This window comes from Cherax quadricarinatus, chromosome 9, assembly GCF_038502225.1.
Source record: "Cherax quadricarinatus isolate ZL_2023a chromosome 9, ASM3850222v1, whole genome shotgun sequence".
Classification (NCBI taxonomy): Eukaryota; Metazoa; Arthropoda; class Malacostraca; order Decapoda; family Parastacidae; genus Cherax; species Cherax quadricarinatus.
This window is the reverse complement of record NC_091300.1, coordinates 6,613,037-6,757,215: the sequence shown is the minus strand read 5'-3', so window position 1 is coordinate 6,757,215 and position 144,179 is coordinate 6,613,037. Positions and strand designations below refer to the sequence as shown.

The 144,179-nt window shown below is 44.2% G+C and overlaps 1 protein-coding gene across 1 annotated transcript; it reads right to left on the bottom strand.

Moving 5' to 3' along the window:
- Nucleotides 1-70,670: 70,670 nt before the first annotated feature.
- On the bottom strand, nucleotides 70,671-138,403 carry LOC128686183 (homeobox protein SIX3-like). The gene is made up of 3 exons (XM_053772970.2): nucleotides 136,823-138,403; nucleotides 80,998-81,143; nucleotides 70,671-76,998 (listed from the first exon to the last, which is right to left on the bottom strand). The coding sequence occupies exons 1-3, from the start codon at nucleotides 137,476-137,478 to the stop codon at nucleotides 76,421-76,423; spliced, it is 1,380 nt and encodes a 459-aa protein (XP_053628945.1). The 5' UTR covers nucleotides 137,479-138,403; the 3' UTR covers nucleotides 70,671-76,420.
- Between the last annotated feature and the right edge of the window lie 5,776 nt (nucleotides 138,404-144,179).

Genomic DNA, 144,179 nt, shown 5'->3' with positions numbered 1-144,179 from the left:
AGAAGCAGTGGCTGAAAGGGACTTTGAGGGCTTTGAGGCTGTGTCTATAGTGGAGGATATTATCTCTCTGGGCAGGTCCATGGGTCTGGATGTGAGTGATGGTTATGTGGAGGTGTTAGTGGAGGGGGACAGGGAAGAGCTGACGACTAACTAGCTGCAGGAACTTGAGGAGGAGGATCACAAGACTAAGATGGATGCACTCTCTTTAGGCTCGGAAGAGGAGACAGAGGAAGCCCCTACTTCATTAATCAAGGAAATCTTTGCCAAATGGATGGACGTCAAAAACTTTGCAGAGAAGTACCATCCCAACAAAGCCCAAACAAGCCGTAATAACATTGTCTGGAATGACCAGACAATGTCACATTTCTGAAACATCTTGAGGAGAAGGCAGAAGCAAAGTTCCTTGGACAGATTTTCTGTAAAAGTGAAACCTGGTGAGCTTCAACCAGGTCCAAATAAGGAAAAGAGACAGTAAAGAGACAGTAAAGAGACAGTAAAGAGAGAGTAGAGACAATTACATTGCCTCCTCCTCCCGTCTCAGCACTATCCTAGTTGCCACTCGACTTCAGCAAACTGAGATTAAATTTATATTTGTTCCATCTAGTTTTTTTGTATTTATGTATGCATTTTAGTACTAAGCAGTGTTTAAATTATCTTATACAACCTCATCAATGTACAATATGCCAGTAACAATAGGATTTTTTTTTCATGAGAACGAATTAATAGCTTTCCTTATATTTCCCTTGGGAAAAGTCCAAGGTCCTGGAACGGATTAAGGACATATACTGTGACATCACTATATATATATATATATATATATATATATATATATATATATATATATATATATATATATATATATATATATATATATATATATATATATATATATGTCGTGCCGAATAGGCAGAACTTGCGATATTGGCTTAAATAGCAACGCTCATCTTGCCATATAGGACAAGTGAAAATTTGTGTATGCAATAATTTCGCCAAAATCATTCTGAACCTAACGAAAAAAATGTATTTCACTGTGTTTGTTTAGTATTAAATTACTGTAAACAAATCTAAAATATATTTAGTTGGGTTAGGCTAAAATAAATTGCACTTGTTATAATAAGGTTAGGTAAGTTTTCTAAGATTCTTTTGGTGCAAAATTAAATTTTTTTACATTAACATTAATGAAAAAAATATATCTTTAAACGTATAAAAGAAAATTTCAGAAAGGACTTAATTTTAAATGAGTTCTTGCTAATTGACCAGTTTTACATATTCGGCACGATATATATATATATATATATATATATATATATATATATATATATATATATATATATATATATATATATATATATATATATATATATATATATATATATATATATATATATATATACATATATTGTCAAGAGCTAGTATCGCATTTGTAATTCCGTCTTTCACATTACCTCTGATAGGATGAGCTGTGTGTGCACAATAACCAAGGGGTTGTTCAGTCGCCGTGCACTCCGAGAAAGGCGTCCTCCTCCGCCTAAGTGTCTCACGAGTACATTGCCTTACACTTCGATACACTCACACGCTGCCACATTAACTTTCTTAAGCAGTGAAATATGAAGACCAAAGCCAGTGAGAAGCGACAATCACAAAGTTATCACATAGAAATTACTAACCCATATTCTTAAAAGAAATGTCAAATTGGCACCTACGCAGACCTAAATTGGCACCTACCTAGACCTAAATTGGCACCTACCCAGACCTAAATTGGCACCTACACAGCCCTAAATTGCCCCTTCACAGACCTAAAAATGTTCAAACTTTTATTTTCTTGGTAAGACAGACTAGCTCATGAGGCACATCGAAGGTGACATCTTCACTTATTGCAGGGGAAACCAATTTAATAAAATTGGTTAATGTAAAACTTGCATATTTGTGGCTTACGCCGGTTATGTTCCGTGTATTTGACGTTCGTCACCCCCCCCTCCCATGTACATGACGTCTCGACCAGCGAACTGGCAGTTCAGAGTAACAGTTCCGGGTCCCCCGCTGCTGCATTACTTGTCCAGCCGGCTTACCCAGCCACGGTGCCGGCTTACCCAGCCACGGTGCCGGCTTACCCAGCCAAGGTGCCGGCTCACCCAGCCAAGGTGCCAGCTTACCCAGCCAAGGTGCCGGCTTTCCCAGCCAAGGTGCCGGCTCACCCAGCCAAGGTGCCAGCTTACCCAGCCAAGGTGCCAGCTTACCCAGCCAAGGTGCCGGCTTACCCAGCCAAGGTGCCGGCTTACCCAGCCAAGGTGCCGGCTTACCCAGCCAAGGTGCCGGCTCACCCAGCCAAGGTGCCGGCTTACCCAGCCAAGGTGCCAGCTCACCCAGCCAAGGTGCCGGCTTACCCAGCCAAGGTGCCGGCTTACCCAGCCAAGGTGCCGGCTTTCCCAGCCAAGGTGCCGGCTTACCCAGCCAAGGTGCCAGATCACCCAGCCAAGGTGCCGGCTTACCCAGCCAAGGTGCCAGCTCACCCAGCCAAGGTGCCAGCTCACCCAGCCAAGGTGCCAGCTCACCCAGCCAAGGTGCCGGCTCACCCAGCCAAGGTGCCGGCTTACCCAGCCAAGGTGCCGGCTCACCCAGCCAAGGTGCCGGCTCACCCAGCCAAGGTGCCGGCTCACCCAGCCAAGGTGCCGGCTGACCCAGCCAAGGTGCCGGCTCACCCAGCCAAGGTGCCGGCTCACCCAGCCAAGGTGCCGGCTTACCCAGCCAAGGTGCCGGCTCACCCAGCCAAGGTGCCGGCTCACCCAGCCAAGGTGCCAGCTCACCCAGCCAAGGTGCCGGCTCACCCTGCCACGGTGCCGGCTCACCCAGCCAAGGTGCCAGCTCACCCAGCCAAGGTGCCGGCTCACCCAGCCAAGGTGCCGGCTCACCCAGCCAAGGTGCCGGCTCACCCAGCCAAGGTGCCAGCTCACCCAGCCAAGGTGCCAGCTCACCCAGCCAATGTGCCAGCTCACCCAGCCAAGGTGCCGGCTTACCCAGCCAAGGTGCCAGCTCACCCAGCCAAGGTGCCGGCTCACCCAGCCAAGGTGCCGGCTCACCCAGCCAAGGTGCCGGCTCACCCAGCCAAGGTGCCGGCTCACCCAGCCAAGGTGCCGGCTCACCCAGCCAAGGTGCCGGCTCACCCAGCCAAGGTGCCGGCTCACCCAGCCAAGGTGCCGGCTCACCCAGCCAAGGTGCCGGCTTACCCAGCCAAGGTGCCGGCTCACCCAGCCAAGGTGCCGGCTCACCCAGCCAAGGTACCGGCTTACCCAGCCAAGGTGCCGGCTCACCCAGCCAAGGTGCCGGCTCACCCAGCCAAGGTGCCGGCTCACCCAGCCAAGGTGCCGGCTCACCCAGCCAAGGTGCCGGCTCACCCAGCCAAGGTGCCGGCTTACCCAGCCAAGGTGCCGGCTCACCCAGCCAAGGTGCCGGCTCACCCAGCCAAGGTACCGGCTCACCCAGCCAAGGTGCCGGCTCACCCAGCCAAGGTGCCGGCTCACCCAGCCAAGGTGCCGGCTCACCCAGCCAAGGTGCCAGCTCACCCAGCCAAGGTGCCGGCTCACCCAGCCAAGGTGCCGGCTCACCCAGCCAAGGTGCCGGCTCACCCAGCCAAGGTGCCGGCTCACCCAGCCAAGGTGCCGGCTCACCCAGCCAAGGTGCCAGCTCACCCAGCCAAGGTGCCGGCTCACCCAGCCAAGGTGCCGGCTCACCCAGCCAAGGTGCCAGCTCACCCAGCCAAGGTGCCGGCTCACCCAGCCAAGGTGCCGGCTCACCCAGCCAAGGTGCCGGCTCACCCAGCCAAGGTGCCGGCTCACCCAGCCAAGGTGCCGGCTCACCCAGCCAAGGTGCCAGCTCACCCAGCCAAGGTGCCGGCTCACCCAGCCAAGGTGCCAGCTCACCCAGCCAAGGTGCCGGCTCACCCAGCCAAGGTGCCGGCTCACCCAGCCAAGGTGCCGGCTCACCCAGCCAAGGTGCCTGCTTACCCAGCCAAGGTGCCGGCTCACCCAGCCAAGGTGCCGGCTCACCCAGCCAAGGTGCCGGCTCACCCAGCCAAGGTGCCGGCTCACCCAGCCAAGGTGCCGGCTCACCCAGCCAAGGTGCCAGCTCACCCAGCCAAGGTGCCAGCTCACCCAGCCAAGGTGCCGGCTCACCCAGCCAAGGTGCCAGCTCACCCAGCCAAGGTGCCGGCTCACCCAGCCAAGGTGCCTGCTCACCCAGCCAAGGTGCCGGCTCACCCAGCCAAGGTGCCGGCTCACCCAGCCAAGGTGCCGGCTCACCCAGCCAAGGTGCCGGCTCACCCAGCCAAGGTGCCGGCTTACCCAGCCAAGGTGCCGGCTCACCCAGCCAAGGTGCCGGCTCACCCAGCCAAGGTGCCGGCTTACCCAGCCAAGGTGCCGGCTCACCCAGCCAAGGTGCCGGCTCACCCAGCCAAGGTGCCGGCTCACCCAGCCAAGGTGCCGGCTCACCCAGCCAAGGTGCCGGCTCACCCAGCCAAGGTGCCGGCTAACCCAGCCAAGGTGCCGGCTTACCCAGCCAAGGTGCCGGCTCACCCAGCCAAGGTGCCGGCTCACCCAGCCAAGGTGCCGGCTCACCCAGCCAAGGTGCCGGCTCACCCAGCCAAGGTGCCGGCTTACCCAGCCAAGGTGCCGGCTCACCCAGCCAAGGTGCCGGCTTACCCAGCCAAGGTGCCGGCTCACCCAGCCAAGGTGCCGGCTTACCCAGCCAAGGTGCCAGCTCACCCAGCCAAGGTGCCGGCTTACCCAGCCAAGGTGCCGGCTCACCCAGCCAAGGTGCCGGCTTACCCAGCCAAGGTGCCGGCTCACCCAGCCAAGGTGCCGGCTTACCCAGCCAAGGTGCCGGCTTACCCAGCCAAGGTGCCGGCTCACCCAGCCAAGGTGCCAGCTCACCCAGCCAAGGTGCCAGCTCACCCAGCCAAGGTGCCAGCTCACCCAGCCAAGGTGCCAGCTCACCCAGCCAAGGTGCCAGCTCACCCAGCCAAGGTGCCAGCTCACCCAGCCAAGGTGCCGGCTCACCCAGCCAAGGTGCCAGCTCACCCAGCCAAGGTGCCAGCTCACCCAGCCAAGGTGCCAGCTCACCCAGCCAAGGTGCCAGCTCACCCAGCCAAGGTGCCAGCTCACCCAGCCAAGGTGCCAGCTCACCCAGCCAAGGTGCCAGCTCACCCAGCCAAGGTGCCAGCTCACCCAGCCAAGGTGCCGGCTCACCCAGCCAAGGTGCCGGCTCACCCAGCCAAGGTGCCAGCTCACCCAGCCAAGGTGCCGGCTCACCCAGCCAAGGTGCCAGCTCACCCAGCCAAGGTGCCAGCTCACCCAGCCAAGGTGCCAGCTCACCCAGCCAAGGTGCCGGCTCACCCAGCCAAGGTGCCAGCTCACCCAGCCAAGGTGCCAGCTCACCCAGCCAAGGTGCCAGCTCACCCAGCCAAGGTGCCAGCTCACCCAGCCAAGGTGCCCGCTCACCCAGCCAAGGTGCCGGCTCACCCAGCCAAGGTGCCGGCTCACCCAGCCAAGGTGCCAGCTCACCCAGCCAAGGTGCCGGCTCACCCAGCCAAGGTGCCGGCTCACCCAGCCAAGGTGCCGGCTCACCCAGCCAAGGTGCCGGCTCACCCAGCCAAGGTGCCAGCTCACCCAGCCAAGGTGCCGGTTCACCCAGCCAAGGTGCCGGCTCACCCAGCCAAGGTGCCGGCTCTCCCAGCCAAGGTGCCAGCTCACCCAGCCAAGGTGCCAGCTCACCCAGCCAAGGTGCCAGCTCACCCAGCCAAGGTGCCGGCTCACCCAGCCAAGGTGCCGGCTCACCCAGCCAAGGTGCCAGCTCACCCAGGCAAGGTGCCGGCTCACCCAGCCAAGGTGCCGGCTCACCCAGCCAAGGTGCCGGCTCACCCAGCCAAGGTGCCGGCTTACCCAGCCAAGGTGCCGGCTTACCCAGCCAAGGTGCCGGCTCACCCAGCCAAGGTGCCGGCTCACCCAGCCAAGGTGCCGGCTCACCCAGCCAAGGTGCCGGCTCACCCAGCCAAGGTGCCAGCTCACCCAGCCAAGGTGCCGGCTCACCCAGCCAAGGTGCCGGCTCACCCAGCCAAGGTGCCGGCTCACCCAGCCAAGGTGCCAGCTCACCCAGCCAAGGTGCCAGCTCACCCAGCCAAGGTGCCAGCTCACCCAGCCAAGGTGCCGGCTCACCCAGCCAAGGTGCCAGCTCACCCAGCCAAGGTGCCAGCTCACCCAGCCAAGGTGCCAGCTCACCCAGCCAAGGTGCCAGCTCACCCAGCCAAGGTGCCGGCTCACCCAGCCAAGGTGCCAGCTCACCCAGCCAAGGTGCCGGCTCACCCAGCCAAGGTGCCAGCTCACCCAGCCAAGGTGCCGGCTCACCCAGCCAAGGTGCCAGCTCACCCAGCCAAGGTGCCGGCTCACCCAGCCAAGGTGCCGGCTCACCCAGCCAAGGTGCCAGCTCACCCAGCCAAGGTGCCAGCTCACCCAGCCAAGGTGCCAGCTCACCCAGCCAAGGTGCCGGCTCACCCAGCCAAGGTGCCGGCTCACCCAGCCAAGGTGCCGGCTCACCCAGCCAAGGTGCCAGCTCACCCAGCCAAGGTGCCAGCTCACCCAGCCAAGGTGCCAGCTCACCCAGCCACGGTGCCCGCTCACCCAGCCAAGGTGCCAGCTCACCCAGCCAAGGTGCCAGCTCACCCAGCCAAGGTGCCAGCTCACCCAGCCAAGGTGCCAGCTCACCCAGCCAAGGTGCCGGCTCACCCAGCCAAGGTGCCAGCTCACCCAGCCAAGGTGCCGGCTCACCCAGCCATGGTGCCGGCTCACCCAGCCAAGGTGCCAGCTCACCCAGCCAAGGGGCCGGATCACCCAGCCAAGGTGCCGGCTCACCCAGCCAAGGTGCCGGCTCACCCAGCCAAGGTGCCGGCTTACCCAGCCAAGGTGCCGGCTTACCCAGCCAAGGTGCCGGCTCACCCAGCCAAGGTGCCAGCTCACCCAGCCAAGGTGCCGGCTCACCCAGCCAAGGTGCCGGCTCACCCAGCCAAGGTGCCAGCTCACCCAGCCAAGGTGCCGGCTCACCCAGCCAAGGTGCCGGCTCACCCAGCCAAGGTGCCAGCTCACCCAGCCAAGGTGCCGGCTCACCCAGCCAAGGTGCCGGCTCACCCAGCCAAGGTGCCGGCTCACCCAGCCAAGGTGCCGGCTCACCCAGCCAAGGTGCCAGCTCACCCAGCCAAGGTGCCGGCTTACCCAGCCAAGGTGCCGGCTCACCCAGCCAAGGTGCCGGCTCACCCAGCCAAGGTGCCGGCTCACCCAGCCAAGGTGCCAGCTCACCCAGCCAAGGTGCCGGCTCACCCAGCCAAGGTGCCAGCTCACCCAGCCAAGGTGCCAGCTCACCCAGCCAAGGTGCCAGCTCACCCAGCCAAGGTGCCAGCTCACCCAGCCAAAGTGAATCCATATTAGTAGCACTTCTATTCCTTCTACTATTATGATTACTACTACTAATTCTGTTGCTACAACTATTACTACTACCACTACTATTTCTGTTTTTACTACTGCTACTATCTCGCGTCACTTCATTTTCTGTCTCTTGTGCCAGGACGACGTCTCGATCCGACCTCGACCATTTCCAGAGTCACATTTGGAGGAAGAACAAACAGGTAACAGTTTAAAGGTGATCCTCCGGGAACATTTCTAACGTTATAAAAAACGTTTATATTCAACACGGAAACGTTTTATGAGAAACTGAAGGAGATGAAGCGAATTATAAACGGTAAACTTCAATAAGCAGCCGATAAACTGACGATTATCTATTATCTGTCTAGTTTTAAGTAGTTACTATGTGTTAGAATTAGTCTGCCCGAAATGTCCCGGCATGACAGTGACTTTCTTTGTATTTAGCAAACCAAAATTGTTATTACACATTGTAAACTTTACAAGGAAATAAACCTTTATCTTTATAAACAAACGATAAACCCACAACAGACGGAGCGTAAGTGGTAAACCAATTACATCCCTTTTTTCGCTACTTGTCACTACAAAATTCAACATTTTTCACTCTGTCAAAAAATTCGGAAGCTTCACACACACAAGCACAATCTGTCTACAAAAAACATTACTACATTGCCAAATAATTTATCTCCAGTGGATTAACTTAACATAAAGTGGTCGTACGTGATTAACATAGCAAATTACCAGAGTTTTTTTTTCCCAGCAACATCATGATAGAATAATCTGTAAATTTTTGTGCTCTTGGATGAGTTGGGAAAAATATTGTTTCAGAGCAAGGTAGAGCTGGGCAGGAAGGAAGGAGGTGCGTGGACTAGTGTTAATTTGTGTTAATATTGTAGCAGCTGGTGTGGGTGTTGTAGCAGGTGGTGTGTGGGTGTTGTAGCAGGTGGTGTGTGGGTGTTGTAGCAGGTGGTGTGTGGGTGTTGTAGCAGGTGGTGTGTGGGTGTTGTAGCAGGTGGTGTGTGGGTGTTGTAGCAGGAGGTGTGTGGGTGTTGTAGCAGGTGGTGTGTGGGTGTTGTAGCAGGTGTGTGGGTGTTGTAGCAGGAGGTGTGTGGGTGTTGTAGCAGGAGGTGTGTGGGTGTTGTAGCAGGAGGTGTGTGGGTGTTGTAGCAGGTGGTGTGTGGGTGTTGTAGCAGGTGGTGTGTGGGTGTTGTAGCAGGTGGTGTGTGGGTGTTGTAGCAGGTGGTGTGTGGGTGTTGTAGCAGGAGGTGTGTGGGTGTTGTAGCAGGTGGTGTGTGGGTGTTGTAGCAGGTGGTGTGTGGGTGTTGTAGCAGGTGGTGTGTGGGTGTTGTAGCAGGTGGTGTGTGGGTGTTGTAGCAGGAGGTGTGTGGGTGTTGTAGCAGGTGGTGTGTGGGTGTTGTAGCAGGTGGTGTGTGGGTGTTGTAGCAGGAGGTGTGTGGGTGTTGTAGCAGGTGGTGTGTGGGTGTATAGCAGGTGATGTGTGGGTGGTGGTGTGTGGGTGTTGTATCAGGTGACGTGGATATATATAGGGCAACCAGTGCATCGTAGTAATATGACAGTGGTAGAGTGGAGATTTCTCAAAGGGAGCCTGGATAACAGTACGAGCGTCTTGGAGTCTTCTTCAGGATGGCTGGGATGCAAATTTTTTTATGTCTCTCTCTGGTGGCAAGCAGTACCCCAACAGAGCCTTCCCCGGGCCGTCTGGAAGACCTTGCCAGGACTACCGCAAGTCCTTCCTCCACAGCTTCTTACTAAGGCTCTCTAAGAGTCCTCATATCCTCCACCAATCCTTCAAATCCTTCCTTCCCAGGACTTCTTTGAGCACTCACTAACAGCTCCCCAGTTCTTCGATCCTTCTCAAGACCCTGCTAGGACTTCCGGAAGTCCTTCCTTTCCCATAATCTGGCCAGGTTCTTCCCAGGAGCTGTACAGGTAGCCACGTAAGAAGCAACAGGATGAGGCGAGATCATTACCTTAATTACGGTTGCTGAAGATGGGTGTGTGTACGGTAGGGGAACTTCCCTTCCTTACTACAACTTCCAATTAGAATATATCAGTTTTAGGGCTTTTTATTTTGCTTCTTTATGGTGGAATTATATGCAGGAGGGCGGTAAATACCGCCTCGTTTGGGGGTTGTAAACTAGACGTGGTAAGGCTGAGCCGGGCCCCTGGTGGTGCCGCGCAAGATGGGTCTCTTGTAGTGCGATTTGTCACGGAGGACGTTTCTGGCTCCATTAACAGGGTGAAACTCGAGTTTACACGCTCAACGTCTCCACTAGACGGACGGGAATCTTTATACGGACGTCCTTGGGGCTATAATTTCTATCCACGTTAAAAGATAATATCTGCAAAGAACAGACAGAACCGATACGTCGTCGTAAGCTCCTCTCTCCTATGCGCTGGGTTGTGTAAAATATCTATTTTAGTACCTCTGTAAATGCCTCTTGGATGCGTCTTACTTATTATTTACATTTTGCTTCCTCTACGTCGTGTTTCATTCATTCATACCCTTTATTTACCTGTTAAATGGTTCGCTATTTTTTCTCTTTAGCTGCTTCAACTGAGGCGAAAATCTTAATGGCTAGATCGCTGACACCAAGATGAACCTCGGGCCGACACTGTCTTAATATATGACACTGTGGTGAGGCAGTGTGGTGAGGCAGTGTGGTGAGGCAGTGTGGTGAAGCAGTGTGGTGAGGCAGTGTTGTGAAGCAGTGTGGTGAGGCAGTGTGTTGAAGCAGTGTGGTGAGGCAGTGTGGTGAAGCAGTGTGGTGAGGCAGTGTGGTGAGGCAGTGCGTTGAGGCAGTGTGGTGAAGCAGTGTGGTGAGGCAGTGTGGTGAAGCAGTGTGGTGAGGCAGTGTGGTGAAGCAGTGTGGTGAGGCAGTGTGATGAGGCAGTGTGGTGAAGCAGTGTGGTGAAGCAGTGTGGTGAAGCAGTGTGGTGAGGCAGTGTGGTGAAGCAGTGTGGTGAGGCAGTGTGGTGAAGCAGTGTGGTGAGGCTGTGTGGTGAGGCAGTGTGATGAGGCAGTGTGGTGAAGCAGTGTGGTGAGGCAGTGTGGTGAAGCAGTGAGGTGAGGCTGTGTGGTGAGGCAGTGTGATGAGGCAGTGTGGTGAAGCAGTGTGGTGAGGCAGTGTGGTGAAGCAGTGTGGTGAAGCAGTGTGGTGAGGCAGTGTGGTGAGGCAGTGTGGTGAGGCAGTGTGGTGAGGCAGTGTGGTGAAGCAGTGTGGTGAGGCTGTGTGGTGAGGCAGTGTGATGAGGCAGTGTGGTGAAGCAGTGTGGTGAGGCAGTGTGGTGAAGCAGTGAGGTGAGGCTGTGTGGTGAGGCAGTGTGATGAGGCAGTGTGGTGAAGCAGTGTGGTGAGGCAGTGTGGTGAAGCAGTGTGGTGAGGCAGTGTGGTGAAGCAGTGTGGTGAGGCAGTGTGATGAGGCAGTGTGGTGAAGCAGTGTGGTGAAGCAGTGTGGTGAAGCAGTGTGGTGAGGCAGTGTGATGAAGCAGTGTGGTGAAGCAGTGTGATGAAGCAGTGTGGTGAGGCAGTGTGGTGAGGCAGTGTGGTGAAGCAGTGTGATGAAGCAGTGTGGTGAGGCAGTGTGGTGAGGCAGTGTGGTGAAGCAATGTGGTGAGGCAGTGTGGTGAAGCAGTGTGGTGAGGCATTGTGGTGAAGCAGTGTGGTGAGGCAGTGTGGTGAGGCAGTGTGATGAAGCAGTGTGGTGAGGCAGTGTGGTGAAGCAGTGTGGTGAGGCAGTGTGGTGAGGCAGTGTGGTGAGGCAGTGTGGTGAAGCAGTGTGGTGAAGCAGTGTGGTGAGGCAGTGTGGTGAAGCAGTGTGGTGAGGCAGTGTGGTGAGGCAGTGTGGTGAGGCAGTGTGGTGAAGCAGTGTGGTGAGGCAGTGTGGTGAAGCAGTGTGGTGAGGCAGTGTGATGAGGCAGTGTGGTGAAGCAGTGTGGTGAAGCAGTGTGGTGAAGCAGTGTGGTGAGGCAGTGTGATGAAGCAGTGTGGTGAAGCAGTGTGATGAAGCAGTGTGGTGAGGCAGTGTGGTGAGGCAGTGTGGTGAAGCAGTGTGATGAAGCAGTGTGGTGAGGCAGTGTGGTGAGGCAGTGTGGTGAAGCAATGTGGTGAGGCAGTGTGGTGAAGCAGTGTGGTGAGGCATTGTGGTGAAGCAGTGTGGTGAGGTGGTGTAGTGAGGCAGTGTGGTGAGGCAGTGTGGTGAAGCAGTGTGGTGAAGCAGTGTGGTGAGGCAGTGTGATGAAGCAGTGTGGTGAGGCAGTGTGGTGAAGCAGTGTGGTGAGGCAGTGTGGTGAGGCGGTGTGGTGAGGCAGTGTGGTGAAGCAGTGTGGTGAAGCAGTGTGGTGAGGCAGTGTGGTGAAGCAGTGTGGTGAGGCAGTGTGGTGAGGCAGTGTGGTGAGGCAGTGTGGTGAAGCAGTGTGGTGAGGCAGTGTAGTGAGGCAGTGTGGTGAAGCAGTGTGGTGAGGCAGTGTGGTGAGGCAGTGTGGTGAGGCAGTGTGGTGAAGCAGTGTGGTGAAGCAGTGTGGTGAGGCAGTGTGGTGAAGCAGTGTGGTGAGGCAGTGTAGTGAAGCAGTGTGGTGAGGCAGTGTGGTGAAGCAGTGTGGTGAGGCAGTGTGGTGAAGCAGTGTGGTGAGGCAGTGTGGTGAAGCAGTGTGGTGAGGCAGTGTGGTGAAGCAGTGTGGTGAGGCAGTGTGGTGAAGCAGTGTGGTGAAGCAGTGTGGTGAGGCAGTGTGGTGAAGCAGTGTGATGAAGCAGTGTGGTGAGGCAGTGTGATGAAGCAGTGTGATGAAGCAGTGTGATGAAGCAGTGTGGTGAAGCAGTGTGGTGAAGCAGTGTGGTGAGGCAGTGGGGTGAAGCAGTGTGATGAAGCAGTGTGATGAAGTAGTGTGGTGAAACAGTGTGATGAAGCAGTGTGGGGAGGCAGTGTGGTGAAGCAGTGTGATGAAACAGTGTGGTGAAGCAGTGTGATGAAGCAGTGTGGTGAGGAAGTGTGGTGAAGCAGTGTGATGAAGCAGTGTTTTGAGGCAGTGTGATGAAGCAGTGTGGTGAAGCAGTGTTGTAAAGCAGTGTGATGAAGCAGTGTGGTGAAGCAGTGTGATGAAGCAGTGTGATGAAGCAGTGTGGTGAAGCAGTGTGGTGAAGCAGTGTGTTGAAGCAGTGTGGTGAAGCAATGTGATGAAGCAGTGTGATGAAGCAGTGTGGTGAAGCAGTGTGGTGAAGCAGTGTGGTGAAGCAGTGTGATGAAGCAGTGTGATGAAGCAGTGTGGTGAAGCAGTGTGGTGAAGCAGTGTGATGAAGCAGTGTGGTGAGTCAGTGTGGTGAAGCAGTGTGATGAAGCAGTGTGGTGAAGCAGTGTGGTGAAGCAGTGTGGTGAAGCAGTGTGATGAAGCAGTGTGGTGAAGCAGTGTGGTGAAGCAGTGTGATGAAGCAGTGTGGTGAGGCAGTGTGGTGAAGCAGTGTGATGAAGCAGTGTGGTGAAGCAGTGTGGTGAAGCAGTGTGGTGAAGCAGTGTGATGAAGCAGTGTGGTGAGGCAGTGTGGTGAAGCAGTGTGGTGAGACAGTGTGATGAAGCAGTGTGATGAAGCAGTGTGGTGAAGCAGTGTGGTGAAGCAGTGTGGTGAAGCAGTGTGGTGAGGCAGTGTGGTGAAGCAGTGTGGTGAAGCAGTGTGGTGAAGCAGTGTGATGAAGCAGTGTGGTGAGGCAGTGTGGTGAAGCAGTGTGGTGAGGCAGTGTGATGAAGCAGTGTGATGAAGCAGTGTGGTGAAGCAGTGTGGTGAAGCAGTGTGGTGAAGCAGTGTGGTGAGGCAGTGTGGTGAAGCAGTGTGGTGAAGCAGTGTGATGAAGCAGTGTGGTGAGGCAGTGTGGTGAAGCAGTGTGATGAAGCAGTGTGGTGAAGCAGTGTGGTGAAGCAGTGTGGTGAAGCAGTGTGGTGAGGCAGTGTGATGAAGGAGTGTGATGAAGCAGTGTGGTGAAGCAGTGTGATGAAGCAGTGTGGTGAAGCAGTGTGATGAAGCAGTGTGGTGAAGCAGTGTGGTGAAGCAGTGTGGTGAAGCAGTGTGATGAAGCAGTGTGATGAAGCAGTGTGGTGAAGCAGTGTGGTGAAGCAGTGTGGTGAAGCAGTGTGATGAAGCAGTGTGATGAAGCAGTGTGGTGAAGCAGTGTGGTGAAGCAGTGTGGTGAAGCAGTGTGGTGAAGCAGTGTGATGAAGCAGTGTGGTGAAGCAGTGTGATGAAGCAGTGTGGTGAAGCAGTGTGGTGAAGCAGTGTGGTGAAGCAGTGTGGTGAAGCAGTGTGATGAAGCAGTGTGGTGAAGCAGTGTGATGAAGCAGTGTGGTGAAGCAGTGTGGTGAAGCAGTGTGATGAAGCAGTGTGGTGAAGCAGTGTGATGAAGCAGTGTGGTGAAGCAGTGTGATGAAGCAGTGTGGTGAAGCAGTGTGATGAAGCAGTGTGGTGAAGCAGTGTGGTGAAGCAGTGTGATGAAGCAGTGTGGTGAAGCAGTGTGATGACGCAGTGTGGTGAAGCAGTGTGGTAAAGCAGTGTGGTGAAGCAGTGTGGTGAAGCAGTGTGATGAAGCAGTGTGGTGAAGCAGTGTGATGAAGCAGTGTGGTGAAGCAGTGTGATGAAGCAGTGTGGTGAAGCAGTGTGGTGAAGCAGTGTGGTGAAGCAGTGTGATGAAGCAGTGTGGTGAAGCAGTGTGATGAAGCAGTGTGGTGAAGCAGTGTGGTGAAGCAGTGTGGTGAGGCAGTGTGGTGAGGCAGTGTGGTGAAGCAGTGTGGTGAAGCAGTGTGGTGAAGCAGTGTGGTGAGGCAGTGTGGTGAAGCAGTGTGGTGAAGCAGTGTGGTGAAGCAGTGTGGTGAAGCAGTGTGATGAAGCAGTGTGGTGAGGCAGTGTGGTGAAGCAGTGTGATGAAGCAGTGTGGTGAAGCAGTGTGGTGAAGCAGTGTGGTGAAGCAGTGTGATGAAGCAGTGTGGTGAGGCAGTGTGGTGAAGCAGTGTGGTGAGACAGTGTGATGAAGCAGTGTGATGAAGCAGTGTGGTGAAGCAGTGTGGTGAAGCAGTGTGGTGAAGCAGTGTGGTGAGGCAGTGTGGTGAAGCAGTGTGGTGAAGCAGTGTGGTGAAGCAGTGTGATGAAGCAGTGTGGTGAGGCAGTGTGGTGAAGCAGTGTGGTGAGGCAGTGTGATGAAGCAGTGTGATGAAGCAGTGTGGTGAAGCAGTGTGGTGAAGCAGTGTTTTGAAGCAGTGTGGTGAGGCAGTGTGGTGAAGCAGTGTGGTGAAGCAGTGTGATGAAGCAGTGTGGTGAGGCAGTGTGGTGAAGCAGTGTGATGAAGCAGTGTGGTGAAGCAGTGTGGTGAAGCAGTGTGGTGAAGCAGTGTGGTGAGGCAGTGTGATGAAGGAGTGTGATGAAGCAGTGTGGTGAAGCAGTGTGATGAAGCAGTGTGGTGAAGCTGTGTGATGAAGCAGTGTGGTGAAGCAGTGTGGTGAAGCAGTGTGGTGAAGCAGTGTGATGAAGCAGTGTGATGAAGCAGTGTGGTGAAGCGGTGTGGTGAAGCAGTGTGGTGAAGCAGTGTGATGAAGCAGTGTGGTGAAGCAGTGTGGTGAAGCAGTGTGGTGAAGCAGTGTGGTGAAGCAGTGTGATGAAGCAGTGTGGTGAAGCAGTGTGATGAAGCAGTGTGGTGAAGCAGTGTGGTGAAGCAGTGTGGTGAAGCAGTGTGGTGAAGCAGTGTGATGAAGCAGTGTGGTGAAGCAGTGTGATGAAGCAGTGTGGTGAAGCAGTGTGGTGAAGCAGTGTGATGAAGCAGTGTGGTGAAGCAGTGTGATGAAGCAGTGTGGTGAAGCAGTGTGATGAAGCAGTGTGGTGAAGCAGTGTGATGAAGCAGTGTGGTGAAGCAGTGTGGTGAAGCAGTGTGATGAAGCAGTGTGGTGAAGCAGTGTGATGACGCAGTGTGGTGAAGCAGTGTGGTAAAGCAGTGTGGTGAAGCAGTGTGGTGAAGCAGTGTGATGAAGCAGTGTGGTGAAGCAGTGTGATGAAGCAGTGTGGTGAAGCAGTGTGATGAAGCAGTGTGGTGAAGCAGTGTGGTGAAGCAGTGTGGTGAAGCAGTGTGGTGAAGCAGTGTGGTGAAGCAGTGTGATGAAGCAGTGTGGTGAAGCAGTGTGATGAAGCAGTGTGGTGAGGCAGTGTGGTGAGGCAGTGTGGTGAAGCAGTGTGGTGAAGCAGTGTGGTGAAGCAGTGTGGTGAGGCAGTGTGGTGAAGCAGTGTGGTGAAGCAGTGTGGTGAAGCAGTGTGGTGAAGCAGTGTGATGAAGCAGTGTGGTGAAGCAGTGTGATGATGCAGTGTGGTGAAGCAGTGTGGTGAGGCAGTGTGGTGAAGCAGTGTGGTGAAGCAGTGTGATGAAGCAGTGTGGTGAAGCAGTGTGATGAAGCAGTGTGGTGAAGCAGTGTGGTGAAGCAGTGTGGTGAAGCAGTGTGATGAAGCAGTGTGGTGAAGCAGTGTGATGAAGCAGTGTGGTGAAGCAGTGTGATGAAGCAGTGTGGTGAGGCAGTGTGGTGAGGCAGTGTGGTGAAGCAGTGTGGTGAAGCAGTGTGGGAGGCAGTGTGGTGAAGCAGTGTGGTGAAGCAGTGTGGTGAAGCAGTGTGATGAAGCAGTGTGGTGAGGCAGTGTGGTGAGGCAGTGTGGTGAAGCAGTGTGGTGAAGCAGTGTGGTGAAGCAGTGTGGTGAAGCAGTGTGGTGAAGCAGTGTGGTGAAGCAGTGTGGTGAGGCAGTGTGGTGAAGCAGTGTGGTGAAGCAGTGTGGTGAAGCAGTGTGATGAAGCAGTGTGGTGAGGCAGTGTGGTGAAGCAGTGTGATGAAGCAGTGTGGTGAAGCAGTGTGATGAAGCAGTGTGGTGAAGCAGTGTGGTGAGGCAGTGTGGTGAAGCAGTGTGGTGAGGCAGTGTGGTGAGGCAGTGTGGTGAAGCAGTGTGGTGAGGCAGTGTGGTGAGGCAGTGTGGTGAGGCAGTGTGGTGAAGCAGTGTGATGAAGCAGTGTGGTGAAGCAGTGTGATGAAGCAGTGTGGTGAGGCAGTGTGATGAAGCAGTGTGATGAAGCAGTGTGGTGAGGCAGTGTGGTGAGGCAGTGTGGTGAAGCAGTGTGGTGAAGCAGTGTGATGAAGCAGTGTGGTGAAGCAGTGTGATGAAGCAGTGTGGTGAGGCAGTGTGATGAAGCAGTGTGGTGAAGCAGTGTGGTGAAGCAGTGTGATGAAGCAGTGTGGTGAGGCAGTGTGGTGAGGCAGTGTGGTGAAGCAGTGTGGTGAAGCAGTGTGATGAAGCAGTGTGGTGAAGCAGTGTGATGAAGCAGTGTGGTGAAGCAGTGTGGTGAAGCAGTGTGGTGAGGCAGTGTGATGAAGCAGTGTGATGAAGCAGTGTGGTGAAGCAGTGTGGTGAGGCAGTGTGGTGATGCAGTGTGGTGATGCAGTGTGGTGAGGCAGTGTGATGAAGCAGTGTGATGAAGCAGTGTGGTGAAGCAGTGTGGTGAGGCAGTGTGGTGAGGCAGTGTGGTGAGGCAGTGTGGTGAGGCAGTGTGGTGAGGCAGTGTGGTGAGGCAGTGTGGTGAGGCAGTGTGGTGAGGCAGTGGTGAGAAGCGTCCAGTCATAAGTGTTCACAAGGCTTCCATCAATCTCAACCATCGTGCCACATTCATTCATCCATCTTTGAGCCACATTCATTCATCCATCTTTGAGCCACATTCATTCATCCATCTTTGAGCAACATTCATTCATCCATCTTTGAGCCACATTCATTCATCCATCTTTGAGCCACATTCATTCATCCATCTTTGAGCCACATTCATTCATCCATCTTTGAGCCACATTCATTCATCCATCTTTGAGCCACATTCATTCATCCATCTTTGAGCCACATTCATTCATCCATCTTTGAGCCACATTCATTCATCCATCTTTGAGCCACATTCATTCATCCATCTTTGAGCCACATTCATTCATCCATCTTTGAGCCACATTCATTCATCCATCTTTGAGCCACATTCATTCATCCATCTTTGAGCCACATTCATTCATCCATCTTCGAGCCACATTCATTCATCCATCTTTGAGTCACATCCATTCATCCATTTACATCCTTCTATTCCTCAGATAGACAGAGTGATAGATAGAGAGAAAGAGAGTCTACAAAGTTTCCTGTGAATTTTCTTTTTTCTCGTAATGTTGTTATTGTTAATGTTGTTTGCACTGTTTCTATTATTATTATTATTATTATTATTATTATTATTATTATTATTATTATTATTATTATTATTATTATTATTATTATTTTTATTATTATTATCATCATCATCATCATCATCATCATCATCATCATCATTATTTTTATTGTTATTATTGCTGTTTGCACTGTTGCTGCTTCGACTACTGTTTGTTACTGTTGTTCGTGTGACTTGCGCGGAAGAAGGCGCGCGAGAACAACAATAGCACCAAAAGCAACAACAACAACAGCAACAGCAGCAACAACAACAACAGCAACAACAACAACAACAACAGCAACAACAACAACAACAACAACAACAACAAAAGGAGATTAATTAAAAATTCCTTGTGACAAGCTCGCTCAGAATTCCTCGTCCGTTCGTGTGAGCATCAACCCAGGAACACCAACTTTACCTAATTTGCCAAAACGGACAACTTTGTGTATTTTCTACTCCACTCGCTTAAAAAAACCACCCAGATTTATATATTATATATGTGGGTTCGTTTGTACCATTGGCCAGCATTTAAAAATATCTTTGTCTTATATATATATATATATATATATATATATATATATATATATATGTCGTGCCGAATAGGCAGAACTTACGATCTTGGCTTAAATAGCAACGCTCATCTTGCCATATAGGACAAGTGAAAATTTGTGTATGCAATAATTTCGCCAAAATCATTCTGAACATAACGAAAAAAATATATTTCACTGTGTTTGTTTAGTATTAAATTATTGTAAACAAATCTAAAATATATTTAGTTGGGTTAGGCTAAAATAAATTGTTCTTGTTATAATAAGGTTAGGTAAGTTTTCTAAGATTCTTTTGGAGCAAAATTAAAAATTTTGACATTGACAATAAAGAAAAAATATATCTTTAAACGTATAAGAGAAGATTTTAGGAATGACTTAATTTTAAATGAGTTCTTGCTAATTGATCAGTTTTGCATATTCGGCACGACATATATATATATATATATATATATATATATATATATATATATATATATATATATATATATATATATATATATATATATATATATATATATGTCGTGCCGAATATGCAGAACTTACGATCTTGGCTTAAATAGCAACGCTCATCTTGCCATATAGAACAAGCGAAAATTTGTGTATGCAATAATTTCGCCAAAATTATTCTGAACTTAACGAAAAAAAATATATTTCACTGTGTTTGTTTAGTATTAAATTACTGTAAACAAATCTAAAATATATTTAGTTTGGTTAGGCTAAAATAAAGTGCGCTTGTTATCATAAGGTTAGGTAAGTTTTCTAAAATTCTTTTGGTGCGAAATTAAAAATTTTTACATTAACAATAATCTAAGAGAAAATTTTAGAAAGGAGTTAATTTTAAATGAGTTCTTGCTAACTGACCAGTTTTACCTATTAGGCACAACATATATATATATATATATATATATATATATATATATATATATATATATATATATATATATATATATATATATATATATATATATATATATATATAAGAACATGAGAACATAAGAAAGGAGGAACACTGCAGGAGGCCTGCTGGCCCATACTAGGCAGGTCCTTTACAATTCATCCCACTAACAAAACATTTGCCCAACCCAGTTTTCAATGCCACCCAAGAAATAAGCTCTAATGTGCAAGTCCCACTCAAATCCAACCCCTCCCACTCATGTACTTATCCAACCTAAATTTAAAACTACCCAAAGTCCCAGCCTCATTCACCCAACTAGGTTGACTGTTCCACTCATCAACTACCCTATTTCCTAACCAATACTTTCCTATGTCCTTTCTAAATCTAAACTTATCTAATTTAAATCCATTACTGCGGGTTCTCTCTTAAGAACATAAGAACATATATATATATATATATATATATATATATATATATATATATATATATATATATATATATATATATATATATATATATATATATATATATATATATATATATATATATATATATATATATATATATATATATATATATGTGTGTGTGTGTGTGTGTGTGTGTGTGTGTGTGTGTGTGTGTGTGTGTGTGTGTGTGTGTGTGTGTGTTCAGCAGAAGTTTGTAGTTTGTGGTTACAGGAAAGTGGGTGCGGGAGGGAAGAAGAGCGATTAGTGGAATGATGATGTAAAGAGAGTAGTATATGGAGAGAAAAAGAGAGGTTAAGAGAGTGGTGAAGCAATGTAAAAACAGAGCAAATGAGAGAGTGGGTGAGATGTTATCAACAAATTTTGTTGAAAATAAGAAAAAGTTTTGGAGTGAGATTAATAAGTTGAGGAAACCTAGGGAACAAATGGATTTGTCAGTTATAAATAGGAGAGGAGAGTTATTAAATGAAGAGTTAGAGGTATTGGGAAGATGGAGGGAAAATTTTGAGGAATTGTTAAATGTTGATGAAGATAGGGAAGCTGTGATTTCGTGTATAGGAAAGGAGGAATAACATCTTGTAGGAGTGAGGAAGAGCCAGTTATGAGTGTGGGGGAAGTTCGTGAGACAGTGGGTAGAATGAAAGGGGGTAAGGCAGCTGGGATTGATGGGATAAAGATATAAATGTTAAAAGCAGGTGGGGATATAGTTTTGGAGTGGTTGGTGCTATTATTTAATACATGTTTGGAAGAGGGTAAGGTACCTAGGGATTGGCAGAGAGCATGCATAGTTCCTTCGTATAAAGGCAAAGGGGATAAAAGAGAGTGCAAAAATTATAGGGAACTAAGTCTGTTGAGTATACCTGGTAAAGTGTATGGTAGAGTTATTATTGAAAGAATTAAGAGTAAGACTGAGAGTAGGATAGCAGATGAACAAGAAGGCTTTAGGAAAGGTAGGGGGTGTGTAGACCAAGTGTTTACAGTGAAACATATAGGTGAACAGTATTTAGATAAGGGTAAGGAGGTTTTTGTGGCATTTATGGATTTAGAAAAGGCATATGACAGGGTGGATAGGTGGGCAATGTGGAAGATGTTGCAGGTGTATGGTATAAGATGTGACGAAAGACTGGATATCAGATTGGAGGGAGGTGAATGTATTCAGACATTTGGGAGTGGACATGTCAGCAGATGGGTCTATGAAGGATGAAGTGAATCACAGAATTGACGAGGGGAAAAGGGTGAGTGGTGCACTTAGGAATCTGTGGAGACAAAGAATTTTGTCCTTGGAAGCAAAAAGGGGAATGTATGAGAGTGTAGTTGTACCAACACTCCTATATGGGTGTGAAACATGGGTGATGAATGTTGCAATGAGGAGGAGGCTGGAGGCTGGAGGCAGTGGAGATGTCATGTCTGAGGGCAATGTGTGGTGTGAATATAATGCAGAGAATTCGTAGTTTGGAAATTAGGAGAAGGTGTGGGATTACCAAAACTATTATCCAGAGGGCTGAAGAAGGGTTGTTGAGGTGGTTCGGACATGTAGAGAGAATGGAACAAAACAGAATGACTTCGAGAGTGTATAAATCTGTAGTGGAGGGAAGAGGGGGTAGGGGTCGGCTAAGAAGGGTTGGAGGGAGGGGGTAAAGAAGGTTTTGTGTGCGAGGGGCTAGGACTTCCAGCAAGCGTGCATGAGCGTATTTGACAGGAGTGAATGGAGATAAATGGTTTTTAATACTTGACGTGCTGTTGGAGTGTGAGGAAGGTAACATTTATGAAGGGATTCAGGGAAACCGGCAGGCCGGATTGAGCCATGGAGATGGGAAGTACAGTGCCTGCACTCTGAAGGAGGGGTGTTAATGTTGCAGTTTAAAAACTGTAGTGTAAAGCATCCTTCTGGCAAGACAGTGATGGAGTGAATGATGATGAAAGTTTTTCTTTATCGGGCCACCCTGCCTTGGTGGGAATCAGCCGATGTGTTAATAAAATAATATATATATATATATATATATATATATATATATATATATATATATATATATATATATATATGTGTGTGTGTGTGTGTGTGTGTGTGTGTGTGTGTGTGTGTGTGTGTGTGTGTCTGTGTGTGTGTGTGTGTGTGTGTGTGTGTGTGTGTGTGTGTGTGTGTGTATCGTGCCTGATAGGAAAAACTGGTCAATTAGCAAGAATTCATTTAAAATTAAGTCCTTTCTAAAAATTTCTCTTACACGTTTAAAGATATATTTTTTTCATTAATGTTAATGTAAAAAATTTTAATTATGCACCAAAAGAATCTTAGAAAACTCACCTAACCTTATTATAACAAACGCAATTTATTTTAGCCTAATCCTACTAAATATATTTTAAACACTTTTACAGTAATTTAATACTAAACAAATACAATGAAATATATTTTTTTCGTTAGGTTTAGAATGATTTTTGCGAAATTATTGCATACACAAATTTTCGCTTGTCTTATATGGCAAGATGACCGTTGCTATTTAAGCCAAGATCGCAAGTTCTGCCTATTCGGCCACGACATATATATATATATATATATATATATATATATATATATATATATATATATATATATATATATATATATATATATATATATATATATATATATATATATACATATATACATGTATATATGTATAATCTTGAGTTATTCCTGAAGTACGTTTATTCCCTTCTTTGAGGATGAGGGTCCCCAGTCCAGTTCTAGAGGTTGTACCTCCCTATAACACCGTCCATCTCCCACCGAGGCATGGTGACCCGAAAAAGAAGAGACACTTTCGTCATCACTCTATCACCGTCCTGCCAGAGGCACGCCGATATTACAGTTCAGATGCCCCTTTGTGGTGAAATCATGCATCAATGTTTAAGGCCTACTTTTACTGGAAAATAATTTCCCCTCTTCCTTGTACACTCTTACCTGAGCCTCAATATCCTCATAAAAACTCCTAACTGCTTTCAGTAACCTCCAACCTATTCCATACATTTGCAGCATCTATCACATTGCTCCACAATCCACCCCAACATATGACTTTTCTAAGCCTGTAAATGCAATGAAAACTTTCTTTCATTTATCTAAATATTGTTCACTTATTTGCTTGAGTGTAGACACTTGATCTACACACCCCCTACTCTTCCTAAAACCTCCTTGTTCATCTGCTATCTTACTCTCCGTCTTACCTTTAATTCTTTCAATAGTATAACTCTGCCATACATTTTACATGGTATACTCAACACTATTATTCCCCTATAAGTCTTACATTCTCTTTTATCCCCTTTCCTTTATACAAAGGACTATACATGCTCTCTGCCAATCCCTAGGTAACTTCTTCCCTTTTTATACATTTATTGAACAAATGCACCAAATTAACAGGAAAATGCAATTGAAAGTAAATTAGTTCATGTTTTGCAGCGTTTCGGGTGAACAAGCCATCCTCAGGCCAGCGAAGAAAAAAAAATATAAATATGTACAATAATTTTCGATAAGAGAATCGATACAGGTGAGAAGAAAGAGTGCCAAGTCTGACCACCACTGAGATGCCACAGAGAAAAATATACATTTCATATGTTAATGAGATACCGGACATACTAAGTGAATATAATAACTTTTCTTGAAACAGATAAGAAAATTGTAGGGTAACGGCTTCACAAATCTCCTGGAGAGCGAAACGTTGCCACAATAAAATGTCAAATTAGTTGCATCTGTGTCCATTTACCTAACAAGACAATTGTAGGTATAAACTCAGATGTACTCCTGTTAGCCATGTTGTTGTCCAGTTCCTAGATCTTTTGTGTATCCACGGGATGGATATGGGGCGCACAGTAAACCAGCCACTTCGTCGACAAAACCTAAATTTAATCGTACTCTCGGTCGGCTGTGGAAGAATAATCAATATCAATTATTTATGATTGTGTATACCGAGGATGCAGGAGCACCAAGAAAACTTTGTCCTGTCTGTATGCATTCGTGTTCATTTCCTTTGATTTATCGGCAGTCATTTGCCTTTTTACAACTTATGCATCTGACCTTTTAGTGGAAAAACCGGAGCTTTCATAAAATGTTTGAGTAACCTTTGTTTGTTTGGTTTAAGGTTTATCGATCGCACATGGGTCATGAAGACTCCATCTCGTCTGTACAATAATCAAACTATATTTAAGTTTTCTGAATTTTTGGTGCATATACACGGAGATACACATCTCTCAGTGTATATTTATAGTGAGACACTACTATTAGTGGATATGTATTGAGATACGCTAAAGCATCCTCTGTGTGGCGAAGAACGAAAAAAGCGTCTCAACCCTCTCGTTCATGCAAGTGTTTTGAAGAGGGAATCATGCCCCTTTCATTGTAGCTAGAGGGCTACAGAGGGTATCGCGTCCCTCTCATTTTCGGTAGATTAACGAAGAGGGCATCACATCCCTCTCATTAGCCACGGCATCCCTTTCGTTGAAGCCTACATCATCCTTCAACAAAACAGTTATGAAGTTTCTTGTTATTCAATCCATCATTTTTCTTGCCTCTGTGACAATTACACTAATGTTCCTGGAACGTCGGATCTTCCTACATGGTTACTCCCAGGTTTCTTACGCTTCCATTTCGCTTTAACGATTGCATTTGACGCCGCTTTACACATTATTCCGCCTTCTATTTCTTTTTCAATTTGTCCAGAGCGAAGTAGCTGGAATTTGCCCTCATTAAACATCATGTTTTCTCTTGCCCAGTAAATGATTTTGCTTCTGTAGGTTTGGAGAATGACTGTGTTCTCGATGGATGCTCCTCTCATACGTATTCTAGTATAATTTGCGAAGGATGATACAGCAGTATGATTTGTATCTTTGTCTGTGTCAGAGATGATAATGAGAAAGTAAATTAGGGCGAGTAATATGACTTGACAGAGAGTGTTGTTCACTGCCATGACTTCTGATTGACTCTGTGGGACGGGGAGGAGAGGGATAGGGAGGGGACGGATGGGGAGGAGAGGGATGGGGAGAAGAGGGCTGAAGAAGAGTGGGATGTGTAAGGAAGGGATTGGAGATGGGTTTGATAAGAAAGGGCAATAGATGTGAGGGGAGAAGGAGAGGGATGAGAAGGGGTAACATCAGGGAAGGTAGAAGGGTGGGGGGTGGGGGAATGATGGGAAGGTAGAGGAGTGGGATGTAAGGGAATAGAGTAAAGGAAAGGAAGAAGGATAAGCGGGAGGGAGGACGTGGGGGTGAGGGGGCTGGGGGGTGAGTGAGTAAGGTGTCAGCTGGGGGCGTGGTAATGACTGCAGTGTCACCAATAAGGTGTGAGTCTTCCCACTGACAAATGAAGATGAATGAAGACTTGTGGTTGACTCCTTCCCGCCACCCCTAACACAAAGTGGGTGGCGGGAAGGAGTGTACCGCCAGTGTACCGCCAGTGTACCGCCAGTGTACCGCCAGTGTACCGCCAGTGTACCGCCAGTGTACCGCCAGTGTACCGCCAGTGGGACAGCGGCGGTGGCGGCGGCAGCGGTGAAGGACTCTTGTGGAATTGTCACATTAACATTTTATATACCTGGAGTCTACCTGGAGGGTGTTCCGGGGGTCGACGCCCCCGCGGTCCAGCCCTTGATCAGGCCTTCCAGTGAATCAACCAGGCTGTTACTGCTGGCCTTACGTAGTCCAACGTTCACTTCTCTCTTCTCTTCCCATCTTACGTCTATTGCTATCTCTCTCGTTCCTCAGTGTTTTTTTGTATCCCTCCCATCACTTTTATGTTTCCCTGTCTTCCCCATCCCTCCTTCCATCTCTCTCTCTCTCACTCTCATTCCTTCGTTTGTTTTCATTTCTTCTTCTTCTTCTTCTTCTCTCTCTCTCTCTCTCTCTCTCTCTCTCTCTCTCTCTCTCTCTCTCTCTCTCTCTCTCTCTCTCTCTCTCTTTCTCCCTGTCTGCTCTTTCTCCTCCTTAATTAATTGTTACACTCTCTTGGTCTCGCATTTTCTTTATTTCTCCCTCCCTTTCTCTCCGTTAACTCCTCCAACTCTTCATTTCTTCCTTCCTCACTTCCCTTCTTTTTGTCTTCAGGATTTATAGCCAGGTTGTTGTATTGTCTTTCTAGAAGCTGTTGTCACCACCACAACTACCACCATCCCTGCTACCACCGTCACTACCACCATCTTCACTACCACCGTCCCCACCACTACAACCTCTATCCCCGCTTCCACCCCTTTCCACCACCACCACTATCTTTTCTAATTGCTGCTTGTACCCTCAGGATATAACAAGACTGGTGGTAGAGGGAAGAGTGGTGTGGAGGGAAGTTAAGTAGAAAGTTGGGATAGGGATGGATTGGAGGTGACTAGGAGGGAGGTGCAAGGTGGCTAATGTGAATCATAATAGAGATGCAGACAGGTACACACATACACACACGTACACACACGTACACATGTACACACACACACACAGTGGTAAGTACACACACACAGTGTCCCTGTTCGCAGATAATGTGAAGTTAATGAGGAGAATTAAATCAGATGAGGATCAGGCAGGACTACAAAGAGACCTGGACAGACTGGACACCTGGTCCAGCAACTAGCTTCTCGAATTTAACCCCGCCAAATGTAAAGTCATGAAGATCGGGGAAGGGCAAAGAAGACCGCAGACGGAGTATAGGCTAGGTGGCCAAAGACTGCAAACCTCGCTCAAGGAGAAAGATCTTGGGGTGAGTATAAAACCGAGCACGTCTCCGAAAGCACAGATCAACCAGATAACTGCTGCAGCATGTGGGCACCTGGCAAACCAGAGAACCGCATTCCGATACCTTAGTAAGGAATCGTTCAAGACACTGTACACCGTGTACTGGAGCATGCAGCACCTGTTTGGAACCCACACTTGATCAAGCACGTCAAGAAATTAGAAAAAGTGCAAAGGTTTGAGACAAAGTTAGTTCCAGAGCTAAGGGGAATGTCCTACGAAGAAAGGTTAAGTGAAATCGGCCTGACGACACTGGATGACAGGAGGGTCAGGGGAGACATGATAACGACATATAAAATACTGCGCGGAATAGACAAGGTAGACAGAGACAGGATGTTCCAGAGAGAGGACACAGAAACAAGGGGTCACAATTAGAAGTTGAAGACTCAGATGAGCCAAAGGGATGTTAGGAAGTGTTTCTTCAGACATAGAGTAGTCAGGAAGTGGAACAGTCTGGCAAGTGATGTAGTGGAGGCAGGAACCATACATAGCTTTAAGATGAGGTATGACAAAGCTCAGGGAGCAGAGAGAGAGAGAGAGAGAGAGAGAGAGAGATATGACCTAGAAGCGATCAGTGAAGAGGCGGGGCCAGGAGCTTAGTCTCGACCCCTGCAACCACAATTAGGTGGGTACACACACAAAACCAAATACCAACTTCTCCAGATATCATCCTCTGAAAATCTTCAGTTATCTAACTACGCCACACATATTGTCCCGAACCCCACACCAACCCTTCAAGTCACATCAAGACAAAACGTACTGAGAAACATGATCAAAATTTTCTACGTAAATGCAAGTGATACAACGAAAGTGACGAACTAAATGAACTGATAAACCAGAGATTTCAAGACAAAAAAAAACATAAATTATAACATATGCAATATTCTCAGCGGGGTACCTTGTAATGACTAGGGAAATAGAAAGCAGAGGAAATGGAGGAGTGGTATTGCTAAGTAGGAATATATGGAGGTTTTAGTGAAACTGTATAACAGGCGTAATAACAACGAAGGACCAGAAATAGTTATAGCTGCATTTTACAAGCACCAAACAGCAGGAGACTAAGGCAGACGTATAGGAGTATCCAGACTCCAACACGGAAAGAATTAAAGCTATTGAGCCAGCAGGATCGAGACAAAACTACTCATCATGGGAAATTTGAACCACAGAGAGACTGGGAAAACTGAGAACCAAGGAACTACATGAAATATGGAGAGTTGAGCTTGTGTATTCAGTAATGAATAAGTCTACGTCACGTAATGGTACCAACGTAAAAGAAACAAAGCAGAGTGGGGAGGATGCCACCAGCAAGACTGGATCTGGGTTTTACATTAAATGAGGCGAATAAAAAGGAGCCCAGTAAAGGCCAGTGACCTTGCAGGTCCTTATCTTCAACTACTTGGTAGAAATGAACCTAGAAAGGAACTTAGAGAGGAAGAGTTAACAAGAATACAAGCATGGAGGCTACACAAGCATGAGGACCTTCATAAAATGCACTGGGAAGGAGAAATGGAAAGGACAATAATGGTGATGACTATGTAACTTAACTGGAAATGATCGAGTCCCCAGTATTAAATTTAGAGTGAGAGAAAGTGAGCAGCAGTTCCTTCTCCCAGTATATACAGTACTGATAATACATCGGTAGAATTTATTCTTTACCGTCAACCCACATCAACGAGTCTTGCTTCCACTTATATTACTCTTTTTATTGAATCATTTATATTTTTCATTATTTCTCTATGAACTGAGAAAAATATATTTTGTATATCCAGTCATATTGAATAGTTAATGACTGACGGCTAAGGATGACGGGTAATATTAGCAATACAATAAAAATCTCGCAGTAATAAGTAGGCAATTCTTGAACCAACTGTCACGTGAATAAATACATATATACTCGCGGTAAGTTGAAAAAACATACATATATACCAATAGTACGTTACATACATACTATATACACATGGTTAAAAATATACGTATATACCTGCAGTAAATTAAAAGACACACATATATGCTCTCAGTTAAAAAAATCTAATTTGAAATTCCAATCTGAAAAATGTGCTAAAATTTGAACGCAAAAGTTTGGTCTGAATCTGCAAGCTGATAATTATACATTTTTCCACAAGGGCTGTGAGTCTCAGCACCATGAGGCAATCTGTTGACACGCACGTGAGGGAAGACACCAATGTAGAGATATTATGAAGCTGATGCAGATTAGAATTCGAGGCGCACTCTCCACTGCTGCTGCTGCTGCTGCTGCTGCTGCTGCTGCTGCTGCTGCTGCTGCTGCTGCTGCTGCTGCTGCTGCTGCTGCTGCTGCTGCTGCTGCTGCTGCTGCTGCGGCTGCTGCTGCTGCTGCGGCTGCTGCTGCTGCGGCTGCTGCTGCTGCTGCTGCTGCTGCTGCTGCTACTGCTGCTGCTGCTGCTGCTGCGGCTGCTGCTGCTGCTGCTGATACTGCTGCTGCTACTGCTGCTGCTGCTGCTGCTGCTGCTGCTGCTGCTGCTGCTGCTGCTGCTGATACTGCTGCTGCTACTGCTGCTGCTGCTGCTGCTGCTGCTGCTGCTGCTGCGGCTGCTGCTGCTGCTGCGGCTGCTGCTGCTGCTGCGCAGCAACAGCGCTGCTGCTGCTCTGCTGCTAACTGCAGCTAACGCAGCAGCGTCTAACCAGCTGATGCAACGCGCAGCAGCGCAGCAGCGCTGGTGCTGCTGTTGTTGCTGATGCAGCAAGCAGCGCTTACACAGCATTACGCTGCTGCTGCATTACAGCGCTCGCTGCTACTGCGCGCAACGCTGCAGCTGCTGCTGATAACAGAAAGCACTGCTGCCGTGCAAGCCAGCAGCAACAGCAGCGCGACAGCAGCGCGACAGCTGCGGCATGCGCGCTGCGCGATCTGCACTGCAGCACGCAGCAAGCAGCAGCAGCAGCAACAGCACGTTGCAGCATGCACGCAGCTGCTGCTGCAGCTGCGTTGGCTGCTGATACGCATGCGCTGCGTGCTGCGTTAGCAGCGCAGCTGACGCAGCAGCTGCTGCGCTGGCAGCAGCAGCGCAACGCAGCGCTGCTGCTGTTGCTGCTGACTGCAGCGCGCAGCAGCAGCAGCGGACTGCTGCTGCTGCTGCTGATGTTGCTGCTGCTGATGATGATGATGGTCATGATGCTGTTACTACTGTTATTGCTTTCGACTTAATGACTGCCACTGTTAACACAGGTGCTAACAACCCCGCCAACACTGACATAACAACTGAAACCACCACCACAGATAGAAGGGGAATTACCATTAGACCCCTGACTGACTTCAAGAGGGAACCAGAGAAATACGTACAGTCAGTGTGACCGGGCTGTGGGTCTTACGTTGGAGGTGCACGGCTAGCAGTAACAGCTTGGATGATCATGCCCTGATCCACAGGGAGGCCTGGTGGAGGACCGGGCAGCGGGGATGTTGACCCCCGGAAAATAAAACCCAGTAAGTAGACCCCTGGTATACAAATTTTTCACGTCCCTTCCGCCAACACCAACAACACCAACACGTCACCAGACCAGCCTGCCTCTCAGCCTCTGCTGTAACTCACACACATACGTATAAAACCGCCACAAATTATATGATATAACTCCGAAGCCCGCCATAAAACGACCATATCTGGCAGCTAAGTTTCAAGAGCTCCATCATTCATAATAATGCCGACTTTTACAAGAGGCTGATTGCAGCTCGGGGAACAAGCTAGACTGCCTTTCCCAGCGCAGCAAAAAGGCCGATTTAGAACACTTGTCCGTCAAGAATTGTTCTGGGTTACGTAATTGGTAGGGATGAAACGCACCGAATGAGACTAATATCAGTATCAGGAAGTATTGCTCAAGGCAGACCTCACCAACGTGGATGGAAAGCGTCTTGCGCAGACCAGCTGCTGATTGAGTTGTTGCCTGGGAATAATTGAAGAGAATTACCCCTTCCTTTGACTTTGTTAAGGCGTTATCAGGACTCTGTTATACTTTGACCAAAAATAAACGAGCTTTTTTTAGACGACAGAATCCATGCCTAATCTCTAGATTATTTTCTTACTTAATTATCCAACTACCGAATAGGCTTGTTTGCTACCAAGACGGCAGAAGTGTGCTGCTTCCTTGTGGCGTAACCTTACGGTATGACCTGGTGGTGTGACCCACTAGTGTGACTGGCGATCTGACACGATAGGACGATCCAATTGTGACCCATGATATGACCTGGTGGTATGACTCGGGCGTGTGACCCAGTGCTTTGATATAGTAGTATGACCTGGTGGGGTGACCCACTTATATATCTGGTAATATGACCCGGTAAGGATGAATTCAGTTGTGTGAGCCAGAGATATGACGTGATACGACGATAAGTGGGTTCCACGCAACATTTCTGCATCTTAGAAATAATTATCAATTGCGAGGTGATAGAGATGGAAGCAGCCTCCAAACATCACACCATCAGCAGCAGCATTGTGCCCTCATAGTTCAAAGTACTGAAAGTAGCATTACCATTAGCATTAGATACCGTCACTTCTGAGAGCCGCAACAAATACTGTTCTCTGGAGCGTAGTCAGAGTATCGTTCCTCCGCTTCCACGCTCTCCCTCCCAGCTACCTCACAGTACGATACCAGAGCATGACGCTGTAATTACCCAACTAGACAAGTGTGATTCGCGGACGAACGAGCTCATGAAACCACCCCGACGCTCGTTACGGATGTCTTTATTCGCAAACTACCGAGGGACGCCCAACTGCTTGTTAAGTGCCCGTGGGTAGACAACTAGCTTAGCAGCTATTTGTAGTCATATGGCCTCTTGATTGCTGGTGTGTGTGTGTGTGTGTGTGTGTGTGTGTGTGTGTGTGTGTGTGTGTGTGTGCTTCACTACACACTTTTACAGCTTTTACGTTCATGAAATGTTTCCTGATATTTTCTCTTGGTTATCTTTCTGTTCCAGTTTCTCTCGCGATAAATTGCTTTTCCTTGTCTACCTCGTATATTCTTCATGCCGTGAACACATCCCTCCTATTACATTAATGGTATACAATATCGACGAGTTGACGAATGAGTCATGAACAACACCTGGTGTTGTGCATCTCTTATTCATCATAGCCTCTCTTGATCTTCATTCCTCCATGAGCAAGAGATTTAATTATCTTAGGATGAGGGTGTCCCGTGGCTCGGTTGGTAGCGCACTAAGCTCACATACTCAATGTCCATGGTTGGATACCCGGCTTAGGGATAAACGTTCGCCTAGTTTAAGTACGTACCTGAGTGTTAGTCGATTGTTGTGAGTCGCATCCTGGATGGGGGGGGGAGGGTTAGTTGACCTTAGATGGAGTTGAGCTTTGAAATGAGCTGAGGAAGGATAGATCCTAGCCTGTAAAACTGATTTATGTAAAAAAAAAAATTCTCATAATTCACGGCTTTCTTAAGATAGAACTATAATTTACAAGGATTAGTGTCTTGCTGAAGCCATACTCAAGGATTAGTGTCTTGAAGGAGTCATACTCAGCGACTGGTGTCTTCCTGGAGTCATATTCAAGGATTATTGTCTTGAAGGAGTCATACTCAGTGACTGGTGTCTTCCTGGAGTCATATTCAAGGATTATTGTCTTGAAGGAGTCATACTCAGTGACTGGTGTCTTCCTGGAGTCATATTCAAGGATTAGTGTCTTGAAGGAGTCATACTCAGCGACTGGTGTCTTCCTGGAGTCATATTCAAGGATTAGTGTCTTGAAGGAGTCATACTCAGCGACTGGTGTCTTCCTGGAGTCATATTCAAGGATTAGTGTCTTGAAGGAGTCATACTCAGCGACTGGTGTCTTCCTGGAGTCATATTCAAGGATTATTGTCTTGAAGGAGTCATACTCAGCGACTGGTGTCTTCCTGGAGTCATATTCAAGGATTAGTGTCTTGAAGGAGTCATACTCAGCGACTGGTGTCTTCCTGGAGTCATATTCAAGGATTAGTGTCTTGAAGGAGTCATACTCAGCGACTGGTGTCTTCCTGGAGTCATATTCAAGGATTATTGTCTTGAAGAAGTCATACTCAGCGACTGGTGTCTTCCTGGAGTCATATTCAAGGATTAGTGTCTTGAAGGAGTCATACTCAGCGACTGGTGTCTTCCTGGAGTCATATTCAAGGATTAGTGTCTTGAAGGAGTCATACTCAGCGACTGGTGTCTTCCTGGAGTCATATTCAAGGATTAGTGTCTTGAAGGAGTCATACTCAGCGACTGGTGTCTTCCTGAAGTCATTTTCAAGGATTAGTGTCTTGAAGGAGTCATACTCAGCGACTGGTGTCTTCCTGGAGTCATATTCAAGGATTAGTGTCTTGAAGGAGTCATACTCAAGGATTAGTGTCTTGAAGGAGTCATACTCAGCGACTGGTGTCTTCCTGGAGTCATGTTCAAGGATTAGTGTCTTGAAGGAGTCATACTCAGCGACTGGTGTCTTCCTGGAGTCATATTCAAGGATTAGTGTCTTGGAGGAGTCATACTCAACGACTGGTGTCTTCCTGGAGTCATATTCAAAGGTTAGTGTCTTGAAGGAGTCATACTCAGCGACTGGTGTCTTCCTGGAGTCATATTCAAGGATTAGTGTCTTGAAGGAGTCATACTCAGCGACTGGTGTCTTCCTGGAGTCATATTCAAGGATTAGTGTCTTGAAGGAGTCATACTCAGCGACTGGTGTCTTCCTGAAGTCATTTTCAAGGATTAGTGTCTTGAAGGAGTCATACTCAGCGACTGGTGTCTTCCTGGAGTCATATTCAAGGATTAGTGTCTTGAAGGAGTCATACTCAAGGATTAGTGTCTTGAAGGAGTCATACTCAGCGACTGGTGTCTTCCTGGAGTCATGTTCAAGGATTAGTGTCTTGAAGGAGTCATACTCAGCGACTGGTGTCTTCCTGGAGTCATATTCAAGGATTAGTGTCTTGGAGGAGTCATACTCAACGACTGGTGTCTTCCTGGAGTCATATTCAAAGGTTAGTGTCTTGAAGGAGTCATACTCAGCGACTGGTGTCTTCCTGGAGTCATATTCAAGGATTAGTGTCTTGAAGGAGTCATACTCAGCGACTGGTGTCTTCCTGGAGTCATATTCAAGGATTAGTGTCTTGAAGGAGTCATACTCAGCGACTGGTGTCTTCCTGGAGTCATATTCAAGGATTAGTGTCTTGAAGGAGTCATACTCAGCGACTGGTGTCTTCCTGGAGTCATATTCAAGGATTAGTGTCTTGAAGGAGTCATACTCAGCGACTGGTGTCTTCCTGGAGTCATATTCAAGGATTAGTGTCTTGAAGGAGTCATACTCAGCGACTGGTGTCTTCCTGGAGTCATATTCAAGGATTAGTGTCTTGAAGGAGTCATACTCAGCGACTGGTGTCTTCCTGAAGTCATTTTCAAGGATTAGTGTCTTGAAGGAGTCATACTCAGCGACTGGTGTCTTCCTGGAGTCATATTCAAGGATTAGTGTCTTGAAGGAGTCATACTCAAGGATTAGTGTCTTGAAGGAGTCATACTCAGCGACTGGTGTCTTCCTGGAGTCATGTTCAAGGATTAGTGTCTTGAAGGAGTCATACTCAGCGACTGGTGTCTTCCTGGAGTCATATTCAAGGATTAGTGTCTTGGAGGAGTCATACTCAACGACTGGTGTCTTCCTGGAGTCATATTCAAAGGTTAGTGTCTTGAAGGAGTCATACTCAGCGACTGGTGTCTTCCTGGAGTCATATTCAAGGATTAGTGTCTTGAAGGAGTCATACTCAGCGACTGGTGTCTTCCTGGAGTCATATTCAAGGATTAGTGTCTTGAAGGAGTCATACTCAGCGACTGGTGTCTTCCTGGAGTCATATTCAAGGATTAGTGTCTTGAAGGAGTCATACTCAGCGACTGGTGTCTTCCTGGAGTCATATTCAAGGATTAGTGTCTTGAAGGAGTCATACTCAGAGACTGGTGTCTTCCTGGAGTCATATTCAAGGATTAGTGTCTTGAAGGAGTCATACTCAGCGACTGGTGTCTTCCTGGAGTCATATTCAAGGATTAGTGTCTTGAAGGAGTCATACTCAGTGACTGGTGTCTTCCTGGAGTCATATTCAAAGGTTAGTGTCTTGAAGGAGTCATACTCAACGACTGGTGTCTTCCTGGAGTCATATTCAAGGATTAGTGTCTTGAAGGAGTCATACTCAAGGATTAGTGTCTTGAAGGAGTCATACTCAGCGACTGGTGTCTTTCTGGAGTCATCATCAAGGATTAGTGTCTTGAAGGAGTCATACTCAGCGACTGGTGTCTTCCTGGAGTCATATTCAAGGATTATTGTCTTGAAGGAGTCATACTCAGTGACTGGTGTCTTCCTGGAGTCATATTCAAGGATTATTGTCTTGAAGGAGTCATACTCAGCGACTGGTGTCTTCCTGGAGTCATATTCAAGGATTAGTGTCTTGAAGGAGTCATACTCAGCGACTGGTGTCTTCCTGGAGTCATATTCAAGGATTAGTGTCTTGAAGGAGTCATACTCAGCGACTGGTGTCTTCCTGGAGTCATATTCAAGGATTAGTGTCTTGAAGGAGTCATACTCAGTGACTGGTGTCTTCCTGGAGTCATATTCAAGGATTATTGTCTTGAAGGAGTCATACTCAGCGACTGGTGTCTTCCTGGAGTCATATTCAAGGTTTAGTGTCTTGAAGGAGTCATACTCAGCGACTGGTGTCTTCCTGGAGTCATATTCAAGGTTTAGTGTCTTGAAGGAGTCATACTCAGTGACTGGTGTCTTCCTGGAGTCATATTCAAGGATTATTGTCTTGAAGGAGTCATACTCAGCGACTGGTGTCTTCCTGGAGTCATATTCAAGGTTTAGTGTCTTGAAGGAGTCATACTCAGCGACTGGTGTCTTCCTGGAGTCATATTCAAGGATTAGTGTCTTGAAGGAGTCATACTCAACGACTGGTGTCTTCCTGGAGTCATATTCAAGGATTAGTGTCTTGAAGGAGTCATACTCAGCGACTGGTGTCTTCCTGGAGTCATATTCAAGGATTAGTGTCTTGAAGGAGTCATACTCAGCGACTGGTGTCTTCCTGGAGTCATATTCAAGGATTAGTGTCTTGAAGGAGTCATACTCAGCGACTGGTGTCTTCCTGGAGTCATATTCAAGGATTAGTGTCTTGAAGGAGTCATACTCAGCGACTGGTGTCTTCCTGGAGTCATATTCAAGGATTAGTGTCTTGAAGGAGTCATACTCAGCGACTGGTGTCTTCCTGGAGTCATATTCAAGGATTAGTGTCTTGAAGGAGTCATACTCAGCGACTGGTGTCTTCCTGGAGTCATATTCAAGGATTAGTGTCTTGAAGGAGTCATACTCAGCGACTGGTGTCTTCCTGGAGTCATATTCAAGGATTAGTGCCTTGAAGAAGTCATACTCAGCGACTGGTGTCTTCCTGGAGTCATATTCAAGGATTATTGTCTTGAAGAAGTCATACTCAACGACTGGTGTCTTCCTGGAGTCATATTCAAGGATTAGTGTCTTGAAGGAGTCATACTCAGCGACTGGTGTCTTCCTGGAGTCATATTCAAGGATTAGTGTCTTGAAGGAGTCATACTCAGCGACTGGTGTCTTCCTGGAGTCATATTCAAGGATTAGTGTCTTGAAGGAGTCATACTCAGCGACTGGTGTCTTCCTGGAGTCATATTCAAGGATTAGTGTCTTGAAGGAGTCATACTCAGCGACTGGTGTCTTCCTGGAGTCATATTCAAGGATTAGTGTCTTGAAGGAGTCATACTCAGTGACTGGTGTCTTCCTGGAGTCATATTCAAAGGTTAGTGTCTTGAAGGAGTCATACTCAACGACTGGTGTCTTCCTGGAGTCATATTCAAGGATTAGTGTCTTGAAGGAGTCATACTCAAGGATTAGTGTCTTGAAGGAGTCATACTCAGCGACTGGTGTCTTTCTGGAGTCATCATCAAGGATTAGTGTCTTGAAGGAGTCATACTCAGGGACTGGTGTCTTCCTGGAGTCATATTCAAGGATTATTGTCTTGAAGGAGTCATACTCAGTGACTGGTGTCTTCCTGGAGTCATATTCAAGGATTAGTGTCTTGAAGGAGTCATACTCAGCGACTGGTGTCTTCCTGGAGTCATATTCAAGGATTAGTGTCTTGAAGGAGTCATACTCAGCGACTGGTGTCTTCCTGGAGTCATATTCAAGGATTAGTGTCTTGAAGGAGTCATACTCAGCGACTGGTGTCTTCCTGGAGTCATATTCAAGGATTAGTGTCTTGAAGGAGTCATACTCAGCGACTGGTGTCTTCCTGGAGTCATATTCAAGGATTAGTGCCTTGAAGAAGTCATACTCAGCGACTGGTGTCTTCCTGGAGTCATATTCAAGGATTAGTGTCTTGAAGGAGTCATACTCAGCGACTGGTGTCTTCCTGGAGTCATATTCAAGGATTAGTGTCTTGAAGGAGTCATACTCAGCGACTGGTGTCTTCCTGGAGTCATATTCAAGGATTAGTGTCTTGAAGGAGTCATACTCAGCGACTGGTGTCTTCCTGGAGTCATATTCAAGGATTAGTGCCTTGAAGAAGTCATACTCAGCGACTGGTGTCTTCCTGGAGTCATATTCAAGGATTATTGTCTTGAAGAAGTCATACTCAACGACTGGTGTCTTCCTGGAGTCATATTCAAGGATTAGTGTCTTGAAGGAGTCATACTCAGCGACTGGTGTCTTCCTGGAGTCATATTCAAGGATTAGTGTCTTGAAGGAGTCATACTCAGCGACTGGTGTCTTCCTGGAGTCATATTCAAGGATTAGTGTCTTGAAGGAGTCATACTCAGCGACTGGTGTCTTCCTGGAGTCATATTCAAGGATTAGTGTCTTGAAGGAGTCATACTCAGCGACTGGTGTCTTCCTGGAGTCATATTCAAGGATTAGTGTCTTGAAGGAGTCATACTCAGCGACTGGTGTCTTCCTGGAGTCATATTCAAAGGTTAGTGTCTTGAAGGAGTCATACTCAGCGACTGGTGTCTTCCTGGAGTCATATTCAAGGATTAGTGTCTTGAAGGAGTCATACTCAGCGACTGGTGTCTTCCTGGAGTCATATTCAAGGATTAGTGCCTTGAAGAAGTCATACTCAGCGACTGGTGTCTTCCTGGAGTCATATTCAAGGATTAGTGTCTTGAAGGAGTCATACTCAGCGACTGGTGTCTTCCTGGAGTCATATTCAAAGGTTAGTGTCTTGAAGGAGTCATACTCAGCGACTGGTGTCTTCCTGGAGTCATATTCAAGGATTAGTGTCTTGAAGGAGTCATACTCAGCGACTGGTGTCTTCCTGGAGTCATATTCAAGGATTAGTGTCTTGAAGGGGTCATACTCAACGACTGGTGTCTTCCTGGAGTCATATTCAAGGATTCGTGTCTTGAAGGGGTCATACTCAACGACTGGTGTCTTCCTGGAGTCATATTCAAGGATTAGTGTCTTGAAGGAGTCATACTCAGCGACTGGTGTCTTCCTGGAGTCATATTCAAGGATTAGTGTCTTGAAGGGGTCATACTCAACGACTGGTGTCTTCCTGGAGTCATATTCAAGGATTAGTGTCTTGAAGGGGTCATACTCAACGACTGGTGTCTTCCTGGAGTCATATTCAAGGATTAGTGTCTTGAAGGGGTCATACTCAAAGACTATTTTAAAGAGGTCTTTGTCTAGATTACTGAAGATCATTCTGACCATTGTGAGTCCAGTATATGCCGCTTGTGTTATTATTTTGAAGTGCCGCTTCTGGGTACAGGTTAAGTATAATGGCTACTCCTGAGTCTTTTTCCTTGTCTGTTTCCATGAGTTGACCTCTCCCTCCTCTCTCCCCCCTTACCTGGTTACCTGGAGGTTACCTGGAGGTTATTCCGGGGATCAACGCCCCCGCGGCCCGGTCCATAACCAGGCCTCCCGATGGATCAGGGCCTGATCAACTAGGCTGTTGCTGCTGGCCGCACGCAGTCCAACGTACGAGCCACAGCCCGGCTGATCCGGCACTGACTTTAGGTATCTGTCCAGCTCTCTCTTGAAGGCAGCCAGGGGTTTATTGGCAATTCCCCTAATGCTTGATGGGAGGCTGTTGAACAGTTTTGGGCCCCGGACACTTATGGTGTTTTCCCTTAGTGTACCAATGGCGCCCCTACTTTTTATTGGGGGCATTTTGCATCGCCTGCCCAGTCTTTTACTTTCGTAGGAAGTGATTTCTGTGTGCAGATTTGGAACCATTCCTTCCAAGATTTTCCAAGTGTAGATTATGATATATCTCTCCCTCCTGCGTTCCAACGAGTACAAGTCAAGTGCTTCCAAGCGTTCCCAGTAGTTAAGGTGCTTGACAGAACTTATACGTGCAATAAAGGATCTCTGTACACTCTCCAGATCTGCGATTTCACCTGCTTTGAATGGAGATGTTAATGTACAGCAGTATTCCAGCCTAGAGAGAACAAGTGATTTGAAAAGGATCATCATGGGCTTGGCATCTCTCGTTTTGAAAGTTCTCATTATCCATCCTATCATTTTCTTTGCACGTGCGATCGTGGCGCTGTTGTGATCCTTGAAAGTGAGATCCTCAGACATTACTACTCCCAGGTCCCTTACATTATTTTTCCGCTCTATTGTATGGCCGGAGTCAGTAGTATACTCTGTTCTAGTTATTATCTCCTCCAGTTTTCCATAACGGAGTAGTTGGAATTTGTCCTCATTGAACATCATCGTGTGATCTGCACACACCTAGCTGTACTCACCTAGTTGTGGTTGTAGGGTTCGAGTCACAGCCCCTGTGTGTATGTGAGTGTGTGTGTGTGTTTGTTCGTGTCTAGTTATATAACTGGCTGGTGCCACCTGCAGTGTTCCTCCATTCTTATATTATCTTGTGTTTGCGGAGTTGAATTCCATCTCCTGGGCTCCGCCGTTAGTCCTCAACATTACGTCTTGCTAATTATTTAGCTTTTTTATATATGTTGTCTAATGAAAGTGTTGAATTACCTTCCACTACGTTTCTTTGATCTTGTAATTTACAACGGTGTTTCCTCATTCACGTTCTTCCTAACACATTCTTCCTGTGTCTGCTTCTTGTCTCTGAATATCTTATAAGTTGTGATCACGTGTCTCCCATCACTACCACCGCCGCCGCCGCCGCCGCCGCCGCCACATCACCACCACCACCAGCACAACCACACCACCACATCACCCCATTATCACCGACACCACCACCACCATACTACCACATCATCACCCCCCACCACCACTAACACCACTATCACACCACCACCACCATGGCCACCACTAACACCACCATCACACCACCACTACCACCACCACCAACCGCCACCACCATCTCAACACCACCACAACCACCATCATCGCAACACCATCACACAACCACCACCACCACCACCACCACCACACCACCACCACACCACCGCCACCAAACACCACCACCATAACAACACCACCACCACCACCCCCCCACCACCACACCACCACCGCCACCAAACACCACCACCATTACAACACCACCACCACCACCACCACACCACCACCACACCACCACCGCCACCAAACACCACCACCATTACAACAACACCACCACCACCACCACCACACCACCACCGCCACCAAACACCACCACCATTACAACACCACCACCACCACACCACCACCGCCACCAAACACCACCACCACCACCACCGCCACCACCACCGCCGCCGCAAGCGATCAGAGCATATTGATATACGGGTGGCGGGGAAGACAGCACGCCCCTGGCGTCACCTCCATCAGGAGAGAATACAGCTGTAGTGTAGGTTATGGCACTGGTGGGCCACGCAGGAGTGCCACCCCTCCACAATGGCCAGCCACGCCCCCCTCCACAATGGCCTGTCACGCCCCCCTCCACAATGGCCCAAACACAAACGGTTTAACACCTCTACGCTAGTCTGCCCTAAGTGAACCCCGACACGGCAGGCTGTGGGAGGAAGCCTGCTGAGGTGGGAGGTAGGGAGGGAGGGAGGGAGGTAGGGAGGGAGGGAGGGAGGGAGGGAGGGAGGGAGGGAGGGAGGGCGGCAGAGATGAAGGAGTTTTGATGGCGCGAAGGAGGAATGGGAACAAAGTTGTCCTGAAAGGAGTGAGTTAGGGCGGGATTCAAGAAAGGATGTAAAGAGAGATAGAGAATGGAGTTAGGGAAGGGCTTATGAAGAGCGACAGAGAGGAAGGGAGAAGTGGAGGAAGGGAAATAGGGAGAGAGGAAGCGAAAAATGAAAAAAAAAAGAAGGGTGGAAAAGAACCTTCATTGTGGGGAAGGAGGGAGTTGTCTATCAAAGGAACTTATCTGCTTCTCAGTGCCACTGACATCTATGATAACTTCTCATCTCTCACTTGCTGCTTCACACACATCGGACTGACGACACTGGAGCACAGGAGGGTCAGGAGACATGATAACGACATACAAAATACTTCGAGGAATAGATAAGGTGGACAGAGACAGGATGTTCCAGACATGGAATACAGAAACAAGGTGTCACAATTGGAAGTTGAAGACTCATATGAGTCAAAGGGATGTTAGGAAGTATTTCTTCAGACAGAGAGTTGTCAGGAAGTGGAATAGTCTGGCAAGTGATGTAGTGGAGTGTTGCGACCCCTGAATGGGTCACAATGTATATAATGTATATTACCTGTTCATAAAATTTTCTATTGCTTATATTTGCGATATTAGCTAAATCGTAAATATATTGCTTTATATTATTATTTGACTTAGTTATATTATTAGGTAGGATGTAACATTTATATAGATTATTCAGTGCTCATAGTTCGAGAGTGTTAAGTAGCAGACAGCATTGTCTAACTACCAGTTCTGCTTGTTTCCCTGCCGGCTTCTCTATGTTGCTGGGCAGCAGCAGTCCACGGAGAGTCACATGATCGGGGGGGGGGGTAATCACACCTCACCTGGGTGAGACTGTATTGCTATGATTCGCTCTCTTTTCTGTTTGGCTTGGCTTCCGACAAGACGTGTCTTCCTTACTGGCTCTTGTTGGAAAATCGTCTCTGTCACTTTCTTGTTGTTGGTTCTGTGCAACTCTGTTCACAGAACATAGTCTAGACTTAGTGATTTTCGACGTTGTACTGAGGTTGTGTGTCGCATAGACACTCTGAGCAACTCAGGTCCTGAGCTGTAGCTTCTGACCTAACTTGTACTGGTATCTGTGTACTGTCACAGTCGGGGATTTTCTTATGCTGAACTTAGATTCAGTAGTATGGGAGTTTTGTGACTTTTGTGGAGGATCTGCTGATGGTCCCTACTTAGTGTCGTTATATTATCTCCTTGTTCCTGATTCTGTGTCACTGTTGCTTGTTATATTGCTGATCGGCTTATCAGTTGTTTTATTGTTCAAGCAAGCTGTTCTGATTGCCAGGTTGGTCAAGAAGTTAATTTATGTGAGGACTTTTAGTCAGTCACTGGTTAAGTCTAGTCGAATCTTGAGACATAGCGAACTACTTAGAGCACTAACACACATACACACAAACTTACTTGTATATATTTGTATTATGTTATTAAATGTTAATGTACCAGACGGTACTTAAAAGCCATTAAGATGTGACATGTGCCTTCAGCACAATACTGTACACAAGAGAAGTGTAGCAACTTGTATCCTATATTATATTCAATTCATTACTATAATTTACTTTGTTAATATACGCCTAGACAACTTTGTTATAAATAAACTTATTAAATTTTAATTTCTCTAGTTAGTAGCCTGCCAGTTGTAATCCTGAAGCACTGTTGAATCTTACTGAATTCTAATGGATAATTGGACCAGGATACTGACTACTTGTTACAAAAACCCAGTAACAGGCTGGATGCTAGAAGGGCAGTCCTTTCTAGTATTCACTGGAGATCTCTATGCTTAATAGATATCGCGTTTTTTGTGACATGGAGGCAGAAACTATACATAGTTTTAAGACGAGGTATGGTAAAGCTCATGGAGCAGGGAGAGGGAGGACCCAGGAACTGTCAGTGAAGAGGCGGGGCCAGGAGCTGAGTCTCGACCCCTGCAACCACAAATAGGTGAGTACAAATAGGTGAGTACACACACCCACACACACACACACACACACACACACACACACACACACACACACACACACACACACACTGGAGAGTGATGTAGTGGAGGCAGAATTCATACATAGCTTTAAGAAGAGATACGATAAAGCTCATGGAGCAGGGAGAGTGGAGCTATTAGCCCAGCAAAGAGACGGAGCCAGGAGCTGTGAATCGACCCCTGCAACCACAAATAGGTGAGTACACCCATACACACACACTGCCGATCTTAGAAGAAACATGCAACAGCCTGCTTGACCAGGCAAGCATCAAACAAGCCTGGCCAAAGGCCGGGCTCCTGGAGTAGGAGAAGTCTCGAAACTAATTAAGGGTATATCAGTGGTACAGGGGAAATATAATAACGACGTGCAAGATGCTCGAAGAATTTAACAGAGCAGATAAGACTGTTTAAAATAGGAGAGACAGGTTCGAGGGGAACGCAGATAGAATCTAAAAACAAAGATGAATAACAGGGATGCCAGGAAATACTTCTTCAGCCTAAGGATGATAAATGCGACCGTTCCTCCATCCTTTTCCTTAACCCATTCCCTTCTTTCGTCCCCTTCCCTCACTTCACACTCCTCTCATCTCTCATATTCTCCCTTCCCACACCCATTCTTCTTACTCTTTAGCCTTACGTCCTCCTCTTCCCTAAACCCCCTCCCTTAACCCTCTCTCCTTACCACCTCCCTACATCGCTTCCCCTCATTCCCCCCCTCATCCCTTCCCCTCATCCCCTGTCCCGCCTCCCCTTCCCCTTAGACAATAACATCTGCCCAATAAGATGTGAGTAAATAAGACAACAAATAATACACAGAGTTACGAACCTTTATAGCATTGGGGAAGAAGAAGAAGAAGAAGAAGAAGAAGAAGAAGAAGAAGAAGAAGAAGAAGAAGAAGAAGAAGAAGAAGAAGAAGAAGAAGAAGAAAGAAATATAATAATAATAACAGTAATAATAATAATAGAAATAATAAAATAATAATAATAAGAAGAAGAAGAGGAAGAAGAAGAAAAAGAAGAAGAATAACAACAACAACAACAACAAAAGAGGAGGAAGAATAAGATAAAAGACGTGAATCTCATTAGAAGTTAATTACCTTGAGTGGTTGTTGTCTGTCTCCCATAACACACTTGCAACACTGTGATGTACTCACCAACACTGTGATGTACTCACCAACACTGTGATGTACTCACCAACACTGTGATGTACTCACCAACACTGTGATGTACTCACCAACACTGTGATGTACTCACCAACACTGTGATGTACTCACCAACACTGTGATGTACTGACCAACATTGTGATGTACTCACCAACACTGTGATGTACTCACCAACACTGTGATGTACTGACCAACATTGTGATGTACTCACCAACACTGTGATGTACTGACCAACATTGTGATGTACTCACCAACACTGTGATGTACTCACCAACACTGTGATATACTCACCAACACTGTGATGTACTCACCAACACTGTGATGTACTCACCAACACTGTGATGTACTCACCAACACTGTGATGTACTCACCAACACCGTGATGTACTCACCAACACTGTGATGTACTCACCAACACTGTGATGTACTCACCAACACTGTGATGTACTCACCAACACTGTGATGTACTCACCAACACTGTGATGTACTCACCAACACTGTGATGTACTCACCAACACTGTGATATACTCACCAACACTGTGATATACTCACCAACACTGTGATGTACTCACCAACACTGTGATGTACTCACCAACACTGTGATGTACTCACCAACACTGTGATGTACTCACCAACACTGTGATGTACTCACCAACACTGTGATGTACTCACCAACACTGTGATATACTCACCAACACTGTGATATACTCACCAACACTGTGATGTACTCACCAACACTGTGATGTACTCACCAACACTGTGATGTACTCACCAACACTGTGATATACTCACCAACACTGTGATGTACTCACCAACACTGTGATGTACTCACCAACACTGTGATGTACTCACCAACACTGTGATATACTCACCAACACTGTGATGTACTCACCAACACTGTGATGTACTCACCAACACTGTGATGTACTCACCAACACTGTGATGTACTCACCAACACTGTGATGTACTCACCAACACTGTGATGTACTCACCAACACTGTGATGTACTCACCAACACTGTGATGTACTCACCAACACTGTGATGTACTCACCAACACTGTGATATACTCACCAACACTGTGATGTACTCACCAACACTGTGATGTACTCACCAACACTGTGATGTACTCACCAACACTGTGATGTACTCACCAACACTGTGATGTACTCACCAACACTGTGATATACTCACCAACACTGTGATGTACTCACCAACACTGTGATGTACTCACCAACACTGTGATGTACTCACCAACACTGTGATGTACTGACCAACACTGTGATGTACTCACCAACACTGTGATGTACTCACCAACACTGTGATGTACTCACCAACACTGTGATGTACTCACCAATACTGTGATGTACTGACCAACATTGTGATGTACTGACCAACACTGTGATGTACTCACCAACACTGTGATGTACTCATCAACACTGTGATGTACTCACCAACACTGTGATGTACTCACCAACACTGTGATGTACTGACCAACACTGTGATGTACTCACCAACACTGTGATGTACTCACCAACACTGTGATGTACTCACCAACACTGTGATGTACTCACCAACACTGTGATGTACTCACCAACACTGTGATGTACTGACCAACACTGTGATGTACTCACCAACACTGTGATGTACTCACCAACACTGTGATATACTCACCAACACTGTGATGTACTCACCAACACTGTGATGTACTCACCAACACTGTGATGTACTAACCAACACTGTGATGTACTCACCAACACTGTGATGTACTCACCAACACTGTGATGTACTGACCAACACTGTGATGTACTCACCAACACTGTGATATACTCACCAACACTGTGATGTACTCACCAACACTGTGATGTACTCACCAACACTGTGATGTACTCACCAACACTGTGATGTACTCACCAACACTGTGATGTACTGACCAACACTGTGATGTACTCACCAACACTGTGATATACTCACCAACACTGTGATGTACTCACCAACACTGTGATGTACTGACAAACACTGTGATGTACTCACCAACACTGTGATGTACTAACCAACACTGTGATGTACTCACCAACACTCTGATGTCCTCACCAACATTGTGATGTACTAACCAACACTGTGATGTACTCACCAACATTGTGATGTACTAACCAACACTGTGATGTACTCACCAACACTCTGATGTCCTCACCAACACTGTGATGTACTCACCAACACTGTGATGTACTCACCAACACTGTGATGTACTCACCAACACTGTGATGTACCCACCAACACTGTTATGTACTCCCCAACACTGTGATGTACTCACCAACACTGTGATGTACTCACCAACACTGTGATGTACTCACCAACATTGTGATGTACTCACCAACACTGTGATGTACTCACCAACACTGTGATGTACTCACCAACACTGTGATGTACTCACCAACACTGTGATGTACTCACCAACACTGTGATGTACTCACCAACACTGTGATGTACTGACCAACACTGTGATGTACTCACCAACACTGTGATGTACTCACCAACACTGTGATGTACTCACCAACACTGTGATGTACTGACCAACACTGTGATGTACTCGCCAACACTGTGATGTACTCGCCTACACTGTGATGTACTCACCAACACTGTGATGTACTCGCCAACACTGTGATGTACTCACCAACACTGTGATGTACTCACCAACACTGTGATGTACTCGCCAACACTGAGATGTATTCGCCAACACTGTGATGTACTGACCAACACTGTGATATACCCACCAACACTGTGATGTACTGACCAACACTGTGATATACCCACCAACACTGTGATGTACTCACCAACACTGTGATGTACTCACCAACACTGTGATGTACTCGCCAACACTGAGATGTATTCGCCAACACTGTGATGTACTGACCAACACTGTGATGTACTCACCAACACTGTGATGTACTCACCAACACTGTGATATACCCACCAACACTGTGATGTACTCACCAACACTGTGATATACCCACCAACACTGTGATGTACTCACCAAAAATGTGATGTACTCACCAACACTGTGATGTACTCGCCAACACTGTGATGTACTCGCCAACACTGTGATGTACTCGCTAACACTGTGATGTACTCACCAACATTGTGATGTACTCGCCAACACTGTGATGTACTCGCCAACACTGTGATGTACTCACCAACACTGTGATGTACTCGCCAACACTGTGATGTACTCACCAACACTGTGATGTACTCACAAACACTGTGATGTACTCACCAACACTGTGATGTACTCGCCAACACTGTGATGTACTCACCAACACTGTGATGTACTCACCAACATTGTGATGTACTCACCAACACTGTGATGTACTCGCCAACACTGAGATGTACTCGCCAACACTGTGATGTACTCACCAACACTGTGATGTACTCACCAACATTGTGATGTACTCACCAACACTGTGATGTACTCGCCAATACTGTGATGTACTCACAAACACTGTGATGTACTCACCAACACTGTGATGTACTCGCCAATACTGTGATGTACTCACAAACACTGTGATATACCCACCAACACTGTGATGTACTCGCCAACACTGTGATGTACTCACAAACACTGTGATGTACTCACCAACACTGTGATGTACTCGCCAACACTGTGATGTACTCGCCAACACTGTGATGTACTCACCAACACTGTGATGTACTCGCCAACACTGTGATGTACTCGCCAACATTGTGATGTACTCGCCAATACTGTGATGTACTCACCAACACTGTGATGTACTCACCAACACTGTGATGTACTCACCAACACTGTGATGTACTCGCCAACACTGTGATGTACTCACCAACACTGTGATGTACTCACCAACACTGTGATGTACTCACCAACACTGTGATGTACTCCCCAACACTGTGATGTACTCACCAACACTGTGATGTACTCGCCAACACTGTGATGTACTCGCCAACACTGTGATGTACTCACCAACACTGTGATGTACTCGCCAACACTGTGATGTACTCGCCAACACTGTGATGTACTCGCCAACACTGTGATGTACTCGCCAACACTGTGATGTACTCGCCAACACTGTGATGTACTCCCCAACACTGTGATGTACTCGCCAACACTGTGATGTACTCGCCAACACTGTGATGTACTCACCAACACTGTGATGTACTCGCCAACACTGTGATGTACTCGCCAACACTGTGATGTACTCGCCAACACTGTGATGTACTCGCCAACACTGTGATGTACTCGCCAACACTGTGATGTACTCCCCAACACTGTGATGTACTCACCAACACTGTGATGTACTCGCCAACACTGTGATGTACTCGCCAACACTGTGATGTACTCGCCAACACTGTGATGTACTCGTCAACACTGTGATGTACTCGCCAACACTGTGATGTACTCGCCAACACTGTGATGTACTGGCCCCCGTCTCAATTGGTCACTTGCCAAATTCACTCCTTCCTAGCCTCCTGGACCCTATCGTATCTGCTCTTAAAACTACGTATGGAGACTGCATTCATTACTTCCTTGTACGTCGAGGTTATTCCACTTCCTGACGAGGTTAGTCAGGATACAGACGAGCCACATTCTTATGGCTAGTCTGTATCCTGATAATAATAATAATAATAATAATAATAATAATAATAATAATAATAATAATAATGATAATAATAATAATAATAATAATTCATGCTTAGCGCTAAACCCACGTGGGTCATTCAGCGCAAGACGTGGTGGAGGTTTGATCCTCCATCTACTGTGCTTGTACCTCTCTACCCTATCAATTCACATGAGTATTTTACGTGTTATCGTGTCTCCTCTGACGGCAGGGGTGTTGCTGGGACTGGTCTGACGGCAGGGGGGTTGGTGGGACTGGTCTGACGGCAGGGGGGTTGGTGGGACTGGTCTGACGGCAGGGGTGTTGCTGGGACTGGTCTGACGGCAGGGGGGTTGGTGGGGCTGGTCTGACGGCAGGGGGGTTGGTGGGACTGGTCTGACGGCAGGGGTGTTGCTGGGACCGGTCTGACGGCAGGGGAGTTGCTGGTACTGGTCTGACGGCAGGGGTGTTGCTGGGACTGGTCTGACGGCAGGGGGGTTGGTGGGACTGGTCTGACGGCAGGGGTGTTGCTGGGACCGGTCTGACGGCAGGGGAGTTGCTGGTACTGGTCTGACGGCAGGGGTGTTGCTGGTACTGGTCTGACGGCAGGGGTGTTGCTGGTACTGGTCTGACGGCAGGGGTGTTGCTGGTACTGGTCTGACGGCAGGGGTGTTGCTGGGACTGGTCTGACGACAGGGGTGTTGCTGGGACTGGTCTGACGGCAGGGGTGTTGCTGGGACTGGTCTGACGGCAGGACTGTTGCTGGTACTAGTCTGACGGCAGGGGTGTTGCTGGTACTGGTCTGACGGCAGGGGTGTTGCTGGTACTGGTCTGACGGCAGGGGTGTTGCTGGTACTGGTCTGACGGCAGGGGTGTTGCTGGTACTGGTCTGACGGCAGGGGTGTTGCTGGGACTGGTCTGACGGCAGGGGTGTTTCTGGGACTGGTCTGACGGCAGGGGTGTTGCTGGGAATGGTCTGACGGCAGGGGTGTTGCTGGTACTGGTCTGACGGCAGGAGTGTTGCTGGGACTGGTCTGACGGCAGGGGTGTTGCTGGTACTGGTCTGACGGCAGGGGTGTTGCTGGGACTGGTCTGACGGCAGGGGTGTTGCTGGGACTAGTCTGACGGCAGGGGTGTTGCTGGTACTGGTCTGACGGCAGGAGTGTTGCTGGGACTGGTCTGACGGCAGAGGTGTTGCTGGTACTGGTCTGACGGCAGGGGTGTTGCTGGTACTGGTCTGACGGCAGGAGTGTTGCTGGGACTGGTCTGACGGCAGGGGTGTTGCTGGGACTGGTCTGACGGCAGGGGTGTTGCTGGTACTGGTCTGACGGCAGGAGTGTTGCTGGGACTGGTCTGACGGCAGGGGTGTTGCTGGGACTGGTCTGACGGCAGGACTGTTGCTGGTACTAGTCTGACGGCAGGTGTGTTGCTGGGACTGGTCTGACGGCAGGGATGTTGCTGGTACTGGTCTGACGGCAGGAGTGTTGCTGGGACTGGTCTGACGGCAGGGGTGTTGCTGGGACTGGTCTGACGGCAGGGGTGTTGCTGGAACTGGTCTGACGGCAGGGGTGTTGCTGGGACTGGTCTGACGGCAGGGGTGTTGCTGGTACTGGTTTGACGGCAGGGGTGTTGCTGGGACTGGTCTGACGCCAGGAATGTTGCTGGGACTGGTCTGACGACAGGGGTGTTGCTGGGACTGGTCTGACGGCAGGGGTGTTGCTGGGACTGGTCTGACGGCAGGGGTGTTGCTGGGACTGGTCTGACGGCAGGGGGGTTGGTGGGACTGGTCTGACGGCAGGGGTGTTGCTGGGACCGGTCTGACGGCAGGGGAGTTGCTGGTACTGGTCTGACGGCAGGGGTGTTGCTGGTACTGGTCTGACGGCAGGGGTGTTGCTGGTACTGGTCTGACGGCAGGGGTGTTGCTGGTACTGGTCTGACGGCAGGGGTGTTGCTGGGACTGGTCTGACGACAGGGGTGTTGCTGGGACTGGTCTGACGGCAGGGGTGTTGCTGGGACTGGTCTGACGACAGGGGTGTTGCTGGGACTGGTCTGACGACAGGGGTGTTGCTGGGACTGGTCTGACGACAGGGGTGTTGCTGGGACTGGTCTGACGACAGAGGTGTTGCTGGGACTGGTCTGACGACAGGGGTGTTGCTGGGACTGGTCTGACGACAGGGGTGTTGCTGGGACTGGTCTGACGACAGGGGTGTTGCTGGGACTGGTCTGACGACAGGGGTGTTGCTGGGACTGGTCTGACGACAGGGGTGTTGCTGGGACTGGTCTGACGGCAGGGGTGTTGCTGGGACTGGTCTGACGGCAGGGGTGTTGCTGGGACTGGTCTGACGGCAACGGTGTTGCTGGGAGTAGCCTGACGGCAGGGGTGTTGCTGGGCCTAGTCTGACGGTAGGGGTGTTGATGTGACTGGTCTGACGGCAGGGGTGTTGCTGGGACTGGTCTGACGGCAGGGGTGTTGTTGGTACTGGTCTGACGACATGGGTGTTGCTGGGACTGGTTTGACGGCAGGGGTGTTGCTGGAACTGGTCTGACGACAGAGGTGTTGCTGGGACTGGTCTGACGACAGGGGTGTTGCTGGGACTGGTCTGACGGCAGGGGTGTTTTGGTACTGGTCTGACGACAGAGGTGTTGCTGGGACTGGTCTGACGACAGAGGTGTTGCTGGGACTGGTCTGACGGCAGGGGTGTTGCTGGGACTGGTCTGACGGCAGGGGTGTTGTTGGTACTGGTCTGACGACAGGGGTGTTGCTGGGACTGGTCTGACGGCAGGGGTGTTGCTGGGACTGGTCTGACGACAGAGGTGTTGTTGGGACTGGTCTGACGACAGGGGTGTTGTTGGGACTGGTCTGACGGCAGGGGTGTTGTTGGTACTGGTCTGACGGCAGGGGTGTTGCTTTGACCGATCTGACGACAGGGGTGTTGCTGGGACTGGTGTGACGGCAGGGGTGTTGCTGGGACTGGTCTGACGGCAGGGGTGTTGTTGGTACTGGTCTGACGACAGGGGTGTTGCTGGGACTGGTCTGACGACAGGGGTGTTGCTGGGACTGGTCTGACGGCAGGGGTGTTGCTTTGACCGGTCTGACGACAGGGGTGTTGCTGGGACTGGTCTGACGACAGGGGTGTTGGTGGGACTGGTCTGACGACAGGGGTGTTGCTGGGACTGGTCTGACGACAGGGGTGTTGCTGGGACTGGTCTGACGACAGGGGTGTTGCTGGGACTGGTCTGACGACAGGGGTGTTGCTGGGACTGGTCTGACGACAGAGGTGTTGCTGGGACTGGTCTGACGGCAGAGGTGTCGCTGGGACTGGTCTGACGACAGGGGTGTTGCTGGGACTGGTCTGACGACAGGGGTGTTGCTGGGACTGGTCTGACGACAGGGGTGCTGCTGGGACTGGTGTGACGACAGGGGTGTCGCTGGGACTGGTGTGACGGCAGGGGTGTTGCTGGGACTGGTGTGACGGCAGGGGTGTTGCTGGGACTGGTCTGACGGCAGGGGTGTTGTTGGTACTGGTCTGACGACAGGGGTGTTGCTGGGACTGGTCTGACGACAGGGGTGTTGCTGGGACTGGTCTGACGGCAGGGGTGTTGCTGGGACCGGTCTGACGACAGGGGTGTTGCTGGGACTGGTCTGACGACAGGGGTGTTGCTGGGACTGGTCTGACGACAGGGGTGTTGCTGGGACTGGTCTGACGACAGGGGTGTTGCTGGGACTGGTCTGACGACAGGGGTGTTGCTGGGACTGGTCTGACGACAGGGGTGTTGCTGGGACTGGTCTGACGACAGAGGTGTTGCTGGGACTGGTCTGACGGCAGAGGTGTCGCTGGGACTGGTCTGACGACAGGGGTGTTGCTGGGACTGGTCTGACGACAGGGGTGTTGCTGGGACTGGTCTGACGACAGGGGTGTTGCTGGGACTGGTCTGACGACAGCGGTGCTGCTGGGACTGGTCTGACGATAGGGGTGTCGCTGGGACTGGTCTGACGACAGGGGTGCTGCTGGGACTGGTCTGACGACAGAGGTGTCGCTGGGACTGGTCTGACGACAGGGGTGTTGCTGGGACTGGTCTGACGACAGGGGTGTTGCTGGGACTGGTCTGACGACAGGGGTGTTGTTGGTACTGGTCTGACGACAGGGGTGTTGCTGGGACTGGTCTGACGACAGGGGTGCTGCTGGGACTGGTCTGACGACAGGGGTGTCGCTGGGACTGGTCTGACGACAGGGGTGTTGCTGGGACTGGTCTGACGACAGGGGTGTCGCTGGGACTGGTCTGACGACAGGGGTGTTGCTGGGACTGGTCTGACGACAGGGGGTGTTGCTGGGACTGGTCTGACGACAAGGGTGTTGCTGGGACTGGTCTGACGACAGGGGTGTTGCTGGGACTGGTCTGACGGCAGGGGTGTTGCTGGGACTGGTCTGACGACAGGGGTGTTGCTGGGACTGGTCTTTCGACGGGGGTGTTGCTGGGACTGGTCTGACGACAGGGGTGTTGCTGGGACTGGTCTGACGACAGGGGTGTTGCTGGGACTGGTCTGACGACAGGGGTGTTGCTGGGACTGGTCTGACGACAGGGGTGTTGCTGGGACTGGTCTGACGACAGGGGTGTTGCCTGCTCACACACAAGTGGACCTCATATACAAAACAAATGATTATAACTGACTAAAGAATACATTTACAAATTGCCCAAAAATTATTAGTGTTCTAACTGTCCGCTGGTGTTAAATGAGAAGGTATGATGTCTCACTGAGCTGATATAAAATGCGTCATCCAGGCACCAGGCAAAACACTGACCTCCTTTCAGGATGGTCTGTACAAGAACGAAGAGCAACAGCAATACAGAGAGAGAGAGAGGATCACATCTTCCCGCGGTAAGGAAGATACCAAAATCTGACGTATGTACTACCTCCCAAAGGCCACAGTCTCACCCGAAATATATGAGCAGCAGAAGTGAACTATAATACTTTTGAAGGACTTTTGAGTTCCAGTATTTATACATGAAAACTGTTATTCCAAACGGGAGGAGAATGAAATTAGTCATGTAGCCGCCATGTTCGCATCAGGAGTGATATGTCCAGTGATACTAGGCACCTGATGGCCCAGTAGACTACGGCGTCTCGGCATTTTGGCGGACTTCTCGATTCCTGGCTAGTCGCAGTATTGTTATTTGCCTAAAAGCCCTCGTTCGTGGATGCATAATCTATTCAAATTTTAATTCGAAGTCCATATTGATGGCGTGGGTGAGGAAGGAAGGGAGGGAGAGGTGTAGATGAAATAGGAAAGAAGAAAAGAGATGGAGTGAGGGTGAAAGGGAGGGGAGAGATCAGAGTCAAGAAGGAAGATGAGGGATGGGGGTCACAGTGGAAGGAATGTGAGGGGAGGGGTGAAGGGGTAATATAGATAAGAGGTGGGAGTGAGGGAGGAAGGGTGGGGTTGAGAGGATAAAGGGAGAGCAAAGATGAAGGGGTAAGGGAGGCAAATATTGGGGATAATGGAGGAGAGTAGGTGGGGATGGGAGTGAGAGATTCTTTTTATTTAACGAAATTGGATAAATCAGAAGTGTGCTGCTACCCTATTCTATATAATAATAACACAGTGGAAACAAAATCTAACAAGTATGTGTCTCTGTCACAGTCCCTCATACAAGGATGTGTCTCTGTCACAGTCTCTCATACAAGGATGTGTCTCTGTCACAGTCCCTCATACAAGGATGTGTCTCTGTCACAGTCCCTCATACAAGGATGTGTCTCTGTCACAGTCCCTCATACAAGGATGTGTCTCTGTCACAGTCCCTCATACAAGTATGTGTCTCTGTCACAGTCCCTCATACAAGGATGTGTCTCTGTCACAGTCCCTCATACAAGGATGTGTCTCTGTCACAGTCCCTCATACAAGGATGTGTCTCTGTCACAGTCCCTCATACAAGGATGTGTCTCTGTCACAGTCCCTCATACAAGGATGTGTCTCTGTCACAGTCCCTCATACAAGGATGTGTCTCTGTCACAGTCCCTCATACAAGTATGTGTCTCTGTCACAGTCCCTCATACAAGGATGTGTCTCTGTCACAGTCCCTCATACAAGGATGTGTCTCTGTCACAGTCCCTCATACAAGGATGTGTCTCTGCCAGTCCCTCATACAAGTATGTGTCTCTGTCACAGTCCCTCATACAAGTATGTGTCTCTGTCACAGTCCCTCATACAAGGATATGTCTCTGTCACAGTCCCTCATACAAGTATGTGTCTCTGTCACAGTCCCTCATACAAGGATGTGTCTCTGTCACAGTCCCTCATACAAGTATGTGTCTCTGTCACAGTCCCTCATACAAGGATGTGTCTCTGTCACAGTCCCTCATACAAGGATGTGTCTCTGTCACAGTCCCTCATACAAGTATGTGTCTCTGTCACAGTCCCTCATACAAGGATGGGGCTCGTACAAGGTATTGAAATCTGTCAGTCTGAGCTGAGAGACTTCGGTGGGGCAATGAAGACATCGCCAAGTATTCCAACAAGGCTTGATCAACTACGGCAGTTTCAAAGGTTTCGTTCCAGCAGAACTGGAGTTACTATCACTCGGGAATGGCCATCTCCCAGGATCGCCTATCCCATGCACGGGAAATATTGAATTTTTATGGAGTGGTATGTGGGGATAGGGGGGGGGGATGATGGAGGAATGGAGGTTGAGGTTGGGGTGAGGGAAGAAAGAAGAAAGAGAAAGTAAATGTTTGGTGAGCGTATTTTTCCATACACGTGTTTGGAGGGGGGAAAGGAGCAGGTCCATATGTTTGGAGGGGGGGTTGAGCAGGTCCATAACACAAGCCTACAGAATGTAATAACAACAACAGCAGCGGCAGCAGCAGCAGCAACAACAACAACAACAACAACAACAACAACAACAACAACAACAACAACAACACATTAAAGGTTGTTCCAGTTTGACTTATTTTGCATACATTTGGGCTGCTGATTCCTCATATAACATCACTTCTTCACTATGACGTAAGGTTCCTTCACAACATACTGCTGACCTTGACTTAAAGCGTATACATAAAGCAATTTTTTTTTTTTTTTTTTTTTTTTTTTTTTTTTTTTTTTTTTTTTTTTTTTTTTTTTTTTTTTTTTTTTATTATCACACCGGCCGATTCCCACCAAGGCAGGGTGGCCCGAAAAAGAAAAACTTTCACCATCATTCACTCCATCACTGTCTTGCCAGAAGGGTGCTTTACACTACAGTTTTTAAACTGCAACATTAACACCCCTCCTTCAGAGTGCAGGCACTCTACTTCCCATCTCCAGGACTCAAGTCCGGCCTGCCGGTTTCCCTGAATCCCTTCATAAATGTTACTTTGCTCACACTCCAACAGCACGTCAAGTATTAAAAACCATTTGTCTCCATTCACTCCTATCAAACACGCTCACGCATGCCTGCTGGAAGTCCAAGCCCCTCGCACACAAAACCTCCTTTACCCCCTCCCTCCAACCCTTCCTAGGCCGACCCCTACCCCGCCTTCCTTCCACTACAGACTGATACACTCTTGAAGTCATTCTGTTTCGCTCCATTCTCTCTACATGTCCGAACCACCTCAACAACCCTTCCTCAGCCCTCTGGACAACAGTTTTGGTAATCCCGCACCTCCTCCTAACTTCCAAACTACGAATTCTCTGCATTATATTCACACCACACATTGCCCTCAGACATGACATCTCCACTGCCTCCAGCCTTCTCCTCGCTGCAACATTCATCACCCATGCTTCATACCCATACAAGAGCGTTGGTAAAACTATGCTCTCATACATTCCCCTCTTTGCCTCCAAGGACAAAGTTCTTTGTCTCCACAGACTCCTAAGTGCACCACTCACTCTTTTTCCCTCATCAATTCTATGATTCACCTCATCTTTCATAGACCCATCCGCTGACACGTCCACTCCCAAATATCTGAATACATTCACCTCCTCCATACTCTCTCCCTCCAATCTGATATTCAATCTTTCATCACCTAATCTTTTTGTTATCCTCATAACCTTACTCTTTCCTGTATTCACCTTTAATTTTCTTCTTTTGCACACCCTACCAAATTCATCCACCAATCTCTGCAACTTCTCTTCAGAATCTCCCAAGAGCACAGTGTCATCAGCAAAGAGCAACTGTGACAACTCCCACTTTATGTGTGATTCTTTATCTTTTAACTCCACACCTCTTGTCAAGACCCTCTATAAATATATTAAACAACCACGGTGACATCACACATCCTTGTCTAAGGCCTACTTTTACTGGGAAATAATTTCCCTCTTTCCTACATACTCTAACTTGAGCCTCACTATCCTCGTAAAAACTCTTCACTGCTTTCAGTAACCTACCTCCTACACCATACACTTGCAACATCTGCCACATTGCCCCCCTATCCACCCTGTCATACGCCTTTTCCAAATCCATAAATGCCACAAAGACCTCTTTAGCCTTATCTAAATACTGTTCACTTATATGTTTCACTGTAAACACCTCGTCCACACACCCCCTACCTTTCCTAAAGCCTCCTTGTTCATCTGCTATCCTATTCTCCGTCTTACTCTTAATTCTTTCAATTATAACTCTACCATACACTTTACCAGGTACACTCAACAGACTTATCCCCCTATAATTTTTGCACTCTCTTTTATCCCCTTTGCCTTTATACAAAGGAACTATGCATGCTCTCTGCCAATCCCTAGGTACCTTACCCTCTTCCATACATTTATTAAATAATTGCACCAACCACTCCAAAACTATATCCCCACCTGCTTTTAACATTTCTATCTTTATCCCATCAATCCCGGCTGCCTTACCCCCTTTCATTTTACCTACTGCCTCACGAACTTCCCCCACACTCACAACTGGCTCTTCCTCACTCCTACAAGATGTTATTCCTCCTTGCCCTATACACGAAATCACAGCTTCCCTATCTTCATCAACATTTAACAATTCCTCAAAATATTCCTTCCATCTTCCCAATACCTCTAACTCTTCATTTAATAACTCTCCTCTCCTATTTTTAACTGACAAATCCATTTGTTCTCTAGGCTTTCTTAACTTGTTAATCTCACTCCAAAACTTTTTCTTATTTTCAACAAAATTTGTTGATAACATCTCACCCACTCTCTCATTTGCTCTCTTTTTACATTGCTTCACCACTCTCTTAACTTCTCTCTTTTTCTCCATATACTCTTCCCTCCTTGCATCACTTCTACTTTGTAAAAACTTCTCATATGCTAACTTTTTCTCCCTTACTACTCTCTTTACATCATCATTCCACCAATCGCTCCTCTTCCCTCCTGCACCCACTTTCCGGTAACCACAAACTTCTGCTTAACACTCTAACACTACATTTTTAAACCTACCCCATACCTCTTCGACCCCATTGCCTATGCTCTCATTAGCCCATCTATCCTCCAATAGCTGTTTATATCTTACCCTAACTGCCTCCTCTTTTAGTTTATAAACCTTCACCTCTCTCTTCCCTGATGCTTCTATTCTCCTTGTATCCCATCTACCTTTTACTCTCAGTGTAGCTACAACTAGAAAGTGATCTGATATATCTGTGGCCCCTCTATAAACATGTACATCCTGAAGTCTACTCAACAGTCTTTTATCTACCAATACATAATCCAACAAACTACTGTCATTTCGCCCTACATCATATCGTGTATACTTATTTATCCTCTTTTTCTTAAAATATGTATTACCTATAACTAAACCCCTTTCTATACAAAGTTCAATCAAAGGGCTCCCATTATCATTTACACCTGGCACCCCAAACTTACCTACCACACCCTCTCTAAAAGTTTCTCCTACTTTAGCATTCAAGTCCCCTACCACAATTACTCTCTCACTTGGTTCAAAGGCTCCTATACATTCACTTAACATCTCCCAAAATCTCTCTCTCTCCTCTGCATTCCTCTCTTCTCCAGGTGCATACACGCTTATTATGACCCACTTCTCGCATCCAACCTTTACTTTAATCCACATAATTCTTGAATTTACACATTCATATTCTCTTTTCTCCTTCCATAACTGATCATTTAACATTACTGCTACCCCTTCCTTTGCTCTAACTCTCTCAGATACTCCAGATTTAATCCCATTTATTTCCCCCCACTGAAACTCTCCTACCCCCTTCAGCTTTGTTTCGCTTAGGGCCAGGACATCCAACTTCTTTTCATTCATAACATCAGCAATCATCTGTTTCTTGTCATCCGCACTACATCCACGCACATTTAAGCAACCCAGTTTTATAAAGTTTTTCTTCTTCTCTTTTTTAGTAATTGTATACAGGAGAAGGGGTTACTAGCCCATTGCTCCCGGCATTTTAGTCGCCTCATACGACACGCATGGCTTACGGAGGAAAGATTCTTTTCCACTTCCCCATGGACAATAGAAGAAATAAAAAAGAACAAGAGCTATTTAGAAAAAGGAGAAAAACCTAGATGTATGTATATATATATATGCATGTGCGTGTCTGTGAAGTGTGACCAAAGTGTAAGTAGGAGTAGCAAGATATCCCTGTTATCTTAGCGTGTTTATGAGACAGAAAAAGAAACCAGCAATCCTACCATCATGCAAAACAATTACAGGTTTTTGTTTCACAGTCATCTGGCAGGACGGTAGTACTTCCCTGGGTGGTTGCTGTCTACCAACCTACTACCTATATGTTGTCAAATATAAAACATTGTAGACAAAAGGACATTAATTGAAGTTACTGCCAGACCAGAACCATTTAAAATATTTATAAACTTTTCCACTAATAAATTCTAGATTCGTTGTTAAACCTTTGTCTTTTCCAATCAAAGATGCGATTTTTTTTGTCACTCTTTGTGTACGGTATTCAGCAATAGTCGACCATCAAACTGACACTTCATATACCTTGGTACCTTCTCTCCATCTCCATTACATCCTGATAAAAGCTTCCACCTTATTCTTTACTCTAAGCTCCCAGATTTTCAGGAAAGTGGTCCCAATGAGCATCCAGGAAATGCACTTTGAGACTCTTATTACCTCCAAAGGCCTTGACCCTCTCCAACATCATCTTCAAGATTTTTTCACAGTTTGGGTAATTCTAGTTGCCTAAGAACCTTGTTTTATGACATCTAAAAACAATCCATATTTTTTTTTTCCACCATCAAGCAAAATGTTATCATAATTCTGATCCTGAAGGTTTCTTATATTGACCTGACAAATATGTCTTCTTTGAGTTTGCCATCTGACAACCCTGGAAACTTCTGGCACAAAAACTTAAAATTGTCTTCATCTTGTGGTAAAGGTTTAATAAACCATTTTATTAAGCCAAGTTTTATGTGGAGAGAATGCAAGACGATATTGTTTTGGGATGAACCACACTGTCTCACACTAGAGTCCTTGTTACTGATGTAAGTCTACTCACACTAGAGTCCTTGTTACTGATGTAAGTCTACTCATACTAGAGTCCTTGTTACTGATGTAAGTCTACTCATACTAGAGTCCTTGTTACTGATGTAAGTCTACTCATACTAGAGTCCTTGTTACTGATGTAAGTCTACTCACACTAGAGTCCTTGTTACTGATGTAAGTCTACTCACACTAGAGTCCTTGTTACTGATGTAAGTCTACTCACACTAGAGTCCTTGTTACTGATGTAAGTCTACTCACACTAGAGTCCTTGTTACTGATGTAAATCTACTCACACTAGAGTCCTTGTTACTGATGTAAGTCTACTCACACTAGAGTCCTTGTCATTGATGTAAGTCTACTCACACTAGAGTCCTTGTCATTGATGTAAGTCTACTCACACTAGAGTCCTTGTTACTGATGTAAGTCTACTCACACTAGAGTCCTTGTCATTGATGTAAGTCTACTCACACTAGAGTCCTTGTCATTGATGTAAGTCTACTCACACTAGAGTCCTTGTCATTGATGTAAGTCTACTCACACTAGAGTCCTTGTCATTGATGTAAGTCTACTCACACTAGAATTCTTGTCACTGATGTAAGTCTACTCACACTAGAGTCCTTGTCATTGATGTAAGTCTACTCACACTAGAGTCCTTGCCAGTGATGTAAGTCTACTCCTACGAGGTCATTGTTTCTGGGACCAGTTGTAGACACTTGGCTCTGCTATTCCATTCATACAAGCAACACGGCAACTTTGTGTATCACAACTGTAGTCCAAGCAGTTTTAACGTACCTTTAATTCCCCACAAACCATCCATCTGTGGTCTTCGTAGTTACTCTTATTTAGGACCACATTCAGAGTGTTATACCTTTTAGGTGCACAAAATAGCCCCTCAGAAACAAGAATATTTCTTACCATTGCTTAGAGATATCTTAAGACTTCTTTTAGAGGATTTGAAGAAAAGTTTCCACTTATCAACATTATACCTCACTCCAAAGCTGTCTATTAAACCAATAATATATGTGCAGTAAACTAAATCACATTCTTGAACAAAATATGGAACAAAATATTTGTTTCGGTTCTGATGCCAAGAGAATCATGTGCTAGTAGCCAATTTATTTTGTGTTTAAGTCTGGAATCTAAAATCTGGGCAGAATCTTTAGCAAGACCCAAGTCTTGTATACAGTCCGTCAAAACTGATGGTATGAATACATCGATTCCAGGCACAGGGACTGTTTACCTCGAACTTGTATTTTTTCTACAGTATTGGACAGTATTCTGCAGTATTGGACTGATGAAGCCACTGTGTGGGTAAACGTTTCCTCACTAAATATTCCCAGAAGCTGCAGAAGTGTCTCATTTTTCAACTTGTCGGTTTTTCTTCACCATTTATCACACAGGTAATATTCAAGAGAGTATTTAGTGGTATTATTGGTTTGTAAAGGTGAGGTGTTTCATGGAACTGTTGGAATGTATACAAAGGTAACATGTTTAGAGAGTATTTCACACTTTTTTTGCAAATTAGGATGTTTCTAGAGAGTGTTTTGGAGAAATAAGCTTCCTCAAAAACGATAGTCTATACAGTGTTACATGATAATAGAAGGGCAATACAGCGTATTTCCAGAGCGAAATCAGTGTTCATATTACAATTGGAGTAATACGGAGTAATACATTGGAAGGTGAGGTGCGTTTTCACAGGTAATAAGTTTTGAGGTACTATGTACTTCGTAACGATTTCTTTCTTCCTTTCTGGTTTCAAGGTGATGTGAAAGAATGTATTCATGGTACTGTGTTTCAAGGTAAGGTGATTCAACGTATTGCTCTTAGGATGTTTAAAATTGTATAAAATACCGACAAGTTGATGATCAGGAGACATATACCACAGTTGGGTATCCTTATTGTTGAAGGATGAATCTAATTCTTTAAGACCGCTCTGCTCTTCACCAACTATAAGTTAAGACACATAGGCAACATTTAAGCAACTTTATTCCGAAACGTTTGGCCTACACAGTAGGCTTCTTCAGTCGAGTACAGAAAGTAGGTAGGAGCAGTAGAGATGTGAAGACGATGTAATCAGTCCATCACCCTTAAAGTCGTAGATTTGAGGTTGTCAGTCCCTCAGCCTGGAGAAGTTCTGTTCCAAAGTCCTTTCGGACCCCTGATACAGTATCTTTGGGACCCCTGATACAGTATCCTTTGGGACCCTTGATACAGTATCTTTGGGACCCCTGATACAGTATCTGTGGGACCCCTGATACTGTATCTTTGGGACCCCTGATACAGTATCTTTGAGACCCCTGATACAGAATTTTTGGGACCCCTGATACAGTATCTTTGGGACCCCTGATGCAGTATACTTTGGGACCCCTGATACAGTATCTCTGGGACCCCTGATACAGTATACTTTGGGATCCCCTGATACAGTATCCTTTGGGACCCCTGATAATGTATCTTTGGGACCCCTGATACAGTATTTTTGGGACCCCTAATACAGTATCCTTTGGGACCCCTGATACAGTATCTTCGGGACCCCTGATACAGTATCTTTGGGAGTCTTAATGCAATATCTTTGGGACCCCTGATACAGTATCTTTGGGACCCCTGATACAGTATCTTTGGGACCCTTAATACAGTATCTTTGGGACCCCTGATACAGCATCTTTGGGACCCCTGATACAGTATCTTTGGGAACCCTGATACAGTATCTTTGGGACTCTTGATACAGTATCTTTGAAACCCCTGTTACAGTAACTTTGGGACCCTTGATGCAGTATCTTTGGAACCCCTGATACAGTATCTTTGGGACCACTGATACAGTAACTTTGGGACCCTTGATACAGTATCTTTGGGACCCGTGATACAGTATCTTTGGGACCCCTGATACAGTATCTTTGGGACTCCTGATACAGTATCTTTGGAACCCCTGATACAGTATCTTTGGGACCCCTGATACAGTATCTTTGGGACCCTTGATACAGTATCTTTGGGACCCCTGATACAGTATCTTTGGGACCCCTGATACAGTATCTTTGGGACCCCTGATACAGTATCTTTGGGACCCCTGATACAGTATCTTTGGGACCCCTGATACAGTATCTTTGGGACCCCTGATACAGTATCTTTGGGACCCCTGATACAGTATCTTTGGGACCCCTGATACAGTATCTTTGGGACCCCTGATAGAGTATCTTTGGGACCCTTGATACAGTATCTTTGGGACCCGTGATACAGTATCTTTGGGACCCTTGATACAGTATCTTTGGGACCCCTGATACAGTATCTTTGGGACCCCTGATACAGTATCTTTGGGACCCCTGATATAGGATGTCGTAAATGTCAAGATGACTCAATTGAATATTTTGCACAAGGGTTTGTATTGATACCAAACTGGGAATTGTGGTTGTGATGTTGGTATTGTAGTTGTGATGTTGGTATTGTAGTTGTGATGTTGGTATTGTGGTTGTGATGTTGGTATTGTAGTTGTGATGTTGGTATTGTGGTTGTGATGTTGGTATTGTAGTTGTGATGTTGGTATTGTGGTTGTGATGTTGGTATTGTGGTTGTGATGTTGGTATTGTGATTGTGATGTTGGTATTGTGGTTGTGATGTTGGTATTGTAGTTGTGATGTTGGTATTGTGGTTGTCATGTTGGTATTGTAGTTGTGATGTTGGTATTGTAGTTGTGATGTTGGTATTGTAGTTGTGATGTTGGTATTGTAGTTGTAATGTTGGTATTGTAGTTGTGATGTTGGTATTGTAGTTGTGATGTTGGTTTTGTAGTTGTAATGTTGGTATTGTAGTTGTGATGTTGGTATTGTAGTTGTGATGTTGGTATTGTAGTTGTGATGTTGGTATTGTGGTTGTGATGTTGGTATTGTAGTTGTGATGTTGGTATTGTGGTTGTGATGTTGGTATTGTGGTTGTGATGTTGGTATTGTAGTTGTGATGTTGGTATTGTGGTTGTGATGTTGGTATTGTGGTTGTGATGTTGGTATTGTGGTTGTGATGTTGGTATTGTAGTTGTGATGTTGGTATTGTAGTTGTGATGTTGGTATTGTAGTTGTGATGTTGGTATTGTAGTTGTGATGTTGGTATTGTAGTTGTGATGTTGGTATTGTAGTTGTGATGTAGGTATTGTAGTTGTGATGTTGGTATTGTAGTTGTGATGTTGGTATTGTGGTTGTCATGTTGGTATTGTAGTTGTGATGTTGGTATTGTAGTTGTGATGTTGGTATTGTAGTTGTGATGTTGGTATTGTGGTTGTGATGTTGGTATTGTAGTTGTGATGTTGGTATTGGTTGTGATGTTGGTATTGTGGTTGTGATGTTGGTATTGTAGTTGTGATGTTGGTATTGTGGTTGTGATGTTGGTATTGTGGTTGTGATGTTGGTATTGTGGTTGTGATGTTGGTATTGTAGTTGTGATGTTGGTATTGTGATTGTGATGTTGGTATTGTAGTTGTGATGTTGGTATTGTGGTTGTGATGTTGGTATTGTAGTTGTGATGTTGGTATTGTGGTTGTCATGTTGGTATTGTAGTTGTGATGTTGGTATTGTAGTTGTGATGTTGGTATTGTAGTTGTGATGTTGGTATTGTAGTTGTAATGTTGGTATTGTAGTTGTGATGTTGGTATTGTAGTTGTGATGTTGGTATTGTAGTTGTGATGTTGGTATTGTAGTTGTGATGTTGGTATTGTGGTTGTGATGTTGGTATTGTGGTTGTGATGGTGGTATTGTGGTTGTGATGTTGGTATTGTAGTTGTGATGTTGGTATTGTGATTGTGATGTTGGTATTGTGGTTGTGATGTTGGTATTGTAGTTGTGATGTTGGTATTGTGGTTGTGATGTTGGTATTGTAGTTGTGATGTTGGTATTGTGGTTGTGATGTTGGTATTGTAGTTGTGATGTTGGTATTGTGGTTGTGATGTTGGTATTGTAGTTGTGATGTTGGTATTGTGGTTGTGATGTTGGTATTGTAGTTGTGATGTTGGTATTGTAGTTGTGATGTTGGTATTGTAGTTGTGATGTTGGTATTGTAGTTGTGATGTTGGTATTGTAGTTGTGATGTTGGTATTGTAGTTGTGATGTTGGTATTGTGGTTGTGATGTTGGTATTGTAGTTGTGATGTTGGTATTGTAGTTGTGATGGTATTGTGTTGTGATGTTGTATTGTGGTTGTGATGTTGGTATTGTGGTTGTGATGTTGGTATTGTAGTTGTGATGTTGGTATTGTGGTTGTGATGTTGGTATTGTAGTTGTGATGTTGGTATTGTGGTTGTGATGTTGGTATTGTAGTTGTGATGTTGGTATTGTGGTTGTGATGTTGGTATTGTAGTTGTGCTGGTGGTATTGTGTAGGTGTGATGTTGGTATTGTAGTTGTGATGTTGGTATTGTAGTTGTGATGTTGGTATTGTAGTTGTGATGTTGGTATTGTAGTTGTGATGTTGGTATTGTGGTTGTGATGTTGGTATTGTAGTTGTGATGTTGGTATTGTAGTTGTGATGTTGGTATTGTAGTTGTGATGTTGGTATTGTGGTTGTGATGTTGGTATTGTAGTTGTGATGTTGGTATTGTGGTTGTGATGTTGGTATTGTAGTTGTGATGTTGGTATTGTAGTTGTGATGTTGGTATTGTGGTTGTGATGTTGGTATTGTAGTTGTGATGTTGGTATTGTAGTTGTGATGTTGGTATTGTGGTTGTGATGTTGGTATTGTGGTTGTGATGTTGGTATTGTAGTTGTGATGTTGGTATTGTGGTTGTGATGTTGGTATTGTGGTTGTGATGTTGGTATTGTAGTTGTGATGTTGGTATTGTGGTTGTGATGTTGGTATTGTGGTTGTGATGTTGGTATTGTGGTTGTGATGTTGGTATTGTGGTTGTGATGTTGGTATTGTGGTTGTGATGTTGGTATTGTAGTTGTGATGTTGGTATTGTGGTTGTCATGTTGGTGTTGTAGTTGTGATGTTGGTATTGTAGTTGTGATGTTGGTATTGTGGTTGTCATGTTGGTATTGTAGTTGTGATGTTGGTATTGTAGTTGTGATGTTGGTATTGTAGTTGTGATGTTGGTATTGTGGTTGTGATGTTGGTATTGTAGTTGTGATGTTGGTATTGTGATTGTGATGTTGGTATTGTAGTTGTGATGTTGGTATTGTGGTTGTGATGTTGGTATTGTAGTTGTGATGTTGGTATTGTGGTATTGTAGTTGTGATGTTGGTATTGTGGTTGTGATGTTGGTATTGTAGTTGTGATGTTGGTATTGTAGTTGTGATGTTGGTATTGTAGTTGTGATGTTGGTATTGTAGTTGTGATGTTGGTATTGTGGTTGTGATGTTGGTATTGTAGTTGTGATGTTGGTATTGTAGTTGTGATGTTGGTATTGTAGTTGTGATGTTGGTATTGTAGTTGTGATGTTGGTATTGTAGTTGTGATGTTGGTATTGTAGTTGTGATGTTGGTATTGTAGTTGTGATGTTGGTATTGTGGTTGTGATGTTGGTATTGTAGTTGTGATGTTGGTATTGTGGTTGTGATGTTGGTATTGTAGTTGTGATGTTGGTATTGTGGTTGTGATGTTGGTATTGTAGTTGTGATGTTGGTATTGTGGTTGTGATGTTGGTATTGTAGTTGTGATGTTGGTATTGTGGTTGTGATGTTGGTATTGTAGTTGTGATGTTGGTATTGTGGTTGTGATGTTGGTATTGTAGTTGTGATGTTGGTATTGTGGTTGTGATGTTGGTATTGTGGTAATGGTTGTGATGTTGGTATTGTGGTTGTGATGTTGGTATTGTAGTTGTGATGTTGGTATTGTGGTTGTGATGTTGGTATTGTAGTTGTGATGTTGGTATTGTGGTTGTGATGTTGGTATTGTAGTTGTGATGTTGGTATTGTGGTTGTGATGTTGGTATTGTAGTTGTGATGTTGGTATTGTGGTTGTGATGTTGGTATTGTAGTGATTGTGATGTTGGTATTGTGGTTGTGATGTTGGTATTGTGGTTGTGATGTTGGTATGATGTGGTATTGTGGTTGTGATGTTGGTATTGTAGTTGTGATGTTGGTATTGTAGTTGTGATGTTGGTATTGTAGTTGTGATGTTGGTATTGTGGTTGTGATGTTGGTATTGTAGTTGTGATGTTGGTATTGTGGTTGTGATGTTGGTATTGTGGGTGTGATGTTGGTATTGTGGTTGTGATGTTGGTATTGTAGTTGTGATGTTGGTATTGTGGTTGTGATGTTGGTATTGCAGTTGTGATGTTGGTATTGTGATTGTGATGTTGGTATTGTAGTTGTGATGTTGGTATTGTGGTTGTGATGTTGGTATTGTGGTTGTGATGTTGGTATTGTGGTTGTGATGTTGGTATTGTAGTTGTGATGTTGGTATTGTAGTTGTGATGTTGGTATTGTAGTTGTGATGTTGGTATTGTGGTTGTGATGTTGGTATTGTGGTTGTGATGTTGGTATTGTGGTTGTGATGTTGGTATTGTGGTTGTGATGTTGGTATTGTAGTTGTGATGTTGGTATTGTAGTTGTGATGTTGGTATTGTAGTTGTAATGTATTGTGGTATGTTGTGGTTGTGATGTTGGTATTGTGGTTGTGATGTTGTATTGTATTGTTGGTTGTGATGTTGGTATTGTATTGTGGTTGTAATGTTGGTATTGTGGTTGTGATGTTGGTATTGTGGGTGTGATGTTGGTATTGTGGTTGTGATGGTGGTATTGTGGTTGTGATGTTGGTATTGTAGTTGTGATGTTGGTATTGTAGTTGTGATGTTGGTATTGTAGTTGTAATGTTGGTATTGTGGTTGTGATGTTGGTATTGTAGTTGTGATGTTGGTATTGTGGTTGTGATGTGTGTTGTGATTGTATTGTGGTTGTGATGTTGGTATTGTAGTTGTTGTGATGTTGGTATTGTAGTTGTGATGTTGGTATTGTGGTTGTGATGTTGGTATTGTAGTTGTGATGTTGGTATTGTAGTTGTGATGTTGGTATTGTAGTTGTGATGTTGGTATTGTGGTTGTGATGTTGGTATTGTAGTTGTGATGTTGGTATTGTAGTTGTGATGTTGGTATTGTGGTTGTCATGTTGGTATTGTAGTTGTGATGTTGGTATTGTAGTTGTGATGTTGGTATTGTAGTTGTGATGTTGGTATTGTAGTTGTGATGTTGGTATTGTAGTTGTGATGTTGGTATTGTAGTTGTGATGTTGGTATTGTAGTTGTGATGTTGGTATTGTAGTTGTGATGTTGGTATTGTAGTTGTGATGTTGGTATTGTAGTTGTGATGTTGGTATTGTGGTTGTGATGGTGGTATTGTGGTTGTGATGTTGGTATTGTGTTTGTAATGTTGGTATTGTGGCTGTGATGTTGGTATTGTGTTTGTGATGTTGGTATTGTGTTTGTGATGTTGGTATTGTGGTTGTACTGGTGGTATTGTGGTTGTGATGTTGGTATTGTGTTTGTGATGTTGGTATTGTGGCTGTACTGGTGGTATTGTGGTTGTGATGTTGGTATTTTGGTTGTAATGTTGGTATTGTGGTTGTGATGCTGGTATTGTGGTTGTGATGTTGGTATTGTGGTTGTGATGGTGGTATCGTGGCTGTGATGTTGGTATTGTGGTTGTGATGGTGGTATCGTGGCTGTGATGCTGGTATTGTGGTTGTGATGTTGGTATTATGGTTGTGATGGTGGTATTGTCGTTGTGGTGGTGGTATTGTGGTCGTGATGTTGGTATTGTGGTTGTGATGGTGGTATTGTGGTTGTGATGTTGGTATTGTAGGTTGTGCGGGGATTGTAGTTTATAGTGTGTGTATTGTAGGTTGTGGTGCGGGTATTGTAGGATGTGGTGTGAGTATTGTAGGTTGCAGTGTGGGTATTGTAGATTGAGGTGTGGGTATTTTAGGTTGTGGTGAAGGTATTGTAGGTTGTGGTGCGGTATTGTAGGTTGTGATGCTGGTATTGTAGGTTGTGGTGCTGGTATTGTAGGTTGTGGTGCGGCTATTGTAGGTTGTGGTGCGGCTATTGGAGGTTGTGGTGCGGTATTGTAGGTTGTGGTGCTGGTATTGTAGGTTGTGGTGCGGGTATTGTAGGTTGTGGTGCTGGTAATATAGGTTGTGGTGCGGCTATTGTAGGTTGTGGTGCGGGTATTGTAGGTTGTGGTGCGTGTATTGTAGGTTGTGGTGCGGGTATTGTAGGTTGTGGCGCAGGTATTGCAGGTTGTGGTGCGGGTATTGTAGGTTGTGGTGCGGATATTGTAGGTTGTGGTGCGGGTATTGTAGATTGTGGTGCGGGTATTGTAGGTTGTGGTGCGGGTATTGTAGGTTGTGATGCTGGTATTGTAGGTTGTGGTGCGGGTATTGTAGGTTGTGGTGCGGGTATTGTTGGTTGTAGTGAAGGTATTGTAGGTTGTGGTGCGGGTATTGTAGGTTGTGGTGCGGGTATTGTAGGTTGTGGTGCGGGTATTGTAGGTTGTGGTGAAGGTATTGTAGGTTGTGGTGCGGGTATTGCAGGTTGTGATGAAGGTATTGTAGGTTGTGAAGGTATTGTAGGTTGTGGTGAAGGTATTGTAGGTTGTGGTGCGGGTATTGTAGGTTGTGGTGCGGGTATTGTAGGTTGTGGTGCTGGTATTGTAGGTTGTGGTGCGGGTATTGTAGATTGTGGTGCGGATATTGTAGGTTGTGGTGCGGGTATTGTAGATTGTGGTGCGGGTATTGTAGGTTGTGATGCGGGTATTGTAGGTTGTGATGCTGGTATTGTAGGTTGTGGTGCGGGTATTGTAGGTTGTGGTGCGGGTATTGTTGGTTGTAGTGAAGGTATTGTAGGTTGTGGTGCGGGTATTGTAGGTTGTGGTGCAGGTATTGTAGGTTGTGGTGCGGGTATTGTAGGTTGTGGTGCGGGTATTGTAGGTTGTGGTGCGGGTATTGTAGGTTGTGGTGCAGGTATTGTAGGTTGTGGTGCGGGTATTGTAGGCTGTGGTGCGGGTATTGTAGGTTGTGGTGCGGGTATTGTAGGTTGTGGTGCGAGTATTGTAGGTTGTGGTGCGAGTATTGTAGGTTGTGCGGGTATTGTAGGTTGTGGTGCGGGTATTGTAGGTTGTGCGGGTATTGTAGGTTGTGGTGCGGGTATTGTAGGTTGTGGTGCGGGTATTGTAGGTTGTTGTGCGGGTATTGTAGGTTGTGGTGCGGGTATTGTAGGTTGTGCGGGTATTGTAGGTTGTTGTGCGGGTATTGTAGGTTGTTGTGCGGGTATTGTAGGTTGTGGTGCGGGTATTGTAGGTTGTGGTGCAGGTATTGTAGGTTGTGGTGCGGGTATTGTAGGTTGTGGTGCGGGTATTGTAGGTTGTGCGGGTATTGTAGGTTGTGGTGCGGGTATTGTAGGTTGTGGTGCGGGTATTGTAGGTTGTGGTGCGGGTATTGTAGGTTGTGGTGCGGGTATTGTAGGTTGTGGTGCGGGTATTGTAGGTTGTGGTGCGGGTATTGTAGGTTGTGGTGCGGGTATTGTAGGTTGTGGTGCAGGTATTGTAGGTTGTGGTGCGGGTATTGTAGGTTGTGGTGCGGGTATTGTAGGTTGTGGTGCGGGTATTGTAGGTTGTGGTGCGGGTATTGTAGGTTGTGGTGCGGGTGTTGTAGGTTGTGGCGCGGGTATTGTAGGTTGTGGTGCGGGTATTGTAGGTTGTGGTGCGGGTATTGTAGGTTGTGGTGCGGGTATTGTAGGTTGTGGTGCGGGTATTGTAGGTTGTGGTGCGGGTATTGTAGGTTGTGGTGCGGGTATTTTGAATTGTAGTCTTCAAATTTTTTCTTGTGGTGATGATTTTTGTACTTCGAAATAATTTTCCAAAACTAAATAAATTATTTGTTTATTAATAAAATTACTAATTTTATTGACATTATCATTATTATAATTATTGCTGCTATCTTTTTCATTGTCATTTTTTTCTCTGTCATTAATATTATTTCATTTATCATTATTATTATTGTTATTATTATTACTATTCATTCATCAACATTAAATTTAGGAATAAGTGAAACTCCAGTCATCATTAATACATTTTTTTAGTATTCACAATAATGATAGATACAATAATCTGTATATACAACAATAACTCTGGGAGGAAGTGACACAAACATCAAAATATTGTACAACAAGTTGGGGCACTGAAGCCACAGGCAGAGTTCGAAACACTTTGGAAACCAGCCAATAGCAAACTGACACCGGCATTATCGTCGATCTGATTGGTTGATTACCCCCACATGATGGCTAGTCGTGGTGTTTAATGTGGTATTTAATGGCGCTTAAAATGGTTCCTTAGCGGCCTTCAGGAGTGACCACTACAGATGCAAATGCTTCTCAATCCTTGCTTCAAGGCTTCAGTGTTCTAGTCACAGTTATAACATCGGGAGGGGTGGGTGAGGGGGGAGGGTGTACACGTGATGGGTTTGGATACCTAGATGGTCGTTCTAACAGGTGAATTAGTAAAGGGGTTCGTATTTACAATGATCTAGCAGGCTGTCTCTATAGAGTTCTATACGAGACGTTATAGCCAAGTCTGTCCATCATCATCTTGGTATCGTCGTCTCCTGTGAAAAAGAAAACGGGATGTGCTTCTCAGGTAGGAAACAATTGGGTAATGTCTAAGAGTTCTCAGAAATGTAATTGTGTATTTTGGAGCAAAAGAAAATGTAAAATCTTTGGAGATAAGTACATATGACAGAGAACCTTCTGGTTGGTACATATGACAGAGAACCTTCTGGTTGGTACATATGACAGAGAGCCTTCTGGATGGTACACATGACAGAGAGCCTTCTGGATGGTACACATGACAGAGAACCTTCTGGTTGGTACATATGACAGAGAGCCTTCTGGATGGTACACATGACAGAGAACCTTCTGGTTGGTACATATGACAGAGAGCCTTCTGGATGGTACACATGACAGAGAACCTTCTGGTTGGTACATATGACAGAGAGCCTTCTGGATGGTACACATGACAGAGAACCTTCTGGTTGGTACACATGACAGAGAACCTTCTGGTTGGTACATATGACAGAGAACCTTCTGGATGGTACACATGACAGAGAACCTTCTGGTTGGTACATATGACAGAGCCTTCTGGATGGTACACATGACAGAGAACCTTCTGGTTGGTACATATGACAGAGAGCCTTCTGGATGGTACACATGACAGAGAACCTTCTGGTTGGTACATATGACAGAGAACCTTCTGGATGGTACACATGACAGAGAACCTTCTGGTTGGTACATATGACAGAGCCTTCTGGATGGTACACATGACAGAGAACCTTCTGGTTGGTACATATGACAGAGAGCCTTCTGGTTGGTACATATGACAGAGAACCTTCTGGTTGGTACATATGACAGAGAACCTTCTGGTTGGTACATATGACAGAGAGCCTTCTGGTTGGTACATATGACAGAGAACCTTCTGGTTGGTACATATGACAGAGAACCTTCTGGTTGGTACATATGACAGAGAACCTTCTGGTTGGTACATATGACAGAGAGCCTTCTGGTTGGTACATATGACAGAGAACCTTCTGGTTGGTACATATGACAGAGAACCTTCTGGTTGGTACATATGCCAGAGAGCCTTCTGGTTGGTACATATGACAGAGAACCTTCTGGTTGGTACATATGCCAGAGAGCCTTCTGGTTGGTACATAAGACAGAGAACCTTCTGGTTGGTACATATGACAGAGAGCCTTCTGGTTGGTACATATGACAGAGAGCCTTCTGGTTGGTACATATGAGAGAGAGCCTTCTGGTTGGTACATATGACAGAGAGCCTTCTGGTTGGTACATAAGACAGAGAACCTTCTGGTTGGTACATATGACAGAGAGCCTTCTGGTTGGTACATATGACAGAGAGCCTTCTGGTTGGTACATATGACAGAGAGCCTTCTGGCTGGTACACATTACAGAGAGCCTTCTGGCTGGTACATACGAAAGAGAGTTTTCTGGCTGGTACATATGACAGAGAGCCTTCTGGCTGGTACATATTACAGAGAGCCTTCTGGCTGGTACATATGACAGAGAGCCTTCTGGCTGGTACATATGACAGAGAGCCTTCTGGCTGGTACATATTATAGAGAGCCTTCTGGCTGGTACATATGACGGAGAGCCTTCTGGCTGGTACATATGATAGAGATCCTTCTGGCTGGTACATGACAGAGAGCTTTCTGGTTGGTACATATTACAGAGAGCCTTCTGGCTGGTACATATGATAGAGAGCCTTCTGGCTGGTACATATTACAGAGAGCCTTCTGGTTGGTACATATGACAGAGAGCCTTTTGGCTGGTACATATGACGGAGAGCCTTCTGGCTGGTACTTATTACAGAGAGCCTTCTGGCTGGTACATATGACAGAGAGCCTTCTGGTTGGTACATATGACAGAGAACCTTCTGGTTGGTACATATGCCAGAGAGCCTTCTGGTTGGTACATATGACAGAGAGCCTTCTGGTTGGTACATATGACAGAGAGCCTTCTGGTTGGTACATATGACAGAGAACCTTCTGGTTGGTACATATGACAGAGAGCCTTCTGGTTGGTACATATGACAGAGAGCCTTCTGGTTGGTACATATGATAGAGAGCCTTCTGGTTGGTACATATGACAGAGAGCCTTCTGGCTGGTACACATTACAGAGAGCCTTCTGGCTGGTACATACGAAAGAGAGTTTTCTGGCTGGTACATATGACAGTGAGCCTTCTGGCTGGTACATACGAAAGAGAGTTTTCTGGCTGGTACATATGACAGAGAGCCTTCTGGCTGGTACATATTACAGAGAGCCTTCTGGCTGGTACATATGACAGAGAGCCTTCTGGCTGGTACATATGACAGAGAGCCTTCTGGCTGGTACATATTATAGAGAGCCTTCTGGCTGGTACATATGACAGAGAGCCTTCTGGCTGGTACATATGACGGAGAGCCTTCTGGCTGGTACATATGATAGAGATCCTTCTGGCTGGTACATGACAGAGAGCTTTCTGGTTGGTACATATTACAGAGAGCCTTCTGGCTGGTACATATGATAGAGAGCCTTCTGGCTGGTACATATTACAGAGAGCCTTCTGGTTGGTACATATGACAGAGAGCCTTTTGGCTGGTACATATGACGGAGAGCCTTCTGGCTGGTACTTATTACAGAGAGCCTTCTGGCTGGTACATATGAAAGAGAGCCTTCTGGTTGGTACATATAACAGAGAGCCTTCTATCTTTAGAATAGTTGTTGGCAGGTTTCTGGCATCCTGCAGCGGTGAGGTGGTTAGTAAGGTTTGTCAGGAAATAGGGCAAAAGTTTCTTGACGCTGGTCTTAGTCATGTGATGACCCACAGCTTGAGCTTTTGGTTAGCTGACCGAGGCCTTCCGCTGGCTTACCGGTCCACCTCTTTCAAAATTATGGTTATGATTATAGGAGGATCCAAAACGTCCCGATATGAGAGAAATATCCAGCGTAAAAAAGATGAACGAAGTGATGTCAGCGTTGGAAGGATTACTTGAAATGATTTTTTCAATGCGCCCCGCCGGGTTTGCCACTTGATTGTTCAGTTCCTGCAACCTGATCCTTCACCCTTTGACTTCTTGTTCTTCAACTTGGTTCACCTTCTTCATTTTGATCGTTCTGTTCCCTCAACCTGTCTGTTCTCTTTCTCTAATCTTTCTTCTTGTTAAGCTGGTTCTTGTTCGGTTCCTCATGTACACGTTCATTAGCTGCCATGAATGAACTCATTATTAATTCAGCTTGTTTCTGCTACTGGAATTACCAGGTAATGAAAAAATTACCGTCCAGAGCTCTAGCATCTATGAATACAGCGTGAACGTTATGGTAAACCATACCACGGGTGGGGTTAGAACCCGCGATCAGAGTCACAAGTTTTGAGACTCTCTGATCGCGAGTTCTAACCCCACCCTTGGTATGTTTTGTTTGCAATCGTGTCATTACGATTTCGCGAGTCATGAACGTTATGGTGCTATGCGCAGCTCTAAATTCACGTACGGTATTCGACGCGAGGAGTTTGTGTAGACTCGATCCTTCGTTTTCTAATCCCACAGTGAACAGGTTACGCGCAGCCTTAAGTAATGACTCCCATACAGTTCGATAGGCTTGAAACCCATTAACCAACCCATCTTGTGGTCATCGAGCGATGAATTATCATCTCGAAATATGCTTTACGGGTCCTGTCTTCTCTGGTAGAAAAGAATTCGGCATATCATTAAGTGCCGCTAGATAACCTCGCAGGCTTGTGGTTTGTGGACGGAGAAACGAGCCTCCACGTTTCCTTGTGTTGAGTGACCCACACGGCTCCAGTACTTTAATAAAAGAATAATAATAATAATAATAATAATAATAATAATAATAATAATAATAATAATAATAATAATATTAATAAAATAATAATAATAATGATAATAATAATAATAATTGTAATAATGTTGGTAGAATTACCGACAATATATTAGGTAAAAGGACATATATCAAGTCGTAGTAACAACCTGATAAAACTCCTGGAGAGCGAAACGTTGCCACAATAAACTATCACATTAGTTGTACTTGTGTCTCTCCACCTAAGAACACCAATAATCGTCTTGGCAAAGCCGGGAGGACCGTCCCAGGGCTGTGTTTGTAGACATGGCAAGCCGAGTTGACAGGCGGCGGGAGACATATCAATCGATTCTCCAAAATCGATAGTCAAGAGCCTCCAGGGAGTTAAAATTGATGGAAGGAATGTCACTCGCTGGATATACACGAGTTAATTTTCCACTGGTACTGAATTCTCTGTTGGGGGTGACTTCAGGGTGTTTCTCGAGCGATGGTGTTGCAACTTCAGGGGGGGGGCTCTAAGTACTGCCTCAGGCGACAGTCTTGAAACTTTAGTAGGTAACTCGTTTGTTTCAGTGGTTCTGCTCTTATTCTTTTCTAAGTGAATTTCAGTGCGGGCACTTTCTTCCATTGCTTCTTATGAACCATTGTCGAACCATTGTTGAACCGTTATTGAACCATTGTTGAACCGTTATTGAACCGTTGTTGAACCGTTGTTGAACCATTGTTGAACCGTTGTTGAACCATTGTTGAACCGTTGTTGAACCATTGTTGAATCGTTGTTGAACCACTGTTGAACCATTGTTGAACCGTTGTTGAACCATTGTTGAACCGTTGTTGAACTATTGTTGAACCATTGTTGAACCATTCTTGAACCATTGTTGAAACGTTGTTGAACCGTTGTTGAACCATTGTTGAACCGTTGTTGAACCATTGTTGAACCGTTGTTGAACCGTTGTTGAACCACTGTTGAACCGTTATTGAATCGTTGTTGAACCGTTGTTGAACCGTTGTTGAACCATTGTTGAACCGTTGTTGAACCGTAGTTGAACCACTGTTGAACCGTTGTTGAACCACTGTTGAACCGTTGTTGAACCATTGTTGAACCGTTGTGGTGATAAAAATTAAATTTTCAAGAGAGGTGCTGATTCAGTTCTAATTTCTTCTCGTAGTGTCCGATATTTGCTGTGTGTGTGTGTGTGTGTGTGTGTGTGTGTGTGTGTGTGTGTGTGTGTGTGTGGAGCAATGACTGGCTGAATGAGTCAATGTATGAATGAATAAAGGGATATGACATGACATGACATGACTGACTTACATATAGGGAGGAAGTGTACACTTATTTAGGTACGAGAAATTAAGTGGGAAATTATAGGTTTGTTAATTGTGACGGGGGGGGGGTTATATTAAGTATTTTAAGGATATGCGATGCGGGGTGGAGACATTCACGTAGCGGAGGGGTTGTGAGGTGGTAGGGTGGAGAAGAAGGGGTGAGTGTGTGGGGTGACTAGCGGCAGTGGGTGGTGGAGGGAGAAAGGGTGAAGGAGAGGATGTGGGTGATGGAGGAACGGGTGCGAGGGGAACTTGAAGCCATCCCCCGCGGCCATGGAGGAGAAGGGAAGAGAGGACAGGGAGAGAGGGGAGGCGAGGGAGGTGGCCAGGGAGGTCATAAGTGGAAGGGAGGACATTGGAGGCACCAGGTAAGGTTTGGTCACCTCCAGCGAGGTAGTGAGCTGATGGTGGTGGTGGTGATGGTGGTTGTGGTGGTCGGAGGCTGGTGGCGACGAGTCGTTCTTCAGCAGCGGCAGCGGAGAGCTCTGCGGCGGTGTCGTCGACGGGTGGGGAGATATAGACGCCGGGTGGGGCGAGATGCTAGCCGGATGCGGCGAGATGCTGGCCGGGTGCGGGGAGACAGACGGGGGGTGAGATGAAGTGGTGTTGGAGGCGGGGGAGACCACACCTCCGTCAGTCTGGGCACTGCTGGGAAGCGGACTCTCAGCCACAGGAGGCGGGGAGTGCGTGCCTGATGGGGAGACAAAAGCGGGGGAGATAATTAACAATCAGCGGTGACAAACCTGTAGCCAGAGCGACAAATCATCCATTCGGCTGTTAACAATTAACTTTAATTGATGGAAGGGTAAATTAAAAGTTGCGTTTATTAATTAGAAATTAATGAATTCCAATTAATGTTATGAAATTAGCATAAGTCCAACACGAGTATCCTGGCTCTGACGACCAGGGATACCTGGTTCTGACAACCAGGGATACCAGGCTCTGACGACCAGGGATATCAGGGTCTGACGACCAGAGATACCAGACTCTGACGACCAGGGATACCTGGCTCTGACGACCAGGGATACCAGGCTCTGACGATCAGGGATACCTGGCTCTGACAACCAGGGATACCAGGCACTGACGACCAGGGATATCAGGGTCTGACGACCAGAGATACCAGGCTCTGACGACCAGGGACACCAGGCTCAAAATAAAAAAAAAAATCCGTTTTCTCATAACGTTACAGAAAAAATAGATGGAGAATAACATGCGCAGCAAGAGAGAGAGAGAGAGAGAGAGAGAGAGAGAGAGAGAGAGAGAGAGAGAGAGAGAGAGAGAGAGAGAAAGAGAGAGAGAGAGAGAGAGAGAGAGAGAGAGAGAGAGAGAGAGAGAGAGAGAGAGAGAGAGAGAGAGGAAGAAGACACCTCAAGAAGAACACATCTTCAAGATTGTAAGAACACTTACCTGGAGTTTACCTGGAGAGGGTTTCGGGGGTCAACGCCCCCGCGGCTCGGTCTGAGACCAGGCCTCAACACTTCATGAAGATAAACACTCTAAGATTAACACCTCTTTAAAAAAAAAGAAACACGTCTTCAACATCAACACTTCCTCGAGGTCGCTCTCTAGACGGCAATCCCTTCCCCCCCTTAAACCCCCCCTCATCCCCCCTGATTTACCCCCCTCCCGCCCCCCCCCCATCTTCTGCAACTCTCGCCTTGCTCAAGCAGCATGTTCAGGCAATTTGAAGCAACATGCAGGAAACACCGTATCATTCTCACCAGAATTCAATTAATATGTTTTTTTTATATATTTAAAAAAAAGATCAAATCACCGGCAAAGTGAAATATAAAACAGAAAAAATATATTGGCGAAATTTGTTGAGAGAATCAGAAGTACCGGGGCGTGAACTGGTGGAAGAGTGATGAATTATTGGCGATATCGTCCAGTCTGGCTGCAAATTTTTGCTATGGCGATAGACTCTTGTTTATTCTTCGTAACGCGTGAAATGGCGAGCTTTGGTAGGGGTTTATTGCACTCACACACACACAGGCGCATATAACAGGAAGGGCACTGCAATGGATCAGAGAATACCTGGCAGGGAGGCAACAACGAGTCATGGTACGTAATGAGGTATCACAGTGGGCACCTGTGACGAGCGGGGTCCCACAGGGGTCGGTCCTAGGACCAGTGCTATTTTTGGTATATGTGAACGACATGATGGAAAGGTTAGACTCAGCAGTGTCCCTGTTCGCAGACGATGTGAAGTAAATGAGGAGAATTAAATCAGATGAGGACCAGGCAGGACTTCAAAGAGACCTGGACAGACTGGACACCTGGTCCAGCAACTGGCTTCTCGAATTTAACCCCGCCAAATGCAAAGTCATGAAGATAGGGGAAGGGCAAAGAAGACCGCAGACAGAGTATAGGCTAGGTGGCCAAAGACTGCAAACCTCGCTCAAGGAGAAAGATCTTGGGGTGAGTATAACACCGAACATGTCTCCGGAAGCACACATCAACCAGATAACTGCTGCAGCATATGGGCGCCTGGCAAACCTGAGAACAGAGTTCCGATACCTTAGCAAGGAGTCGTTCAAGACACTACACCGTGTACGTCAGGCCCATACTGGAGTATGCAGCACCTGTTTGGAACCCGCACTTGATAAAGCACGTTAAGAAATTACAGAAAGTGCAAAGGTTTGCGACAAGGTTAGTTCCAGAGCTAAGGGGAATGTCCTATGAAGAAAGGTTAAGGGAAATCGGTCTGACGACACTGGAAGACAGGAGGGTCAGGGGAGACATGATAACGACATATAAAATACTGCGCGGAATAGACAAGGTGGACAAAGACAGGATGTTCCAGGGAGGGGACACAGAAACAAGAGGCCACAATTGGAAGTTGAAGACTCAGATGAGTCAAAGGGATGTTAGGAAGTATTTCTTCAGTCATAGAGTTGTCAGGCAGTGGAATAGCCTAGAAAGTGACGTAGTGGAGGCAGGAACCATACATAGTTTTAAGACGAGGTTTGAAAAAGCTCATGGAGCAGGGAGGGGACCCAGTAGCAACCGGTGAAGAGGCGGGGCCAGGAGCTAAGGCTCGACCCCTGCAACCACAAATAGGTGAGTACAAATAGGTGAGCACGCACACACACACACACACACACACAACTGTGTCCCCTTGTTACTGTGATTGGACACAGTAACAAGGGGACACAGTTGGAAGCTGAAGACACAGATGAATCACAGGGATGTTAGGAAGTATTTCTTCAGCCACAGAGTAGTCAGTAAGTGGAATAGTTTGGGAAGCGATGTAGTGGAGGCAGGATCCATACATAGCTTTAAGCAGAGGTATGATAAAGCTCACGGCTCAGGGAGAGTGACCTAGTAGCGATCAGTGAAGAGGCGGGGCCAGGAGCTCGGACTCGACCCCCGCAACCTCAACTAGGTGAGTACAACTAGGTGAGGTGAGTACACACACACACACACACACACACACACAAATTCCTCAGACGTGTTAGAATCGAACCTCGAACCTCTAAACTCTAGCCTCTAGACTTTAGACTCTAGAAGTATAGAGTCAACATCAGCTCTAGCTCTCTGTAACGACGCAACGAAAGTTATTCATTGACTTCCCACGTTCACTTGTCAACACCAGGACCAGAACACTGACAACATCCACGACACAAAATTCGACTAAAAGACAGACTATTGCCTCGACTCATGCTTCAGCTAGAACAGAAACTATTACCTCGACTCATGCTTCAGCTAGAACAGAAACTATTACCTCGACTCAAGCTTCAGCTAGAACAGAAACTATTACCTCGACTCATGCTTCAGCTAGAACAGAAACTGTTACCTCGACTCATGCTTCAGCTAGAACAGAAACTATTACCTCGTTACCAGCCTACTGGAACTCACACATCCTTCTACCAGCTCTCAGACACGAGCACCTGTATATGACACGATTTGTGCTCATGTTGAACTCTGTGCGAAGCTCAACACTCTGGCCTAGATGAGACAGCTTCTCTTCTGGCGGAAATAAGTGCCATCAGTCACTCCAGCGTTGTGGCTTCATGACCGTGAGTGTGGCAACCTTGCTTGTGCTCTTCTTTTGACTGGTAAATAGTGCTACTAAGCACAGTGCTGTCAAGTATAGTGTTGATAAGTATGGTGCTGTTAAGCATGACGTTGGCTAGTGGGGTGAGGGGCTAGGAACGACCCTCTCAGATAAAAAGGAGCTAGGAGCGACCCTTCTAGAGAAAGAGGGCTAGGAACGACCCTCCTAGAGAAAGAGGGGCGAGGAACGACCCTCTCAGAGAAAGAGAGGCTAGGAATGACCCTCCCGGAAAGAAAGAAGCTAGGAACGACAAAACCAAAGATGGAAAAGGTAGGAACGGCCTTACAAGAGATAGGAAAGCTCAGAACGACTTTTCTAAAGAGAAAGGTGCAGGAACGACATTCCTAAAGAGAAAGGGGCTAGGAACGACCATCTCAGAGGGAAAGAGATAGAGAAAGAATTACTAGGAACGAAAGTACCAGAGACAGGGCTACCAGAACGACCTTCCCAGAAAAACAGGGGCCACTGGCGACCCTCCCAAAGAGAGAGAAAGAGAGAGAGAGAGAGAGAGACAGAGAGAGAGAGAGAGAGAGAGAGAGAGAGAGAGAGAGAGAGAAGGGCTACGAACGACCCTCTCAGAAACAGGGGGACTAGAAACGACTTGCAGAGAGAGAAAAGGTGGGAACCACTTACCCAAGGACAGGTCCTCGTCGTCGCTGTCATCTAGGGGCGTTGGGGAACCTGGGTTGATGAGGTCGTCATCATCGTCGTCGTGATGGGTATCCCGGGACTCTGACGACCTCGACGATCCACCGCCCGCCTGCTGCCCGTTCATCATCCTGCAGTGGAGAGAGTAGTCAGTACAAGTGGTTTACAGATCGTTCTCCGTTCTTCGGTGTGTGTGCGTGTATTATATGGCAGCACTAAACCAGTAAGGAGTAATGGGATATAATTGAGTTTGATCCGAGGAAGGGGGAAGATAGCTCCTTGAATACTGGTAAAAGGTTCTTAATCCTAATAAGTAGAGCTACCCCCTCTCCTTCCTCGAATTAAAAAGTAATTACCTACCATTCTCCCAGACGCTGTATAACATACAGATTTAATAATAAAAAATAATAATAATCATAATAATAAAAACAATAATAATGACAGTAACAACAACAATTACAATAATAATACTAATAATAGCAATAATAATAATAATAATAATAATAATAATAATAATAATAATATTACTACCACTACTACTACTACTACTAATAATAATAATAATAATAATAATAATAATAATAGCAATAATAATAATAATAATAATAATAATAATAATAATAATAATAATAATAATAGCAATAATAATAATAATAATAATAATAATAATAATAATAATAATAATAATAATAATAATAATAATAATATTACTACCACTACTACTACTACTACTACTACTACTAATAATAATAATAATAATAATAATAATAATAATAATAATTCAAGGGGGGTCCAGTAAATATACATCGTAACAATTACAAAATATCTTTCGTTCATTTTTCTCACACAATGCTAAACTCAATTTTTTTGCAAGAACTTTAACAAAAACACAAACATTATCTGCATACTGTATTTTGTTTGTGGCGGAAGTAAAACAAAGAAACTTCAACAAATACACAAGGAGACGAAGCACATTCCTGTCAAGACAAACAAAAAAAACTTTTTCCTGCTTGAGTTGACATTCTGACAAATACAGCGGTAAATACAGTAGTAAATACAACAGTAAATACAGCAGTACCAGTAATACATGTAGAAATAAATACATTATTGAATATAGTAGCAAATACAGTAGTAGTAAATTCAGAATTAATATTAATACAGCAGTAAATAATAAATACAATAATAAATACAGTAATAAATAAGACAGAGTAATAAATAACAAATACAACATTAAATAATAAATACAGTAATAAATACAGTAGTGTTCATTTATATCCTTGTTTGTCTCTCCCTTTTTCTTCACGTTACAACACTTCCTCCCTCACCTCTATCTTAGATTTTCCTCCCTCCCCTCCTTCCATCCCTCTTCCCTCTTCTACAGTATTCTTACCCCTCTCCTCTCTTACAGCATCCCTGCCCTTCCCCTCTCTTACAGCATCCCTGCCCTTTCCCTCTCTTACAGCATCCCTGCCCTTCCCCTCTCTTACAGCATCCCTGCCCCTCCTCTTTCTTACAGCATCCCTGCCCTTCCCCTCTCCTACAGCATTCTTGCCATTCTCCTCTCTTACAGCATCCCTGCCCTTCCCCTCTCTTACAGCATTCCTTCCCCTCTCCTCTCTTACAGCATCCCTGCCCTTCCCCTCTCTTACAGCATCCCTGCCCTTCCCCTCTCCTACAGCATTCTTGCCCCTCTCCTCTCTTACAGCATCCCTGCCCTTCCCCTCTCTTACAGCATCCCTGCCCATCCTCTCTCTTACAGCATCCCTTCCCCTCTCCTCTCTTACATCAATGCCCCTCCTCTCCCTACAGCATCCCTGCCTCTCTCCTCTCTTACAGCATCCCTGCCCTTCCCCTCTCTTACAGCATCCCTTCCCTTCCCTCTCTTACAGCATCCCTACCTCCCTCCCCTCTTACAGCATTCCTGCCCTCCCCTCTCTTACAGCATCCCTGCCCCTCTCCTCTCTTACAATATCCCTGCCATCCTCTATCTTACAGCATCCCTGTCCCTCCTCTCTCCTACAGCATCGCTTCCCTCCCCTCTTATAGCATCGCTGCTCCTCCCCTCTCTTACAGCATCCCTCCCTTCCCCTCTATTACGGCATCCCTCCCTTCCCCTCTCTTACAGCATCCCTCCCCTCCCCTCCCCCATCTTCCATCCATCCCCCCTCCCTCCCATAGCACCATTGTTAACACTAAACTCCAGATAAACGCCACTACGGACCAGCCAGGATGACACTAGGGAGAAAAATCCCCGCGCCTCGACGCCACTTCTTCCCCGCCATCCTCCATAACTGTCCACCTTAAGCTTCTCATAACATCATCAAGACTTTTTAAGTACCTGTGTGTGGCGGGGGAAAAAATTATATAAACAGTCACCAACGAAATTTTCCCATATATGTTCTTTTTTTTTTTAAGACTCCCGGTTGCAAAGACGGAAGTTTAGGGAAAGAAAACAAACCCGGACGAATAGGAGGGGAAATTTCCCCGTTGCGAGAGCGGTTTCTCCCCTCCACTTGCCTCACTCTTTATAGTAAACACGCGTAATAAGATGACGCTTATTCAATGGACCTTGTTACATCCCCTTTCTACTCCCCTCCCCCCTCCCTCTTAGATTGCCCCCCCGTTCTCCCCTCGTGCTGTCCCCCTCTGCCTTCTCCCCTCCGATTCTGGAACCGATTTTTCGATTGTCTGTGACTGTATCCTCGAGCCTGGAACCGATTTTTTTTTAAATCTGGGACATTAAATGGCCTCTAGGAACCGTCAGATTAAGCCAGATTATAAAGATAAAAGCTAGATTTTTTAAGTCTTAGCAATTTTCTGTCAAAATATTTTCTTTGATTTTTAGAACGAATCTGATTCTTGTCATTTCCTCTTAAATCTGCCAGATTTATGTACTTAATTTTTTTATATAATTGTTTATTTATTTCAGTGTTAAAAATTTATTGGCTGTTTTAAAATCTGTTTTTATCTTGTTTTTAATCTTATCTTCTATCTTCTCATCGTCTGCTTATCTTTCAGCTGATTTCCAAGAGATATCTTTATTCTTACATAGTTGTTTCGGCCCCGATTTCATACAGATTTTTTTATGTGTGTGGCTTTCGTATTTACGTTTCCATTTCGGTAATGTTGCATATGTGTTTCGTAAACGTTCGTCATCCGAAGATAAGAATCCTGCACATAAGAATCGTTCGAGATAGCGTTCATTTAGAATTAATTTCTGGTATTCTGTCGATTGTGTACGGCTCCGTTTGTTCCGACAGTCGGGCTGTGTTCGGCTCTGCTCCTGTTCGAAAAGTCGGGTTGCGATCGGTTATTTGTTACTTTGTTGATCAACTATGTTCGGCTTTCTGTTACGCCATTCATAGATTTTGTCCAGATTTATATATATATATATATATATATATATATATATATATATATATATATATATATATATATATATATATATATATATTTATTTATTAACACATTGGTCACCCACCAAGGAAGGGTGACCCGTAAAAGAAGGAACACTTTCATCAATATTCACTCCATCGCTCTCTTCCAGAGGCGCGTCTACACTACAGTTATAAAACTGCAACATGTCAACACTCCTCCAGGACTCAAATCTAGCTTGTCGGTTTCCCTGAATCCCTTCATAAATGTTACTTTACTCACACTCCAACAGCACGTCAAGTCATAAAAACCATTCGTCTCCTCTCGTTCCTATCTAACACGCTCACGTGCACTTGCTGGAAGTCCAAACCCCTTGCACACAAAACCTTTACCCCTTCCGTCCAACCTTTTCAAGGATGACTTCTACCCGCCTTCCTTCCATTGCTCTTTCCTACATTTTAAATTCCTTCTTTTACATATCCTTCCAAACTCGTTCACCAACCTATGCAACTTCTCTTCAGATTCTCCCAAAAGCACAGTCATCAGCAAAGAGCAACTGTGACAACTCCCACTTTGTGTTAGATTCTTTATCACTTAATCCCACACCTCTTGCCAGCGCCCAAGCATGCACTTCTCTTATAATCCCATCTATAAATATATCGAACAACCATGGTGACATCACACATCCTTGTCTAAGGCCTACTTTTACTGGGAAATAATCTCCCTCTCTCCTACATACTCTAACCTGAGCCTCATTAGCCTCGCAAAAACTGTTAACTGTTTTCAGTAACCTCCTATTACACTCTATTTTGTCCCTTTTGCTTTTATACGAAGGAACTATGCATGATCTGTGCTAATCCGTAGGTACCTTCCCCTCTTCCATATATTTATTAAATGAAAGCCCTAACCATTCCCCACCTGCCTTTAACATTTTTTTTTATTTTATCCCAACAATCCTAGCTGCTTTACCCACTTTCATTTAGCGCTTCTTTTTGATAATAATAATAATAATTTACCCCTTATCATTCTACCCACTGTCTCATGCACCTCCCCTACACTCGCAACTGGATCTTCCTCACTCCTACAAGATGCTATACCTCCGTGCCCAATGCATGAAATCACAGCTTCCCTGTCTGCATCAACATTTAACAGTTCCTCAAAATATTTTCTCATCTTCCCGATACTTTCAACTTCCCATCTAATAATTCTCTCATATCTTTAACTGTCAAATCCACTCGTTCCTTAGGCTTTCTTAACTTATTAATCTCACTCCAAAACTCTTATTTCCAGCAAAATTTGTTGATAGCACCTCACCCACTCTTTCATTTGCTCTCCTTTTACATTCCATCGCCACTCTGTTAACCTCTCCATATACTCCTCCCTCTTTGCATCAATTCTACTTTGTGAAAACGTCTCATATGCTAACTTTTTCTCTTTACTACCCACTTTCCTGTAACCACTTTTGCTAAACACTCTAAACACTACATTCTTAAATCTATCCCGTACCTCTTCAACGTCAATACCTATAATTTCACTAGCCCATCTGTCTTCCAATAGTTTATATCTTACCCTCCTTTAGTTTACAACCTTCATCTCTCTCTTACTTGCTGATGCCATTCTCCTTATTTCCCATCTACCTTAAATTCTCACTATAACTACAACCAAAAATGATTTGATATATCTGTGGCCCCTCTATAAACATATACATCTTTAAGTCTACCTATCAGTCTTTCATCTACCAATACATAGTTTAACAAACTACTGACATTAAGCTCTACATCATATCTTGTATACTTATCCTTTCTTTCTTAAATTATGTATCTCCTTCGACCAAATCCCTTTCTATACAAAGTTCAATCAAAGATCCCCATTATCATTTACACCTGGCACACCAGACTTACCTACCACACCCTCTCTAACCGCCTCACCCACTTTAACATACATGTCCGCCATTCATTAATATAAATTAATTGGCAGCTGAAGACGCTACCACTGAGCTAAGATCCACCTCTACGTTTTTAGGAATGGAAATTCGTTTGTATGTGTGTGTGTGTATGTATGTATGTATATATGTATGTATGTATGCATGTATGTATGCATGTATGTATGTATCTATGTATGTATGTATGTATATCTGTACCTTTGATGAGTTCCGAGAGTTTTTCTACTCCAAGGGCAAGACCACGAATCAGGCTCGTTTCGTCCTTGTCTGGTCAATCAGGCTGTTGCTGTTGGTGACCCGCTGTTGGTAAAGTGTTTTCTTATTGTGCTCACTACACCTCTGCTTTTCACTGGGTATGTATGTATGTATGTATGTATGTATATATATATATATATATATATATATATATATATATATATATATATATATATATATATATATATATACAAGGAATTCGCGAGAGCATGCGAAATATACACAAACACTGATCTCTGGCTGAAGGAGACTCGAACCTACGAACCTTAGGACAAGGTACGCAGTGCTTTACCAATCTACCCACACTGGACCAATACCTTGGCGTGTAGCATGAGCTACACGTTTTGATCCAAGGCAGCCAGCTTTCAGGGAGAAGGCTGGCTGCCTTGTGTATATTTGTGTATATTTCGCATGCTCTCGCGAATTCCTTGCATTGTTCAAATCTCTAGTAAGGCTGATGCATGCAGGGGATGAGATGAAAAGCTGTAAGCCTTCTCCCTGAAAGCTGGCTGCCTTGGATCAAAACGTATAGCTCATGCTACACGCCAAGGTATTGTCCAGTATGGGTAGATTGGTAAAGCACTGCGTACCTTGTCCTAAGGTTCGTAGGTTCGAGTCTCCTTCAGCCAGAGATCAGTGTTTGTATATATATATATATATATATATATATATATATATATATATATATATATATACACATTATTGTTGTGTATTAATCATACACAACATTGATGTCTCTCATACACAAGACTGATGCCACTTATACACAACACCGATGCCACTTATAAAGAACACTGATGCCTCTTATAAACAACATTGATGCCTCTCATACACAACACTGATGCCTCTTATAAACGACACTGATGCCTCTTATACACAACACTGATGCCTCTTATAAACAACACTGATGCCTCTTATACACAACACTGATGCCTCTTATAAACAACACTGATGCCTCTTATACACAACACCGATGCCACTTATAAAGAACACTGATGCCTCTTATAAACAACACTGATGCCTCTTATACACAACACTGATGCCTCTTATAAACAACACTGATGCCTCTTATACACAACACTGATGCCTCTTATAAACAACACTGATGCCTCTTATACACAACACTGATGCCTCTTATACACAACACTGATGCCTCTTATACACAACACTGATGCCTCTTATAAACAACACTGATGCCTCTTATACACAACACTGATGCCTCTTATAAACAACATTGATGCCTCTTATACACAACACTGATGCCTCTTATAAACAACAATGATGCCTCTTATAAACAACACTGATGCCTCTTATAAACAACATTGATGCCTCTTATACACAACACTGATGCCTCTTATAAACAACACTGATGCCTCTCATACACAACACTGATTCCTCTCATATACAACATTGATGCCTCTTATAAACAACATTGATGCCTCTTATAAACAACACTGATGCCTCTTATAAACAACACTGATGCCTCTTATAAACAACACTGATGCCTCTCATACACAACACTCATGCCTCTTATAAACAACACTGATGCCTCTTATAAACAGCACTGATGCCTCTCATACACAACACTGATGCCTCTTACAAACAACACTGATGCCTCTTACAAACAACACTGATGCCTCTTATAAACAACACTGATGCCTCTTATAAACAACACTGATGCCTCTTATAAACAATACTGATGCCTTTCATACACAACACTGATGCCTCTTACAAACAACACTGATGCCTCTTATAAACAACACTGATGCCTCTTATAAACAATACTGATGCCTTTCATACACAACACTGATGCCTCTTACAAACAACACTGATGCCTCTTATAAACAACACTGATGCCTCTTATAAACAACACTGATGCCTCTCATACACAACACTGATGCCTCTTACAAACAACACTGATGCCTCTTATAAACAACACTGATGCCTCTTATAAACAACACTGATGCCTCTTATAAACAACACTGTTGCCTCTCATACACAACACTGATGCCTCTTACAAACAACACTGATGCCTCTTATAAACAACACTGATGCCTCTTATAAACAACACTGATGCCTCTCATACACAACACTGATGCCTCTTACAAACAACACTGATGCCTCTTATAAACAACACTGATGCCTCTCATACACAACACTGATGCCTCTCATACACAACACTGATGCCTCTTACAAACAACACTGATGCCTCTTACAAACAACACTGATGCCTCTCATACACAACACTGATGCCTCTTACAAACAACACTGATGCCTCTTATAAACAACACTGATGCCTCTTATAAACAATACTGATGCCTTTCATACACAACACTGATGCCTCTTACAAACAACACTGATGCCTCTTATAAACAACACTGATGCCTCTTATAAACAACACTGATGCCTCTCATACACAACACTGATGCCTCTTACAAACAACACTGATGCCTCTTATAAACAACACTGATGCCTCTTATAAACAACACTGATGCCTCTTATAAACAACACTGATGCCTCTTATACACAACACTGATGCCTCTTATACACAACACTGATGCCTCTTATAAACAACACTGATGCCTCTTATACACAACACTGATGCCTCTTATAAACAACACTGATGCCTCTTATAAACAACACTGATGCCTCTTATACACAACACTGATGCCTCTTATAAACAACACTGATGCCTCTTATACACAACACTGATGCCTCTTATACACAACACTGATGCCTCTTATACACAACACTGATGCCTCTTATACACAACACTGATGCCTCTTATACACAACACTGATGCCTCTTATAAACAACACTGATGCCTCTTATACACAACACTGATGCCTCTTATAAACAACATTGATGCCTCTTATACACAACACTGATGCCTCTTATAAACAACACTGATGCCTCTTATAAACAACACTGATGCCTCTTATAAACAACATTGATGCCTCTTATACACAACACTGATGCCTCTTATAAACAACACTGATGCCTCTCATACACAACACTGATTCCTCTCATATACAACATTGATGCCTCTTATAAACAACATTGATGCCTCTTATAAACAACACTGATGCCTCTTATAAACAACACTGATGCCTCTTATAAACAACACTGATGCCTCTCATACACAACACTCATGCCTCTTATAAACAACACTGATGCCTCTTACAAACAACACTGATGCCTCTTATAAACAACACTGATGCCTCTTATAAACAGCACTGATGCCTCTCATACACAACACTGATGCCTCTTACAAACAACACTGATGCCTCTTACAAACAACACTGATGCCTCTTATAAACAACACTGATGCCTCTTATAAACAACACTGATGCCTCTTATAAACAATACTGATGCCTTTCATACACAACACTGATGCCTCTTACAAACAACACTGATGCCTCTTATAAACAACACTGATGCCTCTTATAAACAATACTGATGCCTTTCATACACAACACTGATGCCTCTTACAAACAACACTGATGCCTCTTATAAACAACACTGATGCCTCTTATAAACAACACTGATGCCTCTCATACACAACACTGATGCCTCTTACAAACAACACTGATGCCTCTTATAAACAACACTGATGCCTCTTATAAACAACACTGATGCCTCTTATAAACAACACTGTTGCCTCTCATACACAACACTGATGCCTCTTACAAACAACACTGATGCCTCTTATAAACAACACTGATGCCTCTTATAAACAACACTGATGCCTCTCATACACAACACTGATGCCTCTTACAAACAACACTGATGCCTCTTATAAACAACACTGATGCCTCTCATACACAACACTGATGCCTCTCATACACAACACTGATGCCTCTTACAAACAACACTGATGCCTCTTACAAACAACACTGATGCCTCTCATACACAACACTGATGCCTCTTACAAACAACACTGATGCCTCTTATAAACAACACTGATGCCTCTTATAAACAATACTGATGCCTTTCATACACAACACTGATGCCTCTTACAAACAACACTGATGCCTCTTATAAACAACACTGATGCCTCTTATAAACAACACTGATGCCTCTCATACACAACACTGATGCCTCTTACAAACAACACTGATGCCTCTTATAAACAACACTGATGTCTCTTATAAACAACACTGATGCCTCTCATACACAACACTGATGCCTCTTACAAACAACACTGATGCCTCTTACAAACAACACTGATGCCTCTCATACACAACACTGATGCCTCTTATAAACAACTGATGCCTCTTATAAACAACACTGATGCCTCTTACAAACAACACTGATGCCTCTTACAAACAACACTGATGCCTCTTATAAACAACACTGATGCCTCTTATAAACAACACTGCTGCCTCTTATAAACAACACTGATGCCTCTCATACACAACACTGATGCCTCTTACAAACAACACTGATGCCTCTTATAAACAACACTGATGCCTCTTATAAACAACACTGATGCCTCTCATACACAACACTGATGCCTCTTACAAACAACACTGATGCCTCTTATAAACAACACTGATGCCTCTTATAAACAACACTGATGCCTCTCATACACAACACTGATGCCTCTTACAAACAACACTGATGCCTCTTATAAACAACACTGATGCCTCTCATACACAACACTGATGCCTCTTACAAACAACACTGATGCCTCTTATAAACAACACTGATGCCTCTTATAAACAACACTGATGCCTCTCATACACAACACTGATGCCTCTTACAAACAACACTGATGCCTCTTACAAACAACACTGATGCCTCTTATAAACAACACTGATGCCTCTCATACACAACACTGATGCCTCTTATAAACAACACTGATGCCTCTTACAAACAACACTGATGCCTCTTATAAACAACACTGATGCCTCTTATAAACAACACTGATGCCTCTTATAAACAACACTGATGCCTCTTATAAACAACACTGATGCCTCTTATAAACAACACTGATGCCTCTCATATACAACACTGATGCCTCTTATACACAACACTGATTCCTCTCATATACAACACTGATGCCTCTCATACACAGCACTGATGTCTGTCATACACGCCACTGATGTCTCTCATACATAACACTGATGTCTCTCATACACGTCACTGATGCCTCTCATACGCAACACTGATTCCTCTCATATACAACACTGATTCCTCTCATATACAACACTGATTCCTCTAATATATAACACTGATGGCTCTCATACACAACAGTGATGCCTCTCATACACAAAACTGATGTCTCTCATGCACAACACTGATTTATTTGTTGTTGTATCTAACGAGAAAGATGAAGTAACACAATTGATACCGTTCTATTGTCTCGTAAAACGGATAACGCTCTAGAAATGGTTCTATTAACCCACTCAGTAGACCAACCTAAAGCAATGTTACCAGATCCTCCAGCTAATTATCATATTTACAAAAAATACTACAATGAAAAAAAATACTGCTGGAATGTTTAATAAATTCGTGTGTGTGTGTATATATATATATATATATATATATATATATATATATATATATATATATATATATATATATATATATATATATATATATATATATATCATATATATATCATATATATATATCATAGTTAAGTCAAATCGAAGTTTAATTATATTTAAGGAGGGTTGGCTAAGTGATTAATGGGGGGTTGGGGAAGTTTAAAGCCTGTCGACTACACGAAGGTCATTAGCGCTATATATCACCTGTTCACATCCAGTCAGAAATACTCTAGTCCCTAAATTAGGGATCAAGACAAACTCTCTGTGTATATACAGTGAGAGACATGCACCTCTCTGTGTATATACAGTGAGAGAGAGACACACACACACACCTCAGTGTATATACACTGAGAGACACACACGTCTCAGTGTATACACACTGAGAGACACAAACACACACGTCTCAGTGTATACACACTGAGAGACACAAACACACACGTCTCAGTGTATACACACTGAGAGACACAAACACACACGTCTCAGTGTATACACACTGAGAGACACAAACACACACGTCTCAGTGTATACACACTGAGAGACACAAACACACACGTCTCAGTGTATATACACTGAGAGACACACACGTCTCAGTGTATACACACTGAGAGACACAAACACACACGTCTCAGTTTATATACACTGAGAAACACACACGTCTCAGTGTATATATACTGAGACACACACACACACACACCTCTCAATGTATATATCTTTATAGAAGTCAAATCTTCCACATATTAGTATGACTTACCTGATAATCTGCTAAACAACAGACACATCTTCATTACTTCGGCATTAGTAAGTTATTTCGTATTTGCTGCAATATAAATAAATAAATAAAAATACGTTGGTTTATCGATTCATATACATTGGTTTTTGATGTTTTTTTATGATTCCAAACAGAAGTTTCTTCCTCTGTTGTTTGTTAGAGACGGAAAATATAACAACGGAATAACAAGTTCCAACAGTGACAGATGTTTCTCATAGACTCTTTTATTTCTCGTAGACTTTTGTTTTTCACTCAGTTATTATTTTTCAAAGGCTCTTATATTTCTCAGACTTTTATATTTCTCATAGACTCTTATATACCTCATGCTCTTATATTTCTCAGACTTATATTTCTCATAGACTCCTATGCAAAACAACCACTGTGAAAGAATAGTGAAATTTCTAGCGCTTTCGTGACTTCTCACATTATCAAGGAACTATAATAATGTGAGAAGTCACAGTAGTTGTTTTGCATATTCTTATATCACTTATTTACTGTGATCTTATTGCATAGACTCCTATATTTAACATAGACTCGTACATTTCACATAGACTCTTATATTCCTCACAAACTTTTATATTTCTCATAGACTCTAATATTTCTCATAGAGACAGTAAATATTTCTGAATATTTCAAGAATCAAAATTTTCTTCCCTATTATTATATTTTTATTTTTTATTTTTTTTCACTTTTTTTTCTTGGTAATTAAAAAAAATTAATTTAGTAAGTCATATATGAGAAAAAAAATTTTTTCTAGGCACTTCGAAATATAATAATAGTGTTGTGTATATGTTTGTCCCTAAAGTAACCCATTTCCGTTCATGACCCTTTCACCCATTTCTCTTGTATACCCTCTCTTTAATCCCTTTCCCTATCCCTCCTTTGGTATTCTGTTTCCCTAATCCCTTCTCCCATTTTTCTTATGGTACCCTGTTTCCCTAATCCCTTTTCCCATTTCTCTTATGGTATCCTGCCTCTCTAATCCCTTTCCCCATTTCTCTTATGGTATCCTGTCTCTCTAATCCCTTCCCCCATTTCTCTTATGGTATCCTGTCTCTCTAATCCCTTCCCCCATTTCTCTTATGGTATCCTGTCTCTCTAATCCCTTCCCCCATTTCGCTTATGGTATCCTGTCTCTCTAATCCCTTCCCCCATTTCTCTTATGGTATCCTGTCTCTCTAATCCCTTCCCCCATTTCGCTTATGGTATCCTGTCTCTCTAATCCCTTCCCCCATTTCTCTTATGGTATCCTGTCTCTCTAATCCCTTCCCCCATTTCTCTTATGGTATCCTGTCTCTCTAATCCCTACTCCCATTTCTCTTATGGTATCCTGTCTCTCTAATCCCTTCCCCCATTTTTCTTATGGTACCCTGTTTCTCTAATCCCTTTTCCCATTTCTCTTATGGTATCCTGTCTCTCTAATCCCTTCCCCCATTTCTCTTATGGTATCCTGTCTCTCTAATCCCTTCCCCCATTTCGCTTATGGTATCCTGTCTCTCTAATCCCTTCCCCCATTTCTCTTATGGTATCCTGTCTCTCTAATCCCTTCCCCCATTTCTCTTATGATATCCTGTCTCTCTAATCCCTACTCCCATTTCTCTTATGGTATCCTGTCTCTCTAATCCCTTCCCCCATTTCTCTTATGATATCCTGTCTCTCTAATCCCTTCCCCCATTTCTCTTATGATATCCTGTCTCTCTAATCCCTACTCCCATTTCTCTTATGGTATCCTGTCTCTCTAATCCCTTCCCCCATTTCTCTTATGATATCCTGTCTCTCTAATCCCTACTCCCATTTCTCTTATGGTATCCTGTCTCTCTAATCCCTTCCCCCATTTCTCTTATGATATCCTGTCTCTCTAATCCCTACTCCCATTTCTCTTATGGTATCCTGTCTCTCTAATCCCTTCCCCCATTTCTCTTATGATATCCTGTCTCTCTAATCCCTACTCCCATTTCTCTTATGGTATCCTGTCTCTCTAATCCCTTCCCCCATTTCTCTTATGATATCCTGTCTCTCTAATCCCTTCCCCCATTTCTCTTATGATATCCTGTCTCTCTAATCCCTACTCCCATTTCTCTTATGGTATCCTGTCTCTCTAATCCCTTCCCCCATTTCTCTTATGATATCCTGTCTCTCTAATCCCTACTCCCATTTCTCTTATGGTATCCTGTCTCTCTAATCCCTTCCCCCATTTCTCTTATGATATCCTGTCTCTCTAATCCCTACTCCCATTTCTCTTATGGTATCCTGTCTCTCTAATCCCTTCCCCCATTTCTCTTATGGTATCCTGTCTCTCTAATCCCTTCCCCCATTTCTCTTATGGTATCCTGTCTCTCTAATCCCTTCCCCCATTTCTCTTATGGTATCCTGTCTCTCTAATCCCTTCCCCCATTTCTCTTATGGTATCCTGTCTCTCTAATCCCTTCCCCCATTTCTCTTATGGTATCCTGTCTCTCTAATCCCTTCCCCCATTTCTCTTATGATATCCTGTCTCTCTAATCCCTACTCCCATTTCTCTTATAGTATTTGTTTCCCAAGTACCTTCACCCTTTCTCTGAAAATCTTATTCTTCTCACTTTCTAATACTCTTGGGTGTTTATCCTTTCCCCTCGTCTCTCTTTACGTCTTTCCAACATTTCTTCTTTCCATTTCTTTTATGATCTGCAATTCGCTGTGTTCCTTCTCTTTCTCTGTCACGTCCCTTCCTAATTTGTCGATTCATTTAGCAATCCCAATTTCCCTTCCCCCCCTTCAGTGGACCTTCCCTTCACTTTTAACTACCCTTCCAGTTCCCCCTCCCTTCCTCTTCAAGCTCCCTACCTTCCCCCCTCCCCCATGCTTCACCCCTGTCAGTCCCCTCCCTAGCCAGCCATTCCATCTCTACCCCTTCATTCCCCCCTCCCCATCCTTCCCCTACCCATCCACCTCCCCCGACCTTCACCCTCTCCTCTCCCCCATCAATCACCTCCCTACTTCCTCTTCCTCTAATCCTGCCTCCCCTCCTCCTGCCCCCTCCCCCTTCCTCTAACCCCCCTCCCCTACTTGGTATCCAGCTCTCAATACGGTCGAGTCAGGTTGAGGAGAGGAAGTGACCTAATAGGCGTGATTTGCACTTTAATAAGGACCAATTAATTAGTAGTTAATAGGGAAATTACTGGAAGCAGGAGGGAAATTCGCTTACTCTGACGAAAGTGAAGCAGAGAGGTGAGAAGTATTCTGTTAGTGAGGGAGAGAGAGAGAGAAGAGGAGGCTTAACAAGGGGGAGAGTTAACAAGATGGAAAATACAGGAATAAACGAGACAGAAAGGCAGAGTAAACGAGAGGGAGAATAAACAAGATGGAAAATATACGGGGAGAGTAAACTAGAGAGTGAACGAGAGAAAGAGAGAGAGAGAGGGCACGCACAGAAGAAATAGACACTAAACAAGAGAGAAAGCAAACGTGAGTAAATGGGAGAGTTAACAAGACGGAGAATAAACGAGGGGACAAAGGCAGATGAAGTGAAAGAGCCTGTCTTTCTTCCTCTGTATGTACATATATCCTACGGGTTTAGTGCTTCCCCCTTGATTATAATAATAATAATTTATATGTAAACACACACACATTGTATATATATATATATATATATATATATATATATATATATATATATATATATATATATATATATATATATATATATATATACAACATTAATCACCAACAACATTGACCACAAACAACATGAATCACCAACAACATTAATCACCAACATCATTGATCAACAGCATTAATCACCAACAACATTAATCACCAACAGCATTAATCACCAACAAAATTAATCACCAACAACATTAATCACCAACATCATTGATCAACAAAATTAATCACCAACAACATTCATCAACATTAATCACCAACAACATTAATCACCAACATTAATCGCCAACAACATTAATCACCAACATTAATCACCAACAACATTAATCACCAACATCATTGATCAACAACATTAATCACCAACAACATTAATCATCAACAACATTAATCACCAACATTAATCAGCAACAACATTAATCAGCAACAACATTAATCAGCAACAACATTAATCACCAACATTAATCACCAACAATATTTATCACCAAAATCACTGATCAACAACATTAATCACCAACAACATTAATCACCAACATTAATCACCAACAACATTAATCACCAACAGCATTAATCATCAACATTAATCACCAACATCATTGATCAACAAAATGAATCACCAACAAAATTAATCACCAACAACATTAATCACCAACATTAATCACCAACAGCATTAATCACCAACATTAATCACCAACAACATTAATCACCAACAACATTAATCACCAATATCATTGATCAACATTAATCCCCAACAACATTAATCACCAACATTAATCACCAGCAACATTAATCACCAACAACATTAATCACCAACAACATTAATCAGTAACAACATTAATCACCAACATCATTGATCAACAACATTAATCACCAACAACATTAATCACCAACATTAATCACCAACAACATTAATCAGCAACAACATTAATCACCAACATTAATCACCAACAATATTAATCACTAACAACATTAATCACCAACATCATTGATCGACAACATTAATCACCAACAACATTAATCACCAACATCATTAATCACCAACATTAATCACCAACAACATTAATCACCAACAACATTAATCACCAGCAACATTAATCACCAACATCATTAGTCACCAACAACTTTAATCACCAACATTAATCTCCAACAACATTAATCACCAACAACATTAATCACCAACAATATTAACCACCAACAACATTAATCACCAACAACATTAATCACCAACAATATTAATCACCAACATTAATCACCAACAACATTAATCACCAACAACATTAATCACCAACAACATTAATCACCAACAATATTAATCACCAACAACATTAATCACCAACAATATTAATCACCAACATTAATCACCAACAATATTAATCACCAACATTAATCACCAACAATATTAATCACCAACAACATTAATCACCAACAACATTAATCACCAGCAACATTAATCACCAACATTAATCACCAACAACATTAATTACCAACATTAATCACCAGCAACATTAATCACCAACAACATTAATTACCAACATTAATCACCAGCAACATTAATCACCAACAACATTAATTACCAACAACATTAATCACCAACAATATTAATCACCAACATTAATCACCAACAATATTAATCACCAACAACATTAATCACCAACAACATTAATCACCAACAATATTAATCACCAACAACATTAATCACCAACAACATTAATCACCAACAATATTAATCACCAACAACATTAATCACCAACAATATTAATCACCAACAACATTAATCACCAACAATATTAATCACCAACAATAGCTCCATTCATTTACAAAGATTCAAGAAATATCATTTATTTCATTCATTGATGAATATTTTCTCTACGCAGAGCTCAATATCCTAATTTTGTCTCGTAAATATTACGTTATCGCTGCGTTGTCTATTGTAAATAGTTCATTATAGCTACGTTTTCTATTGTCAATAGTTCAATATCGCTACGTTTTCTATTTTAAATAGTACATTATCCCTTCGTTTTCTATTGTCAGTTTTTCAAAATCCCTGTGTTTTCTATTGTAAATTAGTACATTACAGCTACAGTATGTTGTCTGTTGGAAATTGTGCACCGTCTGTGTAACTTGTTCAGTGTATGATGGAACTGGTCGGTGAAGGCAGCTAGTGTGTTAGTAGCAGGTAATGCTTCCACTAGCGTCCACATCATGGTGGCTCTGTACTGCAGGGAGTACCACCAACACCATGGTGGCTCTGTGCTCTGTACTGCAGGGAGTACCACCAACACCATTGCTATAAAAGAGACCACCGCGACTGCCATCACCGTAACGATTACTACTATCATAACGACTACCACCATCACCACCACCATGACTATCACCACCACCATTACGACGACAACTACCACCGCCATTATTACGACGACTACCACCACCACCATAACGACTACCACCGTCATTACCACCACCGCCATAACGACGACAACTACCACCACCACCATAACGACGACAACCATCACCACCACCATAACGAAAACAACTACCACCGCCACCATAACGACGACAACTACCACCACCACCATACTGACGACAATCACCACCACCATAAGAACGACAACTACCACCACCATAACGACGACAACTACCATCACCACCATAACGACGACAACTATCACCATCACCATAACGACAACTACCACCAACAGCACCACCACCATGACGACAACCACCACCACGATAACGACAACTATCACCACCACTAAAACGACGACATCTACCACCATAACGACGACAACTACCACCAACACCACCATAACGGCGACAACTATCACCACCACCATAACGACAACTACCACCAACAGCACCACCACAATGACGGCAACCACCGCCACGATAACGACGACAACTATCACCACCACTAAAACGACATCTACCACCATAACGACGACAACTACAACCAACACCACCATAACGGCGACAACTATCACCACCACCATAACGACGACAACCACCACCTTGACGACAACCAACAATATTAATCACCAACAACATTAATCACCAACAACATTAGCCACCAACATTAATCACCAACAATATTAATCACCAACAACATTAATCACCAACAACATTAATCACCAGCAACATTAATCACCAACAACATTAATCACCAACAACATTAATCACCAACAACATTAATCACCAACAATATTAATCACCAACAACATTAATCACCAACAACATTAATCACCAACATTAATCACCAACAATATTAATCACCAACAATAGCTCCATTCATTTACAAAGATTCAAGAAATATCATTTATTTCATTCATTGATGAATATTTTCTCTACGCAGAGCTCAATATCCTAATTTTGTCTCGTAAATATTACGTTATCGCTGCGTTGTCTATTGTAAATAGTTCATTATAGCTACGTTTTCTATTGTCAATAGTTCAATATCGCTATGTTTTCTATTTTAAATAGTACATTATCCCTTCGTTTTCTATTGTCAGTTTTTCAAAATCCCTGTGTTTTCTATTGTAAATTAGTACATTACAGCTACAGTATGTTGTCTGTTGGAAATTGTGCACCGTCTGTGTAACTTGTTCAGTGTATGATGGAACTGGTCGGTGAAGGCAGCTAGTGTGTTAGTAGCAGGTAATGCTTCCACTAGCGTCCACATCATGGTGGCTCTGTACTGCAGGGAGTACCACCAACACCATGGTGGCTCTGTGCTCTGTACTGCAGGGAGTACCACCAACACCATTGCTATAAAAGAGACCACCGCGACTGCCATCACCGTAACGATTACTACTATCATAACGACTACCACCATCACCACCACCATGACTATCACCACCACCATTACGACGACAACTACCACCGCCATTATTACGACGACTACCACCACCACCATAACGACTACCACCGTCATTACCACCACCGCCATAACGACGACAACTACCACCACCACCATAACGACGACAACCATCACCACCACCATAACGAAAACAACTACCACCGCCACCATAACGACGACAACTACCACCACCACCATACTGACGACAATCACCACCACCATAAGAACGACAACTACCACCACCATAACGACGACAACTACCATCACCACCATAACGACGACAACTATCACCATCACCATAACGACAACTACCACCAACAGCACCACCACCATGACGACAACCACCACCACGATAACGACAACTATCACCACCACTAAAACGACGACATCTACCACCATAACGACGACAACTACCACCAACACCACCATAACGGCGACAACTATCACCACCACCATAACGACAACTACCACCAACAGCACCACCACAATGACGGCAACCACCGCCACGATAACGACGACAACTATCACCACCACTAAAACGACATCTACCACCATAACGACGACAACTACAACCAACACCACCATAACGGCGACAACTATCACCACCACCATAACGACGACAACCACCACCTTGACGACAACCAACAATATTAATCACCAACAACATTAATCACTAACAACATTAGCCACCAACATTAATCACCAACAATATTAATCACCAACAACATTAATCACCAACAACATTAATCACCAGCAACATTAATCACCAACAACATTAATCACCAACAACATTAATCACCAACAACATTAATCACCAACAATATTAATCACCAACAACATTAATCACCAACAACATTAATCACCAACAATATTAATCACCAACATTAATCACCAACAATATTAATCACCAACAATAGCTCCATTCATTTACAAAGATTCAAGAAATATCATTTATTTCATTCATTGATGAATATTTTCTCTACGCAGAGCTCAATATCCTAATTTTGTCTCGTAAATATTACGTTATCGCTGCGTTGTCTATTGTAAATAGTTCATTATAGCTACGTTTTCTATTGTCAATAGTTCAATATCGCTATGTTTTCTATTTTAAATAGTACATTATCCCTTCGTTTTCTATTGTCAGTTTTTCAAAATCCCTGTGTTTTCTATTGTAAATTAGTACATTACAGTTACAGTATGTTGTCTGTTGGAAATTGTGCACCGTCTGTGTAACTTGTTCAGTGTATGATGGAACTGGTCGGTGAAGGCAGCTAGTGTGTTAGTAGCAGGTAATGCTTCCACTAGCGTCCACATCATGGTGGCTCTGTACTGCAGAGAGTACCACCAACACCATGGTGGCTCTGTGCTCTCTACTGCAGGGAGTACCACCAACACCATGGTGGCTCTGTGCTCTCTACTGCAGGGAGTACCACCAACACCATGGTGGCTCTGTGCTCTCTACTGCAGGGAGTACCACCAACACCATTGCTATAAAAGAGACCACCGCGACTGCCATCACCGTAACGATTACTACTATCATAACGACTACCACCATCACCACCACCATGACTACCACCACCACCATTACGACGACAACTACCACCGCCACTATTACGACGACTACCACCACCACCATAACGACTACCACCATCATAACTACCACCACCACCATAACGACTACCACCGTCATTACCACCACCGCCATAACGACGACAACTACCACCACCACCATAACGACGATAACCATCACCACCACCATAACGAAAACAACTACCACCGCCACCATAACGACGACAACTACCACCACCACCATACTGACGACAATCACCACCACCATAAGAACGACAACTACCACCACCATAACGACGACAACTACCATCACCACCATAACGACGACAACTATCACCATCACCATAACGACAACTACCACCAACAGCACCACCACCATGACGACAACCACCACCACGATAACGACAACTATCACCACCACTAAAACGACGACATCTACCACCATAACGACGACAACTACCACCAACACCACCATAACGGCGACAACTATCACCACCACCATAACGACAACTACCACCAACAGCACCACCACAATGACGGCAACCACCGCCACGATAACGACGACAACTATCACCACCACTAAAACGACATCTACCACCATAACGACGACAACTACCACCAACACCACCATAACGGCGACAACTATCACCACCACCATAACGACGACAACCACCACCACCATAAGGACTACAACTACCACCACCACCACCAATAACGACGACAACTGCCACCAACAGCACCACCACCATGACGACAACCACCACCACACTCTCCCCTTATGATCAATACTCTTCAATCAGCAGTTTATTTCAGACATTATGTAGATCAATACCAGTTTAGCAGAGGAGTCAACACAGGCTAGAGGCTCCTGCGCCACCTCTTTAAGCCAACACTTGTTCTGTGGCTGGCGTGTAGCACTTAATGATAACATGGCGTGGGTGTGGGAGGGAGGGTGAGCCAAGGAGAGTGAGGGAGGGAGAGAAGATGAGGCACGAAGGAAGAGAGATGTAAAGTGAGGGATAGGGAGAAGGTGTGAAAGGAGGGAGGGAAGGGACGAAGGGAGAGAAATATAAAGGGATAGGGAGAAGAAGGTGGGGAGGAAGAGTGATGAGAGAAGGGAAGAAGAATGTGGGAGGGAGATACAGGGTGTAGATGTAGGATGTAAGGAGAGGGGAAGAAGGAGGGAGGGACATAAGTGTAAGGGAGAGATATAAGATGAGGGAATTAGAGAAGGAGATTGAATGAAAGAGAGAGAGAGAGAGAGAGAGAGAGAGAGAGAGAGAGAGAGAGAGAGAGAGAGAGAGAGAGAGAGAGAGAGAGAGAGAGAGAATTCTGTATTTTCCGTAATACAAAAACATATACTCACGCGCGCCTTTGTATTTACATTACTGTTTAACATTCAGTATGAGAGGTATGTATTTGTATAAACACACACACACACACACACACACACACACACACACACACACACACACACACACACACACACACACACAAACACACGCACACATCAAGTTACTCGTACAATTAAGTAATATGTTTCACAAGCTGCAACTCACAGTCCAGCAGTCAAACATTCTCGATAACATTCCCACAATTTAGGCAAATAACTCCCATGTAAATTAACTATATGTCAAACTTAATGTTCTCACAGGAAAAGTAAGGCCAGCATTACTCTCCCTGTGATCATTTAGACAAGTGGAAGAACATCATAGCTGGTCAAATGTCGCTTACACTTGTGGAGAAATTTCATAGTTACCCCTGACATTACTTCCACTCTCCGTGTTGACTAATTACTGATATTTAAAAGAAACATTGGTCACGACATAAACATTGAATGTTATACACAACATTGATCACAGCCTAAACACTGAATGTTATACACAACATTGATCACAGCCTAAACACTGAATGTTATACACAACATTGATCACAGCCTAAACACTGAATGTTATACACAACATTGATCACAGCCTAAACACTGAATGTTATACACAACATTGATCACAGCCTAAACACTGAATGTTATACACAACATTGATCACAGCCTAAACACTGAATGTTATACACAACATTGATCACAGCCTAAACACTGAATGTTATTCACAACATTGATCACAACCTAAACACTGAATGTTATACACAACATTGATCACAGCCTAAATACAATATAAATCGATACTGATCAGACTCTAAACATTAAATGCTATACACAACATTGATCACAGCCTAAACATCGAATGTTATTCACAACAATATTCAATACATCTATCGAAACAGGGAGATTGCCTGAGGCATGGAAGACAGCAAATGTAGTCCCAATCTTTAAAAAAGGAGACAGACATGAAGCATTAAACTACAGACCAGTGTCACTGACATGTATAGTATGCAAAATCATGGAGAAGATTATCAGGAGAAGAGTGGTGGAACACCTAGAAAGGAACGATCTCATCAACAGCAGCCAACATGGTTTCAGGGACGGGAAATCCTGTGTCACAAACCTACTGGAGTTCTATGACATGGTGACAGCAGTAAGACAAGAGAGAGAGGGGTGGGTGGATTGCATTTTCTTGGACTGCAAGAAGGCGTTTGACACAGTTCCACACAAGAGATTGGTGCAAAAACTGGAGGACCAAGCAGGGATAACAGGGAAGGCACTACAATGGATCAGGGAATACTTGTCAGGAAGACAGCAGCGAGTCATGGTACGTGGCGAGGTGTCAGAGTGGGCACCTGTGACCAGCGGGGTCCCGCAGGGGTCAGTCCTAGGACCAGTGCTGTTTCTGGTATTTGTGAACGACATGACGGAAGGAATAGACTCTGAGGTGTCCCTGTTTGCAGATGACGTGAAGTTGATGAGAAGAATTCACTCGATCAAAGACCAGGCAGAACTACAAAGGGATCTGGACAGGCTGCAGACCTGGTCCAGCAATTGGCTCCTGGAGTTCAATCCCACCAAGTGCAAAGTCATGAAGATTGGGGAAGGGCAAAGAAGGCCGCAGACGGAGTACAGTCTAGGGGGTCAGAGACTACAAACCTCACTCAAGGAAAAAGATCATGGGGTGAGTATAACACCAGGCACATCTCCTGAAGCGCACATCAACCAAATAACTGCTGCAGCATATGGGCGCCTAGCAAACCTCAGAACAGCATTCCGACATCTTAATAAGGAATCATTCAGGACCCTGTACACCGTGTACGTTAGGCCCATATTGGAGTATGCGGCACCAGTTTGGAACCCACACATAGCCAAGCACGTGAAGAAACTAGAGAAAGTGCAAAGGTTTGCAACAAGACTAGTCCCAGAGCTAAGAGGTATGTCCTACGAGGAGAGGTTAAGGGAAATCAACCTGACGACACTGGAGGACAGGAGAGATAGGGGGGACATGATAACGACATACAAAATACTGAGAGGAATTGACAAGGTGGACAAAGACAGGATGTTCCAGAGATTGGACACAGTAACAAGGGGACACAGTTGGAAGCTGAAGACACAGATGAATCACAGGGATGTTAGGAAGTATTTCTTCAGCCACAGAGTAGTCAGTAAGTGGAATAGTTTGGGAAGCGATGTAGTGGAGGCAGGATCCATACATAGCTTTAAGCAGAGGTATGATAAAGCTCACGGCTCAGGGAGAGTGACCAAGTAGCGATCAGTGAAGAGGCGGGGCCAGGAGCTCGGACTCGACCCCCGCAACCTCAACTAGGTGAGTACAACATTGATCACAACTTGAGCATCGAATTTTACATATAACATTAATCAAAACTCTATCAGAGAACATTATACACAAAATTACTTTCAGTTTCAACATCGAATGTTTAAAACCCTACCTGTTCCATTTTCTTTTTAGTTTTTTAAGAGTAGAATGTGTAAAACATTGTCAAAAGCTTACTCTCTAATTAAGCTTCTTAATGCTGGGGGTCTGTGTCAATCAAGCTTTTTGCAATATACATACATACATATACGCATATATATATATATATATATATATATATATATATTTATATATATATATATATATATATATATATATATATATATACATTATATATATATACATATATATATATATATATATATATATATATATATATATATATATATATATATATATATATATATATATATATATATATATATATATATATATATATATGATAGGAGTGAATGGAGACAAATGGTTTTTAATACTTGACGTGCTGTTGGAGTGTGAGCAAAGTAACATTTATGAAGGGATTCAGGGAAACCGGCAGGCCGGACTTGAGTCCTGGAGATGGGAAGTACAGTGCCTGCACTCTGAAGGAGGGGTGTTAATGTTGCAGTTTAAAAACTGTAGTGTAAAGCACCCTTCTGGCAAGACAGTGATGGAGTGAATGATGGTGAAAGTTTTTCTTTTTCGGGCCACCCTGCCTTGGTGGGAATCGGCCAGTGTGATAATAAAAATATATATATATATATATATATATATATATATATATATATATATATATATATATATATATATATATATATATATATATATATATACGTCGTGCCGAATATGTAAAACTGGTCAATTAGCAAGAACTCATTTAAAATTAAGTCCTTTCTGAAATTTTCTCTTATACGTTTAAAGATATATTTTTTTTCATTAATGTTAATGTAAAAAAATTTAATTTTGCACCAAAAGAATCTTAGAAAACTTACCTAACCTTATTATAACAAATGCAATTTATTTTAGCCTAACCCAACTAAATATATTTTAAATACGTTTACAATAATTTATTACTAAACAAACACAATCAAATATATACTTTTTTCGTTAGGTTCAGAATGATTTTGGAGAAATTTTTGCATACACAAATTTTCATTTGTCCTATATGGCAAGATGAACGTTGCTATTTAAGCCAAGATCGCAAGTTCTGCCTATTCGTCACGACATTATATATATAAATATATATAATATATATATATATATATATATATATATATATATATATATATATATATTATATATATATAATATATATATATATATATATATATATATATATATATATATATATATATATATATATAAATATATATATGTCGTGCCGAATAGGCAGAACTTGCGATCTTGGCTTAAACAGCAACGTTCATCTTGCCATATAAGACAAGCGAAAATTTGTGTATGCAATAATTTGGCAAAAACCTTTCTGAACCTAACGAAAAAAAAAATATTTGATTGCGTTTGCTTTATTATTAAATTGTTGTAAACTTATCTAAAATATATTTAGTTGGACTAGGCTAAATCAAATTGCACTTGTTACAATAAGGTTAGGTAAGTTTTCTAAGGTCCTTTTGGTACAAAATTATTAATTTTTACATTAACATAATTGAAAAAGTATATCTTTAAACGTATAAACGAAAATTTTAGATATGTTGAATTGACTGTACGAGAGTTGTCGTGGCTGTTACATCTACACACTAATGTGTTAAATATTTTATTCCCTGTTAGAGGGACGACAGCAAAGTCAACTTCAGCTGTGTAAGTTGCTCTGTGTTTGGGTAGTGTGAGGGGGGGAGAGTGGGGGGGGGAGGGGGGGAGGGGGGGAGGGGGGAAGGCAGAGATTACTCTCATAGTTCATAAACCAGACACTGTTGTGTCAAGCAACACAGAACGTAGGTCCGTGTTGCAACTCCTGCAAAAATCAGTTTATATATAACTCACGAAGTGGTAATGACACGATTGCAAACAAACCATACCACGGATGGGGGGTTAGAACCTGCGATCAGCGAGTCTCAAAACTCCCGACCGATGCGTCGGTCTGAAGCTTTGTGACTCTCTGATCGCAGGTTCTAACCCCCATCCGTGGTATGGTCAGTTTATATATCACGAAACTGATAATATATTGGTATCTTATAACATTAATTAAGCCCGAGATAAGATAGGTTAGCTGGGAGTAAGCTATATTTTCTTACGTTGATTTGTACAAGGTTGTGTTAGCTTACTAAATTAATTTTGGTGTAAAAAAACATAACCAAAAAAAAAAAAAATGATCTTTCATTCGATAAGAGAAATTTTTCGAAAAGATTTGTTTTCGGAAAAAAAAAATTTTCTTGGTCATCCCGCGCAAGAAATGATGCCCTCTCGATCCTCCGTCTGTTTATATACCGTATCTAAAACTCTCGACATATACACCTTTGTGTTCTCGGGGTGTCCAGTACCAGCCCGCCTACGTGAACTTGAAAACAACGACCATTACAGTATATATTTCCAAACATAGTTTCAGATTTATATTTTCTGGGTAACAATTTTAGATCTGTATAACAGTGAGCAAGTCTGCGCATCCCGCGTCTCCTCCCGAGCGCAGATCAGCGCCTCCTCCTGCTTGAATTTAAGTTCACCGTCAGAGCAGTATAAAAGCGTTGTTTCAACGCGGTAAATTTTTAAGCCGGCGCAGGATTACAATTCCCTTCCATTATACAGATTTTAATTTGACTTTTCCACCGAACTTGCTAGTTTATTGTATACCATATAGCCATGCTGTGGACGGTAATAGCTAGTTTATTGTATACCATATAGCTATGCTGTGGACGGTAATAGTTTATTGTATACCCTATAGCCATTCCGTGGACGGTAATAGCTAGTTCATTGTATACCCTATAGCCATGCTGTGGACGGTAATAGCTAGTTCGTTGTATATCCTATAGCCATGCTGTGGACGGTAATAGCTAGTTTATTGTATATTGTACTCCCTATATCCATCCTATGGACAGCAGTGGTTAGTTTATTCTGCATCTTATATCCATCCTGTGGATGGAAGTGGATAGCTTACTGTGTACTCCATATCCATCCTGTGGAGGATAGAGCAATAGGCCTAGGAACTAGGTCGGTTGTTTATATATTTGTTATCAATAAAAATTCGTCAGCATACAGTAGGCTCTGTTACTTCTGGTGTTCTGGCTATAGGTCTAGTAGAAGAAAATTACAATTTCGGAAATAACGCATCAAAACAGGAGCAAGTCCACACTCTTAAATTAAATACTAGCCTATTTCCTCATTCTTAGAATCAAAACTAGCGCAGTTCCACACTCTCTACATCAAAAATAGCGCAGTTCCACACTCTCTACATCAAAAATAGCGCAGTTCCACACTCTCTACATCAAAAATAGCGCAGTTCCACACTCTCTACATCAAAAATAGCGCAGTTCCACACTCTCTACATCAAAAATAGCGCAGTTCCACACTCTCAGCATCAAAACTAGCGCAGTTCCATGCTCTCAGCATCAAAACTAGCGCAGTTCCACACTCTCAGCATCAAAACTAGCGCAGTTCCACACCCTCAGCATCAAAACTAGCGCAGTTCCACACTCTCAGCATCAAAACTAGCGCAGTTCCACACTCTCTACATCAAAACTAGCGCAGTTCCACACTCTCAGCATCAAAAATAGCGCAGTTCCATGCTCTCAGCATCAAAAATAGCGCAGTTCCACACTCTCTGCATCAAAACTAGCGCAGTTCCATGCTCTCAGCATCAAAACTAGCGCAGTTCCACACTCTCAGCATCAAAACTAGCGCAGTTCCACACTCTCAGCATCAAAACTAGCGCAGTTCCACACTCTCAGCATCAAAACTAGCGCAGTTCCACACTCTCTACATCAAAAATAGCGCAGTTCCACACTCTCAGCATCAAAACTAGCGCAGTTCCACACTCTCAGCATCAAAACTAGCGCAGTTCCACACTCTCTACATCAAAACTAGCGCAGCTCCACACTCTCAGCATCAAAACTAGCGCAGTTCCACACTCTCTACATCAAAACTAGCGCAGTTCCACACTCTCAGCATCAAAACTAGCGCAGTTCCAAACTCTCAGCATCAAAACTAGCGCAGTTCCACACTCTCTACATCAAAACTAGCGCAGTTCCACACTCTCTACATCAAAAATAGCGCAGTTCCACACTCTCAGCATCAAAACTAGCGCAGCTCCACACTCTCAGCGTCAAAACTAGCACAGTTCCACACTCTTAGTATCATGTAAAGCGCAGTTCCAGACCAGAAGCATGAAAGACGCATCTTGTGAGGATCGAAGGCGCACTTCCATCCGCTAAATCATCAGATTCACAATTTTTTTGAGGACAATTCTTCATCTCCCGCAATTCGCGGCAGGGAAAAACCTCGACGCAAGAGAGTTCAAAGCCGCCCGTGCAACATAGCTCAAGATGCAGTGCTTTGTATCATGGAAAGTGGCCCTTAGCGGCAGTAGTGGTTAGTGCTGTGTTTCAGTGCATAAAAGTCGTAAGAGCAATAATCCCTTTTATGCGCCTTTTTCAATTCATTTGTCTATATATAAACTTTTATATTTACTCTTTGATGGGATGCAAATTTAGTATTTTAATATATATATATATATATATATATATATATATATATATGTATGTAACCACGAGCGAGTGGTGTTAGTAACACTGCGACTAGCCGAGGATTCGAACCCATGTCGTTTGGCGCTCTAACCCACGGGACTACGCAATCCTAAAGAATGACGCACGCAGTAGAGTTAGGTGTTTTACCGTTATCTGACTACATACGGTGGTGTGGGCGCCTTTTACCTAATTTCATTCTACTCCCCGTTTGGTGTACTAGCCTCACGAGCAACGTGTATGTATTATTATAACCACGGACGAGTGGCTAGTGTGTGTGTGTATAAACTTGTATGTATGTATATACATACACACATGCATTCATATATGCATACATATTTATACTACGGTTTATTAAATGAAACCTCATAGTTAAATTACAAATCTACACACACACACACACACACACACACACACACACACACACACACACACACACACACTCACACTCACACTCACACACACACACACACACACACTCACACACACACACACACACACTCACACACACACACACACACACACACACTCACACTCACACTCACACACACATACACACACACACATACACACACACACTCACACACACATGCACACACACACACTCACACTCATATACACACATACACACATACACACACACACACACACACACACACACATACATACACACACACACACACACACACACACACACACACACACACACACACACACACACACACACACACATTTGATGAGTCGGGTCCCATCAGTCCTACACAAACCTGCTCCGACCGGCCAAGATATAAAACTGCTCTATTTCATTATTGTAGCAATTTTTAAAAAAGCGTTCCCTGAAAAGAGAGGTGCCCGGGGCGCTGCCGGGGTTGCCTTGTTAAATGCCATTTGGAGTCGGAAAAAATGGCTCTCCGTCACCGTGAAAATTCTCATCTACCTTTACATGCGGTCGTAAATTATGGTTGGATCCACCGAGGGTGGGGGAGTGGGGCGCGGGAGTGGGAGTTGAGGGAAGGGTGAGGGGAGGAAAGGGATGTAGGAGAAGGGGAGGGAAGAGGGGAGAGAAGGGAAGGGAATGTGAGGAGGAAGAGGAGTGGGAATAGAAAGAGGAGGAAGAGGAGTGGGAATAGAAAGAGGAGGAAACATGTAGGGAAAGTGTAAAGGGACAAGGGATGGGAAGGAAGGGAAAGGGTGAGGGGAAGATGAGGGGAAAGAAAGAGGACAGTAGACGGAAGTGAAGAGGGAAGTGAAGATTATTTTTATCAATTAGTTTGACTTTACTTGTTGTCTGTACTGTTTGCCTGTGCCGAGTCTCAGCTCCCGTCCCCGCCTTCAGCCATGCAAGCGAGTGTTGCAAATTTTTCGTGCCACCCTGATCCCAATCATACCTACTCTTAAAACTGTGTAAGGAGCTTGTCTCCATTACTTAATCGTCTCTCTCCTTATCATCCTGAAACTGAAGCTTTCCCTAACGGGCTGTGGTTCGTACGTTGGACTAAGTGCAGGCAGCAGTAACAGCCTGGTTGATCAGGCCCTGATCCACCGAGAGGCTTAGTCATGGACCGGGCCACGGGGGCGTTGATCCCTGGAATACCCTCCAGGTAGACTCCAGGTAAACGTCCCAGTGGCTTATGAAAGGCCTTAACTTCCATCTGTTCCACCTCGTCAGTGCTCCTTGCATGGTAAAAACCGCCCTCGCATCAATTGTCAAATCCGCTTGATATCTTATACGTCGTTATTATATATAGTTATTTTATATCGTTATTATATATATCCAGATATTCTGTCCCTTGTTCCTCTCCTACCATCACGCCGCAGCTGCTGGTGTCGTCTCGTCGAGTTTACAAGGAAGTGCAAGAGTCACTCCTATCTGCCTATAACACAACAAAAACATTCCAGAAAAAAACGGATAACACACTTGGATAGTAAAATCCTGTTATTAAAACACTTGGATCGTAAAAACCCTTCTGTTAAGCAGTTTAGTTTCCGATCGTCTACGTCTGGTATTTCACATCTGTTGACCTACGATAGTCGACAATGGAAATTATTTAGGAAAATAACGTATGGGCAGTTTTCAATGATAGTTTCCATGAAATTCAAAATCTGGACACTAGCGAAGAGAGAAGGAATAAAAAGCAAAGATTTTCTTGTTTTAAAAGAAAATGAGAAAAGTGATAGGGAAAATTTTTTTCATGAGTCAGCAGCCAGGTATGTCACACTCCCATATAGGCTGCCTCCTAACTAGCGAACCAGGTGCTAAGGGTTTAACGATCAATAGGGTACCAGTCGTTACACCAGTTCCTTAGTTCATTGATCAATCGCAGGGAAACCCGCCAAAGCTGTAGCAACGTCGTTCACTTGTGGTAAACATTGGCAGACTTGCCTACCTGCTGGTTGAGTACGGTGCACTCTGTCTCTGGCTTCTGCTTTGCCATCTGTCTCCATGGTGTACACTTATTATTCTATCTGTACATATTGTACATACCTGAGTTTGCTTCAGTTCCCATTACGACCAAGTCTCACAGGCCATTTATTACCTGTGTTCGGAATAATACCATGTAGGAGGCATAAAGTTTATGTAATAAAATGCTGAAGGAGTCAGTCACTGTGAAATGTACGTGATCTTGTCACTGCGAGATCACGTACATTTAATAATGGGAGTTCGTAAGCTAAAATGGCTAGGTCAACTTTCAAATAGCCTTCAATGTGTATGGACGAGGAATTGCGAAAAGAAATATGTTTATAAAGTTTATAACCCATATTCGAAGACGTGTGTCTGATGAAGTAATGTGGATAAAAATTAAAAAAAAGGGGTTCGAAGACTAGGCACAAAATGGCTGCTGGCGCTTAAAAAAAAAAAAAAACATTGATGAAGACTAAAGGATAAACATTAAAGATGGTCACACTGCTTGACTGGTGAAAGAAATGAAATATAATAAACGTATATAAGGTAATTTGTGATGAAATATTTAATGAAATCATTGAGGTATTACTTGTCGATTGAGAAAATGATGGTCTCCAAAGAATACCAGTGAGTTTATTCTTCCGGGATAACGATAAACACTAAGACCCTTGAGAATAGTTCACCTCCTGTAACTACAGATAGGTAAACAAACACACTTTCTCACTCTCAACGTAAGAAAAAAGGAGCACTGCAGCAGGCCTACTGACCCATGCGCTCAAAAACACAACTCACACAGGCACAAGGCTCTTGCAGCCGGGAGTGAACCTAGTAGCAGCCAGAGAAGAGCCGGGGCCATGAGCTGTGAATCGACCCCTTCAACCACATACAAGTGAGTACACATGCACACACATTAAAAAGCTTTTACTGCGGAACGCCAGCAGAAACACAGCTTGATGTATCAACATTTTTCGGGCAATACATTTCAAATTCCAGAGAATCTAGTCATCCCTTGACAACAGATAAATGTTTTCCAATGTAAAACTTTTCGTGAGCCATGAACCATGTTCAGACAGCAGACACAGGCGTCCATACACAACATGTTCACCTGAACAAAAGTCTTGTTCAATCCAACTTCCTACTTCCTGCTTCCCCCCCCCCCCTCCTCTATTTTTTTTTTTTTTTTGAGAGAGAGAGGGGAGGAGAAATTTATTTTAGACGGTAAAATTCAGCGCAACGAATTCGCGTCTTTGTTGTCCCACAACGAATGTATTTGTTTTTGTGTTTGCTTGTCCCCGCGTAATTACGCGCATGACTACGCGGCCGCGCTAATCACTGCTCTAAAACACTGGCTGTCGAGAGATAAAAATGTCTCTGACAATCATTATAAGCAGAGAGAGACGCGAGAACGCTCTTGCACTAACCCGTTTATGAGGCACTAAATGTAATTATATATAAAGGACAAAGCTGCCCAATCTTGCCTCTGAATTATTTACTTCCTTTTTTTTTACTTACCTGCTACTGAAATTGAAATTAATACTGATAACACATACACACACACAGGAGCCGTGAATCGACCCCTGCAACCACAAATAGGCGAGTACACACACATACTTGTTTATATGTATATATATATATATATGTATATATATATATATGTATATATATATATATATATGTATATATATATATATGTATATATATGTATATATATATATATGTATATATATGTATATATATATATGTATATATATGTATATATATATATGTATATGTATATATATATATGTATATATATATATATATGTATATATATGTATATATATATATATGTATATATATGTATATATATATATGTATATATATGTATATATATGTATATATATATATATGTATATATATGTATATATATGTATATATATGTATATATATGTATGTATATATATGTATATATATATATATATATAATGTATGTATATATATACATATATATGTATATATATAATGTATATATATATATATATACATATGTATATATAATATATATATATATATATATATACATATATATATATATAATATATATATAATATATATAAATATTTATATATATATATATATATATATATATATATATATATATATATATACATATATATATATATATATATATATATATATATATATATATATATATATATATATATATATATATATATATATATATATATATATATATATTATGTGTTGATATCACCACTATCATCATAGTGGAAGTGCTACCTAGAAACCTTTAATACAGTAAAATCAATAGTTGTAGTACCAGCTTTACAATAACATCAGCAGTTGTATCAAAAGCAGCAGCAGAATACACGCGTCACTACACTCTTCTGATACTTGTATATTTCTTTCCCGGCGCTCCTAAGCCATTAATGTATTTTTGATCTTAATATACAACGTCCTCTAATCTTATAGTCATAATCCAGTCCACAGTCACAGTACAAGATAATAGATTATACTTCTTTCAAGCCAGTCACAGTATAATATAATATAATATAATAGAATAGAATATGTCACGACTGTTATTCACACTCCTAAATTTTTCTATAAACTTAAGGTAGTCTATAAAATTTTATATAATCTACGTAGTCAACAAATGTCACGTACTGTCTCGCTGTTGCCTAGTAATATTTAATAATGCAAGTGATAATAATATATCTAGGTGGATAGTTCTGTACTGTAACATTTTGTTTTTATCAGTAGTTCCAAGCTTCTCTTATTTGTGGTCGTCTCTTCTATATTACTTAATAATCGATTCATTCTCGTTCTGTCTTGAAATGAAGTCAGAAACGATGGAGAATTAACACCTTATAAACGAAAATGTGTCGTAATAGTAAATACTATATAATGTACTTAAGATTGTGAGTACATGTTGTTATTACTGCAGCCAGAGAAGAATGCTGCTAATCGTGGACGGCGGATGTCAACAAAGCCTCTGAGTGGCTGCTTTAAACAATCTCGCCGGCGTTCATTGGTCGCTTGGATCTAGACGTCGGCTTCCTATTTGGCTGGTTTCTGCAAGTACACTGGCACCCATTGGCCAGTGAGCTATAGGTCAACTGGTGACTGGCGTATTTGTACCACGTCGACGGTGATCATTGTTCACACTGACTCGAAGCTCGGCTGGTGGTTGGTATGCACAGTCATCAAACAAATTACTTAAAATATGCATTGCCCAGATTTTGTCCTATGGATTTAGTCACCTTTAAGGCATTAACAGTGAATAGATTTATTTTGTTTATATCTTGAGCCAATTAACTTTAAGTACCTCACCCGACCCTCCTAAAATAAAAGGAATATAATGTATCTTAACTTGTTCAACACATCTTTAATTCGCCCATATTCACTTATTACCGTGTTATTTGCATCAGAGATATATTAAAAAAAAAACGAATTTGCCCTAGTCTCTCTTTCTCTCTCTCTCTCTCTATACATCCTTGGTTAGGCCTCATTTAGATTATGCTGCACAGTTTTGGTCACCGTATTACAGAATGGATATAAATTCTCTGGAAAATGTACAAAGGAGGATGACAAAGATGATCCCATGTATCAGAAACCTTCCCTATGAGGATAGACTAAGGGCCCTGAAACTGCACTCTCTAGAAAGACGTAGAATTAGGGGGGATATGATTGAGGTGTATAAATGGAAGACAGGAATAAATAAAGGGGATGTAAATAGTGTGCTGAAAATATCTAGCCTAGACAGGACTCGCAGCAATGGTTTTAAGTTGGAAAAATTCAGATTCAGGAAGGATATAGGAAAGAATGGAGCGAAACAGAATGACTTCAAGAGTGTATCAGTCTGTAGTGGAAGGAAGGCGGGGTAGGGGTCGGCCTAGGAAGGGTTGGAGGGAGGGGGTAAAGGAGGTTTTGTGTGCGAGGGGCTTGGACTTCCAGCAGGCATGCGTGAGCGTGTTTGATAGGAGTGAATGGAGACAAATGGTTTTTAATACTTGACGTGCTGTTGGAGTGTGAGCAAAGTAACATTTATGAAGGGATTCAGGGAAACCGGCAGGCCGGACTTGAGTCCTGGAGATGGGAAGTACAGTGCCTGCACTCTGAAGGAGGGGTGTTAATGTTGCAGTTTAAAAACTGTAGTGTAAAGCACCCTTCTGGCAAGACAGTGATGGAGTGAATGATGGTGAAAGTTTTTCTTTTTCGGGCCACCCTGCCTTGGTGGGAATCGGCCAGTGTGATAATAAAAAAAAAATATATATTATATATATAGATATATATATGTCGTGCCGAATATGTAAAACTGGTCAATTAGCAATAACTCATTTAAAATTAAGTCCTTTCTAAAATTTTCTCTTATACGTTTAAAGATATATTTTTTCATTAATGTTAATGTAAAAATTTGTAATTTTGCACCAAAAGAATCTTAGAAAACTTACCTAACCTTATTATAAAAAGAGCAATTTATTTTAGCCCAAACCAACTAAATATATTTTAGATTTGTTTACAATAATTTAATACTTAACAAACACAGTGAAATATATATTTTTCGTTAGGCTCAGAGTGATTTTGGAGAAATTATTGCATACATAAATTTTCGCTTGTCCTATATGGCAAGATGAGCGTTGCTATTTAAGCCAAGATCTCAATTTCTGCCTATTCGGCACGACATATAGATATATATATATATATATATATATATATATATATATATATATATATATATATATATATATATATATATATATATATATATATATATATATATATATATAATTTATATATATATATATATATATATATATATATATATATGTATATACATATATATATATACATATATATATATACATATATATATATATATATATATAAATATAAAGAAAATACGTAGTTATGTATGGGGAGATGTGAATAACAATAACATGAACACTGAGAGAGACAATGTTTATGTAACAATAGTTTGTTTGTTAGTTAGTTTGTCATTCATGTCTCTAGACTGGTGATTGGCTGGTCAGTTTCTGCAATTAGAAGTTGTGTCCGGCAAAGCTTGTTCTGGCCACTAGTTGGCAACTGTCTAGCCATTAGTGTACTCTGGTCTGTTCACTAGTGTACTCTGGTCTAGCCACTAGTGTACTCTGGTCTAGCCACTAGTGTACTCTGGTCTGTTCACTAGTGTACTCTGGTCTAGCCATTAGTGTACTCTGGTCTGTTCACTAGTGTACTCTGGTCTAGCCACTAGTGTACTCTGGTCTAGCCACTAGTGTACTCTGGTCTGTTCACTAGTGTACTCTGGTCTAGCCACTAGTGTACTCTGGTCTGTTCACTAGTGTACTCTGGTCTAGCCATTAGTGTACTCTGGTCTGTTCACTAGTGTACTCTGGTCTAGCCACTAGTGTACTCTGGTCTGTTCACTAGTGTACTCTGGTGTAGCCACTAGTGTACTCTGGTCTGGTCACTAGTGAACTCTGGTCTGGTCACTAGTGTACTCTGGTCTGTTCACTAGTGTACTCTGGTCTAGCCACTAGTGTACTCTGGTCTGGTCACTAGTGTACTCTGGTCTGTTCACTAGTGTACTCTGGTGTAGCCACTAGTGTACTCTGGTCTGGTCACTAGTGAACTCTGGTCTGGTCACTAGTGTACTCTGGTCTGTTCACTAGTGTACTCTGGTCTAGCCACTAGTGTACTCTGGTCTGGTCACTAGTGTACTCTGGTCTGTTCACTAGTGTACTCTGGTGTAGCCACTAGTGTACTCTGGTCTGGTCACTAGTGAACTCTGGTCTGTTCACTAGTGTACTCTGGTGTAGCCACTAGTGTACTCTGGTCTGGTCACTAGTGAACTCTGGTCTGGTCACTAGTGTACTCTGGTCTGTTCACTAGTGTACTCTGTTCTAGCCACTAGTGTACTCTGGTCTGGTCACTAGTGTACTCTGGTCTGGTCACTAGTGTACTCTGGTCTAGCCACTAGTGTATTCTGGTCTGGTCACTAGTGTACTCTGGTCTGGTCACTAGTGTACTCTGGTCTGGTCACTAGTGTACTCTGGTCTGTTCACTAGTGTACTCTGGTCTAGCCACTAGTGTACTCAGGTCTGGTCACTAGTGTACTCTGGTCTGGTCACTAGTGTACTCTGGTCTAGCCACTAGTGTATTCTGGTCTGGTCACTAGTGTACTCTGGTCTGGTCACTAGTGTACTCTGGTCTGGTCACTAGTGTACTCTGGTCTGGTCACTAGTGTACTCTGGTCTAGCCACTAGTGTATTCTGGTCTGGTCACTAGTGTACTCTGGTCTGGTCACTAGTGCACTCTGGTCTGGTCACTAGTGTACTCTGGTCTAGAAACTAGTGTACTCTGGTCTAGCCACTAGTGTACTCTGGTCTGGCCAATAGTGTACTCTGGTCTGGTCACTAGTGTACTCTGGTCTGGCCACTAGTGTACTCTGGTCTGGTCACTAGTGTACTCTGGTCTAGCCACTAGTGTACTCTGGTCTAGCCACTAGTGTACTCTGGTCTGGTCACTAGTGTACTCTGGTCTAGCCACTAGTGTACTCTGGTCTGGTCACTAGTGTACTCTGGTGTAGCCACTAGTGTACTCTGGTCTGGTCACTAGTGAACTCTGGTCTGGTCACTAGTGTACTCTGGTCTGTTCACTAGTGTACTCTGGTCTAGCCACTAGTGTACTCTGGTCTGGTCACTAGTGTACTCTGGTCTGGTCACTAGTGTACTCTGGTCTAGCCACTAGTGTATTCTGGTCTGGTCACTAGTGTACTCTGGTCTGGTCACTAGTGTACTCTGGTCTGGTCACTAGTGTACTCTGGTCTGTTCACTAGTGTACTCTGGTCTAGCCACTAGTGTACTCAGGTCTGGTCACTAGTGTACTCTGGTCTGGTCACTAGTGTACTTTGGTCTAGCCACTAGTGTATTCTGGTCTGGTCACTAGTGTACTCTGGTCTGGTCACTAGTGTACTCTGGTCTGGTCACTAGTGTACTCTGGTCTGGTCACTAGTGTACTCTGGTCTAGCCACTAGTGTATTCTGGTCTGGTCACTAGTGTACTCTGGTCTGGTCAATAGTGCACTCTGGTCTGGTCACTAGTGTACTCTGGTCTAGAAACTAGTGTACTCTGGTCTAGCCACTAGTGTACTCTGGTCTGGCCAATAGTGTACTCTGGTCTGGTCACTAGTGTACTCTGGTCTGGCCACTAGTGTACTCTGGTCTGGTCACTAGTGTACTCTGGTCTAGCCACTAGTGTACTCTGGTCTAGCCACTAGTGTACTCTGGTCTGGTCACTAGTGTACTCTGGTCTAGCCACTAGTGTACTCTGGTCTGGTCACTAGTGTACTCTGGTCTAGCCACTAGTGTACTCTGGTCTGGTCACTAGTGTACTCTGGTCTGGTCACTAGTGTATTCTGGTCTGGCCACTAGTGTACTCTGGTCTAGCCACTAGTGTACTCTGGTCTGGTCACTAGTGTACTCTGGTCTAGTCACTAGTGTACACTGGTCTAGTCACTAGTATACTCTGGTCTAGCCACTAGTGTACTCTGGTCTAATCACTAGTGTACTCTTGTCTAATCACTAGTGTACTCTGGTCTAGTCACTAGTGTACTCTGGTCTAGCCACTAGTGTACTCTGGTCTGGTCACTAGTGTACTCTGGTCTAGCCACTAGTGTACTCTGGTCTGGTCACTAGTGTACTCTGGTCTAGCCACTAGTGTACTCTGGTCTAGCCACTAGTGTGCTCTGGTCTAGTCACTAGTGTACTCTGGTCTAGTCACTAGTGTACTCTGGTCTAGCCACTAGTGTACTCTGGTCTGGTCACTAGTGTACTCTGGTCTAGCTACTAGTGTACTCTGGTCTGTTCACTAGTGTACTCCGGTCTAGCCACTAGTGTACTCTGGTCTTGTCACTAGTGTACTCTGGTCTAGCCACTAGTGCACTCTGGTCACTAGTGTACTATGGTCTAGCCACTAGTGCACTCTGATCTAGTCACTAGTACACTCTGGTCTAGCCACTAGTGCACTCTGGTCTAGTCACTAGTACACTCTGGTCTAGTCACTAGTACACTCTGGTCTAGTCACTAGTACACTCTATTCTAGTCACTAGTACACTCTGATCTAGCTGCTAGTGCACTCTGGTCTAGTTACTAGTTCACTCTGGTCTAGTCACTAGTACACTCTGATCTAGCTTCTAGTGCACTCTGCTCTAGTCACTAGTACACTCTGATCTAGCTACTAGTGCACTCTGGTCTAGCTACTAGTTCACTCTGGTCTAGTCACTAGTACACTCTGATCTAGCTACTAGTGCACTCTGGTCTAGTCACTAGTACACTCTGATCTAGCTACTAGTGCCCTCTGGTCTAGCTACTAATGCACTCTGGTCTAGTCACTAGTACACTGTGATCTAGCTACTAGTGCACTCTGGTCTAGCTACAAGTGCACTCTGGTCTAGTCACTAGTACACTCTGGTCTAGTCACTAGTACACTCTGATCTAACTACTAGTACACTCTGATCTAGCTACTAGTTCACTCTGGTCTAGTCACTAGTACACTCTGATCTAGTTACTAGTGCACTCTGCTCTAGTCACTAGTACACTCTGATCTAGCCTCTAGTGCACTCTGGTCTAGCTACTAGTGCACTCTGGTCTAGTCACTAGTACACTCTGATCTAGCTACTAGTGCACTCTGGTCTAGTCACTAGTACACTCTGATCTAGCTACTAGTGCACTCTGGTCTAGTCACTAGTACACTGTGATCTAGCTACTAGTGCACTCTGGTCTAGCTACAAGTGCACTCTGGTCTAGTCACTAGTACACTCTGGTCTAGTCACTAGTACACTCTGATCTAGCTACTAGTGCACTCTGGTCTAGCTACATGTTCACTCTGGTCTAGTCACTAGTACACTCTGGTCTAGCTACTAGTGCACTTTGGTCTAGCTACTAGAGCACTCTGATCTAGCTACTAGTGCACTCTGGTCTAGCTACTAGTGCACTCTGATCTAGCTACTAGTGCACTCTGATCTAGCTACTAGTGCACTCTGATCTAGCTACTAGTGCACTCTGATCTAGCTACTAGTGCACTCTGGTCTAGCTACTAGTGCACTGTGGTCTAGCTACTAGTGCACTCTGGTCTAGCTACTAGTGCACTCTGATCTAGCTACTAGTGCACTCTGGTCTAGCTACTAGTACACTCTGATCTAGCTACTAGCGCAATCTGGTCTAGCTACTAGTGCACTCTGGTCTAGCTACTAGTGCAATCTGATCTAACTGCTAGTGCACTCTGATCTAGCTACTAGTGCACTCTGATCTAGCTACTAGTGCACTCTGATCTAGCTACTAGTGCACTCTGATCTAGCTACTAGTGCACTCTGATCTAGCTACTAGTGCACTCTGATCTAGCTACTAGTGCACTCTGATCTAGCTACTAGTGCACTCTGATCTAGCTACTAGTGCACTCTGATCTAGCTACTAGTGCACTCTGATCTAGCTACTAGTGCACTCTGGTCTAGTCACTAGTGCACTCTGGTCTAGTCACTAGTGCACTCTGATCTAGCTACTAGTGCACTCTGGTCTAGTCACTAGTGCACTCTGCTCTAGTCACTAGTGCACTCTGGTCTAGTCACTAGTGCACTCTGATCTAGCTACTAGTGCACTCTGATCTAGCTACTAGTGCACTCTGATCTAGCTACTAGTGCACTCTGATCTAGCTACTAGTGCACTATGATCTAGCTACTAGTGCACTCTGATCTAGCTACTAGTACACTCTGGTCTAGTCACTAGTGCACTCGCATATAGCTACTAGTGCACTCTGATCTAGCTACTAGTGCACTCTGATCTAGCTACTAGTGCACTCTGGTCTAGTCACTAGTGCACTCTGGTCTAGTCACTAGTGCACTCTGATCTAGCTACTAGTGTACTCTGGTCTAGTCACTAGTGCACTCTGGTCGAGTCACTAGTGCACTCTGGTCTAGTCACTAGTGCACTCTGATCTAGCTACTAGTGCACTCTGATCTAGCTACTAGTGCACTCTGATCTAGCTACTAGTGCACTCTGATCTAGCTACTAGTACACTCTGATCTAGCTACTAGTGCACTCTGATCTAGCTACTAGTGCACTCTGATAAGATAAGATAAGATTTCGTTCGGATTTTTAACCCCGGAGGGTTAGCCACCCAGGATAACCCAAGAAAGTCAGTGCGTCATCGAGGACTGTCTAACTTATTTCCATTGTGGTCCTTAATCTTGTCCCCCAGGATGCGACCCACACCAGTCGACTAACACCCGGGTACCTATTTGCTGCTAGGTGAACAGGACAACAGGTGTAAGGAAACGTGTCGAATCTTTCCACCCGCCGGGAATCGAACCCGGGCCCTCCGTGTGTGAAGCAGGGGCTTTAGCCACCAGGCCACCGGGCTAGACCAGAGTGCACTAGTGACTAGACCAGAGTGCACTAGTGACTAGACCAGAGTGCACTAGTGACTAGACCAGAGTGCACTAGTAGCTAGATCAGAGTGCACTAGTAGCTAGAACAGAGTGCACTAGTGACTAGACCAGAGTGTACTAGTAGCTAGATCAGAGTGCACTCTGGTCTAGCTACTAGTGCACTCTGGTCTAGCTACTAGTGCACTCTGATCTAGCTACTAGTGCACTCTGATCTAGCTACTAGAGCACTCTGGTCTAGCTACTAGTGCACTCTGGTCTAGCTACTAGTGCACTCTGGTCTAGCTACTAGTGCACTCTGGTCTAGCTACTAGTGCACTCTGGTCTAGCTACTAGTGCACTCTGGTCTAGCTACTAGTGCACTCTGGTCTAGTCACTAGTACACTCTGATCTAGCTACTAGTGCACTCTGGTCTAGCTACTAGTACACTCTGGTCTAGCTACTAGTGCACTCTGGTCTAGTCACTAGTGCACTCTGGTCTAGCTACTAGTGCACTCTGGTCTAGCTACTAGTGCACTCTGGTCTTGCTACTAGTGCACTCTGGTCTAGCTACTAGTGCACTCTGGTCTAGCTACTAGTACACTCTGGTCTAGCTACTAGTGCACTCTGGTCTAGCTACTAGTACACTCTGGTCTAGCTACTAGTACACTCTGGTCTAGCTACTAGTGCACTCTGGTCTAGCTACTAGTGCACTCTGGTCTAGCTACTAGTGCACTCTGGTCTAGCTACTAGTGCACTCTAGTCTAGTCACTAGTACACTCTGGTCTAGCTACTAGTACACTCTGGTCTAGCTACTAGTACACTCTGGTCTAGCTACTAGTACACTCTGGTCTAGCTACTAGTGCACTCTGGTCTAGCTACTAGTGCACTCTGGTCTAGCTACTAGTGCACTCTGGTCTAGCTACTAGTGCACTCTGGTCTAGTCACTAGTACACTCTGGTCTAGCTACTAGTACACTCTGGTCTAGCTACTAGTACACTCTGGTCTAGCTACTAGTACACTCTGGTCTAGCTACTAGTGCACTCTGGTCTAGCTACTAGTGCACTCTGGTCTAGTCACTAGTACACTCTGGTCTAGTCACTAGTACACTCTGGTCTAGCTACTAGTACACTCTGGTCTAGCTACTAGTACACTCTGGTCTAGCTACTAGTGCACTCTGGTCTAGCTACTAGTGCACTCTGGTCTAGTCACTAGTACACTCTGGTCTAGTACTCTGGTCTAGCTACTAGTACACTCTGGTCTAGCTACTAGTACACTCTGGTCTAGCTACTAGTGCACTCTGGTCTAGCTACTAGTGCACTCTGGTCTAGCACTCTGGTCTAGCTACTAGTGCACTCTGGTCTAGCTACTAGTACACTCTGGTCTAGCTACTAGTGCACTAGTACACTCTGGTCTAGCTACTAGTACACTCTGGTCTAGCTACTAGTGCACTCTGGTCTAGCTACTAGTGCACTCTGGTCTAGCTACTAGTGCACTCTGGTCTAGCTACTAGTGCACTCTGGTCTAGCTACTAGTGCACTCTGGTCTAGCTACTAGTGCACTCTGGTCTAGCTACTAGTGCACTCTGGTCTAGCTACTAGTGCACTCTGGTCTAGCTACTAGTGCACTCTGGTCTAGCTACTAGTGCACTCTGGTCTAGTCACTAGTACACTCTGGTCTAGCTACTAGTACACTCTGGTCTAGCTACTAGTGCACTCTGGTCTAGCTACTAGTACACTCTGGTCTAGCTACTAGTGCACTCTGGTCTAGCTACTAGTGCACTCTGGTCTAGCTACTAGTGCACTCTGGTCTAGCTACTAGTACACTCTGGTCTAGCTACTAGTGCACTCTGGTCTAGCTACTAGTACACTCTGGTCTAGCTACTAGTGCACTCTGGTCTAGCTACTAGTGCACTCTGGTCTAGCTACTAGTACACTCTGGTCTAGCTACTAGTGCACTCTGGTCTAGCTACTAGTGCACTCTGGTCTAGCTACTAGTACACTCTGGTCTAGCTACTAGTGCACTCTGGTCTAGCTACTAGTGCACTCTGGTCTAGCTACTAGTACACTCTGGTCTAGCTACTAGTACACTCTGGTCTAGCTACTAGTGCACTCTGGTCTAGCTACTAGTGCACTCTGGTCTAGCTACTAGTACACTCTGGTCTAGCTACTAGTACACTCTGGTCTAGCTACTAGTGCACTCTGGTCTAGCTACTAGTACACTCTGGTCTAGCTACTAGTGCACTCTGGTCTAGTCACTAGTACACTCTGGTCTAGCTACTAGTGCACTCTGGTCTAGCTACTAGTACACTCTGGTCTAGCTACTAGTACACTCTGGTCTAGCTACTAGTGCACTCTGGTCTAGCTACTAGTGCACTCTGGTCTAGCTACTAGTACACTCTGGTCTAGCTACTAGTACACTCTGGTCTAGCTACTAGTGCACTCTGGTCTAGCTACTAGTGCACTCTGGTCTAGCTACTAGTGCAGTCTAGCTACTAGTACACTCTGGTCTAGCTACTAGTGCACTCTGGTCTAGCTACTAGTACACTCTGGTCTAGCTACTAGTACACTCTGGTCTAGCTACTAGTGCACTCTGGTCTAGTCACTAGTACACTCTGGTCTAGCTACTAGTGCACTCTGGTCTAGTCACTAGTACACTCTGGTCTAGCTACTAGTGCACTCTGGTCTAGTCACTAGTACACTCTGGTCTAGCTACTAGTACACTCTGGTCTAGCTACTAGTACACTCTGGTCTAGCTACTAGTGCACTCTGGTCTAGTCACTAGTACACTCTGGTCTAGCTACTAGTGCACTCTGGTCTAGCTACTAGTGCACTCTGGTCTAGTCACTAGCTATCTACTATGTACCGCGGTCGCAGTTATTGCTATAACAATTACAATACTTGGTGCACAAACTGCTAACACTGCTGCTATAACTACAACTATAAGTATACTACGACTGTCTGTTACTACAACTCTCTTTTATTACTACAACTACTACTACTACTACTACTACTACTACTTCTACTACTACAACTACTACTACTACTACTACAACTACTACTACTACTACTACAACTACTACTACTAGTACTACTACTACTACTACTACTACTACAACTACAACTACAACTACTACTACTACAACTACTACTACTACTACTACTACTACTACTACTACTATTCCTTTTGTAACTAATACCATTACTATTGCTGCTATTATTATAACTACTCATTAATATTATCAACTCTGATGATGATAATTATTATTACATCTGCAACCATTGATATAAATAACAACGAAAATAATAATTATAACAATAATATAAAAAACTATCATTCTTTGAAAATATGTTAATTAGTGATTTTTTTCTCCCACAAATTTGAGGTTACTGAATTTTTTTATTGTGTGTGTGTGTGTCTGTGTGTGTGTGTGTGTGTGTGTGTGTGTGTGTGTGTGTGTGTGTGTGTGTGTGTGTGTGTGTGTGTGTGTGTGTGTGTGTATGTGTGTATGTGTATTAAATTAAGAATCAAATTATCTCATTCGTAATATTTAGAAATATTACAGGTTTAACATGGCAATCGCAGTCAGTGTGTCACATCCGGTCGCTACCGCGTCTACACCACAAAATCAGCTGCTGTTTATGTCACTCGTTTAACCTTTCAAGTGTTTCTGGCGTCTCCGCATCTAATAAACACGCAAGATGGCTCGTTAATCTTCCTATCTTCAGTTTCCATTCGAGATATATTTTCCTTATTTTCCCGTAACTTAATAATTTTTATCACCATGTTTTTCTTTTATATATATATGTATATATATATATATATATATATATATATATATATATATATATATATATATATATATATATATATATATATATATATATATATATATATATATATAATGTTCAGTGTTCATCCTGGTCCCCCATTTGATAGTTTAAACTTTCTTGACTGGTACTCCACAGCTGATACACCAACCAACTCCCGCTTCTCTGTCTCTAAACCACTGTAACAGTGGAGCTTTATCAAGTCACTGCATCACTCCGTGTGGAGCTTTATCAAGTCTCTGCATCACTCCGTGTGGAGCTTTATCAACTCTCTGCATCACTCCGTGTGGAGCTTTATCAAGTCACTGCATCACTCCGTGTGGAGCTTTATCAAGTCACTGCATCACTCCGTGTGGAGCTTTATCAAGTCTCTGCATCACTCCGTGTGGAGCTTTATCAAGTCACTGCATCACTCCGTGTGGAGCTTTATCAAGTCTCTGCATCACTCCGTGTGGAGCTTTATCAAGTCTCTGCATCACTCCGTGTGGAGCTTTATCAAGTCTCTGCATCACTCCGTGTGGAGCTTTATCAAGTCTCTGCATCACTCCGTGTGGAGCTTTATCAAGTCACTGCAACACTCCGTGTGGAGCTTTATCAAGTCTCTGCATCACTCCGTGTGGAGCTTTATCAAGTCTCTGCATCACTCCGTGTGGAGCTTTATCAAGTCTCTGCATCACTCCGTGTGGAGCTTTATCAAGTCACTGCATCACTCCGTGTGGAGCTTTATCAAGTCTCTGCATCACTCCGTGTGGAGCTTTATCAAGTCTCTGCATCACTCCGTGTGGAGCTTTATCAAGTCTCTGCATCACTCCGTGTGGAGCTTTATCAAGTCACTGCAACACTCCGTGTGGAGCTTTATCAAGTCACTGCATCACTCCGTGTGGAGCTTTATCAAGTCACTGCAACACTCCGTGTGGAGCTTTATCAAGTCACTGCATCACTCCGTGTGGAGCTTTATCAAGTCTCTGCATCACTCCGTGTGGAGCTTTATCAAGTCTCTGCATCACTCCGTGTGGAGCTTTATCAAGTCACTGCAACACTCCGTGTGGAGCTTTATCAAGTCACTGCAACACTCCGTGTGGAGCTTTATCAAGTCACTGCATCACTCCGTGTGGAGCTTTATCAAGTCTCTGCATCACTCCGTGTGGAGCTTTATCAAGTCACTGCAACACTCCGTGTGGAGCTTTATCAAGTCTCTGCATCACTCCGTGTGGAGCTTTATCTAGTCACTGCAACACTCCGTGTGGAGCTTTATCAAGTCACTGCAACACTCCGTGTGGAGCTTTATCAAGTCTCTGCATCACTCCGTGTGGAGCTTTATCAAGTCTCTGCATCACTCCGTGTGGAGCTTTATCAAGTCACTGCAACACTCCGTGTGGAGCTTTATCAAGTCTCTGCATCACTCCGTGTGGAGCTTTATCAAGTCACTGCAACACTCCGTGTGGAGCTTTATCAAGTCTCTGCATCACTCCGTGTGGAGCTTTATCAAGTCTCTGCATCACTCCGTGTGGAGCTTTATCAAGTCTCTGCATCACTCCGTGTGGAGCTTTATCAAGTCTCTGCATCACTCCGTGTGGAGCTTTATCAAGTCTCTGCATCACTCCGTGTGGAGCTTTATCAAGTCTCTGCATCACTCCGTGTGGAGCTTTATCAAGTCTCTGCATCACTCCGTGTGGAGCTTTATCAAGTCTCTGCATCACTCCGTGTGGAGCTTTATCAAGTCACTGCAACACTCCGTGTGGAGCTTTATCAAGTCACTGCATCACTCCGTGTGGAGCTTTATCAAGTCACTGCAACACTCCGTGTGGAGCTTTATCAAGTCTCTGCATCACTCCGTGTGGAGCTTTATCAAGTCACTGCATCACTCCGTGTGGAGCTTTATCAAGTCACTGCATCACTCCGTGTGGAGCTTTATCAAGTCACTGCATCACTCCGTGTGGAGCTTTATCAAGTCACTGCATCACTCCGTGTGGAGCTTTATCAAGTCTCTGCAACACTCCGTGTGGAGCTTTATCAAGTCTCTGCATCACTCCGTGTGGAGCTTTATCAAGTCTCTGCAACACTCCGTGTGGAGCTTTATCAAGTCTCTGCAACACTCCGTGTGGAGCTTTATCAAGTCACTGCATCACTCCGTGTGGAGCTTTATCAAGTCTCTGCATCACTCCGTGTGGAGCTTTATCAAGTCACTGCATCACTCCGTGTGGAGCTTTATCAAGTCACTGCATCACTCCGTGTGGAGCTTTATCAAGTCTCTGCATCACTCCGTGTGGAGCTTTATCAAGTCACTGCATCACTCCGTGTGGAGCTTTATCAAGTCTCTGCATCACTCCGTGTGGAGCTTTATCAAGTCTCTGCATCACTCCGTGTGGAGCTTTATCAAGTCACTGCATCACTCCGTGTGGAGCTTTATCAAGTCACTGCATCACTCCGTGTGGAGCTTTATCAAGTCACTGCAACACTCCGTGTGGAGCTTTATCAAGTCTCTGCATCACTCCGTGTGGAGCTTTATCAAGTCACTGCAACACTCCGTGTGGAGCTTTATCAAGTCTCTGCATCACTCCGTGTGGAGCTTTATCAAGTCTCTGCAACACTCCGTGTGGAGCTTTATCAAGTCTCTGCATCACTCCGTGTGGAGCTTTATCAAGATCTTCCTTAAAGAAATTTTTAAACATTCTCCCGAATTTATTCTCCCCTCTACCGAGAGCCAGTGAAATAATCGCAGAATTATTTATCTCAATCTCTGGAAAGATATTATAATCCCGTGAATTATATAATCTAAAAAAAAAAAAGAAATTAAAGACAGTTACTATGAATAATTTCATTCTTTTTTTTCAAAAGGCATCTCTGAGATGACCCGCCCCCTCCCCCCAACCCCCTCCCCCCCTTTCCCCCCTCCCCCCCTTTCCCCCCTCCCGTCCTTTAAAGGGAGGAATTTCACATTGGTGAAGGGCTCTTGATGCAAGGAAGGGGAGCTGGCTCTCTCTCTCTCTGTGTCTCTCCTTTCTGTGAATTAACTCTTATCTCCCATAGCCGTTGTATAGCCTTGACAGGTTTAGTGCTCTCCCGTTAAAATAATAATAAAATAATTATTATTATTAGTAGTATTGTTATTATTACTGTTGTTTATTATTATAATTATTATTATTATTATTTTTATTATTTTTATTAGTATTATTATTACTATCGCTCCCAGTTAAAAATAATAAAATTATTATTATTATTATTATTATTATTATTATTATTATTATTATTATTATTATTATTATTATAATTATTATTATTATTGTTGTTGTTTTTGTTAAAATCGTAAAACTAAATTTTCGTTTCGATCTTACAATATAATAAAACCTTCATACCATACCTTGTTATATTGACTTTAGAGAGAGAGAGAGAGAGAGAGAGAGAGAGCGAGCAAGGTGGTGTTCCTACAGGTTGGTCGCTGTCTTCCCAACACTTCATTACTTCGGTTATTTATTCACTTATCTGGTTACTGATGGTCGATTACCCGGTGTTCGCTACACGCAGGCGTTCTTAACAAGCAGATGTTTGCTACAAGCTGGTGCTCGCTACAAGCGGGTGTTTCCTAAGTGGGTGTTCGCTGCAAGTGAATGTTCGTTACAAGAGGGTGTTCCCGACAAGCTGATGTTCACTACATATATATTTATGTAGTGATATGTTCCTTGATAATGTGAGTAGTCACGAAAGCGCTTGGAATTTCTCTATTCTTTCAGAGTGGTTGTTTTGCATATATATTTATATATATATATATATATATATAGATATATATATATATATATATATATATATATATATATATATATATATATATATATATATATATATATATGTATATATGTATGTATATATATATATGTATATATGTATGTATATATATATATATATATATATATATATGTATATATGTATGTATATATATATATATATATATATATATATATATATATATATATATATATGTATATATATATATATATGAAGAAAGCACATTGACTAACACTCGCGCCATGACTGTCTTTCCAGAACTCACGTGGAAAATAATCTCTGTTACCCACATTTCATAGTGTGGAGCATTCATGCGGATGAAGGGCTCTTCATTTGAGGAACTGGAGCTATCCTTCCCTATTCTCCAGTCATACCTCATTATCTCCCATTCCCCTACGAGTTTAACGCTTCCCCATGAATATAGATACAGTTACTTCCCAGAGAGAGAGAGAGTGAGAGAGAGAGAGATTTATAATTTAGCAATCCCAGCCGTATTCTTAATGCCCGTCATTAACACGGGTTACTAACACAGATCTTTAACACGGATCATCAACACGGGTCATTAACACGGGTCATCAACACGGGACATTACCACGTGTCCACAAGATTCTCCAATATTAACACGGATCTCTAACACGGGTCAACACGGGACATCAATACGTTCGCGAATTAACAGGGGTCATCAACACGGGGACATCAACACGTTCGCGCATTACTCTCATGATGGTAAAGAGCACAAAAAAAACTCTTTTTATTGCTCTTTAATTAACTAAAAGAGAATGTTCTTTTCTAATTAGTCTAATGAGGTATTTACACCAAATTACAGGACCAGGGAAGAGCCCGTATCACTGGGCTGTGTTTAATGATCTAGTTTTTGGGAGGAGTTCAAATTTCTTCCAGACTACAGTAATAATAATAATAATAATAATAATAATAATAATAATAATAATAATAATAATAATAAGTAACAATAACAACAATAATAATAAATAATAATTAATAATAATAATAATAATAATAATAATAATAATAATAATAATAATAATAATAAGTAACAATAACAACAATAATAAATAATAATTAATAATAATAATAATAATAATAATAATAATAATAATAATAATAATATAATAATACTATTGTTATATTATTATTATTATTATTATTATTATTATTATTATTATTATTATTATTGTCATCATTACGTTGGAGTTTATGCTTTTTCATTTCTGTATTTGCAACCATTTCTTTCCCACTATATATTTACGTCTGTTCATTTGCGTCATGTAACGTTTGTCTTCGTTTCTTTGCGTCTGTTTGTTGGCCTGAAAAGCTTTGGATTTATCTGTCTGCGTCAAAATTATTTATCAGCGTCAATAATTTTGAATCTGTTTCTTTGCGCCTCTATTCCTTGTCTCGTCTATTTGATTATTGTGCCTCTATATGTTTACGTCGACAGCGTCTGTTTCTTTGCATCTATTGCGTCTATTCATGTGCTTCTAAATATTTGCGTCTGTAACGTCTATTTCTTTGCGTCTAAATATTTGCCTATGTAACGTCTATTTCTTTTCGTCTAAATAACTGCGTTTGTAACGTCTATTTCTCTTCGTTAATTCAAGAACAGAACTCTAATAATATCTTTAATTATATCAATAATAATTATAATAACAACAATTATTATAATAATAATATAACAAATGTAAGAAATAATACTCATTATTATTATTATTATTATTATTAATATAAAAATAACAATTATTATTATATAATAATAATAATTATATAATAATAATAATATTAATAATAATAATAATAATTATTATTATTACTATTATTATTATTGCAGGCACAATTTTCTCCGGATGAGCTACAAATAATAGAGTTAATAATTATTTTATTGACAATAATATTATAATGATCAATATTTTTAATAATTATTACTTTTTAATGTGGAAAAAAAATAATGTCGGGGAGAGCAAAAATAATTAACAATAATTACATAAATAAACAAAAGACAGCAATTACTAATAATAATAATAATAATAATAATAATAATAATAATAAAATAATAATATAACAATATTAATGGTCAGTGAATTATTTAATATATTATCAATAGTTTCGAATCATGTATATTTTTCACCTGATCCACTATGATGCCTGGTCTCAGACCGAGCCGCGGGGGGCGTTGACCCCCGAAACCCTCTCCAGGTAAACTCCAGGTACAATATATTGCTATTATTATTATTATTATTATTAATCATTATTATTAAGGTTATTTTTTTTTTAAATTACTATCAAAAGCCAGAGCTCAGCGCACATGACCAATATACTGGATCAATAAAACTCGTAGTTTTGTTGAGGACTTATTGATTGATGCAGGAAGCATCAGTCATATTGTGCAGGGAGCATCAATCATGCTGTGCGGGGAGCATCAATCATGCTGTGCGGGGAGCATCAATCATGCTGTGCAGGGAGCATCAATCATGCTGTGCAGGGAGCATCAATCATGCTGTGCAGGGAGCATCAATCATGCTGTGCAGGGAGCATCAATCATACTGTGCAGGGAGCATCAATCATACTGTGCAGGGAGCATCAATCATACCGTGCAGGGAGCGTCAATTATACTGTGCAGGGAGAATCAATCATACTGTGCAGGGAGCGTCAATTATACCGTGCAGGGAGCGTCAATTATACTGTGCAGGGAGCATCAATCATACTGTGCAGGGAGCATCAATCATACTGTGCAGGGAGCATCAATCATACTGTGCAGGGAGCATCAATCATACTGTGCCGGGAGCATCAATCATGCTGTGCAGGGAGCATCAATCATGCTGTGCAGGGAGCATCAATCATGCTGTGCAGGGAGCATCAATCATACTGTGCAGGGAGCATCAATCATACTGTGCAGGGAGCATCAATCATACTGTGCAGGGAGCATCAATCATACCGTGCAGGGAGCGTCAATTATACTGTGCAGGGAGCATCAGTCATACCGTGCAGAGAGTATCAGTCATACCGTGCAGGGAGTATCAGTCATACCGTGCAGGGAGCATCAGTCATACCGTGCAGGGAGTATCAGTCATACCGTGCAGAGAATATCAGTCATACCGTGCAGGGAGTATCAGTCATACCGTGCAGGGAGTATCAGTCATACCGTGCAGGGAGTATCAGTCATACCGTGCAGGGAGTATCAGTCATACCGTGCAGGGAGCATCAGTCATACCGTGCAGAGAGTATCAGTCATACCGTGCAGGGAGCATCAGTCATACCGTGCAGGGAGTATCAGTCATACCGTGCAGAGAGTATGTCATACCGTGCAGGGAGTATCAGTCATACCGTGCAGGGAGTATCAGTCATACCGTGCAGGGAGTATCAGTCATACCGTGCAGGGAGTATCAGTCATACCGTGCAGGGAGTATCAGTCATACCGTACAGGGAGTATCAGTCATGCCGTGCAGGGAGTATCAGTCATACCGTGCAGAGAGTATCAGTCATACCGTACAGGGAGTATCAGTCATACCGTGCAGGGAGTATCAGTCATACCGTGCAGGGAGTATCAGTCATACCGTGCAGGGAGTATCAGTCATACTGTGCAGGGAGTATCAGTCATACCGTGCAGGAAGTATCAGTCTTACCGTGCAGGGATTATCAGTCATACCGTACAGGGAGCATACAGCATCCTGTCTAGGAGCATAAGTCAACACACACCGGCCACAGTGTGATACATTCTCACTATAGTACCGGGTGTTCCTGGGTTTTACCGGTGATTTCCGCTGGCTATCTCTGAGTTCTGGTCATTACCTGTGGGTTCTGGATTTTAACTCGGCCCCGCAGTCCTCTGGGAGACCCAAAGGTGGTGACTGCCAGGTTTCGTGAGCTCAGAATCGTTAAAAAATATGCGCACTTACGTTCAGTACTCAATCTGATATATATATATATATATATATATATATATATATATATATATATATATATATATATATATATATATATATATATATATATATATATATATATATATGAAAGCTAAACCTGATTGGGTCATTCATTGCAAGGCGGTGAGGCTTCGATCCTCCGTCATGTAGAAGGACACTGTACTTGTTATCACTAATATTTTCGTGATCCAGCGACGCTCACTTAATGCTCCACAAGGGTGGCAACGTTCAACGGACACTTGAGATCTCGCCTCGAGCCCCCTTCCGATCCGTTGAACAAACATGATACCGGATCCACTGCCAACTCTGACACTCAATAACTTTCCGATATGAACACAAATACTGCTGAACCCCCCCCCCTCCTCCCTTCCTTCATTATTTTGAACATAGCCCTGGTCTCTGCTGACTAAAACTCTGAGTTAATGTTGTGTAAACCTGGATTCCTTTGAAAGAACCCGTGATCCCATTTATCAAATCAGGGCCATCAATGAAAAAACTGGTGGTCTGGAAGAACAAACCACTGATTCTAACTGAACAAGTTTGCGGTACATTTGAACACATCCATAGGCCTGAACAAACTCGAGGCTCGGTTGATCAAATCCGTTGTCATAGTAAGCAAAACCGAGATTACGATGAAGAAAACCCGTAGCTCTAATGAAATTATCGCCGTCATTATTTCCCCGTATAAATGATATCTTGATGAAGAGAAATCAAAGGACAAAGAGGCGGTTGAGGGGACGAGAGTTGTGCACATTTTTAATGTGTTTAGCTACGGTGATGTATGCATGGAAAGGGATAGATGTTCACACGGAAGATAGATTAATGTAAGCACAGATTATTATTATTATTATTATTATTATTATTATAATCATGGGGAGTGTTAAACCCATAGGATTATACAGCACATAGGGGGGGGGGATGGAAGGCATTCGGCTCAATTCAGGGAACTGGAGCACAGATCCAATTCCCTAGATCAAGAGCCCCTCACCAGCGTCAAGGAACTTCTCTTGAGGGGTGTAAGCACAGAGAGCGGATTAATGTGCTCAAGAGGGTGGATGGTCAGCACTGGTATGCACAAGGAGAGTAGCTGGGCCATATTTTTTGTACACTGATGGATGTATGTAATGTTACGGTGTACTCTAGTTAGGGTGAATGAAACATTAGGGTGCATGGGCCACATTATTGTACACAAGGATAGTAGATGAGACACAATAGTGTACATAGAAGGCTGGATGGGCTATACTGGTGTGCACAATGAGAGTGGAAAGGCCATATTGGTGCAAACAAGTGAGGATGCACGGGTCATAATAGTGTACGCAAGCGAGGGTGGATGGGCCTTAATGACGCTCTTGGGGTTTGTACAGGATAATCGATGGAGAGCGGTAAGAGCCTGCAGTAGGATAAGGGAACCCACAATGCCCTGTATTTTTGTTTTTTTTGTTACAGTGCAACTGCCGAACCATTTGTGGTCTCGACTTTCCACACTTTCAGCAACGAGGAAAATAAATATATCCACAATAAATATTAAAACTTCAGCTGGAGTACTGCAAAACTCTTCACTCCTCTGATATATTAATTTAGAAGAGCGTGATGAGCTCCTACAACCCGCTTTACAGCGTGCGTTAAACTCAGGCTGAATCCGGATTACCGTCCCCTGCCGTTATTAACTCCGGGTCGAGTGAGGAGGATTTTCCGGGTCATCACCCGTGTTAGGAAAGGTTATTGATCAAGGGCCTCGCTACCCCTCCATGTTAGTGTTAATGGTTTGCCAAGAGTGATATTTTATGGTTACACCCATGAACGATGAGTCGCTTCTCCTGAACTGGCATTCCCTGGGTCTAATTTGTGGTTGTCCCTAGTTAATGTCCGTGTAATTAAAGACATATTTGATGTTTTATGGACTAGAGTGAGGTACGTCAACGGCGAGACCTACGATAGCTCAGTCAATTGTCAAGGCGTTCATCAGTGCATCAGGGACACACAAAGAGTTTGTACAGAGCAGGCCACCCATACTTCATAACTGCACTTAACTTTCACCTCCCATATAGTTACGGGGCCGCTGCATCCGATTTCAAATTTACTACTACGTGATTTACCTGTTCTTAGCGGCTGCTGCTCTGTCTCGCTGCCGCCGATTCTTGAACCAGTTGCCAACTTGTGTAGGAGTGAGACCCGTGGCCGAGGCCAGCTCCCTCTTCTTGCTGGGGTTAGGGTAGGGATCCTGCAGATACCACTCTCTCAATAGAGATCTTGTGCGTTCCTTGAAGCAGTGGGTCTTCTGTTCGCCGTCCCAGATGGTCCTAGGAAAGGGAAACTTCTTGCGGACTCTATACTTGTCGACTGGGCCCAGCGGGCGACCACGAAGACGCTCTGCCTCCTGGTAGTGCGCCTCCAGCCACAGCGCCTGTAGCCGTGCGTGAGAAGGTTTCGAGAATCTGTGTGACTCCATGATAGCGTAGAGCTCTCGGAAGTTTCCCACGTGGAAGGAGACGAGGGCTCGCGCTCGCAGCACCGCCTCATGTTTGTTAAGGTCGTGAAGGTGCGGGTGAGCCACTGGTAACGACCACAAGAACCGTCCAAGACGCTCCATATCACCACTTTCTTCTAGAGTCTCGCAGACGGCGGCCACTTGGGCGGCGGTGAAGGAGAGCGAGGGTAGCGCCACAATCGGAGTGGGCACCACAGGGCCGCCAGAACCTCCTACGCTGCTTCCTGAGGAAGCACTTACGTTAGCTGCAAGGCCAAGCACCATTATGTCTCTCACATTCAACCGAGTTACACCACTGACAAATGCAAGGCAGTTCACCGTCACAATCACTTAACAGCAGCAACCGTGGTCATGCTAAACGCGCAAAAGAATCTGTCCATGAGAGAGCCTGCTCACCGTGTTGCTGTCGCGCCTCCCGCGGTAATAATGGAGTCCCGGAGAGGTAGTGAGAGGAGCAGTGACGTGGGGGCGGAGCCTTGCGCTGCACAGCTGCCGAACTGGAGGATCTCCACTCATTGGTCGCTCAATGCAAGGGTTTCCCGCCTTCGCAACCCTCCTCGCACTCATTGGCTTCGCGTCAAACCTTCAACCAATGGCGCCCCTAGTGGGCGGAGTCGGGCAGGTCCTCGGGTTTACCATCTCCGGGAGGCGGCGCCCGCGTGTCAACACCGCTTCCCGCCACAGCCACCAACTGGCCGAGGTCTCACTCTGGAATGCAAATAGCTGTGTATTGAGTTACAAAGTACATTGTTTTGTGGCCGATGTTTGACATTTCAGCTGACATACTTGTCCCTAAATGAAGTGGTTGGTCTCCGAGGTGGTGATAGACCCGGGTTCATCAGAGACTGTCTTAATAGCCCGGGCACGGATCACTATTACAGAGTTTATGGAAAAGAAAACTTCAGAGGTAAACTTGAACAGAGAGTGATAGATAATCACAACATTCTTTAATAATTATGGTTTGTTTTATTTCAACCTTTCTTACGATACTGGTGTGTGGGAGCCGAGCACAGACACAATACATGCCCACTCACAGATATACCTCCCAAATCATCTGTAAAGACTCTTTGTAAGACGTCTCAGTTCACACGTCATTGATGAAGACCAAAATTGTTTCCATTGACGTAGCCAGATATGATTAATTTTTTTATGAACTCTTCTGGCCCCAACTCTCCCCCACATCTACAATATGCCCTTGCCATACCTTTCATATTACATATCCAGGCCTCATTCTGTGACGTTTGGATGAGTATAATATCTGTTTAAAATTATGCACCACATTGGCCTAACTTTTACTGTGGTTGGCTGATTAGTATACTGAGGTGCAGCATCAGTAGTAGACTAGTAGAAGAAACAATAGCTGCTACCTACATTGCACTCACTCCATCCCCCATGCCACTCCATCCCCATGCCCCTCCATCCTCCACACCCACCACTCCATCCTCCACACTCCCACTCCATCTTCCATACCACCTCTCTATCCTATATGCTCCCCACACCCCCATACCATCCTTCAATCCCCTCTCTATCCTCTACACCCCGTCTATCTTCCATATCCCTTTCATCCATCACACCCTCCACTCCATCCTCCATATCTCCACCCATTCCAACTTGTACACCCAATTCACACCCAACCAGCACACCCAATCCACACCCACCCACTCCCCCCTGTAACTTAATCCACACCCACCCACTTCACCCTATATGCCCAATCCACACCCACCCACTCCACCCTGTACACCCAATCCATACCCACCCACTCCACCCGGTACACCCAATTCACACCCACTCACTCCACCCGGTACACCCAATTCACACCCACTCACTCCACACCCATCAATTCCACAACATCCTCTTTATGTCCAATCACTCCACTCCAACCACTTTTAGCTTACTCAATTCACTCCCACATATTTCACACCCGTCAACAGCACACCCACCTACCCACATCCACCAATTCCACATCCACCCACTCCTCCCCTCCACACTCACTATTCCACAAACTCCCACTACGCACTCCATACCCATCCACTCCACACCAACTCACGCTACACCCTCCAACTCTTCACCCATCCACTTCACACTCACTCCACATCCACTCACACCACATTCATTCGCTCAACATCTAATCCCTGCACCCTCCACATCCAAACACTCCATTCTGCATACTCACCTACTCTTCCATGTATCCTCCACGCCACCCACGCCATCCATTACCTGAAAGATACTTTCGGGAGTCAACGCCCCCGCGACCCGATCTCTGACTAGGCCTCGAGGTGGATCAGAGCTTGGTAACCCAAGCTGTTACTGCTGGTCACACGCAGTCCAACGCACGGCTGATCAAGAAATGACTAGGAAATTATCCAGGTCTCTCTTGAAGACAGAAAGTGGTTTACTGATAATCTACCTTATATACGATGGGAAGCTGTTGAGTAGTCTTGGGCCCCTTACGCTTATTGTGTTGTCTCTCGGTGTTCTCAAGGCACTCCTACTTTTCACTGGAATACTTTGGACACTGCCGAGCCTCTCGGTTTCTGTGTGCAGATTTGTGAAGTATTCCTCTAGGATTTTCCAGGCGAAAATTATAATTTACCTTTCTCGCCTTCGTTCTGAGGAGTACAGATCAAGGAACTTCAAACGTTCTCAATAATTAAGATGCTCGACTGGACTCATACGTGCAGTAAAAGTTCTCTGTACATTCTGCAGGTTAGCAATTTCGCCTGTACAGCAGTATACCGGCCTAGAGAGAACGAGTGACTTATAGAGGACCATCACTGGCTTGGTATCCCTTATTTTGAAGGTTCTCATTATCTATCCTATTATTTTCCTCGCGGATGTGATGATGACATTGTTGTGGCAGATTCATCCACACCAACCCACTCTCTCTCATCCACCAGGTCTATCATCCACGTCCACCAACTTTATCAATCCTATCTATCCATTTCACTCTTTGCTCTCCACCTTTCACAACCACCTACTCCACTCTCCACACTCACTTCACCCTTCACACCCACTCAACCCTCTACACCCACTCCATCCTCCACACCCACTCATCCCTCCACACCCACTCATCCCTCCACACTCACTCCACCCACCACACCCATTCCAGGCTTCCCTCTTTAACTTAATTACCTGCCAGGTGCTAATTAATCCCTCCCTCAGTGCTTCCGGTAATGCGTACACGCGTCATCTACGTCAGTGAATACCGCAGACTGCGTAACATCTTAATGAAGGGCTGTAAAGACGAATCTGCCGTGCATTTATTATGGGAGGGGCGACCGTGCGTGCTGACACAGATACACTCAAGATTATTCCGTGGTTACGCACGACTGTTAGGTATTACGCAAGATCGAGAGGTGCATTACGCAAGATTGTGAGGTGTGTTACGCAAAATTGTGAAGTGTATTACGCAATATTGTAGGGTACGTTACGCGGGACTGTGAGGTGTCTTATGAGAGATTGTGAGGTATGTTACGCAAGATTGTGTGGTGTCTTACGCATGATTATCAGGTTTATTACGCAAGATTGTGTGGTATCTAAGTAAGATTACGCAGTTTCTTACGCAAGTATGCAAAATTTCGATGTTATTCAACTAACCTGAAGTGCGTGGAAAGACGAGTGCTTGTGTAGATGAGTGAATGTGGATGAGTGCATGGGTAGATGAGTGCATGTGGATGAGTGCATGGGTAGATGAGTGCATGTGGATGAGTGCATGAGTAGATGAGTACACCAGCAGATTAGTGTAGATGAGAGTATGGGTAGATGAGCGCATGGTTAGATGAATGCATATGGATGAGTGTATGACTAGATGAGTGCATGAGTAGATAAGCGCATTTCTGGAATAGTGCATGTGTAGATAACGTTATAAGTAGATGAGTACATTCGTAGATGAGTGGATGTTGTTGTAGGCAAAGGTTAACGTGTATGATTCATGTGTGTGTGTGCGTGTGTGTGTGTGTGTGTGTGTGTGTGTGTGTGTGTGTGTGTGTGTGTGTGTGTGTGAGTACCGTCTGCATGTCACTGTCTACCAGATTATCTGTATGACTGCCCATCTGTCTGTCTGAACGTGTATTATTCCAACCGTCAATTTGACGGCATGTCTGCCTACCAGCCTTTCTGCCTTCCTGTCTGTCTGTCTGCGTGTCTGTGTTCCTGCCTACCTGTCTGTCTGTCATCGTGCTGCCAGCTTACCTGTCTACTTCACCCATGAAGGTCTCCCTAATCCCCCTCCCCCTCCCCCTCCCCTCCCCCTACCCCTAGTTCAACAGAACATCCCCCCCCCTGCGCACGATTCTTCATGTAGCACACACACAGAACAACGAAATTACGGGTGAGAGTCGAACCTGTGTTAGTGAATACCTTGTGCAACCTGCGCCACCAGGCACGCTCACGTCTAGTGTCACTTTCGTATGCATACAGTGTTTGTTTCGTACATATTGATGTTTCGCACATATTCCTGTTTCACACGTATTATTATCGCCTGTTTCACACACCAGTATGGAACCTATACCTGGTCAAGCACGTTAAGAAATTATAGAAAGTGCAAATGTTTGCAACAAGACTAGTCCCGGAGCTGAGAGATATGTCCTGCAAGGGGAGGTTAAAGGAAATCGACCTGACGAAACTGGAGGACAGTGGAGATAGGGGGGATATGATAACGACATACAAAATACTGAGAGGAACTGACAAGGTAGATAAGGACGGAGTGTTTCAGAAATATGACGCAGCAACGAGGGTTCACAATTGGAATTGAAGACTCATATGAGTCGAGTCACAGGGATGTTAAAAAGTTTTTGTTCTGCCATAGAGTTGTAAGGAAATGAAATAACCTGGTGTGATGTAGTGGAGACAGGATCCATACATAACTTTATAAAGTGATACAATAAAGCTCATGAAATAGGCGGGGCCAGGAGCTGTGAATCGACCCCTGCAACCACAAATAGGTAAGAACACACACATCTTGTTGGACTGCAAGAAGGCTTTCGACACAATACCACACGAGAGACTGGTTGAAAAGCTAGAGGAGCAGGCAGGAAGAGTAGGTAAAGTGCTGCAGTGGATCAGGGAATACCTGATAGGAAGGAAACAACGTGTGTTGCTACAAGAAGAAGTGTCAGAGTGAGTGCATGTGTCGAGTGCGGTTCCACAAGGGTCAGTCCTAGGCTCGGTACTGTTCTTGTATATGTGAATAACACGACGGAAGGGATAGATTTAGAGGTGTCCTTGTTCGCAGACGATGTGAAGCTACTGAGGAGAATACAAGAGGAAGAGAATTAGGAAAGCCTACAAGGAGATCTGGACAGGCTCCAAGCCTGGTCCGACAAATGGCTCCTGGAGTTTAACCCCACCAAGTGCAAAATTATGAAGTTTGAGAAAGGACAAAGAAGGCTGCAAACGGAGTACAGCCTAAGAGGTCAAAGACTACAAAACTCACTCAAGGAAAAGGATCATGGGGTGAGCATCATACCGAGCACATCTGAGGCACACATCAACCAACTAACTGCTGCAGCATATGGGAGCCTGGCAAACCTGAGAATAGCGTTTAGACATCTAAATAAGGAGTCATTCATTCATGACACTGTACACCCTGCACGTCAGACCCACATTGAAGTGGAAGTAGGTCGTGCCCAACTGTAAGGCAACAGAAGAATTCCCGATGGAAATAAATGGTATAAAATACCGACACTTGATGGACTGAACACATCGACTCCAGGTTGAGGGACTGATTACCTCATTCTCCTCCTCTCCTTACGCCTTCCTCTTTGTATTGGACTGATGAAGCCACTGTGTGGCGAAACGTTTCCTCAATAAAGATACCCAAGAGTTGCACATGTGTCTAATTTATCAACACCTAGCTGATCGCCAGAATTGTACATAAACCACATAACGTAAGCAAACCGCAGAATAACATTCAGAAACTTTAACAAAGATCTCTCAGAACCTTGTACACGACACATATTAGGTCAATAATTGAGTGCGGAGCCCCAGCATGGAGCCCACACCTGGTCATGCACGTGAAGAAACTAGAAAAAGTCCAAAGGAGTATAACCAGTGTAGCACCAGAACTATGAGGAGACAAGCTTCATTATCTCAGAGAAGGAAAGGTCAAGCGGGAACATGATTACTACGTACAAAATCTTTAGAGGGATTGACAAGAGCAGATTGCTTGAATTAAAAATGTTAAGAACAAGTGGACACAGGGGAAAGCACATCAGTCACATAGCCGCAGCAGTAAATGCCAGACAGGCAAATTTAAAACAGCTTTCAGGAACCTCAACACGGAGTCATTCACGACACTATACATGACATTTGTCAGGTCCATCTTGGAGTATTCAGCACCAATATGGAACCCACATCTGATAGAGCATGTCAAGAAGCTAGGGAAAGACAAGTGTAACGAGACTGGTTCTTAAGTTGAACTTAATGATACGAGAGAACAGAAGAACCAGAGATGAACTTAATGACATGAGAGAACAGAAAAACCAGAAATGAACTTAATGAGATGAGAAAACAGAAGAACCAGAAATGAACTTAATGACATGAGAGAACAGAAGAACTAGAAATGAACTTAATGACATGAGAGAACAGAAGAACCAGAGATGAACTTAATGACATGAGAGAACAGAAGAACCAGAGATGAACTTAATGACACGAGAAAACAGAAGAGCCAGAGATGAACTTAATGACATGAGAAAACAGAAGAACCACAGATGAACTTAATGACATGAGAAAACAGAAGAACCACAGATGAACTTAATGACATGAGAAAACAGAAGAACCACAGATGAACTTAATGACATGAGAAAACAGAGGAACCACAGATGAACTTAATGACATGAGAAAATAGAGGAACCACAGATGAACCTTAATGACATGAGAGAACAGAAGAGCCAGAGATGAACTTAATGACATGAGAAAACAGAAGAGCCAGAGATGAACTTAATGACACGAGAAAACAGAAGAGC

Bases quoted from the DNA above. Each gene is read 5' to 3' on its own strand.
- LOC128686183 (XM_053772970.2), bottom strand. From the start codon at position 137,478: ATGGTGCTTGGCCTTGCAGCTAACGTAAGTGCTTCCTCAGGAAGCAGC. The intron at 81,144-136,822 runs GTAAATCACGTA...TCTCCACTGCAG, and splicing joins GCAGCAGCCGCTAAGAACAG to GATGATGAACGGGCAGCAGG. The intron at 76,999-80,997 runs GTAAGTGGTTCC...TCTCCCCATCAG, and splicing joins CGACGAGGACCTGTCCTTGG to GCACGCACTCCCCGCCTCCT.